Raw genomic sequence first — 144,179 nt, 5'->3', positions numbered from 1 at the left:
CTGCCTTCCTGCTTTCTTGTAGCTCCCATACTCAGCGGTATAACTTAACAGACAAAATGTATTTTTTTCAATGGGAGCTGAACAGAAAAAGTGTGGTATTGAAGATAGCTCCAACAGGAAAGGAGCTGCAAATGTGACACCGTGCTGGCTGATAGACTGCATGGGGACCTACTTACTACTGTAGCTGGGTTCTGCCTTCCTGCTTTCTTGTAGCTCCCATACTCAGTGGCATAACTTAACAGACAAAATGTATTTTTTTCAATGGGAGCTGAGGAGAAAAAGTGTGGTATTGAAGATAGCTCCCACAGTAAAGCAGCTGCAAATGTGACACCGTGCTGGCTGATAGACTGCATGGGGACCTACTGACTACTGTAGCTGGGGTCTGCCTTCCTGCTTTCTTGTAGTTCCCATACTCAGCACTATAACTTAATAGACACATGTATTTTTTCAATGGGAGCTGAGGAGAAAAAGTGTGGTATTGAAGATAGCTCCCACAGGAAAGTAGCTGCAAATGTGACACGGTGCTGGCTGATAGAATGCATGGGGACCTACTTACTAGTGTAGCTGGGGTCTTGTCGAGGAGTGGTTAAGTCAGAATGGACATGGATCTCAGGGTATAATGTTAGGCCCGATGGGGCAAGGCAATCTGAGTTCCAGTTATATGAATTTAATGTACAATCAAGACCAGAGTCAGAGCCATGGTTAAAGCACTTGCTGTCACCTAGTCAGCGCAGACAGCAGGCCGCTTTCTCTTCCTTCAAGATCGGGCTGTTTTCAGCTAACGAGGTAACAGCCCAAGGTGGAAAACAACTACGGGGGAAAAACAAGATGGGAAAATGTGAGGGAGCTTGCTTATCGCAGAAACTGCAAGTAGGATGAGCATAAGAATGTAATCTATTAGCTGCTGTTGCTGAGCTAGCTTTGAAGCTGCTGTGTATATAAGTTAGAGCCTGCTCTCAATGAAGAAGATTTCTGCTATCACTCACATTGAGTAGGACTGATTTCTTCCCACCCAGCTGAGAATCGGACCCTGGGTTGATGGCCGCATGAAGTAGGCTTCGTGCCTGGGTTTTTCAGGCTTTTGTGCCTGGGTTTTTTAGGCCTTTGTGCCTGGGTTTTTCAGGCTTTTGTGCCTGGGTTTCAGGCTTCGTGCCTGGGTTTCATGCCTTCGTGCCTGCGTTTCAGGCTTCGTGCCTGCGTTTCAGGCTTCGTGCCTGGGTTTCAGGCCTTTGTGCCTGGATTTCAGGCTTCGTGCCTGGGTTTCAGGCCTTCGTGCCTGGGTTTCAGACTTCGTGCCTGGGATTCAGGCTTCGTGCCTGGGTTTCAGGCCTTCGTGCCTGGGTTTCAGGCTTCGTGCCTGGGTTTCAGGCCTTCGTGCCTGGGTTTCAGACTTCAAGCCTGGGTTTTTCAGGCCAAGAGCCGAAAACTTCGCGGCAGGGTCTGCCTTCCTGCTTTCTTGTAGCTCCCATACTCAGTGGCATAAGTTAACATACACATGTATTTTTTCAATGGGAGCTGAGGATAAAAACTGTGGTATTTAAGATAGCTCCCACAGTAAAGCAGCTGCAAATGTGACACCGTGCTGGCTGATAGACTGCATGGGGACCTACTTACTACTGTAGCTGGGGTCTGCCTTCCTGCTTTCTTGTAGCTCCCATATTCAGTGGTATACCTTAACAGACACATTTATGTTTTCAATGGGAGCTGAACAGAAAAACTGTGGTATTGAAGATAGCTCCCACAGGAAAGCAGCTGCAAATGTGACACCGTGCTGGCTGATAGACTGCATGGGGACCTACTTACTACTGTAGCTGGGGTCTGCCTTCTGCTTTCTTGTAGCTCCCATAGTGGCATAACTTAACAGACACATGTATTTTTTCAAAGGGAGCTGATGATAAAAACTGTGGTATTGAAGATAGCTCCCACAGTAAAGCAGCTGGAAATGTGACTCCGTGCTGGCTGATAGACTGCATGGGGACCTACTGACTACTGTAGCTGGGGTCTGCCTTCCTGCTTTCTTGTAGCTCCCATACTCAGCGGTATAACTTAACAAACAAAATGTATTTTTTTCAATGGGAGCTGAACAGAAAAAGTTTGGTATTGAAGATAGCTCCCAGAGGAAAGTAGCTGCAAATGTGACACCGTGCTGGCTGATAGACTGCATGGGGACCTACTTACTACTGTAGCTGTGGTCTGCCTTCCTGCTTTCTTGTAGCTCCCATACTCAGTGGCATAACTTAACAGACACATGTATTTTTCAATGAGAGCTGAGGAAAAAAAGTGTGGTATTAAAAATACCTCCCACAGGAAAGCAGCTGCAAATGTGACACCGTGCTGGCTGATAGACTGCATGGGGACCTACTTGTTATAAACATGTTTTGTTCAAATTAAAGATGTAAGGGCTGGATGTGGTTTACGCAAAATATGTTAAGCGATATTTTCCAGGAACCTCATCCACACAGGAACCGTTAAAGTGGCAGAGAAGAAGAGGAGCCCCAGCAACAAGAAGGACATGCGCAGAGTACTACCATAAACCCGGAAGTTGAACTGTATAAAAGGAGGAGCTTAGACCGAAGTCGGCGCGGCAGTTGGCAGGACGGTGATCCCCCTGTCGCCCAGCGCTGCATTGCCTTATCGCTACGCTTGCTGTAATTAATAAAATTGCTGATTGGCTTAAGCAACAGTGTTTGACCCATGTGTTGCTAAAATTCCTCCATAACAATTTGGTGCCGTGACTCGGATGAGAATATAGGTCCGGCAGGAGGAGTCAGGGGAGGCGCCCCGCCTGTATAGGCGGCCCCTGGCTCTGAGGCCGGGATCCTACTCTCACCGACGAACCTAAATTGTAACGATAAGGCAAGGAAAAACCCTATAAGCTCAGTGCACTCGAGGTCCGGACGAAGACGCAGGGACGCGTAAGTAACTGCCCCTTTTGGGCAGGGAGATCCGTTCGGGCTGGGTTGGGAATCCTGGAGCACGGCGAATGTGAGTGTGTGTGAGAGGAGGACTGGCAGCCGGATTCTCCAAGTGAGTGCGGACCTGTAAGTAGTGCGGTTCCCATCTCCCGCGAGGGACTGGGCCACAAAAACAGGGAAGCGAGTGTGTGCACACACGTGAACGAGAGGAAGGTGCTCCAGAAGATGGGACAGGGGAAAAGCAAGCCCCCTTCACCCATAAAACCCCCACCTGTACCTAAGAATAGTCCATTAGGATTCATGCTAGCCGAGTGGAAGCATTATCCTGAGACAAGAAATAAGGACAAGGCCAAAATGATACATTATTGTGTTGAGGTGTGGGGTGGGAAAGAGATATCTAGAAATATGTTTTGGCCAATGTATGGGTCATCTGAAGATTGGGTGAGACAAAAATTGAACTTTTATGTAAATAGTAAAATACCTTTTAGTCAAGAGGAAAGCGATTACGCTGCAATATGGATGGAAGCTCCGGGAGTTGCAGTATTCAATTTAAAACAGGAAAACGATTGCCAACGGAACAAGAAAAGGAATAAGAAAGAGGAGGAAGTACCCCTAATACCCCCTCCCTATGTACCTCCCGAGATCCCGGACGAGCCCCCACCCCCGCAAGCTCCCCCATTACCAGAACAAGATAACATGCAGGGACAAGAGGATCATTTACCAAGGGGACCCGTCACCCGACAAAGGACAAGGCAGCAAAATCTTTACCCCTTAAGGGAAATGCTGATGGGGGGACCACAGCCTGGAATAGGATTTATATCAGTTCCTCTCAATTCGGGAGATGTAAGGGATTTTAAAAAGGAAATGGGCAACTTATTAGAAGATCCACTGGGAGTATCAGAAAGAGTAGATCAGTTTCTAGGTCCCAATATCTATACCTGGGAAGAACTGCAGTCAATCCTAGGAATTTTATTCACTGCAGAAGAGAAAAATATGATTAGGCGGGCAGGAATGCGTATATGGGATGCCCAGCATGTGCAGGGCCCGCAAGCAGACCTTAAATGGCCACTGCAAAACCCCAATTGGAATCATCAAAATATGGAACATCGAGGTCATATGCAGGACCTGAGAACTATAATTATACAGGGAATAAGAGAAGCCGTCCCGCGAGGACAGAACATAAATAAGGCTTTTAATGAGAGGCAAAAGAAAGAAGAAACCCCGACTGAGTGGTTAGAAAGACTAAGAAAGAATTTACAGCTTTATTCGGGAGTAGATCCCGACACTCCAGTAGGCCAGGCCCTGCTGAAGACACAGTTTGTAGCCAAGTCATGGGAAGACATTAGGAAGAAACTAGAAAAATTAGACAATTGGCAAGAGAGAGGCCTGGATGAATTATTGAGAGAGGCGCAGAAAGTGTATGTGCGGAGAGAGGAAGAAAGCTATCGTAGACAAGCAAAGATCATGGAAGAGAGTTATAGGAAGCAAGCAAAAATTATGGTAGCAGCAGTACAGGAGGGGAGACGGCCTAACAGAACCCCTCCAGAAATGCCACCCAAGGGAAAACAGAGAAACTTAAAAGAATTGCCCACCTGTTACTATTGTGGGAAATCTGGACACCTCAAAAAGAATTGTAGACAAAGAATCAGAGATGAAATGATATTTAAGGAAGAATAGGGGAGTCAGGGGCTCTACATATTGGGGACACGTACGAACAATGAGCCCTTGATAAAATTAAAAATAGGTCCCCAAGCGCAAGAAGTAGAGTTTTTGGTAGACTCTGGGGCAGAGAGATCTACTATACAACATATACCCCCTGGATGTAAATTATCCAGGGAGACTGCCCAAGTAATTGGGGCAAAAGGAGAGCCCTTCAAAGTGGGTATTATACAACAAGTATTGATAGAAACAGAATCCAGAATGAGTATGGGTAATTTTCTTTTAGTCCCTGAAGCTGATTTCAATCTATTAGGGAGAGATCTGATGATAGAATTAGGAATAGGATTAGAAATCAAACAAGGAGGATTAGGAATTAGGCTGTTTAAACTTACGATTGAAGATGAACAAAAGATTAATCCTGAAGTATGGTATACTTCTGAAACGGTAGGCAGATTGGATATTACACCATTTAAAGTAACACTTAAGGATCCAGATAAACCCATCCGACTTAAGCAGTACCCTATATCCCTAGAAGGACAAAAGGGACTCAAACCGGAAGTTGAGAGACTAATATCCCAAAAACTATTGGAGCCATGTATGTCTCCTTTTAATACTCCAATCCTGCCGGTAAAGAAACCCAATGGAACATATAGATTAGTACATGATTTACGAGAAATTAACAAACGCACATTATCTAGATTCCCAGTAGTGGCTAATCCCTATACCCTCCTAAGCAAGTTAGGACCTGAAAATTTGTGGTATAGTGTAGTAGATTTAAAAGATGCTTTTTGGGCCTGCCCTTTGGACGAAAGTTGTCGAGATTACTTTGCCTTCGAGTGGGAAGACCCAGACACTGGACGCAAACAACAACTCAGATGGACAGTACTCCCTCAGGGGTTCACTGAAAGTCCCAATTTGTTTGGGCAAGCATTGGAACAAATCCTCCAAGATTTTGTCCTTGACCCGGGATTAACCTTAATTCAATATGTGGATGACCTTTTAATAGCGGGACAAACGGAGGATCAAGTGAGGAAAGGAAGCATAAAACTGTTGAACTTTCTAGGACTTAAAGGGTTGAAGGTATCAAAATCCAAATTGCAGTTTACAGAAGAAAAAGTAAAATATCTAGGGCATTATATTGAAAAAGGAGAGAAAATGATAGATCCGGAAAGAGTGCAAGGAATTTTATCTTTACCAGTCCCAAAAAGTAAGAGACAAATCAGACAGTTATTGGGATTGTTAGGATACTGTAAAATGTGGATAGAAAACTACAGCAGTAAAGTAAAGTTTTTATATACTAAACTCACTGCTTCTAATCGTGTGAGTTGGGAGAATTCAGATGAAGACCAATTGCAGGTAGTAAAAAGGGATCTTGCGAATGCTCCAGTCTTGAGTTTACCAGATCTAAAAAGACCATTCTATTTATTTATAAACATTGACAATGGAACAGTATATGGAGTATTAACTCAAGAATGGGCAGGGAAAAAGAAACCCATAGGATATCTTTCTAAATTATTAGATCCTGTAAGCAGAGGATGGCCTACCTGCTTGCAAGCAATTGTGGGATGTGCCCTAATGGCTGAAGAAGCCCGGAAAATTACTTTTAACAGCACTCTAAAAATATTATCTCCCCACAATGTACGAAATGTTTTGAATCAAAAAGCTGAAAAATGGATTTCGGACGCAAGGCTTTTAAAATATGAAGGGATTCTCCTAGAAGCCCCTAATCTAAGTCTAGAGACCACATCACTGCAAAACCCAGCCCAATTTTTATTTGGAGAACCGATACAGACAGAAAACTTAACTCATGACTGTTTAAAAACCATAGAGGAACAGACAAAAATTAGGCCAGACTTAGAAGAAGAAGAACTCCTTGAGGGAGAAGTGATATTTGTGGACGGGTCTTCCAAAGTAGTAGAAGGAAAACGCAAATCAGGATATGCATTAGTAACTGGAACAACCTTAGAAGTATTGGAAGCTGGACCCTTAGACCCTACTTGGTCTGCCCAAGCATGTGAATTATATGCAATCTTGCAAGCATTAAAAAGGCTAAAAGGGAAAGTAGGGACTATTTATACAGACTCGAAGTATGCCTATGGGGTAATACATACATTTGGAAAAATATGGGAAGAACGAGGCTTAATTAATTCACAGGGAAGGGATCTTATACATCAAGAACTGATTAGAGAGGTATTACAAGCCTTAAGGGGCCCAACCAAAATTGCAGTAGTTCACATCAGGGGACATCAATCGGGAACGGAATTAAAAATAAGGGGAAATAATCGGGCTGATATAGAAGCTAAAAAGGCTGCCTTGCAGGTAAAGATGATAAAGCAAATTAATCCAAGTCCTAAACCAACAGAGGACTCTCCTACTTCCCCCATTTGTTTTACCTCACAGGAGGAACAAAAATTAACAAAAATGGGGATCCAACAAAACGCAGACGGGAAATGGAAGTTACCTGATGGAAGAGAAGTATTGCCTAAGGCAGTAGCATTCCAATTATTGTCTAGGATACATCAGAAAACTCATTGGGGAAGCCAGGCTCTCATTGATCAATTTGCCCTTAAATATATGAGCATTGGAATACATGATCTGGCAAAATCAATAACTCGCAACTGTGAAATTTGTTTGCGAGTAAATCGGTCCGTACAGAGAAAGCTACCAAAAGGGGGTCGCCCAGGGGCAGTAAGGCCTTTTTCTAAGATTCAAATAGATTTCGCTGAGCTTCCAAAAGTGGGTAAATACAGATATATCCTAGTTTTGATAGACCACTTAACACACTTTATAGAAGCATTCCCCACCGCAAGGGCGACTGCACAAACTGTTGCCAAAGTTTTGTTAGAAAATATAGTACCCAGGTATGGAGTGGCAGAAAGTATTGATTCAGACCAGGGACCCCATTTTACTTCCAGGGTTATAAAAGCTCTATCGGATGCATTAGGGATAAGGTGGGAAGAACATACCCCTTGGCACCCTCAAAGCTCAGGGCTAGTGGAAAGGGTTAATGGAGAACTGAAGAAACAGTTAACAAAGCTTATGATAGAAACGAGACTTAATTGGGTTAAATGTTTGCCACTAGCACTTCTAAATCTGAGGACATTACCCCGAGCAGATTTAGGGATATCTCCTTTTGAAATGTTATATGGAATGCCGTATGAAGTGGGGATACCCCGAGATCACCCAGGAGTTATGGATAAGCAGTTAAAAACATATGTTACAGAATTAATGGCATTCAGAAACAAGTTATGGGAAAAAGGGCAGATTGTACAACGACCACCCTTAAACATTAACTTACATCAGGTGCAACCTGGAGACTGGGTCCTGGTTCGAACCTGGAAAGAAAATAACCTACAACCACACTGGGAGGGTCCATACCTAGTACTTCTTACAACCAATACTGCTGTGAGAACTGCCGAGCGCGGATGGACTCATGCCAGCCGAATTAAAGGACCTGTGCCCAAGCCTGAATGGGAAGTAACAAGTCCTCCAGGAGAATTAAAAGTAAAACTGAGTCGGAAAACTGGACCAAATTGACTAAATAGTATTAATGGACCAACTGACATTCAGAGTCGAAAGGAAATATTTACGCAAGTGATATATGCATTAGATGTATTAGCTTATGTTATAATACTAAATGCTATCTTGTGTGTGTTATCAATGATTAGTTTACGATGAAAAGTGGTGGACTCATTGCATAAGAGGGATCCCACCCAGGGGTGTCTGTTACCCCTGTTAGGAGATTTAATAAGAATCAACTGATTCGGCCTTAAGAATAAGGGTGGAGAATGGAACTTTAGAACTGGAATTCAGAGAGTGATAAAAAGAATTAACCCTGCTCTGTGTTGATATCACTCGAATGAACCGGCTCCCTTTGTGGCAAGAATCCTGAGAGGAGGCTGTCGACACCAGGTGAATAACCCGAGGTGCGACACTCCCGACATTAAAAATCGTAACTGGAACACCTATATCCAAAGATCTATAAAGAAAGGGCGGACAACCCTTCCTGAAGATTACCCCTGCTGCCGAGAAGATGGGTCACCCCGTGTCTCGAAGCAACCGAGTCGACGGGCGAGGCAGAGGGCAAAAAGAAAGTGGAAGGCAAGCCCCAGGAATAGGTGGATCCAGGAAATTATGGAGCAGGAAATGCCGAGGGACTGGGAATGAAATTAGGGGAGGAATTGGAACATATAAATATGGTCAAGGCAATGAAAAAGCTACTTCTCTGAAGTTATTATTGTTAGTTTTGCTTTTATGGATTAAGGGTGTAAAAGCTAGCCCACACCAACCTTATAAATGGAGCTTGATTAGGTGGGAGGATCAGAAGGTTTTACGGAGTATAACCACACCAGGGGCACCCTCATTTGATACCAACTTATGTGCACTCCTACCAGGAGCATCAGGATGGCCATGTCTTACAAAACTAGGTTTTTACTTTTGTCCAGCCTCGAATCCGGGAAAGAGCTATTGCAATTACCCCGGGGAATATTATTGTGGATACTGGGGTTGTGAAACTGTCGCTCACGGATTCACCCCAGGTGGAGGGCCTGACAAATACATACATATTGGATGGTCACAAGGATGTAAACCTACTAATGTGTGGCAGGCTGTGGCTGTGGGGGCTGATTGGGATTCAACCTCCTGCACGACCTTTTTTATTAATATAAGCAACCCCACGGACCTTGGCTGGCTGGTAGGGAAAACATGGGGAGTTAGGCTATGGGAGACAGGAAGGGATCGAGGGGGACACTTTCTAATAAAAAAGGAATTAGCTCCGAAAAACAGTCATCTAATAGGTCCAAATGCAGCAATAGAAGAAGATCAAAAGGAGCGTCCTACCTCAGCCGGTAAGAACGACTCCTCTAACCAAAACACAACAAACATCACCCCAGGAAGGTCAGAGCATACTATAACTACCCCCAGCCTTCAGATTCCATCCGCGAGAACTTACAGTGTCTTGCGGGAAGTTATGCAAGCTAGCTTAGAAGTACTTAATCAAACATTTCCAAATCTAACTAGAGAATGTTGGCTATGTTATGACATCCGACCCCCCTTCTATGAAGCCATTGGGCTGGATGCAAAGATAAAAAGAGCCAACGGCACTAATCCCGCTGAATGTCAATGGACAAGCAGAAATGTAACTGAACAAGCCCCAGGAATTACTCTCTTTAGAGTTACAGGAAAAGGAACATGTATAGGAAATGTTAGTGTCCAAAATAACAACTTATGCAACCGGACTATACAACCTAAAGGGGCAGACTGGCTTATTCCAGCTAAAAACGCTAAATGGGTTTGCAGTAAAACAGGAGTATCCCCCTGTGTATCTGTCACTCTTCTGAAAAGCGTTAATGATTTTTGTGTACAAGTCCTTATTGTTCCTAAGATAATCTACCATCCTAAAGACTATGTCCTGAACCGCCAACCAACATCTCAAAGACATTATGTAGTTAAGAGAGAGCCATTTTCAGCCCTCACACTAGCAATACTACTGACAGTAGCCGGAACTGGAGTAGGCACAGGGGCTGCTGCCCTAATTACCCAACCACAGAAACTAAACGCTTTAAGACATTCAGTAGACGAAGATTTGAAAAAAAATAGATGAGTCTATCACAGCATTAACCAATTCCGTTAGATCTTTATCAGAAGTAGTACTACAAAATAGACGGGGACTGGACCTGCTGTTTTGGCAACAAGGAGGACTTTGTGTAGCCTTAAAAGAGGAATGTTGTACTTATGTAGACAAAACTGGTATTGTATTAGATACCTTAGGAGAATTACGGAAACAGCTGGAGAAAAGAGAAAGAGAAAGAGAAGCACATCAAAGTTGGTACAAAACATGGTTTAACCATTCCCCATGGTTAACTACCCTGCTGTCTACGATAGCTGGGCCTTTGATCCTATTAATTTTAGGTTTGACATTTGGACCTTGTATTTTTAATAAGGTGATTGAAATAGTTAAGGGGAGACTAGAGGCAGCTCATCTGTTACTAATTAGAGCCAAATATGAGTCTCTGGAAGATACAGATAAGGAAGAAGATTTAGAATGGAGCAAAAATGAACTAAAACGATTTAATGAACAAAACAAATTGACCTAAGAGAAAAAGGGGGGAATTGTTATAAACATGTTTTGTTCAAATTAAAGATGTAAGGGCTGGATGTGGTTTACGCAAAATATGTTAAGCGATATTTTCCAGGAACCTCATCCACACAGGAACCGTTAAAGTGGCAGAGAAGAAGAGGAGCCCCAGCAACAAGAAGGACATGCGCAGAGTACTACCATAAACCCGGAAGTTGAACTGTATAAAAGGAGGAGCTTAGACCGAAGTCGGCGCGGCAGTTGGCAGGACGGTGATCCCCCTGTCGCCCAGCGCTGCATTGCCTTATCGCTACGCTTGCTGTAATTAATAAAATTGCTGATTGGCTTAAGCAACAGTGTTTGACCCATGTGTTGCTAAAATTCCTCCATAACATACTTACTACTGTAGCTGGGGTCTGCCTTCCTGCTTTCTTGTAGCTCCCATATTCAGTGGTATACCTTAACAGACACATGTATTTTTTCAATGGGAGCAGAACAGAAAAAGTGTGGTATTGAAGATAGCTCCCACAGGAAAGCAGCTGCAAATGTGACACCGTGCTGGCTGATAGACTGCATGGGGACCTACTTACTACTGTAGCTGGGGTCTTGTCGAGGAGTGGTTAAGGGAGAATGGACATGGAACCCAGGGTATAATGTTAGGCCCGATGGGGCAAGGCAATCTGAGTTCCAGTTATATGAATTTAATGCACAATCAAGACCAGAGTCAGAGCCATGGTTAAAGCAGTTGCTGTCACGCAGACAGCAGGCCGCTTTCTATTCCTTCAAGGTTGGGCTGTTTTCAGCTAACGAGGTAACAGCCCAAGGTGGAAAACAACTACGGGGGAAAAACAAGATGGGAAAATGTGAGGGAGCTTGCTTATCGCAGAAACCGCAAGTAGGATGAGCATAAGAATGTAATCTATTAGCTGCTGTTGCTGAGCTAGCTTTGAAGCTGCTGTGTATATAAGTTAGAGCCTGCTCTCAATGAAGAAGATTTCTGCTATCACTCACATTGAGTAGGACGGATTTCTTCCCACCCAGCTGAGAATCGGACCCTGGGTTGATGGCCGCATGAAGTAGGCTTCGTGCCTGGGTTTTTCAGGCTTTTGTGCCTGGGTTTTTTAGGCCTTTGTGCCTGGGTTTTTCAGGCTTTTGTGCCTGGGTTTCAGGCTTCGTGCCTGGGTTTCATGCCTTCGTGCCTGCGTTTCAGGCTTCGTGCCTGCGTTTCAGGCTTCGTGCCTGGGTTTCAGGCCTTCGTGCCTGGGTTTCAGGCTTCGTGCCTGGGATTCAGGCTTCGTGCCTGGGATTCAGGCTTCGTGCCTGGGTTTCAGGCCTTCGTGCCTGGGTTTCAGGCTTCGTGCCTGGGTTTCAGGCCTTCGTGCCTGGGTTTCAGACTTCAAGACTGGGTTTTTCAGGCCAAGAGCCGAAAACTTCGCGGCAGGGTCTGCCTTCCTGCTTTCTTGTAGCTCCCATACTCAGTGGCATAAGTTAACATACACATGTATTTTTTCAATGGGAGCTGAGGATAAAAACTGTGGTATTTAAGATAGCTCCCACAGTAAAGCAGCTGCAAATGTGACACCGTGCTGGCTGATAGACTGCATGGGGACCTACTTACTACTGTAGCTGGGGTCTGCCTTCCTGCTTTCTTGTAGCTCCCATATTCAGTGGTATACCTTAACAGACACATTTATGTTTTCAATGGGAGCTGAACAGAAAAAGTGTGGTATTGAAGATAGCTCCCACAGGAAAGCAGCTGCAAATGTGACACCGTGCTGGCTGATAGACTGCATGGGGACCTACTTACTACTGTAGCTGGGGTCTGCCTTCTGCTTTCTTGTAGCTCCCATAGTGGCATAACTTAACAGACACATGTATTTTTTCAAAGAGAGCTGATGATAAAAACTGTGGTATTGAAGATAGCTCCAACAGGAAAGGAGCTGCAAATGTGACACCGTGCTGGCTGATAGACTGCATGGGGACCTAGTTATTACTGTAGCTGGCGTCTGCCTTCCTGCTTTATTGTAGCTCCCATACTCAGTGGCATAACTTAACAGACAAAATGTACTTTTTTCAAAGGGAGCTGAGGAGAAAAAGTGTGGTATTGAAGATAGCTCCCACAGTAAAGCAGCTGTAAATGTGACACCGTGCTGGCTGATAGACTGCATGGGGACCTAGTTAATACTGTAGCTGGGGTCTGCCTTCCTGCTTTCTTGTAGCTCCCATATTCAGTGGTATACCTTAACAGACACATATTATTTTTTCAATGGGAGCTGAACAGAAAAAGTGTGGTATTGAAGATAGTTCCCACAGTAAAGCAGCTGCAAATGTGACACCGTGCTGGCTGATAGACTGCATGGGGACCTACTGACTACTGTAGCTGGGGTCTGCCTTCCTGCTTTCTTGTAGCTCCCATACTCAGCGGTATAACTTAACAGACAAAATGTATTTTTTTCAATGGGAGCTGAACAGAAAAAGTGTGGTATTGAAGATAGCTCCCAGAGGAAAGTAGCTGCAAATGTGACACCGTGCTGGCTGATAGACTGCATGGGGACCTACTTACTTCTGTAGCTGTGGTCTGCCTTCCTGCTTTCTTGTAGCTCCCATACTCAGTGGCATAACTTAACAGACACATGTATTTTTTCAATGGGAGCTGAGGATAAAAACTGTGGTATTGAAGATAGCTCCCACAGGAAAGCAGGTGCAAATGTTACACCGTGCTGACTGATAGACTTCATGGGGACCTACTGACTACTGTAGCTGGGGTCTGCCTTCCTGCTTTCTTGTAGCTCCCATACTCAGTGGTATACCTTAATAGACACATGTATTTTTTCAATGGGACTCAGGAGAGAAAGTGTGCTATTGAAGATAGCTCCCACAGAAAAGCAGCTGCAAATGTGACACCGTGCTGGCTGATAGACTGCATGGGGACCTACTTACTACTGTAGCTGGGGTCTGCCTTCCTGCTTTCTTGTAACTCCCGTACTCAGTGGTATAACTTAACAGACACATGTATTTTTTCAATGGGAGATGAGGAAAAAAAGTGTGGTATTGAAGATAGCTCCCACAGGAAAGCAGCTGGAAATGTGACACCATGCTGACTGATAGACTGCATGAGGACTTACTTACTACTGTAGCTGGGGTCTTGTCGAGGAGTGGTTAAGGGAGAATGGGCATGGAACCCAGGGTATAATGTTAGGCCCGATGGGGCAAGGCAATCTGAGTTCCAGTTATATGAATTTAATGCACAATCAAGACCAGAGTCAGAGCCATGGTTAAAGCAGTTTCTGTCATGTAGACAGCAGGCCGCGTTCTCTTCCTTCAAGGTCGGGCTGTTTTCAGCTAACGAGCTAACAGCCCAAGGTGGAAAACAACTACGGGGGAAAAACAAGATGGGAAAATGTGAGGGAGCTTGCTTATCGCAGAAACCGCAAGTAGGATGAGCATAAGAATGTAATCTATTAGCTGCTGTTGCTGAGCTAGCTTTGAAGCTGCTGTGTATATAAGTTAGAGCCTGCTCTCAATGAAGATTTCTGCTATCACTCACATTGAGTAGGACTGATTTCTTCCCACCCAGCTGAGAATCGGACCCTGGGTTGATGGCCGCATGAAGTAGGCTTCGTGCCTGGGTTTTTCAGGCTTTTGTGCCTGGGTTTCAGGCCTTCGTGCCTGGGTTTTTCAGGCCTTCGTGCCTGGGTTTTTCAGGCTTTTGTGCCTGGGTTTCAGGCCTTCGTGCCTGGGTTTCAGGCTTCGTGCCTGGCTTTTCAGGCTTCGTGCCTGGGTTTCAGGCCTTCGTGCCTGGGTTTCAGGCTTCGTGCCTGGGTTTCAGGCCTTCGTGCCTGGGTTTCAGGTTGCGTGCCTGGGTTTCAGGCCTTTGTGCCTGGGTTTCAGGCCTTCGTGCCTGGGTTTCAGACTTCGTACCTGGGTTTCAGGCTTCGTACCTGGGTTTCAGGCTTCGTGCCTGGGTTTCAGGCCTTTGTGCCTGGGTTTCAGGCCTTCGTGCCTGGGTTTCAGGCTTCGTGCCTGGGTTTCAGGCCTTCGTGCCTGGGATTCAGGCCTTCGTGCCTGGGTTTCAGGCTTCAAGCCTGGGTTTTTCAGGCCAAGAGCCGAAAACTTCGCGGCAGGGTCTGCCTTCCTGCTTTCTTGTAGCTCCCATACTCAGTGGCATAACTTAACATACACATGTATTTTTTCAATGGGAGCTGAGGATAAAAACTGTGGTATTGAAGATAGCTCCCACAGGAAAGCAGCTGCAAATGTGACACCGTGCCAGCTGATAGAATTCATGCAGACCTACTTACTACTGCAGCTGGGGTCTGCCGTCCTGCTTTCTTGTAGGTCCCATTCTCATTGGTATACCTTAATAGACACATGTATTTTTTCAATGGGAGCTGAGGAGAAAAACTGTTGTATTGAAGATAGCTCCCACAGGAAAGCAGCTGCAAATGTGACACCGTGCTGGCTGATAGACTGCATGGGGACCTACTTACTACTGTAGCTGGGCCTGCCTTCCTGCTTTCTTGTAGCTCCCATATTCAGTGTTCTACCTTAACAGACACATGTATTTTTTCAATGGGAGCTGAGGAGAAAAAGTGTGGTATTGAAGATACCTCCCACAGGAAAGCAGCTGCAAATGTGACACCGTGCCAGCTGATAGAATGCATGCAGACCTACTTACTACTGTAGCTGGGGTCTGCCTTCCTGCTTTCTTGTAGGTCCCATTCTCATTGGTATACCTTAATAGACACATGTATTTTTTCAATGGGAGCTGAACAGAAAAAGTGTGGTATTGAAGATAGCTCCCACAGGAAAGCAGCTGCAAATGTGACGCCATGCTGGCTGATAGAATGCATGGGGACCTACTTACTATTGTAGCTAGGGTCTGCCATCCTGCTTTCTTGTAGGTCCCATTCTCATTGGTATACCTTAATAGACACATGTATATTTTCAATGGGAGCTGAGGAGAAAAACTGTTTTATTGAAGACAACTCCCACAAGAAAGCAGCTGCAAATGTGACACTGTGCTGGCTGATAGAATGCATGGGGACCTACTTACTACTGTTGCTGGGGTCTGCCTTCCTGCTTTCTTGTACCTCCCATACTCAGTGGTATACCTTAACAGACACATGTATTTTTTCCATGGGAACTGAACAGAAAAAGTGTGGTATTGAAGATAGCTCCCACAGGAAAGCAGCTGCAAATGTGACACTGTGCTGGCTGATAGACTGCATGCGAACCTACTTACTACTGTAGCTGGTGTCTGCCTTCCTGCTTTCTTGTAGCTCCCATCCTCAGTGGTATAACTTAACAGACAAAATGTATTTTTTTCAAAGGGAGCTGAGTAGAAAAAGTGTGGTATTGAAGATAGCTCCCACAGGAAAGCAGCTGCAAATGTGACACCGTGCTGGCTGATAGACTGCATGGGGACCTACTTACTACTGTAGCTGGGGTCTGCTTTCCTGCTATCTTGTAGCTCCCATACACAGTGGTATAACTTAACAGACAAAATGTATTTTATTCAAAGGGAGCTGAGGAGAAAAAGTGTGGTATTGAAGATAGCTCTCACAGGAAAGCAGCTGCAAATGTGACACCGTGCTGGCTGATAGACTGCATGGGGACCTACTGACTACTGTAGCTGGGGTCTGCCTTCCTGCTTTCTTGTAGCTCCCATACTCAGTGGCATAACTTAACAGACACATGTATTTTTTCAATGTGAACTGAGGAGAAAAAGTGTGGTATTGAAGATAGCTCCCACAGGAAAGCAGCTGCAAATGTGACACCGTGCTGGCTGATAGACTGCATGGGGACCTACTTACTACTGTAGCTGGGGTCTGCCTTCCTGCTTTCTTGTAGCTCCCATACTCAGTGGTATACCTTAACAGACACATGTAGTATTTAATGGGAGCTGAACAGAAAAAGTGTGGTATTGAACATAGCTCCCACAGGAAAGCAGCTGCAAATGTGACACCGTGCTGGCTGATAGAATGCATGGGGACCTACTTACTACTGTAGCTGGGGTCTGCCTTCCTGCTTTATTGTAGCTCCCATACTCAGTGGTATAACTTAACAGACAAAATGTATTTTTTTCAATGGGAGGTGAGGAGAGAAAGTGTGGTATTAAAGACAGCTCCCACAGGAAAGCAGCTGCAAATGTGACACCATGCTGGCTGATAGACTGCATGGTTACCTACTTACTACTGTACCTGGGCCTGTCTTCCTCCTTTCTTGTAGCTCTCATATTCAGTGCTATACCTTAACAGACACATGTATTTTTTCAATGGGAGCTGAGGATAAAAAGTGTGGTATTGAAGATAGCTCGCACAGGAAAGGAGCTGCAAATGTGACACCATGCTGACTGATAGACTGCATGGGGACCTACTAACTACTGTAGCTGGGGTCTGCCTTCCTGCTTTCTTGTAGCTCCCATACTCAGCGGTATAATTTAACAGACACATGTATTTTATACAAAGGGAGCTGAGGAGAAAAAGTGTGGTATTGAAGATAGTTCCCACAGGAAAGCAGCTGCAAATGTGACACTCTGATGGCTGATAGATTGCATGCAGACCTACTTAGTACTGTAGCTGGGCTCTGCCTTCCTGCTTTCTTGCAGCTCCCATACTCAGCGGTATAATTTAACAGACAAAATGTATTTTATTCACTGGGAGCTGAAGAGAAAAAGTGTGTTATTGAAGATAGCTCCCACAGGAAAGCAGCTGCAAATGTGACACCGTGCTGGCTGATAGACTGCACGGAGCCTTACTTACTACTGTAGCTGGGGTCTGCCTTCCTGCTTTCTTTTAGCTCCCATACTCAGTGGCATAACTGAACAGACACATGTATTTTTTCAATGGGAGCTGAACAGAAAAAGTGTGGTATTGAAGATAGCTCCCACAGGAAAGCAGCTGCAAATGTGACGCCATGCTGGCTGATAGAATGCATGGGGACCTACTTACTATTGTAGCTGGGGTCTGCCATCCTGCTTTCTTGTAGGTCCCATTCTCATTGGTATACCTTAATAGACACATGTATATTTTCTATGGGAGCTGAGGAGAAAAACTGTTTTATTGAAGACAACTCCCACAAGAAAGCAGCTGCAAATGTGACACTGTGCTGGCTGATAGAATGCATGGGGACCTACTTACTACTGTAGCTGGTGTCTGCCTTCCTGCTTTCTTGTAGCTCCCATACTCAGTGGTATACCTTAACAGACACATGTATTTTTTCAATGAGTGCTCAGAAGAAAAAGTGTGGTATTGAAGATAGCTCCCACAGGAAAGCAGTTGCAAATGTGACACCGTGCTGGTTGATAGACTGCATGGGGATCTAGTTACTACTGTAGCTGGGCTCTGCCTTCCTGCTTTCTTGTAGCTCCCATACTCAGCGGTATAATTTAACAGACAAAATGTATTTTATTCAATGGGAGCTGAGGTGAAAAAGTGTGGTATTGAAGATAGCTCCCACAGGAAAGCAGCTGCAAATGTGACACTGTGCTGGCTGATAGACTGCATGCGGACCTACTTACTACTGTAGCTGGGTCTGCCGTCCTGCTTTCTTGTAGGTCCCATTCCCATTAGTATACCTTAATAGACACCTTTATTTTTTCAATGGGAGCTGAGGAGAAAAAGTGTGGTATTGAAGATAGCTCCCACAGGAAAGCAGCTGCAAATGTGACACCGTGCTGGCTGATAGACTGCATGGGGACCTACTTACTACTGTAGCTGGGGTCTGCCTTCCTACTTTCTTGTAGCTCCCATATTCAGTGGTATACCTTAACAGACACATGTATTTTTTCAATGACAGCTGTGGATAAAAACTGTGGTATTGAAGATAGTTCCCACAGGAAAGCAGCTGCAAATGTGACACCGTGCTGGCTGATATACTGCATGGGGACCTAGTTACTACTGTAGCTGGGCTCTGCCTTCCTGCTTTGTTGTAGCTCCCATACTCAGCGGTATAATTTAACAGAAAAAATGTATTTTATTCAATGGGAGCTGAGGTGAAAAAGTGTGGTATTGAAGATAGCTCCCACAGGAAAGCAGCTGCAAATGTGACACTGTGCTGGCTGATAGACTGCATGCGGACCTACTTACTACTGTAGCTGGGTCTGCCGTCCTGCTTTCTTGTAGGTCCCATTCCCATTGGTATACCTTAATAGACACCTTTATTTTTTCAATGGGAGCTGAGGAGAAAAAGTGTGGTATTGAAGATAGCTCCCACAGGAAAGCAGCTGCAAATGTGACACCGTGCTGGCTGATAGACTGCATGGGGACCTACTTACTACTGTAGCTGGGGTCTGCCTTCCTACTTTCTTGTAGCTCCCATATTCAGTGGTATACCTTAACAGACACATGTATTTTTTCAATCGGAGCAGAACAGAAAAAGTGTGGTATTGAAGATAGCTCCCACAGGAAAGCAGCTGCAAATGTGACACCGTGCTGGCTGATAGACTGCATGGGGACCTACTTACTACTGTAGCTGGGGTCTGCCTTCCTGCTTTCTTGTAGCTCCCATACTCAGTGGCATAACTTAACAGACACATGTATTTTTCCAAAGGCAGCTGAGGATAAAAAGTGTGGTATTGAAGATAGCTCCCACAGGAAAGAAGCTGCAAATGTGACACCATGCTGGCTGATAGACTGCATGGGGACCTACTTAGTACTGTAGCTGGGGTCTATCTTCCTGCTTTCTTGTAGCTCCCATACTCAGCGGTATAATTTAACAGACAAAATGTATTTTATTCAATGGGAGCTGAGGTGAAAAAGTGTGGTATTGAAGATAGCTCCCACAGGAAAGCAGCTGCAAATGTGACACCGTGCTGGCTGATAGACTGCATGGGGATCTACTTACTACTGTAGCTGGGGTCTGCCTTCCTGCTTTCTTGTAGGTCCCATACTCAGTGGTATACCTTAATAGACACATGTATTTTTTCAATGGAAGCTGAGGATAAAAACTGTTGTATTGAAGATAGCTCCCACAGGAAAGCAGCTGCAAATGTGACACCGTGCTGGCTGATAGACTGCACGGAGCCTTTCTTACTACTGTAGCTGGGGTCTGCCTTCCTGCTTTCTTGTAGGTCCCATTCCCATTGGTATACCTTAATAGACACATGTATTTTTTCAATGGGAGTTCAGGAGAAAAAGTGTGGTAATGAACATAGCTCCCACAGGAAAGCAGCTCTAAATGTGACAACGTGCTGGCTGATAGACTGCATAGGGACCTACTTACTACTGTAGCTGGGGTCTGCCTTTCTGCCTTTCTTGTAGCTCCCATACTCAGCGGTATAATTTAACAGACAAAATGTATTTTATTCAATGGGAGCTGAGGAGAAAAAGTGTGGTATTGAAGATAGCTCCCACAGGAAAGCAGCTACAAATGTGACACCGTGCTGGCTGATAGACTGCATGGGGACCTACTTACTACTGTAGCTGGGGTCTGCCTTCCTGCTTTCTTGTAGCTCCCATATTCAGTGGTATACCTTAACAGACACATGCATTATTTCAATGGGAGCTGAGGAGAAAAAGTGTGGTATTGAAGATAACTCCCACAGGAAAGCAGCTGCAAGGGTGACACTCTGATGGCTGATAGATTGCATGCAGACCTACTTAGTACTGTAGCTGGGCTCTGCCTTCCTGCCTTCTTGTAGCTCCCATACTAAGCGATATAATTTAACAGACAAAATGTATTTTATTCAATGGGAGCTGACGATAAAAACTGTGGTATTGAAGATAGCTCCCACAGGAAAACAGCTGCAAATGTGACACCGTGCTGGCTGATAGACTGCATGGGGACCTACTTACTACTGTAACTGGGGTCTGACTTCCTGCTTTCTTGTACCTCCCATACTCAGTGGCATAACTTAACAGACAAAATGTATTTTTTTCAAAGGGAGCTGAGTAGAAAAAGTGTGGTATTGAAGATAGCTCCCACAGGAAAGCAGCTGCAAATGTGACACCGTGCTGGCTGATAGACTGCATGGGGACCTACTGACTACTGTAGCTGGGGTCTGCCTTCCTGCTTTCTTGTAGCTCCCATATTCAGTGGCATAACTTAACAGACACATGTATTTTTTCAATGTGAACTGAGGAGAAAAAGTGTGGTATTGAAGATAGCTCCCACAGGAAAGCAGCTGCAAATGTGACACCGTGCTGGCTGATAGACTGCATGGGGACCTACTGACTACTGTAGCTGGGGTCTGCCTTCCTGCTTTCTTGTAGCTCCCATACTCAGCGGTATAATTTAACAAACAAAATGTATTTTTTTCAATGGGAGCTGAGGAGAAAAAGTGTGGTATTGAAGATAGCTCCCACAGGAAAACAGCTCCAAATGTGACACCGTGCTAGCTGATAGACTGCATGGGGACCTACTTACTACTGTAACTGGGGTCTGACTTCCTGCTTTCTTGTAGCTCCCATACTCAGTGGCATAACTTAACAGACAAAATTTATTTTTTTCAAAGGGAGCTGAGTAGAAAAAGTGTGGTATTGAAGATAGCTCCCACAGGAAAGCAGCTACAAATGTGACACCGTGCTGACTGATAGACTGCATGGGGACCTACTTACTACTGTAGCTGGGGTCTGCCTTCCTGCTTTCTTGTAGCTCCCATATTCAGTGGTATACCTTAACAGACACATGTATTTTTTCAATGGGAGCTGAGGAGAAAAAGTGTGGTATTGAAGATAGCTCCCACAGGAAAACAGCTGCAAAGGTGACACTCTGATGGCTGATAGATTGCATGCAGACCTACTTAGTACTGTAGCTGGGCTCTGCCTTCCAGCCTTCTTGTAGCTCTCATACTCAGCGATATAATTTAACAGACAAAATGTATTTTATTCAATGGGAGCTGACGATAAAAACTGTGGTATTGAAGATAGCTCCCACAGGAAAGCAGCTGCAAATGTGACACCGTGCTGGCTGATAGACTGCATAGAGACCTACTTACTACTGTAACTGGGCTCTGGCTTCCTGCTTTCTTGTAGCTCCCATACTCAGTGGTATAACTTAACAGACAAAATGTATTTTTTTCAAAGGGAGCTGAGTAGAAAAAGTGTGGTATTGAAGATAGCTCCCACAGGAAAGCAGCTGCAAATGTGACACCCTGCTGGCTGATAGACTGCATGGTGACCTACTTACTACTGTAGCTGGGGTCTGCTTTCCTGCTATCTTGTAGCTCCCATACACAGTGGTATAACTTAACAGACACATGTATTTTTTCAAAGGGAGCTGAGGAGAAAAAGTGTGGTATTGAAGATAGCTCCCACAGGAAAGCAGCTGCAAATGTGACACCGTGCTGGCTGATAGACTGCATGGAGCCTTACTTACTACTGTAGCTGGGGTCTGCCTTCCTGCTTTCTTGTAGGTCCCATTCCCATTGGTATACCTTAATAGACACATGTATTTTTTCAATGGGAGTTGAGGAGAAAAAGTGTGGTAATGAACATAGCTCCCACAGGAAAGAAGCTGCAAATGTGACAACGTGCTGGCTGATAGACTGCATAGGGACCTACTTACTACTGTAGCTGGGGTCTGCCTTTCTGCCTTTCTTGTAGCTCCCATACTCAGCGGTATAATTTAACAGACAAAATGTATTTTTTTCAATGGGAGCTGAGGAGAAAAAGTGTGGTATAGAAGATAGCTCCCACAGGAAAACAGCTGCAAATGTGACACCGTGCTGGCTGATAGACTGCATGGGGACCTACTTACTACTGTAACTGGGGTCTGACTTCCTGCTTTCTTGTACCTCCCATACTCAGTGGCATAACTTAACAGACAAAATGTATTTTTTTCAAAGGGAGCTGAGTAGAAAAAGTGTGGTATTGAAGATAGCTCCCACAGGAAAGCAGCTGCAAATGTGACACTGTGCTGGCTGATAGACTGCATGGGGACCTACTTACTACTGTAGCTGGGGTCTGCTTTCCTGCTTTCTTGTAGCTCCCATACTCAGCGGTATAATTTAACAGACAAAATGTATTTTATTCAATGGGAGCTGAGGAGAAAAAGTGTGGTATTGAGATAGCTCCCACAGGAAAGCAGCTACAAATGTGACACCGTGCTGGCTGATAGACTGCATGGGGACCTACTTACTACTGTAGCTGGGGTCTGCCTTCCTGCTTTCTTGTAGCTCCCATATTCAGTGGTATACCTTAACAGACACATGTATTATTTCAATGGGAGCTGAGGAGAAAAAGTGTGGTATTGAAGATAGCTCCCACAGGAAAACAGCTGCAAAGGTGACACTCTGATGGCTGATAGATTGCATGCAGACCTACTTAGTACTGTAGCTGGGCTCTGCCTTCCAGCCTTCTTGTAGCTCTCATACTCAGCGATATAATTTAACAGACAAAATGTATTTTATTCAATGGGAGCTGACGATAAAAACTGTGGTATTGAAGATAGCTCCCACAGGAAAGCAGCTGCAAATGTGACACCGTGCTGGCTGATAGACTGCATGGAGACCTACTTACTACTGTAGCTGGGCTCTGGCTTCCTGCTTTCTTGTAGCTCCCATACTCAGTGGTATAACTTAACAGACAAAATGTATTTTTTTCAAAGGGAGCTGAGTAGAAAAAGTGTGGTATTGAAGATAGCTCCCACAGGAAAGCAGCTGCAAATGTGACACCGTTCTGGCTGATAGACTGCATGGTGACCTACTTACTACTGTAGCTGGGGTCTGCTTTCCTGCTATCTTGTAGCTCCCATACACAGTGGTATAACTTAACAGACACATGTATTTTTTCAAAGGGAGCTGAGGAGAAAAAGTGTGGTATTGAAGATAGCTCCCACAGGAAAGCAGCTGCAAATGTGACACCGTGCTGGCTGATAGACTGCATGGGGACCTACTGACTACTGTAGCTGGGGTCTGCCTTCCTGCTTTCTTGTAGTGAGAAGAGGTGAAACTGAGAAGAGGCGAAAGAAACAAAATGGAGTACGGCCTGCACACTATGAGAACAACAACCGCCTCAGCGAAAGTACAGTCTCATTGAGACCGCTTCATTTCCAAGAAGCAGAAGTTAAAAACATTTCCTAAAAAAAGGCTGCGGCCTGTGGTTATCAGGAGAGGCCAGACCGAGGGTCAAGAGCTTGTAACTATTGTTTGAACCCTATATGTGTTGTGTGGCGTGTAAACCCTATAAAAACCCTTTCCTACTGAGCACCAGGGTCGCCTCCTCTGACTCCTGCGTGAGTTACGAGACGACCTGGAGCTCAGAAATAAACCTCACCTCGTGCGTTTGCATCAAGTCAGCTCCTCGTTTTCCTCTGAGGTGCGCGTCTGCCTGGGTAGAGGAAAGCTTCGCCTTTCATTTGGGGGCTCGTCCGGGATCAACCACGAACACCTCAGGAAACGATGACCCCTTGGAGGTGAGCTTTTTGTGTGAATGTTTGTGGCGCCACATGAGAGCTTGTGAGCTTGTGTAGATTGAGATTAAGAGTTTGTGGTTTGTGTAACTGAGCAGGCTTTGTTGGGATAACATTGTTTTTAACGTTATTTCTTTCTTTTATGTCTGTTTCTTTTGTGTCTCTAAGAGTTTGTGGTTTGTAAAACTGAGAGCTTTGTTGGGATAACATTGTTTTTAACGTTATTTGTTTCCTTTATCTCTGTTTCTTTTGTGTCTCTCAAAATTTAAATTAGTGCCCATCCCTCTATGTCATAGGCTGCATACCGTTGACCAAGTCTGAGACTAGGTCTGGATCTAGCCGCACCTAAGCCCCTTTTTAGGGTGCCTTAGAAAGCAAGGGGGTCCAGACTGAACCTCGTGACTCAACGGCAGGGTCTCCTTAAATAAGCCTACTGTTGACCAGGTCTGGGACTAAGGATTCTTTCCTGAACCTCGTGACCCAACAGTCCATAATCCCCAACTTCAGTAAGAAAAACACTTAGGGATACACGGATAAGGTTCTCATTCTCTCACTCTCTTTTTTTTTTTTTTTTTTTTTTTTTTTCTCTCTCTCTCCATTAACCTCTGAAAATGTTTTAAGTGTGTGAGATTGGGAGCTCGCTGTTGCACAGATATCTTAAGCATCAGAGACCAAGTGAATGTTACTTTTGTGGGTGGTTGGGTGAGAACATACCTTGGTACCCTTGTAAGTTCAGGGAATGCTTTTTGTGCCGCCTCTGTGTCCATAAGTGTATTTGTTGGTTTTCACCTGAGAGTCACCCTCAACATTACGGGGATAGGTACGGGACAGGAACTCCTTTGTGCAAAAATTTTAGATGTGCCTGATTAATTGTATTGATTTTTTTATGTTCTACCTGTGTAAGGATAGGAGTCATAATTGTCAGGGTTGTGTTATGTTGTTTTGGAAGTAAGGGTCATGGGAAAACTGAAGCTGCTGGGTCAGTAAAGGTCTGACAGACTTTAAAGAGGTTTCTGAGTAGCACGTGTGGGGGACAGACGTGTCCGGCACCAAAGGCTACGGCCCTGGGGGACGCCTCACGGGTGAAAATAGGCAACCTTCGCCTATAGGTGAAACCTAGCTGGTCCTTGTGGAGTGAATGAGGGGACGAAGTCTCCGCCCTTCTGAAATTTTGATAAGATCTCTTCCGTGGTGTAAAAGTCGTGGAGAGCGAGAAATCGTTTCTGTGTGTGTGTGTCTTATTATAATCTTTTTTGTAATACTGATAACCATGGGGCAGTCCCGGTCCACCCCTCTGTCATTAACATTGGCACATTGGCCAAAAGTGAAAGCACGAGGGCAAAACCTGTCTCTTATTATCAAGAAGGGGGATTGGCAAAATTATTGCGAAAGTGAATGGCCAACCTTTAAAGTAGGATGGCCACGGTCAGGTACCTTTGACATCCATACCATACGGGCAGTCCGAATGACTATTTTCGCCTCAATAGGAGGCCATCCTGACCAAGAACCATATATCACAGTATGGGAAGACTTGGTGATGTATCCGCCGGACTGGGTCCGACCATTTCTTCCAAATGATAAAATAAGAGTCCTAGCCCCATCCTACTCATACTTTAGACGGGGCGTACCTGTGACAACCAGGACTCTGACTCTCACAGGAGTAGAAGAAGGGGTGACCAATAATGGAGGAGATTATGAAAAATTGAAAGAACCAAGCCCTAAGACCAAGGTATATCCAGAGGTCGAAGGACCCCCTGAATGGACTCCACCTGTATCCACATCTATACCCACCGCCCCCCCAACTGGACCCCGGTCCCCAGACGAGGGAGTACCTGTGCCGTATAACCCGGGGGGTTGGGAAGAAGGACCCTATACCGGTACCAGGAGTAAACGGGGGATAACGCCTGAGGGACCAGACTCCACTGTAGCCTTACCACTCCGGGCGGTGGGGCCAGCCCCCACAGAGCCAGATGAATTACAACCGTTACAGTACTGGCCCTTTTCGTCCTCCGATTTGTACAACTGGAAAGCAAATAACCCTTCTTTTTCTGAGAATTCTGCTGCCCTCATAGGACTAGTCGAATCCCTGATGTACTCCCATCAGCCCACATGGGACGACTGTCAGCAGTTACTTCAAACACTTTTCACCACAGAGGAGCGAGAACGAATCTTCTCAGAGGCACGAAAAACCCTACAGGAAGGCCAACCAGGCCAACCCCCTCGAACAGGAATGGAAGTGGAAGCGTTGTTCCCAGTAGCGCGACCGCAATGGGACTATAATACAGCAGCAGGTAGGGAATGACTGTCCATATACCGCCGGGCTCTGGTAGCAGGACTAAGAGGGGCAGCCAGGAAACCTACCAATCTGGCAAAGGTGAGAGAAATTATGCAGGGGCCTAATGAACCACCCTCGGTGTTCCTAGAACGTATCATGGAGGCCTATCGTATTTATACCCCGTTTGATCCCGAATCTAGGGGACAGCGGGCCTCCGTTATCATGTCCTTCATTGGACAAGCTGCACCAGACATAAAACGAAAACTGCAGCATATCGAGGGATTGCAGGATTACACCCTGCAAGATATTGTTAAAGAGGCTGAAAAAGTGTTCCATAAAAGGGAAACTGAGGAAGAAAAGTGGGAGATGGAAAAGAATGAGAGAGAAAAGGAAGAAATACGGAGACAAAAGAGACAGGATAAGAATTTAACAAGAATATTTACTACGGTAATGGCCGAGGGGAAACGCCAAGGGGAAAGACAGGCGAAAGGAGGAAGGGACCTGGGCGACAATGGCAGGAATAAAGGACCCAGAAGACTGGGAAAAGATCAATGTGCGTTCTGCAAGGAACATGGGCATTGGGCCCGTGAATGCCCCAAGAAAAAGGGAAAGAGAGTGCTAACCCTGGAGGAAGATGAAGATTAATGGGGTCAGGGCCCGGAACCCCTCCCCGAGCCTAGGATAACGTTAAATGTGGAGGGGACCCCAGTAAATTTTTTGATTGATACTGGGGCAGAATATTCCGTACTGAAAACCTCATTAGGGACTGTAACTAACAAACAGACCATGGTAATTGGAGCAACAGGTCGAAAAGAATACCCCTGGACAACTAATCGAACTATTGACTTGGAAACTAACCAAGTATCCCATTCTTTTTTGTTAATACCCGAGTGCCCTACCCCCCTCCTCGGGCGAGACCTGTTAACAAAAATGAAGGCTCAGATAAGCTTTACTTCTGCTGGCCCTGAGATCGCCCTTGCAGGCGGAAAGCCAAAAACATGCGTATTGTCTCTACACTTGGGGGAGGAATATAGACTATATCAAAACCCCAAGGAGAACCTGGATAACCTTGAAAAATGGCTCAAGCAGTATCCGAAGGCATGGGCCGAAACTGAGGGCATGGGGGAAGCGGTGAACATCCCTCCCATAGTGATCGAGCTACAATCAAGTGCCACCCCAATAAGCGTAAAACAATACCCATTGTCAAAAGAGGCAGTAACAGGGATACGACCTCACATCGACAAGCTTGTACAACAAGGGATTCTTGTGCCTTGTAAATCTCCCTGGAACACACCACTCCTGTCGGTAAAGAAACCTGCGACTGGGGATTATCGACCAGTACAGGACTTGCGGGAAGTCAACAAAAGAGTCCTTACCTTACATCCTACGGTACCCAACCCATATAATCTCTTAAGCTCTCTTCCCCCAGATCGTACCTGGTATACAGTCCTTGACCTAAAGGATGCATTTTTCTGCTTGCGACTACATCCAGTGAGCCAGTTGATTTTCGCTTTCGAGTGGAGAGATCCTGAAAGTGGGAGAGTGGGTCAACTCACGTGGACAAGATTACCACAAGGATTTAAGAATTCTCCTACCTTGTTTGATGAAGCCCTCCACAGGGACCTGGCAACTTTCCGGGCACAAAACCCACAGGTAACTTTACTCCAATATGTAGATGACCTCCTACTCGCGGCGTCCACCAAAGAGAGCTGCCTGATGGGAACTCGCAGACTACTGGTTGAACTTGGAAGGTTGGGGTACCGTGTCTCAGCAAAGAAGGCACAAATCTGCCGGAAAGAGGTAACCTATCTGGGATATGCTCTAAAGGATGGAAAAAGGTGGCTGACGGAAGCCCGAAAGAAGGCCATCTTGCAGATCCCCACCCCGTCAACCTCTCGACAGGTGCGTGAGTTCCTGGGAACGGCAGGGTTCTGTCGCCTTTGGATACTTGGGTTTGCTAGCTTGGCTGAACCACTATATCCACTCACAAAAAACAAAGGAGAATTCGTATGGGGCAAAGAGCAGGAGGAGGCCTTCACCAACATAAAGAAGGCGCTGTTAAGTTCCCCTGCTCTGGCGTTACCTGACCTCACCAAACCATTTACTCTGTTCGTGGATGAGCGAAAGGGAGTGGCCCGGGGTGTGTTAACACAGAGACTCGGACCCTGGAAACGGCCAGTGGCATACTTGTCAAAGAAATTAGACCCCGTGGCCAGTGGATGGCCTGCCTGCCTTAAAATAGTGGCTGCCACCGCAGTCTTGGTAAAAGACTCTGATAAACTTACTTTTGAACAACCAATTACAATCATTGCAGCCCACTCCTTGGAAAGCATTATTCGGCAACCTCCTGACCGATGGTTAACAAATGCCAGGATGACTTACTATCAGAATCTGTTACTAACTGAACGTATTAAGTTTGCCCCTCCAGCCATCCTGAACCCCGCCACACTGATGCCTGAAGCAAGAGAGAGTGACCAGCCTCTCCATGAATGCCAAGAGGTTCTAGCCGAAGAAGTGGGCATTCGCGCAGACCTAACTGACCAGCCTATGGAAGGAACCCCCTCGTGGTTCACCGATGGGAGCAGCTACCTGTTGGAAGGAAAGTGAAAGGCTGGCGCAGCCGTAGTGGACGGGAAACGGGTCGTGTGGGCTAGCTCGTTGCCAGAGGGGACCTCTGCCCAAAAAGCCGAACTAGTAGCCCTCATATAGGCCCTGAGGTTGGCTGAAGGAAAAGTGATTAACATATTTACCGATAGCAGATACGCCTTCGCAACTGCTCACGTCCATGGGGCAATATACAGACAGAGGGGGCTCTTGACATCGGCGGGGAAGGAAATTAAGAACAAAGAGGAAATTTTAAATCTCCTAGAAGCCGTACATCTCCCCAAAAAGGTGGCCATCATACATTGCCCAGGGCATCAAAAAGGAGATGACTGGGTTGCAAGAGGGAATCGAATGGCAGACACAACTGCCAAAGAGGCCGCACTAGAGGCCATGATACTCTCAGTAAAACTTGACGACAAACAGGCAGTGGAAGAAACAAACCTATCCGCTGAGGAAGGGAAAGCTTACATAGATAAAATGCACCGACTTACGCATTTGGGGACTGAAAAACTTATCACACTAGCAAAAAAATCACGCTACAAGGTCCCGGACCTACGGAAAACCGTGGAACGCATCGTACAAAATTGCGAGGCATGTGCCTTTACAAATGCAGGACATACTAAAGGAATCCAAGGAAAGAGACTGAGAGGAGATCGACCAGGAGCATATTGGGAAGTAGACTTTACGGAAGTAAAGTCTGCCCGGTACGGTAACAAATATTTGTTAGTGTTTGTAGATACCTTCTCTGGATGGGTCGAAGCATACCCTACAAGGAACGAAACAGCACTAGTAGTCGCAAAAAAGATCCTGGAAGAGATTTTTCCCCGGTTCGGTATTCCCAAGGTAATCGGGTCAGACAATGGACCTGCCTTTGTCGCCCAGGTAAGTCAGGGAGTAGCCAGACAATTGGGGATTAACTGGAAGCTCCATTGTGCATACCACCCTCAAAGTTCAGGACAGGTAGAAAGGATGAATAGAACCTTGAAAGAAACTTTAACTAAACTAGTAGCGGAGACCGGCGGGAGGGATTGGACAGTCTTTCTCTCCCTCGCTCTGTTTAGGGTTCGAAACACCCCAGGACCTACGGGGCTCACCCCTTATGAAATCTTGTATGGGAGTCCCCCTCCTCTGACAGAAATAGTGGGGACTGATGAACCTGTTGTGCCCTCTCTTACTCTTGCAGCACGCCTAAAAGCATTGGAAGTAGTTAGAAAAGAAGTTTGGGAACAGTTGAAGAACCTCTACGACCCGGGCGAGGTGTCGATGCCCTATTCGTTCCAGGTCGGAGACAAAGTTCTGATTAGACGACACCGATCAGAGACGCTCGAACCTCGGTGGAAGGGACCGTATGTGCTATTGTTAACAACTCCCACCGCTGTAAAAGTTGATGGGATTACTGCATGGGTACATTCAGCGCATGTAAAAAGGGCACCTAGAGATATACAAAAGGATGATTGGGTGGTGGAAAAGACTGATAATCCTCTTAAGCTTCGTGTGTTTCGGAAACCAAACCGAAACACCTAGGGAAAATCTGTTGGTGTGACTAATCCGAGATTTCGGGAAGGCCCAAAATGCGACCAGTATCACTGCTTGTTTACCATTACCACAAGCAGCTGGGGAGCCTATTCCGTGGGGTATAATCCCGGCGGGACCACTACCAAAATATAAAAATAATGTATCCCAATTTTGTAAGAGTGTGCCCCGAACTAGGACTGGGGTAGGTCGGCGATTTATCAGGACACGAAAATCACAGTGGAAAGTCAGGAAGGAAGACTGCAAACGAAAACTTAATTCTGAATATGTAAAGGGAGGGATCCATTCTGTGGGGACGTGCTACTTTGATGAGGAAAAACAAGTTACAGTAACTACCACTGAAACTTACTCTGAAGTGGTATGTCAGAATATCACACAATTAGACCCCAAGGTCTGGCAATCTATCTGGGGACCCGCTATTGCAGAAACTTTTAGCTACATAGGACCAGTAAACTGGTGTGTGCAGTTTCAAGGAAAGCAGGATCAACGCTATACACACACTTTTCATGAGATGACTTCTAAAAAAACCATTGTGGAACACACACATGGGTGGAACTGTACCAAAGTCCTCAACTGTGACACCCCGGAGAGGGAAATAGGGATTTTCCCCGTCCGTTATCTGCTTAAGTGGGGATGTGAATGTCGAGGATACAAACATACCCTGCCACCACATACTAAAGGTGGGTCAGATGGGGAAATGCTTGACTGCAAATATACTACAGTCCAGAGTCCTGGAAATTTAGTATGGGTCACTAACGAATGGAAATGGACCACACATATTTCCATTGATGGGCCTATTAATCAAATTACCCTAGGGGTGCCCACACTGTGTCCCTACTGGAAAAAGTCTGGAGAAAAAGAACTTATGCCTCGAAAAAGGAGGGATGTAAGTAAAGAAGGCGAGGAAGCCCCCAGTGATGAATGGCAGGAACCAAAAACTGCGGTAAAAATAGGGTGGGCAATTGAATCCATATTTCCCCAAATCGCTTCATATAGAAATAGGGAGATGCTTGAGAAATTGTTGGCACAAACCGCGCGATTAGCGGCTGTTACTAAAAAGGGATTTAAAGATATGAATTTCCAACTCCAGGCAACTAGCAAAATGGCTCTGCAAAATCGGATGGCCCTTGATATGTTACTATTAAAGGAACATGGGATTTGTGGGTATCTAAAAAATAAAATAAGCGACTGTTGTATACATATCAAAAATGTTACGGAAGCTGTAGAAAACGATATTAACAAATTACATCAGATAGAGGAGAAAACAAAAGGAATTGAAGAGGAAGCCCGAAGAAATTGGGTAGGGGAAGTATTCAATTCCCTAGGAATACATATTGCTGAGTGGTTATCTTCGTTAATCCAAACTGTGATAATTACTATTATTCTTATTGGTATAATCTTTATTTCTTATAAGTGTGTTTTAGGACTGTGCCTAAAGGGGTGGAAGAAGACTCCAAAATGACATCCATAATGTTATAAGCATAGAATAGAAATATAATGTTAGTAAGTGTTAGTCCTGACCACTGGTCTGGCCTCTCCAGAAATTCTAAGATTAGAAATGTACAAAAGAAAAAGAGGGGAATGAGAAGAGGCGAAACTGAGAAGAGGCGAAAGAAACAAAATGGAGTACGGCCTGCACACTATGAGAACAACAACCGCCTCAGCAAAAGTGCAATCTCATTGAGACCGCTTCATTTCCAAGAAGCAGAAGTTAAAAACATTTTATAAAAAAAGGCTGCGGCCTGTGGTTATCAGGAGAGGCCAGACCGAGGGTCAAGAGCTTGTAACTATTGTTTGAACCCTATATGTGTTGTGTGGCGTGTAAACCCTATAAAAACCCTTTCCTACTGAGCACCAGGGTCGCCTCCTCTGACTCCTGCGTGAGTTACGAGACGACCCGGAGGTCCGAAATAAACCTCACCTCGTGCGTTTGCATCAAGTCGGCTCCTCGATTTCCTCTGAGGTGCGCGTCTGCCTGGGTAGAGGAAAGCTTCGCCTTTCAGTAGCTCCCATACTCAGCGATATAATTTAACAGACAAAATGTATTTTATTCAATGGAAGCTGAAAAGAAAAAGTGTGGTATTGAAGATAGCTCCCACAGGAAAGCAGCTGCAAATGTGACACCATGCTGGCTGATAGACTGCATGGGGATCTACTTACTACTGTAGGTGGGGTCTGCGTTCCTGCTTTCTTGTAGCTCCCATATTCAGTGGTATAATTTAACAGACAAAATGTATTTTATTCAATGGAAGCTGAGGAGAAAAAGTGTGGTATTGAAGATAGCTACCACAGGAAAGCAGTTGCAATTGTGACACCGTGCTGGCTGATAGACTGCATGGGGACCTACTTACTACTGTAGCTGGGGTCTGCCTTCCTGCTTTCTTGTAGCTCCCATACTCAGTGGCATAACTTAAAAGACACATGTATTTTTTCAATGGGAGCTGAGGAGAAAAAGTGTGGTATTAAAGATAGCTCCCACAGGAAAGCAGCTGCAAATGTGACACCATGCTGGCTGATAGACTGCATGGGGACCTACTTACTACTGTAGCTGGGCTCTGCCTTCCTGCTTTCTTGTAGCTCCCATACTCAGTGGTATAACTTAACAGACACAATGTATTTTTTTCAATGGGAGCTGAGGAGAGAAAGTGGTTATTAAAGATAGCTCCCACAGGAAAGCAGCTGCAAATGTGACACCGTGCTGGCTGATAGACTGCATGGGGACCTACTTACTACTGTAGCTGGGGTCTGCCTTCCTGCTTTCTTGTAGCTCCCATACTCAGTGGCATAACTAAACAGACACATGTATTTTTTCAAAGGGAGCTGATGATAAAAACTGTGGTATTGAAGATAGCTCCCACAGGAAAGCAGCTGCAAATGTGACACCGTGCTGGCTGATAGACTGCATGGGGACCTACTTACTACTGTAGCTGGGGTCTGCCTTCCTCCTTTCTTGTAGGTCCCATTCTCAGTGGTATACCTAAATAGACACATGTATTTTTTCAATGGGAGCTGAATAGAAAAACTGTGGTATTTAACATAGCTCTCACAGGAAAGCAGCTGCAAATGTGACACCGTGCTGGCTGATAGACTGCATGCGGACCTACTTACTGCTGTAGCTGGGCTCTGCCTTCCTGCTTTCTTGTAGCTCCCATACTCAGTGGTATACCTTAACAGACACATGTATTTTTTCAATCCGAGCTGAAAAGAAAAAGTGTGGTATTGAAGATAGCTCCCACAGGAAAGCAGCTGCAAATGTGACACCGTGCTGGCTGATAGACTGCATGGGGACCTACTTACTACTGTAGCTGGGGTCTGCCATCCTGCTTTCTTGTAGCTCCCATATTCAGTGGTATAACTTAAAAGACAAAATGTATTTTTTTCAAAGGGAGTTGAGGAGAAAAAGTGTGGTATTGAAGATAGCTCCCACAGGAAAGCAGCTGCAAATGTGACACCGTGCTGGCTGATACACTGCATGGGGTCCTACTTACTACTATACTGGGGTCTGGCTTCCTGCTTTCTTGTACCTCCCATATTCAGTGTCATAACTTAACAGACACATGTATTTTTTCAAAGAGAGCTGTGGATAAAAACTGTGGTATTGAAGATAGCTCCCACAGGAAAGCAGCTGCAAATGTGACACTGTGCTGGCTGATAGACTGCATGTGGACCTACTTACTACTGTAGCTGGGGTCTGCCTTCCTGCTTTCTTGTAGCTCCCATACTCACTGGCATACGTTAATAGACACGTGTATTTTTTTCAATGGGATCTGAACAGAAAAAGTGTGGTATTGAAGATAGATCCCACAGGAAAGCAGCTGCAAATGTGACACTGTGCTGGCTGATAGACTGCATGGGGACCTACTACTACTGTAGCTGGGGTCTGCCTTCCTGCTTTCTTGTAGCTCCCATACTCAGTGGTATACCTTAACAGACACATGTATATTTTTCAATGGGAGCTGAACAGAAAAAGTGTGGTATTGAAGATAGCTCCCACAGGAAAGCAGCTGCAAATGTGACACTGTGCTGGCTGATAGATTGCATGGGGACCTACTTACTACTGTAGCTGGGGTCTGCCTTCCTGCTTTCTTGTAGCTCCCATACTCAGTGGTATAACTTAACAGACACAATGTATTTTTTTCAATGGGAGCTGAGGAGAGAAAGTGTGGTATTAAAGATAGCTCCCACAGGAAAGCAGCTGGAAATGTGACACCGTACTGTTTGATAGATTGCATGGGGACCTACTTACTACTGTAGCTGGGGTCTGCCTTCCTGCTTTCTTGTAGCTCCCATACTCAGCGGTATAATTTAACAGACAAAATGTATATTTTCAAAGGGAGCTGAGGAGAAAAAGTGTGGTATTGAAGATAGCTCCCACAGGAATGCAGCTGCAAATGTGACACCGTGCTGGCTGATAGACTGCATGGGGACCTACTTACTACTGTAGCTGGGGTCTGCCTTCCTGCTTTCTTGTAGCTCCCATACTCAGTGCTATAACTTTACAGACACAATGTATTTTTTCAATGACAGCTGAGGAGACAAAGTGTGGTATTGAAGATAGCTCCCACAGGAAAGCAGCTGCAAAATTGACACCGTGCTGGCTGATAGACTGCATGGGGACCTACTTACTACTGTAGCTGGGCTCTGCCTTTCTGCTTTCTTGTAGCTCCCATACTCAGCGGTATAATTTAACAGACAAAATGTATATTTTCAAAGGGAGCTGAGGAGAAAAAGTGTGGTATTGAAGATAGCTCCCACAGGAAAGCAGCTGCAAATGTGACACTGTGCTGGCTGATAGACTGCATCCAGACGTACTTACTACTGTAGTTGGGGTCTGCCTTCCTGCTTTCTTGTAGCTCCCATACTGAGTGGTATACCTTAACAGACACATGTATTTTTTCAATGGGAGCAGAACAGAAAAAGTATGGTATTGAAGAGAGCTCCCACAGGAAAGCAGCTTCAAATATGACACCGTGCTGGCTATAGACTGCATGGGGACCTACTTACTACTGTAGCTGGGGTCTGCCTTCCTGCTTTCTTGTAGCTCCCATACTCAGCGGTATAATTTAATAGACAAAATGTATTTTTTCAACGGGAGCTGAGGAGAAAAAGTGTGGTATTGAAGATAGCTCCCACAGGAAAGCAGCTGCAAATGTGACACCGTGCTGGCTGATAGACTGCATGGGGACCTACTTACTACTGTAGCTGGGGTATGCCTTCCAGCTTTCTTGTAGCTCCCATACTCAGTGGTATAACATAACAGACAAAATGTATTTTTTTTAATGGGAGCTGAACAGAAAAAGTGTGGTATTGAAGATAGCTCCCACAGGAAAGCAGCTGCAAATGTGACACCGTGCTGGCTGATAGACTGCATGAGGACCTACTTACTACTGTGGCTGGGGTCTGCCTTTCTGCTATTTTGTAGCTCCCATATTCAGTGGTATACCTTAACAGATACATGTATTTTTTCAATCGGAGCAGAACAGAAAAAGTGTGGTATTGAAGATAGCTCCCACAGGAAAGCAGCTGCAAATGTGACACCGTGCTGGCTGATAGACTGCATGGAGACCTACTTACTACTGTAGCTGGGCTCTGCCTTTCTGCTTTCTTGTAGCTCCCATATTCAGTGGTATACCTTAAGAGACACATGTATTTTTTTAAGCGGAGCAGAACAGAAAAAGTGTGGTATTAAAGATAGCTCCCACAGGAAAGTAGCTGCAAATGTGACACCGTGCTGGCTGATAGACTGCATGGGGTCCTACTTACTACTGTAGCTGGGGTCTGCCTTCCTGCTTTCTTGTAGCTCCCATACCCAGTGGCATAACTTAACAGACAGATGTATTTTTCCAAAGGGATCTGAGGATAAAAACTATGGTATTGAAGATAGCTCCCAAAGGAAAGCAGCTGCAAATGTGACACCGTGCTGGCTGATAGAGTGCATGGGGACCTACTTACTACTGTAGCTGGGGTCTGCCTTCCTGCTTTCTTGTAGCTCCCATATTCAGTGGTATACCTTAACAGACAGATGTATTTTTACAAAGGGAGCTGAGGATAAAAACTGTGGTATTGAAGATAGCTCCCACAGGAAAGGAGCTGCAAATGTCACACCGTGCTGGCTGATAGACTGCATGGGGACCTACTTACTACTGTAGCTGGGGTCTGCCTTCCTGCTTTCTTGTAGCTCCCATACTCAGTGGTATACCTTAACAGACACATGTATTTTTTCAATGGGAGCAGAACAGAAAAAGTGTGGTTTTTAAGATAGCTCCCACAGGAAAGCAGCTCCAAATGTGACACCGTGCTGGCTGATAGACTGCATGGGGACCTACTTACTACTGTAGCTGGGGTCTGCCTTCCTGCTTTCTTGTAGCTCCCATACTCAGCGGTATAATTTAACAGACAAAATGTATTTTATTCAATGGGAGCTGAACAGAAAAAGTGTGGTATTGAAGATAGCTCCCACAGGAAAGAAGCTGCAAATGGGACACCGTTCTGGCTGATAGACTGCATGGGGACCTACTTACTACTGTAGCTGGGGTCTGCCTTCCTGCTTTCTTGTAGCTCCCATACTCAGCGGTATAATTTAACAGACAAAATGTATTTTATTCAATGGGAGCTGAACAGAAAAAGTGTGGTATTGAAGATAGCTCCCACAAGAAAGCAGCTGCAAATGTGACACCGTGCTGGCTGATAGACTGCATGGGGACCTACTTACTACTGTAGCTGGGGTCTTGTCGAGGAGTGGTTAAGGGAGAATGGACATGGATCCCAGGGTATAATGTTAGGCCCGATGGGGCAAGGCAATCTTAGTTCCAGTTATATGAATTTAATGCACAATCAAGACCAGAATCAGAGTCATGGTTAAAGCAGTTGCTGTCACGCAGACAGCAGGCCGCTTTCTCTTCCTTCAAGGTCGGGCTGTTTTCAGCTAACGAGGTAACAGCCCATGGTGGAAAACAACTACGGGGGAAAAACAAGATGGGAAAATGTGAGGGAGCTTGCTTATCGCAGAAACCGCAAGTAGGATGAGCATAAGAATGTAATCTATTAGCTGCTGTTGCTGAGCTGGCTTTGAAGCTGCTGTGTATATAAGTTAGAGCCTGCTCTCAATGAAGAAGAAGATTTCTGCTATCACTCACATTGAGTAGGACTGATTTCTTCCCACCCAGCTGAGAATCAGACCCTGGGTTGATCGCCGCATGAAGTAGTCTTCGTGCCTGGGTTTTTCAGGCTTTTGTGCCTGGGATTCAGGCCTTCGTGCCTGGGTTTTTCAGGCCTTTGTGCCTGGGTTTTTAAGGCTTTTGTGCCTGGGTTTCAGGCCTTCGTGCCTGGGTTTCAGGCTTCGTGCCTGGTTTTTTCAGGCCTTTGTGCCTGGGTTTTTCAGGCTTTTGTGCCTGGGTTTCAGGCCTTCGTGCCTGGGTTTTTCAGGCCTTCGTGCCTGGGTTTTTCAGGCTTTTGTGCCTGGGTTTCAGGCTTCGTGCCTGGGTTTTCAGGCTTCGTGCCTGGGTTTCAGGCCTTCGTGCCTGGGTTTCAGGCTTCGTGCCTGGGTTTCAGGCCTTCGTGCCTGGGTTTCAGACTTGGTGCCTGGGTTTCAGGCTTCGTGCCTGGGTTTCAGGCCTTTGTGCCTGGGTTTCAGGCTTCGTGCCTGGGTTTCAGGGCTTCGTGCCTGGGTTTCAGGCCTTCGTGCCTGGGTTTCAGTCTTCGTGCCTGGGTTTCAGGCCTTCGTGCCTGGGTTTAAGGCTTCGTGCCTGGGTTTCAGGCTTCGTGCCTGGGTTTCAGGCCTTCGTGCCTGGGTTTCAGACTTGGTGCCTGGGTTTCAGGCTTCGTGCCTGGGTTTCAGGACTTTGTGCCTGGGTTTCAGGCTTCGTGCCTGGGTTTCAGGGCTTCGTGCCTGGGTTTCAGGCCTTCGTGCCTGGGTTTCAGTCTTCGTGCCTGGGTTTCAGGCCTTCATGCCTGGATTTCAGGCCTTCGTGCCTGGGTTTAAGGCTTCGTGCCTGGGTTTCAGGCTTCAAGCCTGGGTTTTTCAGGCCAAGAGCCGAAAACTTCGCGGCAGGGTCTGCCTTCCTGCTTTCTTGTAGTTCCCTTACTCAGCGGTATACCTTAACAGACACATGTGTTTTTTCAAAGGGAGCTGAACAGAAAAAGTGTGGTATTGAAGATAGCTCCCACAGGAAAGGAGCTGCAAATGTGACACCGTGCTGGCTGATCGACTGCATGGGGACCTACTTACTACTGTAGCTGGGGTCTGCCTTCCTGCTTTCTTGTAGCTCCCATACTCAGTGGCATAACTTAAAAGACACATGTATTTTTTCAATGGGAGCTGAGGAGAAAAAGTGTGGTATTGAAGATAGCTCCCACAGGAAAGCAGCTGCAAATGTGACACCGTGCTGGCTGATAGACTGCATGGGGACCTAGTTAATACTGTAGCTGGGGTCTGCCTTCCTGCTTTTTTGTAGCTTCCATCATCAGTGGCATAACTTAACAGACAAAATGTATTTTTTGAATGGGAGCTGAGGAGAAAAAGTGTGGTATTTAAGATAGCTCCCACAGGAAAGCAGCTGCAAATGTGACACTGTGCTGGCTGATAGACTGCATGGGGACCTAGTTAATACTGTAGCTGGGGTCTGCCTTCCTGCTTTCTTGTAGCTCCCATATTCAGTGGTATACCTTAACAGATACATTTATTTTTTCAATTGGAGCTGAACAGAAAAAGTGTGGTATTGAAGATAGCTCCCACAGGAAAGCAGCTGCAAATGTGACACCGTGCTGGCTGATAGACTGCATGGGGACCTACTGACTACTGTAGCTGGGGTCTGCCTTCCTGCTTTCTTGTAGCTCCCATGCTCAGTGGCATAACTTAACAGACACATGTATTTTTTCAATGGGAGCTGAGGAGAAAAAGTGTGGTATTGAAGATAGCTCCCACAGGAAAGCAGCTGCAAATGTGACACCGTGCTGGCTGATAGACTGCATGGGGACCTACTTACTACTGTGGCTGGGGTCTGCCTTCCTGCTTTCTTGTAGCTCCCATACTCAGTGGCATAACTTAACAAACACATGTATTTTTTCAATGGGAGCAGAACAGAAAAAGTGTGGTATTGAAGATAGCTCCCACAGGAAAGCAGCTGCAAATGTGACACCGTGCTGGCTGATAGACTGCATGGGGACCTACTTACTACTGTAGCTGAGGTCTGCCTTCCTGCTTTCTTGTAGCTCCCATACTCAGTGGTATACCTTAACAGACACATGTATTTTTTCAATGGTAGAAGAACAGAAAAAGTGTGGTATTGAAGATAGCTCCCACAGGAAAGCAGCTGCAAATGTGACACCGTGCTTGCTGGCTGATAGACTGCATGGGGACCTACTTACTACTGTAGCTGGGGTCTGCCTTCCTGCTTTCTTGTAGTTCCCATACTCAGCAGTATAACTTAACAGACAAAATGTATTTTTTCAATGGGAGCTGAGGAGAAAAAGTGTGGTATTGAAGATAGCTCCCACAGGAAAGCAGCTGCAAATGTGACACTGTGCTGGCTGATAGACTACATGGGGACCTAGTTAATACTGTAGCTGGGCTCTGCCTTCCTGCTTTCGTGTAGGTCCCATACTCAGTGGCATAACTTAACAGACACATGTATTTTTTCAATGGGAGCTGAGGAGAAAAAGTGTGGTATTGAAGATAGCTCCCACAGGAAAGCAGCTGCAAATGTGACACCGTGCTGACTGATAGACTGCATGGGGACCTACTTACTACTGTAGCTGGGGTCTGCCTTCCTGCTTTCTTGTAGCTCCCATACTCAGTGGCATAACTTAACAGACACATGTATTTTTTCAATGGGAGCTGAGGAGAAAAAGTGTGGTATTGAAGATAGCTCCCACAGGAAAGCAGCTGCAAATGTGACACCGTGCTGACTGATAGACTGCATGGGGACCTAGTTAATACTGTAGCTGGGGTGTGCCTTCCTGCTTTCTTGTAGCTCCTATACTCAGTGGCATAACTTAACAGACCAAATGTATTTTTTCAATGGGAGCTGAGGAGAAAAAGTGTGGTATTGAAGATAGCTCCCACAGGAAAGCAGCTGCAAATGTGACACCGTGCTGGCTGATAGACTGCATGGGGACCTACTTACTACTGTAGCTGGGGTCTTGTCGAGGAGTGGTTAAGGGAGAATGGACATGGATCCCAGGGTATAATGTTAGGCCCGATGGGGCAAGGCAATCTTAGTTCCAGTTAGATGAATTTAATGCACAATCAAGACCAGAGTCAGAGCCATGGTTAAAGCACTTGCTGTTAAGCAGACAGCAGGCCGCTTTCTCTTCCTTCAAGGTCGGGCTGTTTTCAGCTAACGAGGTAACAGCCCATGGTGGAAAACAACTACGGGGGAAAAACAAGATGGGAAAATGTGAGGGAGCTTGCTTATGGCAGAAACCGCAAGTAGGATGAGCATAAGAATGTAATCTATTAGCTGCTGTTGCTGAGCTAGCTTTGAAGCTGCTGTGGATATAAGTTAGAGCCTGCTCTCAATGAAGAAGAAGATTTCTGCTATCACTCACATTGAGTAGGACTGATTTCTTCCCACCCAGCTGAGAATCGGACCCTGGGTTGATCGCCGCATGAAGTAGTCTTCGTGCCTGGGTTTTTCAGGCTTTTGTGCCTGGGATTCAGGCCTTCGTGCCTGGGTTTTTCAGGCCTTTGTGCCTGGGTTTTTAAGGCTTTTGTGCTTGGGTTTCAGGCCTTCGTGCCTGGGTTTCAGGCTTCGTGCCTGGGTTTTTCAGGCCTTTGTGCCTGGGTTTTTCAGGCTTTTGTGCCTGGGTTTCAGGCCTTCGTGCCTGTGTTTTTCAGGCCTTCGTGCCTGGGTTTTTCAGGCCAAGAGCCGAAAACTTCGCGGCAGGGTTTGCCTTCCTGCTTTCTTGTATCTCCCATACTCAGCGGTATACCTTAACAGACACATATGTTTTTTCAAAGGGAGCTGAACAGAAAAAGTGTGGTATTGAAGATAGCTCCCACAGGAAAGGAGCTGCAAATGTGACACCGTGCTGGCTGATAGACTGCATGGGGACCTACTTACTACTGTAGCTGGGGTCTGCCTTCCTGCTTTCTTGTAGCTCCCATACTCAGTGGTATAACTTAAAAGACACATGTATTTTTTCAATGGGAGCTGAGGAGAAAAAGTGTGGTATTGATGATAGCTCCCACAGGAAAGCAGCTGCAAATGTGACACCGTGCTGACTGATAGACTGCATGGGGACCTAGTTAATACTGTAGCTGGGGTGTGCCTTCCTGCTTTCTTGTAGCTCCTATACTCAGTGGCATAACTTAACAGACAAAATGTATTTTTTCAATGGGAGCTGAGGAGAAAAAGTGTGGTATTGAAGATAGCTCCCACAGGAAAGCAGCTGCAAATGTGACACCGTGCTGGCTGATAGACTGCATGGGGACCTACTTACTACTGTAGCTGGGGTCTGCCTTCCTGCTTTCTTGTAGCTCCCATACTCAGTGGCATAACTTAACAGACACATGTATTTTTTCAATGGGAGCTGAGGAGAAAAAGTGTGGTATTGAAGATAGCTCCCACAGGAAAGCAGCTGCAAATGTGACACCGTGCTGGCTGATAGACTGCATGGGGACCTAGTTAATACTGTAGCTGGGGTGTGCCTTCCTGCTTTCTTGTACCTCCTATACTCAGTGGCATAACTTAACAGACAAAATGTATTTTTTCAATGGGAGCTGAGGAGAAAAAGTGTGGTATTGAAGATAGCTCCCACAGGAAAGCAGCTGCAAATGTGACACCGTGCTGGCTGATAGACTGCATGGGGACCTACTGACTACTGTAGCTGGGATCTATCTTCCTGCTTTCTTGTAGCTCCCATACTCAGTGGCATAACTTAACAGACACATGTATTATTTCAATGGGAGCTGAGGATATAAAGTGTGATATTGAAGATAGCTCCCACAGGAAAGCAGCTGCAAATGTGACACCGTGCTGGCTGACCCCAGCTACAGTAGTAAGTAGGTCCCCATGCAGTCTATCACCCAGCACGGTGTCACATTTGCAGCTGCTTTCCTGTGGGAGCTATCTTCAATACCACAGTTTTTATCCTCAGCTCCCTTTGAAAAAATACATGTGTATGTTAAGTTATGCCACTGAGTATGGGAGCTAAAAGATAGCAGGAAGGCAGACCCCAGTTACAGTAGTAAGTAGGTCCCAATGCACTCTATCAACCAGCACGCTGTCACATTTGCAGCTGCTTTCCTGTGGGAGCTATCTTCAATAACATAGTTTTTCTCCCCAGCTCCTATTGAAAAAATACGTGTGTTTGTTAAGGTATACCACTGAGTATGGGAGCTACAAGAAAGCAGGAAGGCAGACCCCAGCTACAGTAGTAAGTAGGTCTCCATGAAGTCTATCAGCCAGCATGGTGTCACATTTCAAGCTGCTTTCCTGTGGGAGCTATCTTCAATACCACACTTTTTCTCCTCAGCTTCCATTGAAAAAATAAATGTGTCTGTTAAGGTATACCACTGAATATGGGAGCTACAACAAAGCAGGAAGGCAGACCCCAGCTACAGTAGTAAGTAGGTCCCCATGCAGTCTATCAGCCAGCACGGTGTCACATTTGCAGCTGCTTTCCTGTCGGAGCTATCTTCAATAACACACCTTTAATCCTCAGCTCCCATTGAAAAAATACATGTGTCTGTTAAGTTATGCCACTAACTATGGGAGCTACAAGAAAGCAGGAAGGCAGACCCCAGCTACTTTAGTAAGTAGGTCCCCATGCAGTCTATCAGCCAGCACGGTGTCACATTTGCAGCTGCTTTCCTCTGGCAGCTATCTTCAATACCACAGTTTTTATCCTCAGCTCCCATGAAAAAAATACATGTGTCTGTTAAGTTATGCCACTGAGTATGCGAGCTACAAGAAAGCAGGAAGGCAGACCCCAGCTACAGTAGTAAGTAGGTCCCCATGCAGTCTATCAGCCAGCACGGTGTCACATTTGCAGCTGCTTTTCTGTCGGAGCTATCTTCAATAACACAACTTTTATCCTCAGCTCCCATTGAAAAAATACATGTGTCTGTTAAGTTATGCCACTAACTATGGGAGCTACAAGAAAACAGGCAGGCAGACCCCAGCTACAGTAGTAAGTAGGTCCCCATGCAGTCTATCAGCTATCACGGTGTCACATTTGCAGCTGCTTTCTTATGGGAGCTATCTTCAATACCACACTTTTTCTCCTCAGCTCCCATTGAAAAAATACATTTTCTCTGTTAAATTGTACCACTGAGTATGGGAGCTACAAGAAAGCAGGAAGGCAGCCTCCAGCTACACTACTAAGTACGTCCCCATGCAGTCTATCAGCCAGCATGGTGTCACATTTGCAGCTGCTTTCCTGTGGGAGCTATCTTCAATACCACAGTTTTTATCCTCACCTCCCATTGAAAAAATACATGTGTATGTTAAGTTATGCCACTGAGTATGGGAGCTACAAGAAAGCAGGAAGGCAGACCCCAGCTACAGTAGTAAGTAGGTCCCCATGCAGTCTATCAGCCAGCACGGTGTCACATTTGCAGCTGCTTTTCTGTCGGAGCTATCTTCAATAACACAACTTTTATCCTCAGCTCCCATTGAAAAAAAAAATGTGTCTGTTAATTTATGCCACTAACTATGGGAGCTACAAGAAAACAGGAAGGCAGACCCCAGCTACAGTAGTAAGTAGGTCCCCATGCAGTCTATCAGCCAGCACGGTGTCACATTTGCAGCTGCATTCCTGTGGGAGCAATCTTCAATACCACACTTTTTCTCCTCAGCTCCCATTGAAAAAATACATGTGTCTGTTAAGGTATACCACTGAGTATGGGAGCTACAAAAAAGCAGGAAGGCAGACCCCAGCTACAGTAGTAAGTAGATCCGCATGCAGTCTATCAGCCACCACAGTGTCACATTTGCACCTCCTTTCCTGTGGGAGCAATCTTCAATACCACACTTTTTCTCCTCAGCTCCCATTGAATAAAATACATTTTGTCTGTTAAGTTATAGTGCTGAGTATGGGAGCTACAAGAAAGCAGGAAGGCAGACCCCAGCTACAGTAGTAAGTAGGTCCCCATGCAGTCTATCAGCCAGCACGGTGTAACATTTGCAGCTGCTTTCCTGTGGGAGCTATCTTCAATACCACACATTTTTTATCCTAATCTCCCTTTGAAAAAATACATGTGTCTGTTAAGTTATGCCACTGAGTATGGGACCTACAAGAAAGCAGGAAGGCAGACCCCAGCTAGAGTAGTAAGTAGGTCCCCATGCAGTCTATCAGCCAGCACGGTGTCACATTTGCAGCTGCTTTCTTGTGGGAGCTATCTTCAATACCACACTTTTTCTCCTCAGCTCCGATTGAAAAAATACATATTCTCTGTTAAATTGTACCGCTGAGTATGGGAGCTACAAGAAAACAGGAAGGCAGACCCCAGCTGCAGTAGGAAGTAGGTCCCCATGCATTCTATCAGCCAGCACCGTGTCACATTTGCAGCTGCTTTCCTGTGGGAGCTATCTTCAATACCACACTTTTTCTGTTCAGCTCCCATTGAAAGAATACATTTTTCAGTCAAGGTATACCACTGAGTATGGGAGCTACAAGAAAGCAGAAGGCAGACCCCAGCTACAGTAGTAAGTAGATCCCCATGCAGTCTATAGCCAGCACAGTGTCACATTTGCACCTCCTTTCCTGTGGGAGCTATCTTCAATACCACACTTTTTCTGTTCAGCTCCCATTGAATAAAATACATTTTGTCTGTTAAGGTATACCACTGAGTATGGGAGCTACAACAAAGCAGGAAGGCAGACCCCAGCTACAGTAGTAAGTAGGTCCCCATGCAGTCTATCAGCCAGCACGGTGTCACATTTGCAGCTGCTTTCCTGTCGGAGCTATCTTCAATAACACACCTTTAATCCTCAGCTCCCATTGAAAAAATACATGTGTCTGTTAAGTTATGCCACTAACTATGGGAGCTACAAGAAAGCAGGAAGGCAGACCCCAGCTACTTTAGTAAGTAGGTCCCCATGCAGTCTATCAGCCAGCACGGTGTCACATTTGCAGCTGCTTTCCTCTGGCAGCTATCTTCAATACCACAGTTTTTATCCTCAGCTCCCATTGAAAAAATACATGTGTCTGTTAAGTTATGCCACTGAGTATGCGAGCTACAAGAAAGCAGGAAGGCAGACCCCAGCTACAGTAGTAAGTAGGTCCCCATGCAGTCTATCAGCCAGCACGGTGTCACATTTGCAGCTGCTTTTCTGTCGGAGCTATCTTCAATAACACAACTTTTATCCTCAGCTCCCATTGAAAAAATACATGTGTCTGTTAAGTTATGCCACTAACTATGGGAGCTACAAGAAAACAGGAAGGCAGACCCCAGCTACAGTAGTAAGTAGGTCCCCATGCAGTCTATCAGCTAGCACGGTGTCACATTTGCAGCTGCTTTCTTGTGGGAGCTATCTTCAATACCACACTTTTTCTCCTCAGCTCCCATTGAAAAAATACATTTTCTCTGTTAAATTGTACCACTGAGTATGGGAGCTACAAGAAAGCAGGAAGGCAGACTCCAGCTACACTACTAAGTACGTCCCCATGCAGTCTATCAGCCAGCATGGTGTCACATTTGCAGCTGCTTTCCTGTGGGAGCTATCTTCAATACCACAGTTTTTATCCTCACCTCCCATTGAAAAAATACATGTGTATGTTAAGTTATGCCACTGAGTATGGGAGCTACAAGAAAGCAGGAAGGCAGACCCCAGCTACAGTAGTAAGTAGGTCCCCATGCAGTCTATCAGCCAGCACGGTGTCACATTTGCAGCTGCTTTTCTGTCGGAGCTATCTTCAATAACACAACTTTTATCCTCAGCTCCCATTGAAAAAAAAAATGTGTCTGTTAATTTATGCCACTAACTATGGGAGCTACAAGAAAACAGGAAGGCAGACCCCAGCTACAGTAGTAAGTAGGTCCCCATGCAGTCTATCAGCCATCACGGTGTCACATTTGCAGCTGCATTCCTGTGGGAGCAATCTTCAATACCACACTTTTTCTCCTCAGCTCCCATTGAAAAAATACATGTGTCTGTTAAGGTATACCACTGAATATGGGAGCTACAAAAGAGCAGGAAGGCAGACCCCAGCTGCAGTAGTAAGTAGGTCCCCATGCATTCTATCAGCCAGCACCGTGTCACATTTGCAGCTGCTTTCCTGTGGGAGCTATCTTCAATATCACGCTTTTACGGTTCAGCTGCCATTGAAAAAATACGTGTGTCTGTTAAGGTATACCACTGAGTATGGGAGCTACAAGAAAGCTGGAAGGCAGACCCCAGCTACAGTAGTACGTAGGTCCCCATGCAGTCTATCAGCCAGCACGGTGTCACATTTGCAGCTGCTTTCCTGTGCGAGCTATCTTCAATACCACACTTTTTATCCTCAGCTCTTTTTGAATAAAAACATGTGTATGTTAATTGATGCCACTGAGTATGGGAGCTACAAGAAAGCAGGAAGGCAAACCCCAGCTACAGTAGGAACTAGGTCCCCATGCAGTCTATCAGCCAGCACGGTGTCACATTTGCAGCTGCTTTCTTGTGGGAGCTATCTTCAATACCACACTTTTTCTGTTCAGCTCCCATTGAAAAAATACATGTGCCTGTTAAGGTACACCACTGAATATGGGAGCTACAAGAAAGCAGGAAGGCAGACTCCAGCTACAGTAGTAAGTAGGTCCCCATGCAGTCTATCAGCCACCACAGTGTCACATTTGAACCTCCTTTCCTGTGGGAGCTATCTTCAATACCACACTTTTTCTCCTCAGCTCCCATTGAAAAAATACATGTGTGTTTTAAGATATACCACTGAGAATGGGACCTACAACAAAGCAGGACGGCACACCCCACCAACAGTAGCAAGTAGGTCCCCATGCAGTCTATCAGCCAGCACGGTGTCACATTTGCAGCTGCTTTCCTGTGGGAGCTATCTTCAATACCACAGTTTTTATCCTCAGCTCCCATTGAAAAAATACATGTGTCTGTTAAGTTATTGCACTGAGTATGGGAGCTACAAGAAAGCAGGAAGGCAGACCCCAGCTACAGTAGTAAGTAGGTCCGCATGCTGTCTATCAGCCAGCACGGTGTCACATTTGCAGCTCCATTCCTGTGGGAGCTATCTTCAATACCACAGTTTTTATCCTCAGCTCCCATTGAAAAAATACATGTGTCTGTTAAGTTATGCCACTGAGTATGGGAGCTACAAGAAAGCAGGAAGGCAGACCCCAGCTACAGTAGTAAGTAGGTCCCCATGCAGTCTATCAGCCAGCACGGTGTCACATTTGCAGCTGCTTTCCTGTGGGAGCTATCTTCAATACCACACTTTTTCTCCTCAGCCGCACTGAAAAAATACATGTGTCTATTAAGGTGTACCACTGAGTATGGGAGCTACAAAAAAGCAGGAAGGCAGACCCCAGCTACAGTAGTAAGTAGGTCCCCATGCAGTCTATCAGCCAGCACGGTGTCACATTTGCAGCTGCTTTCCTGTGGGAGCTATCTTCAATACCACAATTTTTCTGTTCAGCTCCCATTGACAAAATACATTTTGTCTGTTAAGGTATATCACTGACTATGGGAGCTACAAGAAAGCAGGAAGGCAGACCTCAGTTACAGTAGTAAGTAGGTCCACATGCAGTCTATCAGCCAGCACGGTGTCACATTTGCAGCTGCTTTCCTGTGGGAGCTATCTGCAATACCACACTTTTTCTCCTCAGCTCCCATTGAAAAAATACATGTATCTGTTAAGGTATATCGCTGAGTATGGGAGCTACAAGAAAGCAGGAAGGCAGACCCCAGCTACAGTAGTAAGTAGGTCCCCATGCAGTCTATCAGCCAGCACGGTGTCACATTTGCAGCTGCTTTCCTGTGGGAGCTATCTTCAATACCGCAGTTTTTCTGTTCAGCTCCTATTGAATAAAATACATGTGTCTGTTAAATTATACCGCTGAGTATGGGAGCTACAAGAAAGCAGAAAGGCAGACCCCAGCTACAGTAATCAGTAGGTCCTCATGCAGTCTATCAGCCAGCACGGTGTCACATTTGCAGCTGCTTTCCTGTGGGAGCTATCTTCAATACCACACTTTTTATGTTCAGCTCCCATTGAAATAAATACATTTTGTCGGGTAGGTTATACCACTGAGTATGGGAGCTACAAGAAAGCAGGAAGGCAGATCCCAGCTACAGTAGTCAGTAGGTCCCCATGCAGTCTATCAGCCAGCACGGTGTCACATTTGCAGCTCCTTTCCTGTGGGAGCTATCTTCAATACCACACTTTTTCTCCTCAGCTCCCATTGAAAAAAATACATTTTGTCTGTTAAGTTATGCCACTGAGTATGGGAGCTACAAGAAAGCAGGAAGGCAGACCCCAGCTACAGTAGTAAATAGGTCCCCATGCAGTCTATCAACCAGCACGGTGTCACATTTGCAGCTCCTTTCCTACATTAGCTATCTTCAATACCACACTTTTTCCCCTCAGCTCCCATTGAAAAAAAACATGTGTCTGTTAAGGTATACCACTGATTATGGGAGCTACAAGAAAGCAGGAAGGCAGACCCCAGCTACAGTAGTAAGTAGGTCCCCATGCAGTCTATCAGTCAGCACGGTGTCACATTTGCAGCTGCTTTCCTGTGGGAGCTATCTTCAATACAACACTTTTTATCCTCAGCTCCCATTAAATGAAATACATTTTGTCTGTTAAGTTATGCCACTGAGTATGGGAGCTCCTTTCCTGTGGGAGCTATCTTCAATACCACACTTTTTCTGTTCAGCTCCCATTGAAAAAATACATGTGTCTGTTAAGGTATACCACTGAGTATGGGAGCTACAAGAAAGCAGCAAGGCAGACCCCAGCTACAGTAGTAAGAAGGTCTCCATGCAGTCTATCAGCCAGTACGGTGTCACATTTGCAGCTGCTTTCCTGTGGGAGCTATCTTCAATACCACACTTTTTCTCCTCAGCTCACATTGAAAAAATAAATGTGTTTGTTAAGTTATATCGCACAGTATGGGAGGTACAAAAAAGCAGGAAGGCAGACCCCAGCTACAGTAGTAAGTAGGTCCCCATGCAGTCTATCAGTCAACACGGTGTCACATTTGCAGCTGCTTTCCTGTGGGAGCTATCTTCAATACCACACTTTTTCTCCTCAGCTCCCATTGAAAAAAATACATTTTGTCTGTTAAGTTATACCGCTGAGTATGGGAGCTACAAGAAAGCAGGAAGGCAGACCCCAGCTACAGTAGTAAGTAGGTGCCCATGCAGTATATCAGCCAGCACAGTGTCATATTTTCAGCTCCTTTCCTGTGGGAGCTATCTTCAATACCATACTTTTTCTGTTCAGCTCCCATTGAATAAAATACATTTTGTCTGTTAAATTATACCGCTGAGTATGGGAGCTACACAAAAGCAGTAAGGTAGACCCCAGCTACAGTAGTAGTAGGTCCCCATGCAGTCTATCAGCCAGCACGGTGTCACATTTGCAGCTGCTTTCCTGTGGGAGCTATCTTCATATACCACACTTTTTCTCCTCAGCTCTCATTGAAAAAATACATGTGTCTTCAGTTATACTGCTGAGTATGGGAACTACAAGAAAGCAGGAAGGCAGACCCCAGCTACAGTAGTAAGTAGGTCCGCATGCAGTGTATCAGCCAGCACGGTGTCACATTTGCAGCTGCTTTCCTGTGGGAGCTATCTTCAATACCACACTTTTTCTCCTCAGCTCCCATTGAATAAAATACATTTTGTCTGTTAAATTATGCCACTGAGTATGGGAGGTACAAATAAGCAGGAAGGCAGACCCCAGCTAGTGTAGTAAGTTGTCCCCATGCAGTCTATCAGGCAGCACGGTGTCACATTTGCAGCTGCTTTCCTGTGGGAGCTATCTTCAATACCACACTTTTTCTGTTCAGCTTCCATTAAATAAAATACATTTTCTCTGTTAAATTATACCACTGAGTATGAGAGCTACAAGAAAGCAGGAAGGCAGACCCCAACTACAGTAGGAAGTAGGTCCCCATGCAGTCTATCAGCCAGCACGGTGTCACATTTGCAGCTGCTTTCCTGTGGGAGCTATCTTCAATACCACACTTTTTCTCCTCAGCTCCCATTGAAAAAATACATGTGTCTGTTAAGTTATGCCACACAGTATGGGAGCTACAAGACAACAGGAAGGCAGACCCCAGCTACAGTAGTAAGTAGGTCCCCATGCAGTCTATCAGCCAGCACGGTGTCACATTTGCAGCTCATTTCCTGTGGCAGCTATCTTCAATACCACACTGTTTCTCCTCAGCTCCCATTGAAAAAATACATGTCTCTGTTAAGTTACGCAACTGATTATGGGAGCTACAAGACAGCAGGAAGGCAGACCCCAGCTACAGTAGTAAGTAGGTCCCCATGCAGTCTATCAAACAGCACGGTGTCACATTTGCAGATGCTTTCATGTGGGAGCTATCTTCAATACCACACTTTTTCTCCTCAGCTCCCATTGAAAAAATACATGTGTCTTCAGTTATACTGCTGAGTATGGGAACTACAAGAAAGCAGGAAGGCAGACCCCAGCTACAGTAGTAAGTAGGTCCGCATGCAGTCTATTAGCCAGCACGATGTCACATTTGCAGCTGCTTTCCTGTGGGAGCTATCTTCAATACCACACTTTTTCTCCTCAGCTCCCATTGAATAAAATACATTTTGTCTGTTAAATTATGCCACTGAGTATGGGAGGTACAAAAAAGCAGGAAGGCAGACCCCAGCTAGTGTAGTAAGTTGTCCCCATGCAGTCTATCAGGCAGCACGGTGTCACATTTGCAGCTGCTTTCCTGTGGGAGCTATCTTCAATACCACACTTTTTCTGTTCAGCTCCCATTGAATAAAATACATTTTGTGTGTTAAGGTATACCACTGAATATGGGAGCTACAAGAAAGCAGGAAGTCAGACCCCAGCTACAGTAGTAAGTAGGTCCCCATGCAATCTATCAGCATGCACGGTGTCACATTTGCAGCTGCTTTCCTGTGGGAGCTATCTTCAATACCACACTTTTTCTGTTCAGCTCCCACTGAATAAAAATACATTTTGTCTATTAAATTATACCGCTGAGTATGGGAGCTACAAGAAAGTAGGAAGGCAGACCCCAGCTACAGTAGTAAGTAGGTCCCCATGCAGTCTATCAGCCAGCACGGTGTCACATTTGCAGCTGCTTTCCTGTGGGAGCTATCTTCAATACCACACTTTTTCTCCTCAGCTCCCATTGACAAAATACATGTGTCTGTTAAGGTATATCACTGACTATGGGAGCTACAAGAAAGCAGGAAGGCAGACCTCAGTTACAGTAGTAAGTAGGTCCCCATGCAGTCTATCAGCCAACACGGTGTCACATTTGCAGCTGCTTTCCTGTGGGAGCTATCTTCAATACCACACTTTTTATGTTCAGCTCCCATTGAAATAAATACATTTTGTCGGGTAGGTTATACCACTGAGTATGGGAGCTACAAGAAAGCAGGAAGGCAGACCCCAGCTACAGTAGTAAGTAGGTCCCCATGCAGTCTATCAGCGAGCACGGTGTCACATTTGCAGCTGCTTTCCTGTGGGAGCTATCTTCAATACCACACTTTTTCTGTTCAGCTCCCATTGAATAAAATACATTTTGTGTGTTAAGGTATACCACTGAATATGGGAGCTACAAGAAAGCAGGAAGGCAGACCCCAGCTACAGTAGTAAGTAGGTCCCCATGCAATCTATCAGCCACCACGGTGTCACATTTGCAGCTGCTTTCCTGTGGGAGCTATCTTCAATACCACAGTTTTTCTGTTCAGCTCCCATTGAAAAAATACATGTGTTTGTTAAGGTATACCGCTGAGTATGGGAGCAACAAGAAAGCAGGAAGGCAGACCGCAGCTACAGTAGTCAGTAGGTCCTCATTCACTCTATCAGCCAGAACGGTGTCACATTTGCAGCTGCTTTCCTGTGGGAGCTATCTTCAATACCACACTTTTTCTGTTCAGCTCCCACTGAATAAAATACATTTTGTCTGTTAAGTTATGCCACTGAGTATGGGAGCTACAAGAAAGCAGGAAGGCAGACCCCAGCTACAGTAGTAAGTAGGTCCCCATGCAGTCTATCAGGCAGCACGGTGTCACATTTGTAGCTGCTTTCCTGTGGGAGCTATCTTCAATACCACACTTTTTCTGTTCAGCTCCCATTGAATAAAATACATTTTGTGTGTTAAGGTATACCACTGAATATGGGAGCTACAAGAAAGCAGGAAGGCAGACCCCAGCTACAGTAGTAAGTAGGTCCCCATGCAATCTATCAGCCACCACGGTGTCACATTTGCAGCTGCTTTCCTGTGGGAGCTATCTTCAATACCACAGTTTTTCTGTTCAGCTCCCATTGAAAAAATACATTTGTCTGTTAAGGTATACCGCTGAGTATGGGAGCAACAAGAAAGCAGGAAGGCAGACCGCAGCTACAGTAGTCAGTAGGTCCTCATTCACTCTATCAGCCAGCACGGTGTCACATTTGCAGCTGCTTTCCTGTGGGAGCTATCTTCAATACCACACTTTTTCTGTTCAGCTCCCACTGAATAAAATACATTTTGTCTGTTAAGTTATGCCACTGAGTATGGGAGCTACAAGAAAGCAGGAAGGCAGACCCCAGCTACAGTAGTCAGTAGGTCCCCATGCATTCTATCAGCCAGCACGGTGTCACATTTGCAGCTGCTTTCCTGTGGGAGCTATCTTCAATACCACACTTTTTCTCCTCAGCTCCCATTGAAAAAATACATATGACTGTTAAGGTGTACCACTGAGTATGGGAACTACAAGAAAGCAGGAAGGCAGACCCCCCTACAGTAGTAAGTAGGTCCCCATGCAGTCTATCAGCCAGCACGGTGTCACATTTGCAGCTGCTTTCCTGTGGGAGCTATCTTCAATACCACACTTTTTATGTTCAGCTCCCATTGAAATAAATACATTTTGTCGGGTAGGTTATACCACTGAGTATGGGAGCTACAAGAAAGCAGGAAGGCAGATCCCAGCTACAGTAGTCAGTAGGTCCCCATGCAGTCTATCAGCCAGCACGGTGTCACATTTGCAGCTCCTTTCCTGTGGGAGCTATCTTCAATACCACACTTTTTCTCCTCAGCTCCCATTGAAAAAAATACATTTTGTCTGTTAAGTTATGCCACTGAGTATGGGAGCTACAAGAAAGCAGGAAGGCAGACCCCAGCTACAGTAGTAAATAGGTCCCCATGCAGTCTATCAACCAGCACGGTGTCACATTTGCAGCTCCTTTCCTACATTAGCTATCTTCAATACCACACTTTTTCCCCTCAGCTCCCATTGAAAAAAAACATGTGTCTGTTAAGGTATACCACTGATTATGGGAGCTACAAGAAAGCAGGAAGGCAGACCCCAGCTACAGTAGTAAGTAGGTCCCCATGCAGTCTATCAGTCAGCACGGTGTCACATTTGCAGCTGCTTTCCTGTGGGAGCTATCTTCAATACAACACTTTTTATCCTCAGCTCCCATTAAATGAAATACATTTTGTCTGTTAAGTTATGCCACTGAGTATGGGAGCTCCTTTCCTGTGGGAGCTATCTTCAATACCACACTTTTTCTGTTCAGCTCCCATTGAAAAAATACATGTGTCTGTTAAGGTATACCACTGAGTATGGGAGCTACAAGAAAGCAGCAAGGCAGACCCCAGCTACAGTAGTAAGAAGGTCTCCATGCAGTCTATCAGCCAGTACGGTGTCACATTTGCAGCTGCTTTCCTGTGGGAGCTATCTTCAATACCACACTTTTTCTCCTCAGCTCACATTGAAAAAATAAATGTGTTTGTTAAGTTATATCGCACAGTATGGGAGGTACAAAAAAGCAGGAAGGCAGACCCCAGCTACAGTAGTAAGTAGGTCCCCATGCAGTCTATCAGTCAACACGGTGTCACATTTGCAGCTGCTTTCCTGTGGGAGCTATCTTCAATACCACACTTTTTCTCCTCAGCTCCCATTGAAAAAAATACATTTTGTCTGTTAAGTTATACCGCTGAGTATGGGAGCTACAAGAAAGCAGGAAGGCAGACCCCAGCTACAGTAGTAAGTAGGTGCCCATGCAGTATATCAGCCAGCACAGTGTCATATTTTCAGCTCCTTTCCTGTGGGAGCTATCTTCAATACCATACTTTTTCTGTTCAGCTCCCATTGAATAAAATACATTTTGTCTGTTAAATTATACCGCTGAGTATGGGAGCTACACAAAAGCAGTAAGGTAGACCCCAGCTACAGTAGTAGTAGGTCCCCATGCAGTCTATCAGCCAGCACGGTGTCACATTTGCAGCTGCTTTCCTGTGGGAGCTATCTTCATATACCACACTTTTTCTCCTCAGCTCTCATTGAAAAAATACATGTGTCTTCAGTTATACTGCTGAGTATGGGAACTACAAGAAAGCAGGAAGGCAGACCCCAGCTACAGTAGTAAGTAGGTCCGCATGCAGTGTATCAGCCAGCACGGTGTCACATTTGCAGCTGCTTTCCTGTGGGAGCTATCTTCAATACCACACTTTTTCTCCTCAGCTCCCATTGAATAAAATACATTTTGTCTGTTAAATTATGCCACTGAGTATGGGAGGTACAAATAAGCAGGAAGGCAGACCCCAGCTAGTGTAGTAAGTTGTCCCCATGCAGTCTATCAGGCAGCACGGTGTCACATTTGCAGCTGCTTTCCTGTGGGAGCTATCTTCAATACCACACTTTTTCTGTTCAGCTTCCATTAAATAAAATACATTTTCTCTGTTAAATTATACCACTGAGTATGAGAGCTACAAGAAAGCAGGAAGGCAGACCCCAACTACAGTAGGAAGTAGGTCCCCATGCAGTCTATCAGCCAGCACGGTGTCACATTTGCAGCTGCTTTCCTGTGGGAGCTATCTTCAATACCACACTTTTTCTCCTCAGCTCCCATTGAAAAAATACATGTGTCTGTTAAGTTATGCCACACAGTATGGGAGCTACAAGACAACAGGAAGGCAGACCCCAGCTACAGTAGTAAGTAGGTCCCCATGCAGTCTATCAGCCAGCACGGTGTCACATTTGCAGCTCATTTCCTGTGGCAGCTATCTTCAATACCACACTGTTTCTCCTCAGCTCCCATTGAAAAAATACATGTCTCTGTTAAGTTACGCAACTGATTATGGGAGCTACAAGACAGCAGGAAGGCAGACCCCAGCTACAGTAGTAAGTAGGTCCCCATGCAGTCTATCAAACAGCACGGTGTCACATTTGCAGATGCTTTCATGTGGGAGCTATCTTCAATACCACACTTTTTCTCCTCAGCTCCCATTGAAAAAATACATGTGTCTTCAGTTATACTGCTGAGTATGGGAACTACAAGAAAGCAGGAAGGCAGACCCCAGCTACAGTAGTAAGTAGGTCCGCATGCAGTCTATTAGCCAGCACGATGTCACATTTGCAGCTGCTTTCCTGTGGGAGCTATCTTCAATACCACACTTTTTCTCCTCAGCTCCCATTGAATAAAATACATTTTGTCTGTTAAATTATGCCACTGAGTATGGGAGGTACAAAAAAGCAGGAAGGCAGACCCCAGCTAGTGTAGTAAGTTGTCCCCATGCAGTCTATCAGGCAGCACGGTGTCACATTTGCAGCTGCTTTCCTGTGGGAGCTATCTTCAATACCACACTTTTTCTGTTCAGCTCCCATTGAATAAAATACATTTTGTGTGTTAAGGTATACCACTGAATATGGGAGCTACAAGAAAGCAGGAAGTCAGACCCCAGCTACAGTAGTAAGTAGGTCCCCATGCAATCTATCAGCATGCACGGTGTCACATTTGCAGCTGCTTTCCTGTGGGAGCTATCTTCAATACCACACTTTTTCTGTTCAGCTCCCACTGAATAAAAATACATTTTGTCTATTAAATTATACCGCTGAGTATGGGAGCTACAAGAAAGTAGGAAGGCAGACCCCAGCTACAGTAGTAAGTAGGTCCCCATGCAGTCTATCAGCCAGCACGGTGTCACATTTGCAGCTGCTTTCCTGTGGGAGCTATCTTCAATACCACACTTTTTCTCCTCAGCTCCCATTGACAAAATACATGTGTCTGTTAAGGTATATCACTGACTATGGGAGCTACAAGAAAGCAGGAAGGCAGACCTCAGTTACAGTAGTAAGTAGGTCCCCATGCAGTCTATCAGCCAACACGGTGTCACATTTGCAGCTGCTTTCCTGTGGGAGCTATCTTCAATACCACACTTTTTATGTTCAGCTCCCATTGAAATAAATACATTTTGTCGGGTAGGTTATACCACTGAGTATGGGAGCTACAAGAAAGCAGGAAGGCAGACCCCAGCTACAGTAGTAAGTAGGTCCCCATGCAGTCTATCAGCGAGCACGGTGTCACATTTGCAGCTGCTTTCCTGTGGGAGCTATCTTCAATACCACACTTTTTCTGTTCAGCTCCCATTGAATAAAATACATTTTGTGTGTTAAGGTATACCACTGAATATGGGAGCTACAAGAAAGCAGGAAGGCAGACCCCAGCTACAGTAGTAAGTAGGTCCCCATGCAATCTATCAGCCACCACGGTGTCACATTTGCAGCTGCTTTCCTGTGGGAGCTATCTTCAATACCACAGTTTTTCTGTTCAGCTCCCATTGAAAAAATACATGTGTTTGTTAAGGTATACCGCTGAGTATGGGAGCAACAAGAAAGCAGGAAGGCAGACCGCAGCTACAGTAGTCAGTAGGTCCTCATTCACTCTATCAGCCAGAACGGTGTCACATTTGCAGCTGCTTTCCTGTGGGAGCTATCTTCAATACCACACTTTTTCTGTTCAGCTCCCACTGAATAAAATACATTTTGTCTGTTAAGTTATGCCACTGAGTATGGGAGCTACAAGAAAGCAGGAAGGCAGACCCCAGCTACAGTAGTAAGTAGGTCCCCATGCAGTCTATCAGGCAGCACGGTGTCACATTTGTAGCTGCTTTCCTGTGGGAGCTATCTTCAATACCACACTTTTTCTGTTCAGCTCCCATTGAATAAAATACATTTTGTGTGTTAAGGTATACCACTGAATATGGGAGCTACAAGAAAGCAGGAAGGCAGACCCCAGCTACAGTAGTAAGTAGGTCCCCATGCAATCTATCAGCCACCACGGTGTCACATTTGCAGCTGCTTTCCTGTGGGAGCTATCTTCAATACCACAGTTTTTCTGTTCAGCTCCCATTGAAAAAATACATTTGTCTGTTAAGGTATACCGCTGAGTATGGGAGCAACAAGAAAGCAGGAAGGCAGACCGCAGCTACAGTAGTCAGTAGGTCCTCATTCACTCTATCAGCCAGCACGGTGTCACATTTGCAGCTGCTTTCCTGTGGGAGCTATCTTCAATACCACACTTTTTCTGTTCAGCTCCCACTGAATAAAATACATTTTGTCTGTTAAGTTATGCCACTGAGTATGGGAGCTACAAGAAAGCAGGAAGGCAGACCCCAGCTACAGTAGTCAGTAGGTCCCCATGCATTCTATCAGCCAGCACGGTGTCACATTTGCAGCTGCTTTCCTGTGGGAGCTATCTTCAATACCACACTTTTTCTCCTCAGCTCCCATTGAAAAAATACATATGACTGTTAAGGTGTACCACTGAGTATGGGAACTACAAGAAAGCAGGAAGGCAGACCCCCCTACAGTAGTAAGTAGGTCCCCATGCAGTCTATCAGCCAGCACGGTGTCACATTTGCAGCTGCTTTCCTGTGGGAGCTATCTTCAATACCACACATTTCTCCTCAGCTCCCATTGAAAAAATACATATGACTGTTAAGGTATACCGCTGAGTATGGGAACTACAAGAAAGCAGGAAGGCAGACCCCAGCTACAGTAGTAAGTAGGTCCCCATGCAGTCTATCAGCCAGCACGGTGTCACATTTACAGCTGCTTTCCTGTGGGAGCTATCTTCAATACCACACTTTTTCCCCTCAGCTCCCATTGAAAAAAAACATGTGTCTGTTAAGGTATACCACTGATTATGGGAGCTACAAGAAAGCAGGAAGGCAGACCCCAGCTACAGTAGTAAGTAGGTCCCCATGCAGTCTATCAGCCAGCACAGTGTCACATTTGCAGCTGCTTTCCTGTGGGAGCTATCTTCAATACCGCAGATTTTCTGTTCAGCTCCCATTGAATAAAACACATTTTGTCTGTTAAGGAATACCACTGAATATGGGAGCTACAAGAAAGCAGGAAGGCAGACCCCAGCTACAGTAGTAAGTAGGTCCCCATGCAGTCTATCAGCCAGCACGGTGTCACATTTGCAGCTGCTTTCCTGTGGGAGCTATCTTCAATACCACACTTTTTCCCCTCAGCTCCCATTGAAAAAAAACATGTGTCTGTTAAGGTATACCACTGATTATGGGAGCTACAAGAAAGCAGGAAGGCAGACCCCAGCTACAGTAGTAAGTAGGTCCCCATGCAGTCTATCAGCCAGCACAGTGTCACATTTCAAGCTACTTTCCTGTGGGAGCTATCTTCAATACCACACTTTTTATCCTCAGCTCCCATTAAATAAAATACATTTTGTCTGTTAAATTATACCACTGAGTATGGTAGCTACAAGAAAGCAGGAAGGCAGACCCCAGCTACAGTAGTAAGTAGGTCCCCATGCAGTCTATCAGCCAACACGGTGTCACATTTGCAGCTGCTTTCCTGTGGGAGCTATCTTGAATACCACACTTTTTCTCCTCAGCTCCCATTGAAAAAATACATTTGTCTGTTAAGGTATACTGCTGAGTATGGGAGCTACAAGAAAGCAGGAAGGCAGACCCCAGCTACAGTAGTAAGTAGGTCCCCATGCAGTCTATCAGCCAGCACGGTGTCACATTTGCAGCTGCTTTCCTGTGGGAGCTATTTTCAATACCACACTTTTTCTGTTCAACTCCCATAGAAAAAATACATGTGTCTGTTAAATTATACCGCTGAGTATGGGAGCTACAAGAAAGCAGGAAGGCAGACCCCAGCTACAGTAGTCAGTAGGTCCTCATTCAGTCTATCAGCCAGCACGGTGTCACATTTGCAGTTGCTTTCCTGTCGGAGCGATCTTCAATACCACACTTTTTCTGTTCAGCTCCCACTGAATAAAATACATTTTGTCTATTAAATTATACCGCTGAGTATGGGAGCTACAAGAAAGCAGGAAGGCAGACCCCAGCTACAGTAGTAAGTAGGTCCCCATGCAGTCTATCAGCCAGCACGGTGTCACATTTGCAGCTCCTTTCCTGTGGGAGCTATCTTCAATACCACACTTTTTCTCCTCAGCTCCCATTGAAAAAATACATATGACTGTTAAGGTGTACCACTGAGTATGGGAACTACAAGAAAGCAGGAAGGCAGACCCCAGCTACAGTAGTAAGTAGGTCCCCATGCAGTCTATCAGCCAGCACGGTGTCACATTTGCAGCTGCTTTCCTGTGGGAGCTATCTTCAATACCACACTTTTTCTCCTCAGCTCCCATTGAAAAAATACATGTGACTGTTAAGGTATACCACTGAGTATGGTAACTACAAGAAAGCAGGAAGGCAGACCCCAGCTACAGTAGTAAGTAGGTCCCCATGCAGTCTATCAGCCAGCACGGTGTCACATTTGCAGCTGCTTTCCTGTGGGAGCTATCTTCAATACCACAGTTTTTCCCCTCAGCTCCCATTGAAAAAAAACATGTGTCTGTTAAGGTATACCACTGATTATGGGAGCTACAAGAAAGCAGGAAGCAGACCCCAGCTACAGTAGTAAGTAGGTCCCCATGCAGTCTATCAGCCAGCACAGTGTCACATTTGCAGCTGCTTTCCTGTGGGAGCTATCTTCAATACCGCACTTTTTATCCTCAGCTCCCATTAAATAAAATACATTTTATCTGTTAAATTATACCACTGACTATGGGAGCTACAAGAAAGCAGGAAGGCAGACCCCAGCTACAGTAGTAAGTAGGTCCCCATGCAGTCTATCAGCCAGCACGGTGTCACATTTGCAGCTCCTTTCCTGTGGGAGCTATCTTCAATACCACACTTTTTCTCCTCAGCTCCCATTGAAAAAATACATATGTCTGTTAAGGTATACCGCTGAGTATGGGAGCTACAAGAAAGCAGGAAGGCAGACCCCAGCTACAGTAGTCAGTAGGTCCCCATGCAGTCTATCAGCCAGCACGGTGTCACATTTGCAGCTCCTTTCCTGTGGGAGCTATCTTCAATACCACACTTTTTCTCCTCAGCTCCCATTGAAAAAATACATATGACTGTTAAGGTGTACCACTGAGTATGGGAACTACAAGAAAGCAGGAAGGCAGACCCCAGCTACAGTAGTAAGTAGGTCCCCATGCAGTCTATCAGCCAGCACAGTGTCACATTTGCAGCTGCTTTCCTGTGGGAGCTATCTTCAATACCACACTTTTTCTCCTCAGCTCCCATTGAAAAAATACATATGACTGTTAAGGTATACCGCTGAGTATGGGAACTACAAGAAAGCAGGAAGGCAGACCCCAGCTACAGTAGTAAGTAGGTCCCCATGCAGTCTATCAGCCAGCACGGTGTCACATTTACAGCTGCTTTCCTGTGGGAGCTATCTTCAATACCACACTTTTTCCCCTCAGCTCCCATTGAAAAAAAACATGTGTCTGTTAAGGTATACCACTGATTATGGGAGCTACAAGAAAGCAGGAAGGCAGACCCCAGCTACAGTAGTAAGTAGGTCCCCATGCAGTCTATCAGCCAGCACAGTGTCACATTTGCAGCTGCTTTCCTGTGGGAGCTATCTTCAATACCGCAGATTTTCTGTTCAGCTCCCATTGAATAAAATACATTTTGTCTTTTAAGGATTACCACTGAATATGGGAGCTACAAGAAAGCAGGAAGGCAGACCCCAGCTACAGTAGTAAGTAGGTCCCCATGCAGTCTATCAAACAGCACGGTGTCACATTTGCAGCTCCTTTCCTGTGGGAGCTATCTTCAATACCACACTTTTTCTCCTCAGCTCCCATTGAAAAAAAACATGTGTCTGTTAAATTATACCACTTAGTATGGGAGCTACAAGAAAGCAGGAAGGCAGACCCCAGCTACAGTAGTAAGTAGGTCCCCATGCAGTCTATCAGCCAGCACGGTGTCACATTTGCAGCTGCTTTCCTGTGGGAGCTATCTTCAATACCACACTTTTTCTGTTCAGCTCCCATTGAAAAAATACATGTGTCTGTTAAGTTATACCGCTCAGTATGGGAGCTATAAGAAAGCAGGAAGGCACACCCCAGCTACAGTAGTCAGTAGGTTCTCATGCAGTCCATCAGCCAGCACGGTGTCACATTTGCAGCTGCTTTCCTGTGGGAGCTATCTTCAATACCACACTTTTTATCGTCAGCTCCCATTGAAAAAATACATGTGTCTGTTAAGGTATACCGCTGAGTATGGGAGCTACAAGAAAGCAGGAAGGCAGACCCCAGCTACAGTAGTAAGTAGGTCCCCATGCAGTCTATCAGCCAGCACGGTGTCACATTTGCAGCTGCTTTCCTGTGGGAGCTATCTTCAATACCACACTTTTTATCCTCACCTCCCATTGAAAAAATACATGTGTCTGTTAAGGTATACCACTGAGTATGGGAGCTACAATAAAGCAGGAAGGCAGACCCCAGCTACAGTAGTCAGTAGGTCCCCATGCAGTCTATCAGCCAGCACGGTGTCACATTTGCAGCTGCTTTCCTGTGGGAGCTATCTTCAATACCACACTTTTTCTGTTCAGCTCCCATTGAAAAAATACATGTGCATGTTGAGGTATGCCACAGAGTATGGGAGCTACAAGAAAGCAGGAAGGCAGATCCCAGCTGCAGTTGTAAGTAGGTCCCCATGCAGTCTATCAGCCAGAACGGTGTCACATTTGCAGCTGCTTTCTTAAGGAAGCTGTCTTCAATACCACACTTTTTCTCCTCATCTCCCATTGAAAAAATACATGTGTCTGTTAAGGTATACCACTGAGTATGGGAGCTACAAGAAAGCAGGAAGGCAAACCCCAGCTACAGTAGTAAGTAGGTCCCCATGCAGTCTATCAGCCAGCACGGTGTCACATTTGCAGCTGCTTTCCTGTGGGAGCTATCTTCAATACCACACTTTTTCTCCTGATCACTCATTGAAAAAATTCACGTGTCTGTTAAGGTATACCACTGAATATGGGAGCTACAAGAAAGCAGGAAGGTAGATCCCAGCTACAGTAGTAAGTAGGTCCCCATGCAGTCTATCAGCCAGCACGATGTCACATTTGCAGCTGCTTTCCTGTGGGAGCTATCTTCAATACCACACTTTTTCTCCTCAGCTCCCATTGAAAAAATACATGTGTCTGTTAAGTTATGCCACTGAGTATGGGAGCTACAAGAAAGCAGAAGGCAGACCCCAGCTACAGTAGTAAGTAGGTCCCCATGCAGTCTATCAGCCAGCACGGTGTCACATTTGCAGCTCCTTTACTGTGGGAGCTATCTTCAATATCACAGTTTTTATCCTCACCTCTCATGTAAAAAATACATGTGTCTGTTAAGTTATGCCACTGAGTATGGGAGCTACAAAAAAGCAGGAAGGCAGACTCCAGCTACAGTAGTAAGTAGGACCCCATGCAGTCTATCAGTAAGCACGGTGTCACATTTGCAGCTGCTTTCGTGTGGGAGCTGTATTCAATACCACACTTTTCCTGTTTAGCTCCCATTGAAAAAAATACATTATGTCTGTTAAGATATACTACTGAATATGGGAGCTACAAGAAAGCAGGAAGGCAGACCCCATCTACAGTAGTAAGTAGGTCCGCATGCAGTCTATCAGCCAGCACGGTGTCACATTTGCAGCTGCTTTCCTGTGGGAGCTATCTTCAATACCACACTTTTTGTCCTGAGCAGTCATTGAAAAAATAAATGTGTCTGTTAAGGTATACGACTGAATATGGGAGCTACAAGAAAGCAGGAAGGCAGACCCCAGCTACAGTAGTAAGTAGGTCCCCATGCAGTCTATCAGCCAGCACGGTGTCACATTTGCAGCTGCTCCCCTGTGGGAGCTATCTTCAATACCACACTTTTTCTCCTCCGCTCCCTTTAAATAAATACATGTGTCTGTTAAGGTATACAACTTAGTATGGGAGCTACAAGAAAGCAGGAGGGCAGACCCCAGCTACAGTAGTAAGTAGGTCCCCATGCAGTCTATCAGCCAGCACGGTGTCACATTTGCAGCTGCTTTCCTGTGGGAGCTATCTTCAATACCGCAGTTTTTCTGTTCAGCTCCTATTGAATAAAATACATGTGTCTGTTAAGGTATACTGCTGAGTATGGGAGCTACAAGAAAGCAGGAAGACAGACCCCAGCTACAGTAGTAAGTAGGTCCCCATGCAGTCTATCAAACAGCACGGTGTCACATTTGCAGCTGCTTTCCTGTGGGAACTATCTTCAAAACCACACTTTTTCTGTTCAGCTCCCACTGAATAAAATACATTTTGTCTATTAAATTATACCGCTGAGTATGGGAGCTACAAGAAAGCAGGAAGGCACACCCCAGCTACAGTAGTCAGTAGGTCCCCATGCAGTCTATCAGGCAGCACGGTGTCACATTTGCAGCTTCTTTCCTGTGGGAGCTATCTTCAATACCACACTTTTTCTCCTCAGCTCCCATTGAAAAAATACATGTGTCTGTTAAATTATACCGCTGAGTATGGGAGCTATAAGAAAGCAGGAAGGCAGACCCCAGCTACAGTAGTCAGTAGGTCCTCATGCAGTCTATCAGCCAGCACGGTGTCACATTTGCAGCTGCTTTCCTGTGGGAGCTATCTTCAATACCACACTTTTTATCGTCAGCTCCCATTGAAAAAATACATGTGTCTGTTAAGGTATACCACTGATTATGGGAGCTACAAGAAAGCAGGAAGGCAGACCCCAGCTACAGTAGTAAGTAGGTCCCCATGCAGTCTATCAGCCAGCACGGTGTCACATTTGCAGCTGATTTCCTATGGGAGCTATATTCAATACCACACTTTTTATCCTCAGCTCCCATTGAAAAAATACATGTGTCTGTTAAGGTATACCGCTGAGTATGGGAGCTACAAGAAAGCAGGAAGGCAGACTCCAGCTACAGTAGTAAGTAGGTCCCCATGCAGTCTATCAGCCAGCACGGTGTCACATTTGCAGCTGCTTTCCTGTGGGAGCTATCTTCAATACCACACTTTTTCTCCTCAGCTCCCATTGAAAAAATACATGTGTCTGTTAAGTTATGCCACTGAGTATGGGAGCTACAAGAAAGCAGGAAGGCAGACCCCAGCTACAGTAGTAAGTAGGTCCCCATGCAGTCTATCAGCCAACACGGTGTCACATTTGCAGCTGCTTTCCTGTGGGAGCTATCTTCAATACCGCAGTTTTTCTGTTCAGCTCCTATTGAATAAAATACATGTGTATGTTAAGGTATACCGCTGAGTATGGGAGCTACAAGAAAGCAGGAAGGCAGACCCCAGCTACAGTAGTCAGTAGGTCCTCATTCAGTCTATCAGCCAGCACGGTGTCACATTTGCAACTGCTTTCCTGTGGGAGCTATCTTCAATACCACACTTTTTCTCTTCAGCTCCCATTGAAAAAATACATTTGTCTCTTAAGGTATACCACTGAGTATGGGAGCTACAAGAAAGCAGGAAGATAGATCCCAGCTACAGTAGTAAGTAGGTCCCCATGCAGTCTAGCAGCCAGCACGGATTCACATTTGCAGCTGCTTTCCTGTGGGAGCTATTTTCAATACCACACTTTTTCTTCTCAGCTCCCATTGAAAAAACTACATTTTGTCAGTTAAGGTATACCGCTGAGTATGGGAGCTACAAAAAAGCAGGAAGGCAGACCCCAGCTACAGTAGTATGTAGATCCCCATGCAGTCTATCAGCCAGCATGGTGTCACATTTGCAGCTGCTTTCCTGTGGGAGCTATCTTCAATACCACACTTTTTCTGTTCAGCTCCCATTGAAAAAATACATGTGTCTGTTAAATTATACCGCTGAGTATGGGAGCTATAAGAAAGCAGGAAGGCACACCCCAGCTACAGTAGTCAGTAGGTCCTCATGCAGTCTATCAGCCAGCACGGTGTCACATTTGCAGCTGCTTTCCTGTGGGAGCTATCTTCAATACCACACTTTTTATCGTCAGCTCCCATTGAAAAAATACATGTGTCTGTTAAGGTATACCGCTGAGTATGGGAGCTACAAGAAAGCAGGAAGGCAGACCCCAGCTACAGTAGTAAGTAGGTCCCCATGCAGTCTATCAGCCAGCACGGTGTCACATTTGCAGCTCCATTCCTGTGGGAGCTATCTTCAATACCACACTTTTTATCCTCACCTCGCATTGAAAAAATACATGTGTCTGTTAAGGTATACCACTGAGTATGGGAGCTACAAGAAAGCAGGAAGGCAGACCCCAGCTACAGTAGTCAGTAGGTCCCCATGCAGTCTATCAGCCAGCACGGTGTCACATTTGCAGCTGCTTTCCTGTGGGAGCTATCTTCAATACCACACTTTTTCTGTTCAGCTCCCATTGAAAAAATACATGTGCATGTTGAGGTATGCCACAGAGTATGGGAGCTACAAGAAAGCAGGAAGGCAGACCCCAGCTGCAGTTGTAAGTAGGTCCCCATGCAGTCTATCAGCCAGAACGGTGTCACATTTGCAGCTGCTTTCTTAAGGAAGCTGTCTTTAATACCACACTTTTTCTCCTCATCTCCCATTGAAAAAATACATGTGTCTGTTAAGGTATACCACTGAGTATGGGAGCTACAAGAAAGCAGGAAGGCAGACCCCAGCTACAGTAGTAAGTAGGTCCCCATGCAGTCTATCAGCCCGCACGGTGTCACATTTGCAGCTGCTTTTCTGTGGGAACGATCTTCAATACCACACTTTTTCTCCTCAGCTCCCATTGAAATAATAAATGTGTCTGTTAAGGTATACCACTGAGTATGGGAGCTACAAGAAAGCAGGAAGGCAGACCCCAGCTACAGTAGTAAGTAGGTCCCCATGCAGTCTATCAGCCAGCACGGTGTCACATTTGCAGCTGCTTTCCTGTGGGAGCTATCTTCAATACCACACTTTTTGTCCTGAGCAGTCATTGAAAAAATAAATGTGTCTGTTAAGGTATACCACTGAATATGGGAGCTACAAGAAAGCAGGAAGGCAGACCCCAGCTACAGTAGTAAGTAGGTCCCCATGCAGTCTATCAGCCAGCACGGTGTCACATTTGCAGCTGCTCCCCTGTGGGAGCTATCTTCAATACCACACTTTTTCTCCTCAGCTCCCATTGAAAAAATACATGTGTCTGTTAAGGTATACAACTTAGTATGGGAGCTACAAGAAAGCAGGAGGGCAGACCCCAGCTACAGTAGTAAGTAGCTCCCCATGCAGTCTATCAGCCAGCACGGTGTCACATTTGCAGCTGCTTTCCTGTGGGAGCTATCTTCAATACCGCAGTTTTTCTGTTCAGCTCCTATTGAATAAAATACATGTGTCTGTTAAGGTATACTGCTGAGTATGGGAGCTACAAGAAAGCAGGAAGACAGACCCCAGCTACAGTAGTAAGTAGGTCCCCATGCAGTCTATCAAACAGCACGGTGTCACATTTGCAGCTGCTTTCCTGTGGGAGCTATCTTCAATACCACACTTTTTCTGTTCAGCTCCCACTGAATAAAATACATTTTGTCTATTAAATTATACCGCTGAGTATGGGAGCTACAAGAAAGCAGGAAGGCACACCCCAGCTACAGTAGTCAGTAGGTCCCCATGCAGTCTATCAGCCAGCACGGTGTCACATTTGCAGCTTCTTTCCTGTGGGAGCTATCTTCAATACCACACTTTTTATCGTCAGCTCCCATTGAAAAAATACATGTGTCTGTTAAGGTATACCACTGATTATGGGAGCTACAAGAAAGCAGGAAGGCAGACCCCAGCTACAGTAGTAAGTAGGTCCCCATGCAGTCTATCAGCCAGCACGGTGTCACATTTGCAGCTGATTTCCTATGGGAGCTATATTCAATACCACACTTTTTATCCTCAGATCCCATTGAAAAAATACATGTGTCTGTTAAGGTATACCGCTGAGTATGGGAGCTACAAGAAAGCAGGAAGGCAGACTCCAGCTACAGTAGTAAGTAGGTCCCCATGCAGTCTATCAGCCAGCACGGTGTCACATTTGCAGCTGCTTTCCTGTGGGAGCTATCTTCAATACCACACTTTTTCTCCTCAGCTCCCATTGAAAAAATACATGTGTCTGTTAAGTTATGCCACTGAGTATGGGAGCTACAAGAAAGCAGGAAGGCAGACCCCAGCTACAGTAGTAAGTAGGTCCCCATGCAGTCTATCAGCCAGCACGGTGTCACATTTGCAGCTGCTTTCCTGTGGGAGCTATCTTCAATACCGCAGTTTTTCTGTTCAGCTCCTATTGAATAAAATACATGTGTATGTTAAGGTATACCGCTGAGTATGGGAGCTACAAGAAAGCAGGAAGGCAGACCCCAGCTACAGTAGTAAGTAGGTCCCCATGCAGTCTATCAGACAGCACGGTGTCACATTTGCAGCTTCTTTCCTGTGGGAGCTATTTTCAATACCACACTTTTTCTGTTCAACTCCCATAGAAAAAATACATGTGTCTCTTAAATTATACCGCTGAGTATGGGAGCTACAAGAAAGCAGGAAGGCAGACCCCAGCTACAGTAGTCAGTAGGTCCTCATTCAGTCTATCAGCCAGCACGGTGTCACATTTGCAGCTGCTTTCCTGTGGGAGCTATCTTCAATACCACACTTTTTCTATTCAGCTCCCACTGAATAAAATACATTTTGTCTATTAAATTATACCGCTGAGTATGGGAGCTACAAGAAAGCAGGAAGGCAGACCCCAGCTACAGTAGTCAGTAGGTCCCCATGTAGTCTATCAGCCAGCACGGTGTCACATTTGCAGCTGCTTTCCTGTGGGAGCTATCTTCAATACCACACTTTTTCTGTTCAGCTCCCATTGAAAAAATACATGTGTCTGTTAAATTATACCGCTGAGTATGGGAGCTATAAGAAAGCAGGAAGGCACACCCCAGCTACAGTAGTCAGTAGGTCCTCATGCAGTCCATCAGCCAGCACGGTGTCACATTTGCAGCTGCTTTCCTGTGGGAGCTATCTTCAATACCACACTTTTTATCGTCAGCTCCCATTGAAAAAATACATGTGTCTGTTAAGGTATACCGCTGAGTATGGGAGCTACAAGAAAGCAGGAAGGCAGACCCCAGCTACAGTAGTAAGTAGGTCCCCATGCAGTCTATCAGCCAGCACGGTGTCACATTTGCAGCTGCTTTCCTGTGGGAGCTATCTTCAATACCACACTTTTTCTGTTCAGCTCCCACTGAATAAAATACATTTTGTCTATTAAATTATACCGCTGAGTATGGGAGCTACAAGAAAGCAGGAAGGCACACCCCAGCTACAGTAGTCAGTAGGTCCCCATGCAGTCTATCAGGCAGCACGGTGTCACATTTGCAGCTTCTTTCCTGTGGGAGCTATCTTCAATACCACACTTTTTCTGTTCAGCTCCCATTGAAAAAATACATGTGTCTGTTAAATTATACCGCTGAGTATGGGAGCTATAAGAAAGCAGGAAGGCAGACCCCAGCTACAGTAGTAAGTAGGTCCCCATGCAGTCTATCAGCCAGCACGGTGTCACATTTGCAGCTGATTTCCTATGGGAGCTATATTCAATACCACACTTTTTATCCTCAGCTCCCATTGAAAAAATACATGTGTCTGTTAAGGTATACCGCTGAGTATGGGAGCTACAAGAAAGCAGGAAGGCAGACTCCAGCTACAGTAGTAAGTAGGTCCCCATGCAGTCTATCAGCCAGCACGGTGTCACATTTGCAGCTGATTTCCTATGGGAGCTATATTCAATACCACACTTTTTATCCTCAGCTCCCATTGAAAAAATACATGTGTCTGTTAAGGTATACCGCTGAGTATGGGAGCTACAAGAAAGCAGGAAGGCAGACTCCAGCTACAGTAGTAAGTAGGTCCCCATGCAGTCTATCAGCCAGCACGGTGTCACATTTGCAGCTGCTTTCCTGTGGGAGCTATCTTCAATACCACACTTTTTCTCCTCAGCTCCCATTGAAAAAATACATGTGTCTGTTAAGTTATGCCACTGAGTATGGGAGCTACAAGAAAGCAGGAAGGCAGACCCCAGCTACAGTAGTAAGTAGGTCCCCATGCAGTCTATCAGCCAGCACGGTGTCACATTTGCAGCTGCTTTCCTGTGGGAGCTATCTTCAATACCGCAGTTTTTCTGTTCAGCTCCTATTGAATAAAATACATGTGTATGTTAAGGTATACCGCTGAGTATGGGAGCTACAAGAAAGCAGGAAGGCAGACCCCAGCTACAGTAGTAAGTAGGTCCCCATGCAGTCTATCAGCCAGCACGGTGTCACATTTGCAGCTTCTTTCCTGTGGGAGCTATTTTCAATACCACACTTTTTCTGTTCAACTCCCATAGAAAAAATACATGTGTCTCTTAAATTATACCGCTGAGTATGGGAGCTACAAGAAAGCAGGAAGGCAGACCCCAGCTACAGTAGTCAGTAGGTCCTCATTCAGTCTATCAGCCAGCACGGTGTCACATTTGCAACTGCTTTCCTGTGGGAGCTATCTTCAATACCACACTTTTTCTCTTCAGCTCCCATTGAAAAAATACATTTGTCTCTTAAGGTATACCACTGAGTATGGGAGCTACAAGAAAGCAGGAAGATAGATCCCAGCTACAGTAGTAAGTAGGTCCCCATGCAGTCTAGCAGCCAGCACGGATTCACATTTGCAGCTGCTTTCCTGTGGGAGCTATTTTCAATACCACACTTTTTCTTCTCAGCTCCCATTGAAAAAACTACATTTTGTCAGTTAAGGTATACCGCTGAGTATGGGAGCTACAAGAAAGCAGGAAGGCAGACCCCAGCTACAGTAGTATGTAGATCCCCATGCAGTCTATCAGCCAGCATGGTGTCACATTTGCAGCTGCTTTCCTGTGGGAGCTATCTTCAATACCACACTTTTTCTGTTCAGCTCCCATTGAAAAAATACATGTGTCTGTTAAATTATACCGCTGAGTATGGGAGCTATAAGAAAGCAGGAAGGCACACCCCAGCTACAGTAGTCAGTAGGTCCTCATGCAGTCCATCAGCCAGCACGGTGTCACATTTGCAGCTGCTTTCCTGTGGGAGCTATCTTCAATACCACACTTTTTATCGTCAGCTCCCATTGAAAAAATACATGTGTCTGTTAAGGTATACCGCTGAGTATGGGAGCTACAAGAAAGCAGGAAGGCAGAATGGGAGCTACAAGAAAGCAGGAAGGCAGACCCCAGCTGCAGTTGTAAGTAGGTCCCCATGCAGTCTATCAGCCAGAACGGTGTCACATTTGCAGCTGCTTTCTTAAGGAAGCTGTCTTTAATACCACACTTTTTCTCCTCATCTCCCATTGAAAAAATACATGTGTCTGTTAAGGTATACCACTGAGTATGGGAGCTACAAGAAAGCAGGAAGGCAGACCCCAGCTACAGTAGTAAGTAGGTCCCCATGCAGTCTATCAGCCAGCACGGTGTCACATTTGCAGCTGCTTTCCTGTGGGAGCTATCTTCAATACCACACTTTTTGTCCTGAGCAGTCATTGAAAAAATAAATGTGTCTGTTAAGGTATACCACTGAATATGGGAGCTACAAGAAAGCAGGAAGGCAGACCCCAGCTACAGTAGTAAGTAGGTCCCCATGCAGTCTATCAGCCAGCACGGTGTCACATTTGCAGCTGCTCCCCTGTGGGAGCTATCTTCAATACCACACTTTTTCTCCTCCGCTCCCTTTAAATAAATACATGTGTCTGTTAAGGTATACAACTTAGTATGGGAGCTACAAGAAAGCAGGAGGGCAGACCCCAGCTGCAGTAGTAAGTAGGTCCCCATGCAGTCTATCAGCCAGCACGGTGTCACATTTGCAGCTGCTTTCCTGTGGGAGCTATCTTCAATACCGCAGTTTTTCTGTTCAGCTCCTATTGAATAAAATACATGTGTCTGTTAAGGTATACTGCTGAGTATGGGAGCTACAAGAAAGCAGGAAGACAGACCCTAGCTACAGTAGTAAGTAGGTCCCCATGCAGTCTATCAAACAGCACGGTGTCACATTTGCAGCTGCTTTCCTGTGGGAGCTATCTTCAATACCACACTTTTTCTTTTCAGCTCCCACTGAATAAAATACATTTTGTCTATTAAATTATACCGCTGAGTATGGGAGCTACAAGAAAGCAGGAAGGCACACCCCAGCTACAGTAGTCAGTAGGTCCCCATGCAGTCTATCAGCCAGCACGGTGTCACATTTGCAGCTTCTTTCCTGTGGGAGCTATCTTCAATACCACACTTTTTATCGTCAGCTCCCATTGAAAAAATACATGTGTCTGTTAAGGTATACCACTGATTATGGGAGCTACAAGAAAGCAGGAAGGCAGACCCCAGCTACAGTAGTAAGTAGGTCCCCATGCAGTCTATCAGCCAGCACGGTGTCACATTTGCAGCTGATTTCCTATGGGAGCTATATTCAATACCACACTTTTTATCCTCAGATCCCATTGAAAAAATACATGTGTCTGTTAAAGTATACCGCTGAGTATGGGAGCTACAAGAAAGCAGGAAGGCAGACTCCAGCTACAGTAGTAAGTAGGTCCCCATGCAGTCTATCAGCCAGCACGGTGTCACATTTGCAGCTGCTTTCCTGTGGGAGCTATCTTCAATACCACACTTTTTCTCCTCAGCTCCCATTGAAAAAATACATGTGTCTGTTAAGTTATGCCACTGAGTATGGGAGCTACAAGAAAGCAGGAAGGCAGACCCCAGCTACAGTAGTAAGTAGGTCCCCATGCAGTCTATCAGACAGCACGGTGTCACATTTGCAGCTGCTTTCCTGTGGGAGCTATCTTCAATACCACACTTTTTCTCCTCAGCTCCCATTGACAAAATACATGTGTCTGTTAAGGTATATCACTGACTATGGGAGCTACAAGAAAGCAGGAAGGCAGACCCCAGCTACAGTAGTCAGTAGGTCCTCATTCAGTCTATCAGCCAGCACGGTGTCACATTTGCAGCTGCTTTCCTGTGGGAGCTATCTTCAATACCACACTTTTTCTATTCAGCTCCCACTGAATAAAATACATTTTGTCTATTAAATTATACCGCTGAGTATGGGAGCTACAAGAAAGCAGGAAGGCAGACCCCAGCTACAGTAGTCAGTAGGTCCCCATGTAGTCTATCAGCCAGCACGGTGTCACATTTGCAGCTGCTTTCCTGTGGGAGCTATCTTCAATACCACACTTTTTCTGTTCAGCTCCCATTGAAAAAATACATGTGTCTGTTAAATTATACCGCTGAGTATGGGAGCTATAAGAAAGCAGGAAGGCACACCCCAGCTACAGTAGTCAGTAGGTCCTCATGCAGTCCATCAGCCAGCACGGTGTCACATTTGCAGCTGCTTTCCTGTGGGAGCTATCTTCAATACCACACTTTTTATCGTCAGCTCCCATTGAAAAAATACATGTGTCTGTTAAGGTATACCGCTGAGTATGGGAGCTACAAGAAAGCAGGAAGGCAGACCCCAGCTACAGTAGTAAGTAGGTCCCCATGCAGTCTATCAGCCAGCACGGTGTCACATTTGCAGCTGCTTTCCTGTGGGAGCTATCTTCAATACCACACTTTTTATCCTCACCTCCCATTGAAAAAATACATGTGTCTGTTAAGGTATACCACTGAGTATGGGAGCTACAAGAAAGCAGGAAGGCAGACCCCAGCTACAGTAGTCAGTAGGTCCCCATGCAGTCTATCAGCCAGCACGGTGTCACATTTGCAGCTGCTTTCCTGTGGGAGCTATCTTCAAGACCACACTTTTTCTGTTCAGCTCCCATTGAAAAAATACATGTGCATGTTGAGGTATGCCACAGAGTATGGGAGCTACAAGAAAGCAGGAAGGCAGACCCCAGCTGCAGTTGTAAGTAGGTCCCCATGCAGTCTATCAGCCAGAACGGTGTCACATTTGCAGCTGCTTTCTTAAGGAAGCTGTCTTTAATACCACACTTTTTCTCCTCATCTCCCATTGAAAAAATACATGTGTCTGTTAAGGTATACCGCTGAGTATGGGAGCTACAAGAAAGCAGGAAGGCAGACTCCAGCTACAGTAGTAAGTAGGTCCCCATGCAGTCTATCAGCCAGCACGGTGTCACATTTGCAGCTGCTTTCCTGTGGGAGCTATCTTCAATACCACACTTTTTCTCCTCAGCTCCCATTGAAAAAATACATGTGTCTGTTAAGTTATGCCACTGAGTATGGGAGCTACAAGAAAGCAGGAAGGCAGACCCCAGCTACAGTAGTAAGTAGGTCCCCATGCAGTCTATCAGCCAGCACGGTGTCACATTTGCAGCTGCTTTCCTGTGGGAGCTATCTTCAATACCGCAGTTTTTCTGTTCAGCTCCTATTGAATAAAATACATGTGTATGTTAAGGTATACCGCTGAGTATGGGAGCTACAAGAAAGCAGGAAGGCAGACCCCAGCTACAGTAGTAAGTAGGTCCCCATGCAGTCTATCAGACAGCACGGTGTCACATTTGCAGCTTCTTTCCTGTGGGAGCTATTTTCAATACCACACTTTTTCTGTTCAACTCCCATAGAAAAAATACATGTGTCTCTTAAATTATACCGCTGAGTATGGGAGCTACAAGAAAGCAGGAAGGCAGACCCCAGCTACAGTAGTCAGTAGGTCCTCATTCAGTCTATCAGCCAGCACGGTGTCACATTTGCAGCTGCTTTCCTGTGGGAGCTATCTTCAATACCACACTTTTTCTATTCAGCTCCCACTGAATAAAATACATTTTGTCTATTAAATTATACCGCTGAGTATGGGAGCTACAAGAAAGCAGGAAGGCAGACCCCAGCTACAGTAGTCAGTAGGTCCCCATGTAGTCTATCAGCCAGCACGGTGTCACATTTGCAGCTGCTTTCCTGTGGGAGCTATCTTCAATACCACACTTTTTCTGTTCAGCTCCCATTGAAAAAATACATGTGTCTGTTAAATTATACCGCTGAGTATGGGAGCTATAAGAAAGCAGGAAGGCACACCCCAGCTACAGTAGTCAGTAGGTCCTCATGCAGTCCATCAGCCAGCACGGTGTCACATTTGCAGCTGCTTTCCTGTGGGAGCTATCTTCAATACCACACTTTTTATCGTCAGCTCCCATTGAAAAAATACATGTGTCTGTTAAGGTATACCGCTGAGTATGGGAGCTACAAGAAAGCAGGAAGGCAGACCCCAGCTACAGTAGTAAGTAGGTCCCCATGCAGTCTATCAGCCAGCACGGTGTCACATTTGCAGCTGCTTTCCTGTGGGAGCTATCTTCAAGACCACACTTTTTCTGTTCAGCTCCCATTGAAAAAATACATGTGCATGTTGAGGTATGCCACAGAGTATGGGAGCTACAAGAAAGCAGGAAGGCAGACCCCAGCTGCAGTTATAAGTAGGTCCCCATGCAGTCTATCAGCCAGAACGGTGTCACATTTGCAGCTGCTTTCTTAAGGAAGCTGTCTTTAATACCACACTTTTTCTCCTCATCTCCCATTGAAAAAATACATGTGTCTGTTAAGGTATACCACTGAGTATGGGAGCTACAAGAAAGCAGGAAGGCAGACCCCAGCTACAGTAGTAAGTAGGTCCCCATGCAGTCTATCAGCCAGCACGGTGTCACATTTGCAGCTGCTTTTCTGTGGGAACGATCTTCAATACCACACTTTTTCTCCTCAGCTCCCATTGAAATAATAAATGTGTCTGTTAAGGTATACCACTGAGTATGGGAGCTACAAGAAAGCAGGAAGGCAGACCCCAGCTACAGTAGTAAGTAGGTCCCCATGCAGTCTATCAGCCAGCACGGTGTCACATTTGCAGCTGCTTTCCTGTGGGAGCTATCTTCAATACCACACTTTTTCTCCTGGTCACTCATTGAAAAAATTCACGTGTCTGTTAAGGTATACCACTGAATATGGGAGCTACAAGAAAGCAGGAAGGTAGATCCCAGCTACAGTAGTAAGTAGGTCCCCATGCAGTCTATCAGCCAGCACGATGTCACATTTGCAGCTGCTTTCCTGTGGGAGCTATCTTCAATACCACACTTTTTCTCCTCAGCTCCCATTGAAAAAATACATGTGTCTGTTAAGTTATGCCACTGAGTATGGGAGCTACAAGAAAGCAGAAGGCAGACCCCAGCTACAGTAGTAAGTAGGTCCCCATGCAGTCTATCAGCCAGCACGGTGTCACATTTGCAGCTCCTTTACTGTGGGAGCTATCTTCAATATCACAGTTTTTATCCTCACCTCTCATGTAAAAAATACATGTGTCTGTTAAGTTATTCCACTGAGTATGGGAGCTACAAAAAAGCAGGAAGGCAGACTCCAGCTACAGTAGTAAGTAGGACCCCATGCAGTCTATCAGTAAGCACGGTGTCACATTTGCAGCTGCTTTCGTGTGGGAGCTATATTCAATACCACACTTTTCCTGTTTAGCTCCCATTGAAAAAAATACATTATGTCTGTTAAGATATACTACTGAATATGGGAGCTACAAGAAAGCAGAAGGCAGACCCCATCTACAGTAGTAAGTAGGTCCCCATGCAGTCTATCATCCAGCACGGTGTCACATTTGCAGCTGCTTTCCTGTGGGAGCTATCTTCAATACCACACTTTTTGTCCTGAGCAGTCATTGAAAAAATAAATGTGTCTGTTAAGGTATACCACTGAATATGGGAGCTACAAGAAAGCAGGAAGGCAGACCCCAGCTACAGTAGTAAGTAGGTCCCCATGCAGTCTATCAGCCAGCACGGTGTCACATTTGCAGCTGCTTTCCTGTAGGAGCTCTCTTCAATACCGCACTTTTTCTCCCCAGCTCCCATTGAAAAAATACATGTGTCTGTTAAGTCATACCACTGAGTATGGGAGCTACAAGAAAGCAGGAAGGCAGATTCCAGCTACAGTAGCAAGTAGGTCCCCTTGCAGTCTATCAGCCAGCACTGTTACAAACTTGCAGCTGCTTTCCTGTGGGAGCTATTTTCAATCCCACTCATTTGGACTGCTCAGCTCCCATTGAAATTGCGTAAAACCATTTACTACAATCATTTGAAGCATCAACATAAACCACCTTTTAACTTCTCAATGCCAAAGTGTTCTGTTCTTCCAAGTTCCATTCCTGACACCTAAAATGACTTAGAGAGTTTCCACTCTAAGAAAACCACTATTCATTATCACATTTACAGCAAAATGCATAACATCATGATCAACAGTTTTTACACTCGTTGAGGCAAGGGACTGAGGATGGAAAGGACGAGCCCAGCGGTCCGTGAGGGCCGGGGCCGGCGGTGTCAGCGCGGTGTGTGTTTGGGGGGGCTCCGGAGACACTGACTGGGCGCGGGAAGCGGCTGCGCGGCGGCGGCTGTGGATGGAAGGGGCGGGGGGGGTCTGGCTCACTCCGTGCTGGCGCCGGCGCCGGCGGTGCAGCCGCTATTACTCTCTCCCGTGTTTTCTTTTTCTTCCCTCGCATGCCCGATGGTGCCCAGTCTAACACGGGGTCGCGCTCCCCCACTCTCCTCTGATCATCCTGCGCTGCACACGGGCCAGACTCCGCCCGCTCGGCATTCCCCTGCAAGTCGTCCCAGGGGTAACTCGGCGGGTTGGGCTCAAATGGGAAGCAGCTCTCCCGCGGGGGCTCTGCTCTGAAGCCCCTTCGCCTCTCTGACTTTGTAAAAACTCCTGTGTGGAGAAGAACTTTTTTCTTCACTCCACGTACCCACACCACCCCCCGTCCACTCACCACACTCCGTCTTCTAGCTCTCATTTCTGCCACTCCTCCACTCATCTTCGGTGGCCAACGAGGCACCTAACTTTTCCCCTTTGTCCCGCCTCCATTTCCGTCAGGCGCCAACTTTGGTGAATCGTGGGGTGGCTGAGTTTTCTCTTTTCTCGGTATCATCCGCCTCAGCGCAGCTCCCGGCACTACTCTCGGCGCCTCTCCCGGCACTGCTCTCAGCCCGTCTCCCGGCTCTTCTCCCGGTGCCTCTCCCGGCACTTCTCCCGGCGCTTCACGTTTCACGCCGGGAGGGGGGGAGCATTACTTTTGAGACGGTAGGAGCCAGCGAGGTGGATTGGAACCAGTCACGCTCATCATTTTTGTTCTTACTATGTGCTGCTGATGCATGCTCAGCAGCCTTCTTTTCTGCATGACGTTGCAACAACTCATTGTGCAATATTCTCCACAGCTTCCTTAACTTTTAAGCTATCTCATCGTCCTCCAGGGTAGCTTCCCACACCAAATCCCCAAATTTACGCCATTCACTCAATTCATGCACTGTGTGTGGATTCTGAAACACTCCCTTAGGAGGCAGACCCCGCTACAGTACTAAGTAGGTCTGAATGCAGTCCATTAGTAAGCACAGTGTCACATTTGCAGCTGCTTTCCTGTGGGAGTTATCTTCAATACTACTCTTTTTATCCTCAGCTCCCATTTAAAAATTCATGTCTCTGTTAAGTTATGCCACTGACTATGGGAGCTATAAGAAAGCAGGAAGGCAGACCCCAGCTACAGTAATAAGTAGGTCCTCATGCAGTCTATCAGCCAGTACGGTGTCACTTTTGCAGCTGCTTTCCTGTGGGAGCTAACTTCAATACCACACTTTTTCTCCTCCGCTCCCATTGAAAAAATACATGTGCCTGTTAAGTTATGCCACTGAGTATGGGAGCTACAAGAAAGCAGGAAGGCAGACCCCAGCTACAGTAGTCAGTAGGTCCCCATGCAGTCTATCAGCCAGCACGGTGTCACATTTGCAGCTGCTTTCCTGTGGGAGCTATCGTCAATAGCACACTGTTTCTCCTCAGCTCCCTTTGAAATAAATACATTTTGTCGGGTAGGTTATACCGCTGAGTATGGGAGCTACAAGAAAGCAGGAAGGCAGACCCCAGCTACAGTAGTAAGTAGGTCCCCATGCAGTCTATCAGCCAGCACGCTGTCACATTTGCAGCTGCTTTCCTGTGGGAGCTATCTTCAATACCACACTTTTCCTCCACCGCTCCTTTTAAAAAAATACATGTGTCTGTTAAGGTATACAACTGAGTATGGGAGCTACGAGAAAGCAGGAAGGCAAAGCCCAGCTACAGTAGTAAGTAGGTCCCCATGCATTATATAAGCCAGCACGGTGTCACATTTGCAGCTGCTTTCCTGTGGGAGCTATCTTCAATACCACACTTTTTCTCCTCAGCTCCCATTGAAAAAATACATTTCTATGTTAAGGTATACCGCTGAGTATGGGAGCTACAAGAAAGGTGGAAGGCAGACCCCAGCTACAGTAGTAAGTAGGTCCCCATGCAGTCTATCAGCCAGCACGGTGTCACATTTGCAGCTGCTTTCCTGTGGGTGCTATCTTCAATACCACACTTTTTCTCCTCAGCTCCCATTGAAAAAAATACGTTTTGTCTGTTAAGTTATGCCACTGAGTATGGGAGCTACAAGAAAGCAGGAAGGCAGACCCCAGCTACAGTAGTAAGTAGGTCCCCATGCAGTCTATCAGCCAGCACGGTGTCACATTTGCAGCTGCTTTCCTGTGGGAACTATCTTCAATACCACACTTTTTCTCCTCAGCTCCCATTGAAAAAATACATGTGTCTGTTAAGGTATACCACTGAGTATGGGAGCTACAAGAAAGCAGGAAGGCAGACCCCAGCTAAAGTAGTAAGTGGGTCCCCATGCAGTCTATCAGCCAGCACGGTGTCACATTTGCAGCTGCTTTCCTGTGGGAGCTATCTTCAATACAACACTTTTTCTCCTCAGGTGCCATTGAAAAAATACATCTGTCTGTTAAGGTATACCACTGAATATGGGAGCTACAAGAAAGCAGGAAAACAGACCCGAGCTACAGTAGTAAGTAGGTCCCCATGCAGTCTATCAGCCAGCACGGTGTCACATTTGCAGCTGCTTTCCTGTGGGAGCTATCTTCAATACCTCACTTTTTCTCCTCAGCTCCCATTGTAAAAATACATGTGTCTGTTAAGTTATGCCACTGAGTATGGGAGCTACAAGAAAGCAGGAAGGCAGACCCCAGCTACAGTAGTAAGTAGGTCCCCATGCAGTCTATCAGCCAGCACGGTGTTACATTTGCAGTTGCTTTCCTGTGGGAGCTATCTTCATTACCACATTTTTTCTACTCGGCTCCCTTTGAAAAAATAGATGTGTCTGTTAAGGTATACCACTGAATATGGGAGCTACAAGAAAGCAGGAAGGCGGATCACAGCTACAGTAGTAAGTAGGTCCCCATGCAGTCTATCAGCCAGCACGGTGTCACATTTGCAGCTGCTTTCCTGTGGGAGCTATCTTCAATACCACAATTTTTCTCCTCACCTCCCATTGAAAAAATACATTTTGTCTGTTAAATTATACCGCTGAGTATGGGAGCTACAAGAAAGCAGAAAGCCTGACGCCAGATACAGTAGTAAGTACATCCCCATGCAGTCTAACAACCAGCACGGTGTCACATTTGCAGCTGCTTTCCTGTGGGAGCTAACTTCAATACCACACTTTTTATCGTCAGCTCCCATTGAAAAAATACATGTGTCTATTAAGGTATACCACTGAGCATGGGAGCTACAAGAAGGCAGGAAGGCAGACCCCAGCTACAGTAGTAAGTAGGTCCCCATACAGTCTATCAGCCAGCACGGTGTCACATTTGCAGCTGCTTTCCTGTGGGAGCTATCTTCAATACCACAGTTTTTCTGTTCAGCTCCCATTGAAAAAATACATGTGTCTGTTAAGTTATGCCACTGAGTATGGGAGCTACAAGAAAGCAGGAAGGCAGACCCCAGCTACAGTAGTAAGTAGGTCCCCATGCAGTCTATCAGCCAGCACGGTGTCACATTTGCAGCTGCTTTCCTGTTGCAGCTATCTTCAATAGCACACTTTTTCGCCTCAGCTCCCTTTAAAATGAATACATTTTGTCGGGTAGGTTATACCACTGAGTATGGGAGCTACAAGAAAGCAGGAAGGCAGACCCCAGCTACAGTAGTAAGTAGGTCCCCATGCTGTCTATCAGCCAGCACGGTGTCACATTTGCAGCTGCTTTCCTGTGGGAGCTATCTTCAATACCACTCTTTTTATACTCAGCTCCCATTGAAAAAATACATGTGTCTGTTAAGTTATGCCACTGAGTATGTGAGCTACAATAACAGAGGAAGGCAGATCCCAGCTACGGTAGTAAGTAGGTCCCCATGCAGTCTATCAGCCAGCACGGTGTCACATTTGCAGCTGCTTTCCTGTGGGAGCTATCTTCAATACCACTCTTTTTATACTCAGCTCAAATTGAAAAAAATACATTTTGTCTCTTAAGTTATACCACTGAGTATGGGAGCTTCAAGAAAGTAGGAAGGCAGACCCTAGCTACAGTAGTAAGTATGTCCCCATGCAGTCTATCAGCTAGCACGGTGTCACATTTGCAGCTGCTTTGCTGTGGGAGCTATCTTCAATACCACACTTTTTCTGTTCAGCTACCATTGAAAAAATAAATGTGTCTGTTCAGGTATAGCACTTATAGTATGGGAGCTACAAGAAAGTAGGAAGGCAGACCCCAGCTACAGTAGTAAGTAGGTCCCCATGCAGTCTATCAGCCAGCACGGTGTCACATTTGCAGCTGCTTTCCTGTGGGAGCTATCTTCAATACCACACTTTTTCTCCTCAGCTCCGATTGAAAAAATACATTTCTATGTTAAGGTATACCACTGAGTATGGGAGCTACAAGAAAGTAGGAAGGCAGACCCCAGCTACAGTAGTAAATAGGTCCCCATGCAATCTATCAGCCAGCACAGTGTCACATTTGCAACTGCTTTCGTGTGGGAGCTATCTTCGATACCACAGTTTTTCTCCTCAGCTCCAATGGAAAAAATACATGTGTCTCTTAAGGTATACCACTGAGTATGGGAGCTACAGGAAAGCAGGAAGGCAGACCCCAGCTACAGTAGTAAGTAGGTCCCCATGCAGTCTATCAGTCAGCACGGTGTCACATTTGCAGTTGCTTTCCTGTGGGAGCTATCTTCAATACCACACTTTTTCTCCTCATCTACCATTGAAAAAATATATGTGTCTGTTAAGGTATACCACTGAATATGGCAGCTACAAGAAAGCAGGAAGGCAGACCCCAGCTACAGTAGTAAGTAGGTCCCCATGCAGTCTATCAGTAACCACGGTATCAACATTTGCCGCTGCTTTCCTGTGGGAACTATCTTCAATAAGACACTTTTTTCTGCTCATCTACCATTGTAAAAATACATTTCTATATTAAGGTATACCACTGAGTATGGGAGCTACAAGAAAACAGGAAGGCAGACCCCAGCTAAAGTAGTAAGTAGGTCCCCATGCAGTCTATCAGCCAGCACGGTGTCCCATTTGCAGCTGCTTTCCTGTGGGAGCTATCTTCAATACCACACTTTTTCTCCTCAGCCCAATTAAAAAAATACATGTTTCTGTTAAGGTATACCACTGAGTATGGGAGCTACAAGAAAGCAGAAGGCAGATCCCAGCTACAGTAGTAAGTAGGTTCCCATGCAGTGTATCAGCCAGCACGGTGTCACATTTGCAGTTCCTTTCCTGTGGGAGTTATCTTCAATACCACACTTTTTATCATCAGCTCCCATTGAAAAAATACATGTGTCTGTTAAGTTATGCCACTGAGTATGGGAGCTACAAGAAGGCAGGAAGGGAGACCCCAGCTACAGAAGTAAGTAGGTCCCCATGCAGTCTATCAGTAAGCACAGTGTCACATTTGCAGCTGCTTTCCTGTGGGAGCTATCTTCAATACCACTCTTTTTATACTCAGCTTACATTGAAAAAAATACATTTTGTCTCTTAAGTTATACCACTGAGTATGGGAGCTACAAGAAAGCAGGAAGGCAGACCCCAGCTACAGAAATAAGTAGGTCCCCATGCAGTCTATCAGTAAGCACAGTGTCACATTTGCAGCTGCTTTCCTGTGGGAGCTATCTTCAATACCACTCTTTTTATACTCAGCTTACATTGAAAAAAATACATTTTGTCTCTTAAGTTATACAACTGAGTATGGGAGCTACAAGAAAGCAGGAAGGCAGACCCCAGCTACAGTAGTAAGTAGGTCCCCATGCAGTCTATCAGCTAGCACGGTGTCACATTTGCAGCTGCTTTCCTGTGGGACCTATCTTCAATACCACAGTTTTTCTGTTCAGCTCCCATTGAATAAAATACATTTTGTTTATTATATTGTACCGCTGAGTATGGGAGCTACAAGAAAGCAGGAAGGCAGACCCCAGCTACAGTAGTAAGTAGGTCCCCATGCAGTCTATCAGCCAGCACGGTGTCACATTTGCAGCTCCTTTCCTGTGGGAGCTATCTTCAATACAACACTTTTTCTCCTCAGGTCCCTTCGAAAAAATACATGTATCTGTTTAGTTATGCCACTGATTATGGGAGCTACAAGAAAGCAGGAAGGCAGACCCCAGCTACAGTATTAAGTAGGTCCCCATGCAGTCTATCAGCCAGCACGGTGTCACATTTGCAGCTGCTTTCCTGTGCGAGCTATCTTCAATACCACAGTTTTTATCCTCAGCTTCCATTGAATAAAATACATTTTCTCTGTTAAATTATACCACTGAGTATGGGAGCTACAAGAAAGCAGGAAGGCACACCCCAGCTACAGTAGTAAGTAGGTCCCCATGCAGTCTATCAGCCAGCACGGTGTCACATTTGCAGCTGCTTTCCTGTGGGAGCTATCTTCAATACCACAGTTTTTATCCTCAGCTCCCATTGAAAAAATACATGTGTATGATAAGTTATGCCACTGAGTATGGGAGCTACAAGAAAGCAGGAAGGCAGACCCTGCCGTGAAGTTTTCGGCTCTTGGCCTGAAAAACCCAGGCTTTAAGCCAGAAACCCAGGCACGAAGGCCTGAAACCCAGGCACGAAACCTGAAACCCAGGCACGAAGGCCTGAAACCCAGGCACGAAGCCTGAAACCCAGGCACGAAGCCTGAAAACCCAGGCACGAACCCTGAAAAACCCAGGCACAAAGCCTGAAACCCAGGCACAAAAGTCTAAAAAACCCAGGCACGATACCTACTGCATGCGGCGATCAACCCAGGGTCCGATTCTCAGCTGGGTGGGAAGAAATCAGTCCTACTCAATGTGAGTGATAGCAGAAATCTTCTTCTTCATTGAGAGCAGGCTCTAACTTATATCCACAGCAGCTTCAAAGCTAGCTCAGCAACAGCAGGTAATAGATTACATTCTTATGCTCATCCTACTTGCGGTTTCTGCCATAAGCAAGCTCCCTCACATTTTCCCATCTTGTTTTTCCCCCGTAGTTGTTTTCCACCTTGGGCTGTTACCTCGTTAGCTGAAAACAGCCCGACCTTGAAGGAAGAGAAAGCGGCCTGCTGTCTACATGACAGCAACTGCTTTAACCATGACTCTGACTCTGGTCTTGATTGTGCATTAAATTCATATAACTGGAACTCAGATTGCCTTGCCCCATCAGGCCTAAAATTATACCCTGGGATCCATGTCCATTCTCCCTTAACCACTCCTCGACAAGACCCCAGCTACAGTAGTAAGTAGGTCCCCATGCAGTCTATCAGCCAGCACGGTGTCACATTTGCAGGTGCTTTCCTGTGGGAGCTATCTTCAATACCACACTTTTTATCCTCAGCGCCCATTAAAAAAAATACATTTTGTCTGTTAACTTATGCCACTGAGTATGGGAGCTACAAGAAAGCAGGAAGGCAGACCCCAGCTACAGTAGTCAGTAGGTCCCCATGCAGTCTATCAGCCAGCACGGTGTCACATTTGCAGCTGCTTTCCTGTGGGAGCTATCTTCAATACCACACTTTTTCTGTTCAGCTCCCATTGAAAAAATACATGTGTCTGTTAAGGTATACCACTGAGTATGGGAGCTACAAGAAAGCAGGAAGGCAGACCCCAGCTACAGTAGTAAGTAGGTCCCCATGCAGTCTATCAGCTAGCACGGTGTCACATTTGCAGCTGCTTTCCTGTGGGAGCTATCTTCAATACCACACTTTTTCTGTTCAGCTCCCATTGAATAAAATACATTTTGTTTGTTAAATTGTACCGCTGAGTATGGGAGCTACAAGAAAGCAGGAAGGCAGACCCCAGCTACAGTAGTAAGTAGGTCCCTATGCAGTCTATCAGCCAGCACGGTGTCACATTTGCAGCTGCTTTCCTGTGGGAGCTATCTTCAATACCACACTTTTTCTGTTCATCTCCCATTGAAAAAATACATGTGTATGTTAAGTTATGCCACTGAGTATGGGAGCTACAAGAAAGCAGGAAGGCAGACCCCAGCTACAGTAGTAAGTAGGTCCCCATACAGTCTGTGATCCAGCACGGTGTCACATTTGCAGCTGCTTTCCTGTGGGAGCTATCTTCAATACCACACTTTTTCTGTTCAGCTCCCATTGAAAAAATACATGTGTATGTTAAGTTATGCCACTGAGTATGGGAGCTACAAGAAAGCAGGAAGGCAGACCCCAGCTACAGTAGTAAGTAGGTCCCCATGCAGTCTATCAGCCAGCACGGTGTCACATTTGCAGCTCCTTTCCTGTGGGAGCTATCTTCAATACCACAGTTTTTATCCACAGCTCCCATTGAAAAAATACATGTGTATGTTAAGTTATGCCACTGAGTATGGGAGCTACAAGAAAGCAGGAAGGCAGACCCCAGCGACAGTAGTAAGTAGGTCCCCATGCAGTCTATCAGCCAGCACAGTGTCACATTTGCAGCTGCTTTCCTGTGGGAGCTATCTTCAATACCACAGTTTTTATCCTCAGGTCCGTTTGAAAAACTACATGTATCTGTTAAGTTATGCCACTGAGTATGGGAGCTACAAGAAAGCAGGAAGGCAGACCCCAGCTACAGTAGTAAGTAGGTCCCCATGCAGTCTATCAGCCAGCACGGTGTCACATTTGCAGCTGCTTTCCTGTGCGAGCTATCTTCAATACCACAGTTTTTATCCTCAGCTTCCATTGAATAAAATACATTTTCTCTGTTAAATTATACCACTGAGTATGGGAGCTACAAGAAAGCAGGAAGGCAGAACCCAGCTACAGTAGTAAGTAGGTCCCCATGCACTCTATCAGCCAGCACGGTGTCACATTTGCAGCTGCTTTCCTGTGGGACCTATCTTCAATACCACACTTTTTATCCTCAGCTCCCTTTGAAAAAATACATGTGTCTGTTAAGTTATGCCACTGAGTATGGGAGCTACAAGAAAGCAGAAGGCAGATCCCAGCTACAGTAGTCAGTAGGTCCCCATGCAGTCTATCAGCCAGCACGGTGTCACATTTGCAGCTGCTTTCCTGTGGGAGCTATCTTCAATACCACACTTTTTCTCATTAGATCCCATTGAAAAAATACATGTGTCTGTTAAGTTATGCCGCTGAGTATGGGAGCTGCAAGAAAGCAGAAGGCAGACCCCAGCTACAGTAGTAAGTAGGTCCCCATGCAGTCTATCAGCCAGCACGGTGTCACATTTGCAGCTGCTTTCCTGTGGGAGCTATCTTCAAGACCACACTTTTTCTCCTCAGCTCCCATTGAAAAAATAAATGTGTCTGTTAAGGTATAACACTGAATATGGGAGCTACAAGAAAGCAGGAAGGCAGACCCCAGCTACAGTAGTAAGTAGGTCCCCATGCAGTCTATCAGCCAGCACGGTGTCACATTTGCAGCTGCTTTCCTGTGGGAGCTATCTTCAATACCACACTTTTTCTCCTCAGCTCTCATTGAAAAAATACATGTGTCTGGTAAGTTATGCCACTGAGTATGGGAGCTACAAGAAAGCAGGAAGGCAGACCCCAGCTACAGTAGTCAGTAGGTCCCCATGCAGTCTATCAGCCAGCACGGTGTCACATTTGCAGCTGCTTTCCTGTGGGAGCTATCGTCAATAGCACACTGTTTCTCCTCAGCTCCCTTTGAAATAAATACATTTTGTCGGGTAGGTTATACCGCTGAGTATGGGAGCTACAAGAAAGCAGGAAGGCAGACCCCAGCTACAGTAGTAAGTAGGTCCCCATGCAGTCTATCAGCCAGCACGCTGTCACATTTGCAGCTGCTTTCCTGTGGGAGCTATCTTCAATACCACACTTTTCCTCCACCGCTCCTTTTAAAAAAATACATGTGTCTGTTAAGGTATACAACTGAGTATGGGAGCTACGAGAAAGCAGGAAGGCAAAGCCCAGCTACAGTAGTAAGTAGGTCCCCATGCATTATATAAGCCAGCACGGTGTCACATTTGCAGCTGCTTTCCTGTGGGAGCTATCTTCAATACCACACTTTTTCTCCTCAGCTCCCATTGAAAAAATACATTTCTATGTTAAGGTATACCGCTGAGTATGGGAGCTACAAGAAAGGTGGAAGGCAGACCCCAGCTACAGTAGTAAGTAGGTCCCCGTGCAGTCTATCAGCCAGCACGGTGTCACATTTGCAGCTGCTTTCCTGTGGGTGCTATCTTCAATACCACACTTTTTCTCCTCAGCTCCCATTGAAAAAAATACGTTTTGTCTGTTAAGTTATGCCACTGAGTATGGGAGCTACAAGAAAGCAGGAAGGCAGACCCCAGCTACAGTAGTAAGTAGGTCCCCATGCAGTCTATCAGCCAGCACGGTGTCACATTTGCAGCTGCTTTCCTGTGGGAACTATCTTCAATACCACACTTTTTCTCCTCAGCTCCCATTGAAAAAATACATGTGTCTGTTAAGGTATACCACTGAGTATGGGAGCTACAAGAAAGCAGGAAGGCAGACCCCAGCTAAAGTAGTAAGTGGGTCCCCATGCAGTCTATCAGCCAGCACGGTGTCACATTTGCAGCTGCTTTCCTGTGGGAGCTATCTTCAATACAACACTTTTTCTCCTCAGGTGCCATTGAAAAAATACATCTGTCTGTTAAGGTATACCACTGAATATGGGAGCTACAAGAAAGCAGGAAAACAGACCCGAGCTACAGTAGTAAGTAGGTCCCCATGCAGTCTATCAGCCAGCACGGTGTCACATTTGCAGCTGCTTTCCTGTGGGAGCTATCTTCAATACCTCACTTTTTCTCCTCAGCTCCCATTGTAAAAATACATGTGTCTGTTAAGTTATGCCACTGAGTATGGGAGCTATAAGAAAGCAGGAAGGCAGACCCCAGCTACAGTAGTAAGTAGGTCCCCATGCAGTCTATCAGCCAGCACGGTGTTACATTTGCAGTTGCTTTCCTGTGGGAGCTATCTTCATTACCACATTTTTTCTACTCGGCTCCCTTTGAAAAAATAGATGTGTCTGTTAAGGTATACCACTGAATATGGGAGCTACAAGAAAGCAGGAAGGCGGATCACAGCTACAGTAGTAAGTAGGTCCCCATGCAGTCTATCAGCCAGCACGGTGTCACATTTGCAGCTGCTTTCCTGTGGGAGCTATCTTCAATACCACAATTTTTCTCCTCACCTCCCATTGAAAAAATACATTTTGTCTGTTAAATTATACCGCTGAGTATGGGAGCTACAAGAAAGCAGAAAGCCTGACGCCAGATACAGTAGTAAGTACATCCCCATGCAGTCTAACAACCAGCACGGTGTCACATTTGCAGCTGCTTTCCTGTGGGAGCTAACTTCAATACCACACTTTTTATCGTCAGCTCCCATTGAAAAAATACATGTGTCTATTAAGGTATACCACTGAGCATGGGAGCTACAAGAAGGCAGGAAGGCAGACCCCAGCTACAGTAGTAAGTAGGTCCCCATACAGTCTATCAGCCAGCACGGTGTCACATTTGCAGCTGCTTTCCTGTGGGAGCTATCTTCAATACCACAGTTTTTCTGTTCAGCTCCCATTGAAAAAATACATGTGTCTGTTAAGTTATGCCACTGAGTATGGGAGCTACAAGAAAGCAGGAAGGCAGACCCCAGCTACAGTAGTAAGTAGGTCCCCATGCAGTCTATCAGCCAGCACGGTGTCACATTTGCAGCTGCTTTCCTGTTGCAGCTATCTTCAATAGCACACTTTTTCGCCTCAGCTCCCTTTAAAATGAATACATTTTGTCGGGTAGGTTATACCACTGAGTATGGGAGCTACAAGAAAGCAGGAAGGCAGACCCCAGCTACAGTAGTAAGTAGGTCCCCATGCTGTCTATCAGCCAGCACGGTGTCACATTTGCAGCTGCTTTCCTGTGGGAGCTATCTTCAATACCACTCTTTTTATACTCAGCTCCCATTGAAAAAATACATGTGTCTGTTAAGTTATGCCACTGAGTATGTGAGCTACAATAACAGAGGAAGGCAGATCCCAGCTACGGTAGTAAGTAGGTCCCCATGCAGTCTATCAGCCAGCACGGTGTCACATTTGCAGCTGCTTTCCTGTGGGAGCTATCTTCAATACCACTCTTTTTATACTCAGCTCAAATTGAAAAAAATACATTTTGTCTCTTAAGTTATACCACTGAGTATGGGAGCTTCAAGAAAGTAGGAAGGCAGACCCTAGCTACAGTAGTAAGTATGTCCCCATGCAGTCTATCAGCTAGCACGGTGTCACATTTGCAGCTGCTTTGCTGTGGGAGCTATCTTCAATACCACACTTTTTCTGTTCAGCTACCATTGAAAAAATAAATGTGTCTGTTCAGGTATAGCACTTATAGTATGGGAGCTACAAGAAAGTAGGAAGGCAGACCCCAGCTACAGTAGTAAGTAGGTCCCCATGCAGTCTATCAGCCAGCACGGTGTCACATTTGCAGCTGCTTTCCTGTGGGAGCTATCTTCAATACCACACTTTTTCTCCTCAGCTCCGATTGAAAAAATACATTTCTATGTTAAGGTATACCACTGAGTATGGGAGCTACAAGAAAGTAGGAAGGCAGACCCCAGCTACAGTAGTAAATAGGTCCCCATGCAATCTATCAGCCAGCACAGTGTCACATTTGCAACTGCTTTCGTGTGGGAGCTATCTTCGATACCATAGTTTTTCTCCTCAGCTCCAATGGAAAAAATACATGTGTCTCTTAAGGTATACCACTGAGTATGGGAGCTACAGGAAAGCAGGAAGGCAGACCCCAGCTACAGTAGTAAGTAGGTCCCCATGCAGTCTATCAGTCAGCACGGTGTCACATTTGCAGTTGCTTTCCTGTGGGAGCTATCTTCAATACCACACTTTTTCTCCTCATCTACCATTGAAAAAATATATGTGTCTGTTAAGGTATACCACTGAATATGGCAGCTACAAGAAAGCAGGAAGGCAGACCCCAGCTACAGTAGTAAGTAGGTCCCCATGCAGTCTATCAGTAACCACGGTATCAACATTTGCCGCTGCTTTCCTGTGGGAACTATCTTCAATAAGACACTTTTTTCTGCTCATCTACCATTGTAAAAATACATTTCTATATTAAGGTATACCACTGAGTATGGGAGCTACAAGAAAACAGGAAGGCAGACCCCAGCTAAAGTAGTAAGTAGGTCCCCATGCAGTCTATCAGCCAGCACGGTGTCCCATTTGCAGCTGCTTTCCTGTGGGAGCTATCTTCAATACCACACTTTTTCTCCTCAGCCCAATTAAAAAAATACATGTTTCTGTTAAGGTATACCACTGAGTATGGGAGCTACAAGAAAGCAGAAGGCAGATCCCAGCTACAGTAGTAAGTAGGTTCCCATGCAGTGTATCAGCCAGCACGGTGTCACATTTGCAGTTCCTTTCCTGTGGGAGTTATCTTCAATACCACACTTTTTATCATCAGCTCCCATTGAAAAAATACATGTGTCTGTTAAGTTATGCCACTGAGTATGGGAGCTACAAGAAGGCAGGAAGGGAGACCCCAGCTACAGAAGTAAGTAGGTCCCCATGCAGTCTATCAGTAAGCACAGTGTCACATTTGCAGCTGCTTTCCTGTGGGAGCTATCTTCAATACCACTCTTTTTATACTCAGCTTACATTGAAAAAAATACATTTTGTCTCTTAAGTTATACCACTGAGTATGGGAGCTACAAGAAAGCAGGAAGGCAGACCCCAGCTACAGAAATAAGTAGGTCCCCATGCAGTCTATCAGTAAGCACAGTGTCACATTTGCAGCTGCTTTCCTGTGGGAGCTATCTTCAATACCACTCTTTTTATACTCAGCTTACATTGAAAAAAATACATTTTGTCTCTTAAGTTATACAACTGAGTATGGGAGCTACAAGAAAGCAGGAAGGCAGACCCCAGCTACAGTAGTAAGTAGGTCCCCATGCAGTCTATCAGCTAGCACGGTGTCACATTTGCAGCTGCTTTCCTGTGGGACCTATCTTCAATACCACAGTTTTTCTGTTCAGCTCCCATTGAATAAAATACATTTTGTTTATTATATTGTACCGCTGAGTATGGGAGCTACAAGAAAGCAGGAAGGCAGACCCCAGCTACAGTAGTAAGTAGGTCCCCATGCAGTCTATCAGCCAGCACGGTGTCACATTTGCAGCTCCTTTCCTGTGGGAGCTATCTTCAATACAACACTTTTTCTCCTCAGGTCCCTTCGAAAAAATACATGTATCTGTTTAGTTATGCCACTGATTATGGGAGCTACAAGAAAGCAGGAAGGCAGACCCCAGCTACAGTATTAAGTAGGTCCCCATGCAGTCTATCAGCCAGCACGGTGTCACATTTGCAGCTGCTTTCCTGTGCGAGCTATCTTCAATACCACAGTTTTTATCCTCAGCTTCCATTGAATAAAATACATTTTCTCTGTTAAATTATACCACTGAGTATGGGAGCTACAAGAAAGCAGGAAGGCACACCCCAGCTACAGTAGTAAGTAGGTCCCCATGCAGTCTATCAGCCAGCATGGTGTCACATTTGCAGCTGCTTTCCTGTGGGAGCTATCTTCAATACCACAGTTTTTATCCTCAGCTCCCATTGAAAAAATACATGTGTATGATAAGTTATGCCACTGAGTATGGGAGCTACAAGAAAGCAGGAAGGCAGACCCTGCCGTGAAGTTTTCGGCTCTTGGCCTGAAAAACCCAGGCTTTAAGCCAGAAACCCAGGCACGAAGGCCTGAAACCCAGGCACGAAACCTGAAACCCAGGCACGAAGGCCTGAAACCCAGGCACGAAGCCTGAAACCCAGGCACGAAGCCTGAAAACCCAGGCACGAACCCTGAAAAACCCAGGCACAAAGCCTGAAACCCAGGCACAAAAGTCTAAAAAACCCAGGCACGATACCTACTGCATGCGGCGATCAACCCAGGGTCCGATTCTCAGCTGGGTGGGAAGAAATCAGTCCTACTCAATGTGAGTGATAGCAGAAATCTTCTTCTTCATTGAGAGCAGGCTCTAACTTATATCCACAGCAGCTTCAAAGCTAGCTCAGCAACAGCAGGTAATAGATTACATTCTTATGCTCATCCTACTTGCGGTTTCTGCCATAAGCAAGCTCCCTCACATTTTCCCATCTTGTTTTTCCCCCGTAGTTGTTTTCCACCTTGGGCTGTTACCTCGTTAGCTGAAAACAGCCCGACCTTGAAGGAAGAGAAAGCGGCCTGCTGTCTACATGACAGCAACTGCTTTAACCATGACTCTGACTCTGGTCTTGATTGTGCATTAAATTCATATAACTGGAACTCAGATTGCCTTGCCCCATCAGGCCTAAAATTATACCCTGGGATCCATGTCCATTCTCCCTTAACCACTCCTCGACAAGACCCCAGCTACAGTAGTAAGTAGGTCCCCATGCAGTCTATCAGCCAGCACGGTGTCACATTTGCAGGTGCTTTCCTGTGGGAGCTATCTTCAATACCACACTTTTTATCCTCAGCGCCCATTAAAAAAAATACATTTTGTCTGTTAACTTATGCCACTGAGTATGGGAGCTACAAGAAAGCAGGAAGGCAGACCCCAGCTACAGTAGTCAGTAGGTCCCCATGCAGTCTATCAGCCAGCACGGTGTCACATTTGCAGCTGCTTTCCTGTGGGAGCTATCTTCAATACCACACTTTTTCTGTTCAGCTCCCATTGAAAAAATACATGTGTCTGTTAAGGTATACCACTGAGTATGGGAGCTACAAGAAAGCAGGAAGGCAGACCCCAGCTACAGTAGTAAGTAGGTCCCCATGCAGTCTATCAGCTAGCACGGTGTCACATTTGCAGCTGCTTTCCTGTGGGAGCTATCTTCAATACCACACTTTTTCTGTTCAGCTCCCATTGAATAAAATACATTTTGTTTGTTAAATTGTACCGCTGAGTATGGGAGCTACAAGAAAGCAGGAAGGCAGACCCCAGCTACAGTAGTAAGTAGGTCCCTATGCAGTCTATCAGCCAGCACGGTGTCACATTTGCAGCTGCTTTCCTGTGGGAGCTATCTTCAATACCACACTTTTTCTGTTCATCTCCCATTGAAAAAATACATGTGTATGTTAAGTTATGCCACTGAGTATGGGAGCTACAAGAAAGCAGGAAGGCAGACCCCAGCTACAGTAGTAAGTAGGTCCCCATACAGTCTGTGATCCAGCACGGTGTCACATTTGCAGCTGCTTTCCTGTGGGAGCTATCTTCAATACCACACTTTTTCTGTTCAGCTCCCATTGAAAAAATACATGTGTATGTTAAGTTATGCCACTGAGTATGGGAGCTACAAGAAAGCAGGAAGGCAGACCCCAGCTAAAGTAGTAAGTGGGTCCCCATGCAGTCTATCAGCCAGCACGGTGTCACATTTGCAGCTGCTTTCCTGTGGGAGCTATCTTCAATACAACACTTTTTCTCCTCAGGTGCCATTGAAAAAATACATCTGTCTGTTAAGGTATACCACTGAATATGGGAGCTACAAGAAAGCAGGAAAACAGACCCGAGCTACAGTAGTAAGTAGGTCCCCATGCAGTCTATCAGCCAGCACGGTGTCACATTTGCAGCTGCTTTCCTGTGGGAGCTATCTTCAATACCTCACTTTTTCTCCTCAGCTCCCATTGTAAAAATACATGTGTCTGTTAAGTTATGCCACTGAGTATGGGAGCTATAAGAAAGCAGGAAGGCAGACCCCAGCTACAGTAGTAAGTAGGTCCCCATGCAGTCTATCAGCCAGCACGGTGTTACATTTGCAGTTGCTTTCCTGTGGGAGCTATCTTCATTACCACATTTTTTCTACTCGGCTCCCTTTGAAAAAATAGATGTGTCTGTTAAGGTATACCACTGAATATGGGAGCTACAAGAAAGCAGGAAGGCGGATCACAGCTACAGTAGTAAGTAGGTCCCCATGCAGTCTATCAGCCAGCACGGTGTCACATTTGCAGCTGCTTTCCTGTGGGAGCTATCTTCAATACCACAATTTTTCTCCTCACCTCCCATTGAAAAAATACATTTTGTCTGTTAAATTATACCGCTGAGTATGGGAGCTACAAGAAAGCAGAAAGCCTGACGCCAGATACAGTAGTAAGTACATCCCCATGCAGTCTAACAACCAGCACGGTGTCACATTTGCAGCTGCTTTCCTGTGGGAGCTAACTTCAATACCACACTTTTTATCGTCAGCTCCCATTGAAAAAATACATGTGTCTATTAAGGTATACCACTGAGCATGGGAGCTACAAGAAGGCAGGAAGGCAGACCCCAGCTACAGTAGTAAGTAGGTCCCCATACAGTCTATCAGCCAGCACGGTGTCACATTTGCAGCTGCTTTCCTGTGGGAGCTATCTTCAATACCACAGTTTTTCTGTTCAGCTCCCATTGAAAAAATACATGTGTCTGTTAAGTTATGCCACTGAGTATGGGAGCTACAAGAAAGCAGGAAGGCAGACCCCAGCTACAGTAGTAAGTAGGTCCCCATGCAGTCTATCAGCCAGCACGGTGTCACATTTGCAGCTGCTTTCCTGTTGCAGCTATCTTCAATAGCACACTTTTTCGCCTCAGCTCCCTTTAAAATGAATACATTTTGTCGGGTAGGTTATACCACTGAGTATGGGAGCTACAAGAAAGCAGGAAGGCAGACCCCAGCTACAGTAGTAAGTAGGTCCCCATGCTGTCTATCAGCCAGCACGGTGTCACATTTGCAGCTGCTTTCCTGTGGGAGCTATCTTCAATACCACTCTTTTTATACTCAGCTCCCATTGAAAAAATACATGTGTCTGTTAAGTTATGCCACTGAGTATGTGAGCTACAATAACAGAGGAAGGCAGATCCCAGCTACGGTAGTAAGTAGGTCCCCATGCAGTCTATCAGCCAGCACGGTGTCACATTTGCAGCTGCTTTCCTGTGGGAGCTATCTTCAATACCACTCTTTTTATACTCAGCTCAAATTGAAAAAAATACATTTTGTCTCTTAAGTTATACCACTGAGTATGGGAGCTTCAAGAAAGTAGGAAGGCAGACCCTAGCTACAGTAGTAAGTATGTCCCCATGCAGTCTATCAGCTAGCACGGTGTCACATTTGCAGCTGCTTTGCTGTGGGAGCTATCTTCAATACCACACTTTTTCTGTTCAGCTACCATTGAAAAAATAAATGTGTCTGTTCAGGTATAGCACTTATAGTATGGGAGCTACAAGAAAGTAGGAAGGCAGACCCCAGCTACAGTAGTAAGTAGGTCCCCATGCAGTCTATCAGCCAGCACGGTGTCACATTTGCAGCTGCTTTCCTGTGGGAGCTATCTTCAATACCACACTTTTTCTCCTCAGCTCCGATTGAAAAAATACATTTCTATGTTAAGGTATACCACTGAGTATGGGAGCTACAAGAAAGTAGGAAGGCAGACCCCAGCTACAGTAGTAAATAGGTCCCCATGCAATCTATCAGCCAGCACAGTGTCACATTTGCAACTGCTTTCGTGTGGGAGCTATCTTCGATACCATAGTTTTTCTCCTCAGCTCCAATGGAAAAAATACATGTGTCTCTTAAGGTATACCACTGAGTATGGGAGCTACAGGAAAGCAGGAAGGCAGACCCCAGCTACAGTAGTAAGTAGGTCCCCATGCAGTCTATCAGTCAGCACGGTGTCACATTTGCAGTTGCTTTCCTGTGGGAGCTATCTTCAATACCACACTTTTTCTCCTCATCTACCATTGAAAAAATATATGTGTCTGTTAAGGTATACCACTGAATATGGCAGCTACAAGAAAGCAGGAAGGCAGACCCCAGCTACAGTAGTAAGTAGGTCCCCATGCAGTCTATCAGTAACCACGGTATCAACATTTGCCGCTGCTTTCCTGTGGGAACTATCTTCAATAAGACACTTTTTTCTGCTCATCTACCATTGTAAAAATACATTTCTATATTAAGGTATACCACTGAGTATGGGAGCTACAAGAAAACAGGAAGGCAGACCCCAGCTAAAGTAGTAAGTAGGTCCCCATGCAGTCTATCAGCCAGCACGGTGTCCCATTTGCAGCTGCTTTCCTGTGGGAGCTATCTTCAATACCACACTTTTTCTCCTCAGCCCAATTAAAAAAATACATGTTTCTGTTAAGGTATACCACTGAGTATGGGAGCTACAAGAAAGCAGAAGGCAGATCCCAGCTACAGTAGTAAGTAGGTTCCCATGCAGTGTATCAGCCAGCACGGTGTCACATTTGCAGTTCCTTTCCTGTGGGAGTTATCTTCAATACCACACTTTTTATCATCAGCTCCCATTGAAAAAATACATGTGTCTGTTAAGTTATGCCACTGAGTATGGGAGCTACAAGAAGGCAGGAAGGGAGACCCCAGCTACAGAAGTAAGTAGGTCCCCATGCAGTCTATCAGTAAGCACAGTGTCACATTTGCAGCTGCTTTCCTGTGGGAGCTATCTTCAATACCACTCTTTTTATACTCAGCTTACATTGAAAAAAATACATTTTGTCTCTTAAGTTATACCACTGAGTATGGGAGCTACAAGAAAGCAGGAAGGCAGACCCCAGCTACAGAAATAAGTAGGTCCCCATGCAGTCTATCAGTAAGCACAGTGTCACATTTGCAGCTGCTTTCCTGTGGGAGCTATCTTCAATACCACTCTTTTTATACTCAGCTTACATTGAAAAAAATACATTTTGTCTCTTAAGTTATACAACTGAGTATGGGAGCTACAAGAAAGCAGGAAGGCAGACCCCAGCTACAGTAGTAAGTAGGTCCCCATGCAGTCTATCAGCTAGCACGGTGTCACATTTGCAGCTGCTTTCCTGTGGGACCTATCTTCAATACCACAGTTTTTCTGTTCAGCTCCCATTGAATAAAATACATTTTGTTTATTATATTGTACCGCTGAGTATGGGAGCTACAAGAAAGCAGGAAGGCAGACCCCAGCTACAGTAGTAAGTAGGTCCCCATGCAGTCTATCAGCCAGCACGGTGTCACATTTGCAGCTCCTTTCCTGTGGGAGCTATCTTCAATACAACACTTTTTCTCCTCAGGTCCCTTCGAAAAAATACATGTATCTGTTTAGTTATGCCACTGATTATGGGAGCTACAAGAAAGCAGGAAGGCAGACCCCAGCTACAGTATTAAGTAGGTCCCCATGCAGTCTATCAGCCAGCACGGTGTCACATTTGCAGCTGCTTTCCTGTGCGAGCTATCTTCAATACCACAGTTTTTATCCTCAGCTTCCATTGAATAAAATACATTTTCTCTGTTAAATTATACCACTGAGTATGGGAGCTACAAGAAAGCAGGAAGGCACACCCCAGCTACAGTAGTAAGTAGGTCCCCATGCAGTCTATCAGCCAGCATGGTGTCACATTTGCAGCTGCTTTCCTGTGGGAGCTATCTTCAATACCACAGTTTTTATCCTCAGCTCCCATTGAAAAAATACATGTGTATGATAAGTTATGCCACTGAGTATGGGAGCTACAAGAAAGCAGGAAGGCAGACCCTGCCGTGAAGTTTTCGGCTCTTGGCCTGAAAAACCCAGGCTTTAAGCCAGAAACCCAGGCACGAAGGCCTGAAACCCAGGCACGAAACCTGAAACCCAGGCACGAAGGCCTGAAACCCAGGCACGAAGCCTGAAACCCAGGCACGAAGCCTGAAAACCCAGGCACGAACCCTGAAAAACCCAGGCACAAAGCCTGAAACCCAGGCACAAAAGTCTAAAAAACCCAGGCACGATACCTACTGCATGCGGCGATCAACCCAGGGTCCGATTCTCAGCTGGGTGGGAAGAAATCAGTCCTACTCAATGTGAGTGATAGCAGAAATCTTCTTCTTCATTGAGAGCAGGCTCTAACTTATATCCACAGCAGCTTCAAAGCTAGCTCAGCAACAGCAGGTAATAGATTACATTCTTATGCTCATCCTACTTGCGGTTTCTGCCATAAGCAAGCTCCCTCACATTTTCCCATCTTGTTTTTCCCCCGTAGTTGTTTTCCACCTTGGGCTGTTACCTCGTTAGCTGAAAACAGCCCGACCTTGAAGGAAGAGAAAGCGGCCTGCTGTCTACATGACAGCAACTGCTTTAACCATGACTCTGACTCTGGTCTTGATTGTGCATTAAATTCATATAACTGGAACTCAGATTGCCTTGCCCCATCAGGCCTAAAATTATACCCTGGGATCCATGTCCATTCTCCCTTAACCACTCCTCGACAAGACCCCAGCTACAGTAGTAAGTAGGTCCCCATGCAGTCTATCAGCCAGCACGGTGTCACATTTGCAGGTGCTTTCCTGTGGGAGCTATCTTCAATACCACACTTTTTATCCTCAGCGCCCATTAAAAAAAATACATTTTGTCTGTTAACTTATGCCACTGAGTATGGGAGCTACAAGAAAGCAGGAAGGCAGAGCCCAGCTACAGTAGTCAGTAGGTCCCCATGCAGTCTATCAGCCAGCACGGTGTCACATTTGCAGCTGCTTTCCTGTGGGAGCTATCTTCAATACCACACTTTTTCTGTTCAGCTCCCATTGAAAAAATACATGTGTCTGTTAAGGTATACCACTGAGTATGGGAGCTACAAGAAAGCAGGAAGGCAGACCCCAGCTACAGTAGTAAGTAGGTCCCCATGCAGTCTATCAGCTAGCACGGTGTCACATTTGCAGCTGCTTTCCTGTGGGAGCTATCTTCAATACCACACTTTTTCTGTTCAGCTCCCATTGAATAAAATACATTTTGTTTGTTAAATTGTACCGCTGAGTATGGGAGCTACAAGAAAGCAGGAAGGCAGACCCCAGCTACAGTAGTAAGTAGGTCCCTATGCAGTCTATCAGCCAGCACGGTGTCACATTTGCAGCTGCTTTCCTGTGGGAGCTATCTTCAATACCACACTTTTTCTGTTCATCTCCCATTGAAAAAATACATGTGTATGTTAAGTTATGCCACTGAGTATGGGAGCTACAAGAAAGCAGGAAGGCAGACCCCAGCTACAGTAGTAAGTAGGTCCCCATACAGTCTGTGATCCAGCACGGTGTCACATTTGCAGCTGCTTTCCTGTGGGAGCTATCTTCAATACCACACTTTTTCTGTTCAGCTCCCATTGAAAAAATACATGTGTATGTTAAGTTATGCCACTGAGTATGGGAGCTACAAGAAAGCAGGAAGGCAGACCCCAGCTACAGTAGTAAGTAGGTCCCCATGCAGTCTATCAGCCAGCACGGTGTCACATTTGCAGCTCCTTTCCTGTGGGAGCTATCTTCAATACCACAGTTTTTATCCACAGCTCCCATTGAAAAAATACATGTGTATGTTAAGTTATGCCACTGAGTATGGGAGCTACAAGAAAGCAGGAAGGCAGACCCCAGCGACAGTAGTAAGTAGGTCCCCATGCAGTCTATCAGCCAGCACAGTGTCACATTTGCAGCTGCTTTCCTGTGGGAGCTATCTTCAATACCACAGTTTTTATCCTCAGGTCCGTTTGAAAAACTACATGTATCTGTTAAGTTATGCCACTGAGTATGGGAGCTACAAGAAAGCAGGAAGGCAGACCCCAGCTACAGTAGTAAGTAGGTCCCCATGCAGTCTATCAGCCAGCACGGTGTCACATTTGCAGCTGCTTTCCTGTGCGAGCTATCTTCAATACCACAGTTTTTATCCTCAGCTTCCATTGAATAAAATACATTTTCTCTGTTAAATTATACCACTGAGTATGGGAGCTACAAGAAAGCAGGAAGGCAGAACCCAGCTACAGTAGTAAGTAGGTCCCCATGCACTCTATCAGCCAGCACGGTGTCACATTTGCAGCTGCTTTCCTGTGGGACCTATCTTCAATACCACACTTTTTATCCTCAGCTCCCTTTGAAAAAATACATGTGTCTGTTAAGTTATGCCACTGAGTATGGGAGCTACAAGAAAGCAGAAGGCAGATCCCAGCTACAGTAGTCAGTAGGTCCCCATGCAGTCTATCAGCCAGCACGGTGTCACATTTGCAGCTGCTTTCCTGTGGGAGCTATCTTCAATACCACACTTTTTCTCATTAGATCCCATTGAAAAAATACATGTGTCTGTTAAGTTATGCCGCTGAGTATGGGAGCTGCAAGAAAGCAGAAGGCAGACCCCAGCTACAGTAGTAAGTAGGTCCCCATGCAGTCTATCAGCCAGCACGGTGTCACATTTGCAGCTGCTTTCCTGTGGGAGCTATCTTCAATACCACACTTTTTCTCCTCAGCTCTCATTGAAAAAATACATGTGTCTGGTAAGTTATGCCACTGAGTATGGGAGCTACAAGAAAGCAGGAAGGCAGACCCCAGCTACAGTAGTCAGTAGGTCCCCATGCAGTCTATCAGCCAGCACGGTGTCACATTTGCAGCTGCTTTCCTGTGGGAGCTATCGTCAATAGCACACTGTTTCTCCTCAGCTCCCTTTGAAATAAATACATTTTGTCGGGTAGGTTATACCGCTGAGTATGGGAGCTACAAGAAAGCAGGAAGGCAGACCCCAGCTACAGTAGTAAGTAGGTCCCCATGCAGTCTATCAGCCAGCACGCTGTCACATTTGCAGCTGCTTTCCTGTGGGAGCTATCTTCAATACCACACTTTTCCTCCACCGCTCCTTTTAAAAAAATACATGTGTCTGTTAAGGTATACAACTGAGTATGGGAGCTACGAGAAAGCAGGAAGGCAAAGCCCAGCTACAGTAGTAAGTAGGTCCCCATGCATTATATAAGCCAGCACGGTGTCACATTTGCAGCTGCTTTCCTGTGGGAGCTATCTTCAATACCACACTTTTTCTCCTCAGCTCCCATTGAAAAAATACATTTCTATGTTAAGGTATACCGCTGAGTATGGGAGCTACAAGAAAGGTGGAAGGCAGACCCCAGCTACAGTAGTAAGTAGGTCCCCATGCAGTCTATCAGCCAGCACGGTGTCACATTTGCAGCTGCTTTCCTGTGGGTGCTATCTTCAATACCACACTTTTTCTCCTCAGCTCCCATTGAAAAAAATACGTTTTGTCTGTTAAGTTATGCCACTGAGTATGGGAGCTACAAGAAAGCAGGAAGGCAGACCCCAGCTACAGTAGTAAGTAGGTCCCCATGCAGTCTATCAGCCAGCACGGTGTCACATTTGCAGCTGCTTTCCTGTGGGAACTATCTTCAATACCACACTTTTTCTCCTCAGCTCCCATTGAAAAAATACATGTGTCTGTTAAGGTATACCACTGAGTATGGGAGCTACAAGAAAGCAGGAAGGCAGACCCCAGCTAAAGTAGTAAGTGGGTCCCCATGCAGTCTATCAGCCAGCACGGTGTCACATTTGCAGCTGCTTTCCTGTGGGAGCTATCTTCAATACAACACTTTTTCTCCTCAGGTGCCATTGAAAAAATACATCTGTCTGTTAAGGTATACCACTGAATATGGGAGCTACAAGAAAGCAGGAAAACAGACCCGAGCTACAGTAGTAAGTAGGTCCCCATGCAGTCTATCAGCCAGCACGGTGTCACATTTGCAGCTGCTTTCCTGTGGGAGCTATCTTCAATACCTCACTTTTTCTCCTCAGCTCCCATTGTAAAAATACATGTGTCTGTTAAGTTATGCCACTGAGTATGGGAGCTATAAGAAAGCAGGAAGGCAGACCCCAGCTACAGTAGTAAGTAGGTCCCCATGCAGTCTATCAGCCAGCACGGTGTTACATTTGCAGTTGCTTTCCTGTGGGAGCTATCTTCATTACCACATTTTTTCTACTCGGCTCCCTTTGAAAAAATAGATGTGTCTGTTAAGGTATACCACTGAATATGGGAGCTACAAGAAAGCAGGAAGGCGGATCACAGCTACAGTAGTAAGTAGGTCCCCATGCAGTCTATCAGCCAGCACGGTGTCACATTTGCAGCTGCTTTCCTGTGGGAGCTATCTTCAATACCACAATTTTTCTCCTCACCTCCCATTGAAAAAATACATTTTGTCTGTTAAATTATACCGCTGAGTATGGGAGCTACAAGAAAGCAGAAAGCCTGACGCCAGATACAGTAGTAAGTACATCCCCATGCAGTCTAACAACCAGCACGGTGTCACATTTGCAGCTGCTTTCCTGTGGGAGCTAACTTCAATACCACACTTTTTATCGTCAGCTCCCATTGAAAAAATACATGTGTCTATTAAGGTATACCACTGAGCATGGGAGCTACAAGAAGGCAGGAAGGCAGACCCCAGCTACAGTAGTAAGTAGGTCCCCATACAGTCTATCAGCCAGCACGGTGTCACATTTGCAGCTGCTTTCCTGTGGGAGCTATCTTCAATACCACAGTTTTTCTGTTCAGCTCCCATTGAAAAAATACATGTGTCTGTTAAGTTATGCCACTGAGTATGGGAGCTACAAGAAAGCAGGAAGGCAGACCCCAGCTACAGTAGTAAGTAGGTCCCCATGCAGTCTATCAGCCAGCACGGTGTCACATTTGCAGCTGCTTTCCTGTTGCAGCTATCTTCAATAGCACACTTTTTCGCCTCAGCTCCCTTTAAAATGAATACATTTTGTCGGGTAGGTTATACCACTGAGTATGGGAGCTACAAGAAAGCAGGAAGGCAGACCCCAGCTACAGTAGTAAGTAGGTCCCCATGCTGTCTATCAGCCAGCACGGTGTCACATTTGCAGCTGCTTTCCTGTGGGAGCTATCTTCAATACCACTCTTTTTATACTCAGCTCCCATTGAAAAAATACATGTGTCTGTTAAGTTATGCCACTGAGTATGTGAGCTACAATAACAGAGGAAGGCAGATCCCAGCTACGGTAGTAAGTAGGTCCCCATGCAGTCTATCAGCCAGCACGGTGTCACATTTGCAGCTGCTTTCCTGTGGGAGCTATCTTCAATACCACTCTTTTTATACTCAGCTCAAATTGAAAAAAATACATTTTGTCTCTTAAGTTATACCACTGAGTATGGGAGCTTCAAGAAAGTAGGAAGGCAGACCCTAGCTACAGTAGTAAGTATGTCCCCATGCAGTCTATCAGCTAGCACGGTGTCACATTTGCAGCTGCTTTGCTGTGGGAGCTATCTTCAATACCACACTTTTTCTGTTCAGCTACCATTGAAAAAATAAATGTGTCTGTTCAGGTATAGCACTTATAGTATGGGAGCTACAAGAAAGTAGGAAGGCAGACCCCAGCTACAGTAGTAAGTAGGTCCCCATGCAGTCTATCAGCCAGCACGGTGTCACATTTGCAGCTGCTTTCCTGTGGGAGCTATCTTCAATACCACACTTTTTCTCCTCAGCTCCGATTGAAAAAATACATTTCTATGTTAAGGTATACCACTGAGTATGGGAGCTACAAGAAAGTAGGAAGGCAGACCCCAGCTACAGTAGTAAATAGGTCCCCATGCAATCTATCAGCCAGCACAGTGTCACATTTGCAACTGCTTTCGTGTGGGAGCTATCTTCGATACCACAGTTTTTCTCCTCAGCTCCAATGGAAAAAATACATGTGTCTCTTAAGGTATACCACTGAGTATGGGAGCTACAGGAAAGCAGGAAGGCAGACCCCAGCTACAGTAGTAAGTAGGTCCCCATGCAGTCTATCAGTCAGCACGGTGTCACATTTGCAGTTGCTTTCCTGTGGGAGCTATCTTCAATACCACACTTTTTCTCCTCATCTACCATTGAAAAAATATATGTGTCTGTTAAGGTATACCACTGAATATGGCAGCTACAAGAAAGCAGGAAGGCAGACCCCAGCTACAGTAGTAAGTAGGTCCCCATGCAGTCTATCAGTAACCACGGTATCAACATTTGCCGCTGCTTTCCTGTGGGAACTATCTTCAATAAGACACTTTTTTCTGCTCATCTACCATTGTAAAAATACATTTCTATATTAAGGTATACCACTGAGTATGGGAGCTACAAGAAAACAGGAAGGCAGACCCCAGCTAAAGTAGTAAGTAGGTCCCCATGCAGTCTATCAGCCAGCACGGTGTCCCATTTGCAGCTGCTTTCCTGTGGGAGCTATCTTCAATACCACACTTTTTCTCCTCAGCCCAATTAAAAAAATACATGTTTCTGTTAAGGTATACCACTGAGTATGGGAGCTACAAGAAAGCAGAAGGCAGATCCCAGCTACAGTAGTAAGTAGGTTCCCATGCAGTGTATCAGCCAGCACGGTGTCACATTTGCAGTTCCTTTCCTGTGGGAGTTATCTTCAATACCACACTTTTTATCATCAGCTCCCATTGAAAAAATACATGTGTCTGTTAAGTTATGCCACTGAGTATGGGAGCTACAAGAAGGCAGGAAGGGAGACCCCAGCTACAGAAGTAAGTAGGTCCCCATGCAGTCTATCAGTAAGCACAGTGTCACATTTGCAGCTGCTTTCCTGTGGGAGCTATCTTCAATACCACTCTTTTTATACTCAGCTTACATTGAAAAAAATACATTTTGTCTCTTAAGTTATACCACTGAGTATGGGAGCTACAAGAAAGCAGGAAGGCAGACCCCAGCTACAGAAATAAGTAGGTCCCCATGCAGTCTATCAGTAAGCACAGTGTCACATTTGCAGCTGCTTTCCTGTGGGAGCTATCTTCAATACCACTCTTTTTATACTCAGCTTACATTGAAAAAAATACATTTTGTCTCTTAAGTTATACAACTGAGTATGGGAGCTACAAGAAAGCAGGAAGGCAGACCCCAGCTACAGTAGTAAGTAGGTCCCCATGCAGTCTATCAGCTAGCACGGTGTCACATTTGCAGCTGCTTTCCTGTGGGACCTATCTTCAATACCACAGTTTTTCTGTTCAGCTCCCATTGAATAAAATACATTTTGTTTATTATATTGTACCGCTGAGTATGGGAGCTACAAGAAAGCAGGAAGGCAGACCCCAGCTACAGTAGTAAGTAGGTCCCCATGCAGTCTATCAGCCAGCACGGTGTCACATTTGCAGCTCCTTTCCTGTGGGAGCTATCTTCAATACAACACTTTTTCTCCTCAGGTCCCTTCGAAAAAATACATGTATCTGTTTAGTTATGCCACTGATTATGGGAGCTACAAGAAAGCAGGAAGGCAGACCCCAGCTACAGTATTAAGTAGGTCCCCATGCAGTCTATCAGCCAGCACGGTGTCACATTTGCAGCTGCTTTCCTGTGCGAGCTATCTTCAATACCACAGTTTTTATCCTCAGCTTCCATTGAATAAAATACATTTTCTCTGTTAAATTATACCACTGAGTATGGGAGCTACAAGAAAGCAGGAAGGCACACCCCAGCTACAGTAGTAAGTAGGTCCCCATGCAGTCTATCAGCCAGCATGGTGTCACATTTGCAGCTGCTTTCCTGTGGGAGCTATCTTCAATACCACAGTTTTTATCCTCAGCTCCCATTGAAAAAATACATGTGTATGATAAGTTATGCCACTGAGTATGGGAGCTACAAGAAAGCAGGAAGGCAGACCCTGCCGTGAAGTTTTCGGCTCTTGGCCTGAAAAACCCAGGCTTTAAGCCAGAAACCCAGGCACGAAGGCCTGAAACCCAGGCACGAAACCTGAAACCCAGGCACGAAGGCCTGAAACCCAGGCACGAAGCCTGAAACCCAGGCACGAAGCCTGAAAACCCAGGCACGAACCCTGAAAAACCCAGGCACAAAGCCTGAAACCCAGGCACAAAAGTCTAAAAAACCCAGGCACGATACCTACTGCATGCGGCGATCAACCCAGGGTCCGATTCTCAGCTGGGTGGGAAGAAATCAGTCCTACTCAATGTGAGTGATAGCAGAAATCTTCTTCTTCATTGAGAGCAGGCTCTAACTTATATCCACAGCAGCTTCAAAGCTAGCTCAGCAACAGCAGGTAATAGATTACATTCTTATGCTCATCCTACTTGCGGTTTCTGCCATAAGCAAGCTCCCTCACATTTTCCCATCTTGTTTTTCCCCCGTAGTTGTTTTCCACCTTGGGCTGTTACCTCGTTAGCTGAAAACAGCCCGACCTTGAAGGAAGAGAAAGCGGCCTGCTGTCTACATGACAGCAACTGCTTTAACCATGACTCTGACTCTGGTCTTGATTGTGCATTAAATTCATATAACTGGAACTCAGATTGCCTTGCCCCATCAGGCCTAAAATTATACCCTGGGATCCATGTCCATTCTCCCTTAACCACTCCTCGACAAGACCCCAGCTACAGTAGTAAGTAGGTCCCCATGCAGTCTATCAGCCAGCACGGTGTCACATTTGCAGGTGCTTTCCTGTGGGAGCTATCTTCAATACCACACTTTTTATCCTCAGCGCCCATTAAAAAAAATACATTTTGTCTGTTAACTTATGCCACTGAGTATGGGAGCTACAAGAAAGCAGGAAGGCAGACCCCAGCTACAGTAGTCAGTAGGTCCCCATGCAGTCTATCAGCCAGCACGGTGTCACATTTGCAGCTGCTTTCCTGTGGGAGCTATCTTCAATACCACACTTTTTCTGTTCAGCTCCCATTGAAAAAATACATGTGTCTGTTAAGGTATACCACTGAGTATGGGAGCTACAAGAAAGCAGGAAGGCAGACCCCAGCTACAGTAGTAAGTAGGTCCCCATGCAGTCTATCAGCTAGCACGGTGTCACATTTGCAGCTGCTTTCCTGTGGGAGCTATCTTCAATACCACACTTTTTCTGTTCAGCTCCCATTGAATAAAATACATTTTGTTTGTTAAATTGTACCGCTGAGTATGGGAGCTACAAGAAAGCAGGAAGGCAGACCCCAGCTACAGTAGTAAGTAGGTCCCTATGCAGTCTATCAGCCAGCACGGTGTCACATTTGCAGCTGCTTTCCTGTGGGAGCTATCTTCAATACCACACTTTTTCTGTTCATCTCCCATTGAAAAAATACATGTGTATGTTAAGTTATTCCACTGAGTATGGGAGCTACAAGAAAGCAGGAAGGCAGACCCCAGCTACAGTAGTAAGTAGGTCCCCATACAGTCTGTGATCCAGCACGGTGTCACATTTGCAGCTGCTTTCCTGTGGGAGCTATCTTCAATACCACACTTTTTCTGTTCAGCTCCCATTGAAAAAATACATGTGTATGTTAAGTTATGCCACTGAGTATGGGAGCTACAAGAAAGCAGGAAGGCAGACCCCAGCTACAGTAGTAAGTAGGTCCCCATGCAGTCTATCAGCCAGCACGGTGTCACATTTGCAGCTCCTTTCCTGTGGGAGCTATCTTCAATACCACAGTTTTTATCCACAGCTCCCATTGAAAAAATACATGTGTATGTTAAGTTATGCCACTGAGTATGGGAGCTACAAGAAAGCAGGAAGGCAGACCCCAGCGACAGTAGTAAGTAGGTCCCCATGCAGTCTATCAGCCAGCACAGTGTCACATTTGCAGCTGCTTTCCTGTGGGAGCTATCTTCAATACCACAGTTTTTATCCTCAGGTCCGTTTGAAAAACTACATGTATCTGTTAAGTTATGCCACTGAGTATGGGAGCTACAAGAAAGCAGGAAGGCAGACCCCAGCTACAGTAGTAAGTAGGTCCCCATGCAGTCTATCAGCCAGCACGGTGTCACATTTGCAGCTGCTTTCCTGTGCGAGCTATCTTCAATACCACAGTTTTTATCCTCAGCTTCCATTGAATAAAATACATTTTCTCTGTTAAATTATACCACTGAGTATGGGAGCTACAAGAAAGCAGGAAGGCAGAACCCAGCTACAGTAGTAAGTAGGTCCCCATGCACTCTATCAGCCAGCACGGTGTCACATTTGCAGCTGCTTTCCTGTGGGACCTATCTTCAATACCACACTTTTTATCCTCAGCTCCCTTTGAAAAAATACATGTGTCTGTTAAGTTATGCCACTGAGTATGGGAGCTACAAGAAAGCAGAAGGCAGATCCCAGCTACAGTAGTCAGTAGGTCCCCATGCAGTCTATCAGCCAGCACGGTGTCACATTTGCAGCTGCTTTCCTGTGGGAGCTATCTTCAATACCACACTTTTTCTCATTAGATCCCATTGAAAAAATACATGTGTCTGTTAAGTTATGCCGCTGAGTATGGGAGCTGCAAGAAAGCAGAAGGCAGACCCCAGCTACAGTAGTAAGTAGGTCCCCATGCAGTCTATCAGCCAGCACGGTGTCACATTTGCAGCTGCTTTCCTGTGGGAGCTATCTTCAAGACCACACTTTTTCTCCTCAGCTCCCATTGAAAAAATAAATGTGTCTGTTAAGGTATAACACTGAATATGGGAGCTACAAGAAAGCAGGAAGGCAGACCCCAGCTACAGTAGTAAGTAGGTCCCCATGCAGTCTATCAGCCAGCACGGTGTCACATTTGCAGCTGCTTTCCTGTGGGAGCTATCTTCAATACCACACTTTTTCTCCTCAGCTCTCATTGAAAAAATACATGTGTCTGGTAAGTTATGCCACTGAGTATGGGAGCTACAAGAAAGCAGGAAGGCAGACCCCAGCTACAGTAGTAAGTAGGTCCCCATGCAGTCTATCAGTCAGCACGGTGTCACATTTACAGCTGCTTTCCTGTGGGAGCTATCTTCAATACCACACTTTTTCTCCTCAGCTCCCATTGAAAAAATAAATGTGTCTGTAAAGGTATAACACTGAATATGGGAGCTACAAGAAAGCAGGAAGGCAGACCCCAGTTACAGTATTAAGTAGGTCCCCATGCAGTCTATCAGCCAGCACGGTGTCACATTTGCAGCTACTTTCCTGTGGGAGCTATCTTCAATACCACACTTTTTCTGTTCAGCTCCCATTGAAAAAATACATGTGTCTGTTAAGTTATGCCACACAGTATGGGAGCTACAAGACAACAGGAAGGCAGACCCCAGCTACAGTAGTAAGTAGGTCCCCATGCAGTCTATCAGTCAGCACGGTGTCACATTTGCAGCTCATTTCCTGTGGGAGCTATCTTCAAGACCACACTTTTTATCCACAGTTCCCATTGAAAAAATACATGTGTATGTTAAGTTATGCCACTGAGTATGGGAGCTACAAGAAAGCAGGAAGGCAGACCCCAGCTACAGTAGTAAGTAGGTCCCCGTGCAGTCTATCAGCCAGCACGGTGTCACATTTGCAGCTGCTTTCCTGTGGGAGCTATCTTCAATACCACACTTTTTATCCTCAGCTCCCTTTGAAAAAATACATGTGTCTGTTAAGTTATGCCACTGAGTATGGGAGCTACAAGAAAGCAGAAGGCAGACCCCAGCTACAGTAGTAAGTAGGTCCCCATGCAGTCTATCAGCCAGCACGGTGTCACATTTGCAGCTGCTTTCCTGTGGGAGCTATCTTCAATACCACACTTTTTCTCATTAGATCCCATTGAAAAAATACATGTGTCCGTTAAGTTATGCCACTGAGTATGGGAGCTACAAGAAAGCAGAAGGCAGACCCCAGCTACAGTAGTAAGTAGGTCCCCATGCAGTCTATCAGTCAGCACGGTGTCACATTTGCAGCTACTTTCCTGTGGGAGCTATCTTCAAGACCACACTTTTTCTCCTCAGCTCCCATTGAAAAAATAAATGTGTCTGTTAAGGTATAACACTGAGTATGGGAGCTACAAGAAAGCAGGAAGGCAGACCCCAGTTACAGTATTAAGTAGGTCCCCATGCAGTCTATCAGCCAGCACGGTGTCACATTTGCAGCTGCTTTCCTGTGGGAGCTATCTTCAATACCACACTTTTTCTCCTCAGCTCCCATTGAAAAAAATACATTTTGTCTGTTAAGTTATGCCACTGAGTATGGGAGCTACAAGAAAGCAGGAAGGCAGACCCCAGCTACAGTAGTAAGTAGGTCCCCATGCAGTCTATCAGCCAGCATGGTGTCACATTTGCAGCTGCTTTCCTGTGGGAGCTATCTTCAATACCACACTTTTTCTCCTCGGCTCCCTTTGAAAAAATACGTGTCTGTTAAGTTATGCCACTGAGTATGGGAGCTACAAGAAAGCAGGAAGGCAGACCCCAGCTACAGTAGTAAGTAGGTCCCCATGCAGTCTATCAGCCACCACGGTGTCACATTTGCAGCTGCTTTCCTGTGGGAGCTATCTTCAATACCACACTTTTTCTCCTCAGCTCCCATTGAAAAAATACATGTGTATGTTAAGTTATGCCACTGAGTATGGGAGCTACAAGAAAGCAGGAAGGCAGACCCCAGCTACAGTAGTCAGTTGGTCCCCATGCAGTCTATCAGCCACCACGGTGTCACATTTGCAGCTGCTTTCCTGTGGGAGCTATCTTCAATACCACACTTTTTCTCCTCAGCTCCCATTGAAAAAATACATGTGTATGTTAAGTTATTCCACTGAGTATGGGAGCTACAAGAAAGCAGGAAGGCAGACCCCAGCTACAGTAGTAAGTAGGTCCCCATGCAGTCTATCAGTCAGCACGGTGTAACATTTGCAGCTGCTTTCCTGTGGGAGCTATCTTCAATACCACACTTTTTCTCCTCAGCTCCCATTGAAAAAATAAATGTGTCTGTTAAGGTATACCACTGAATATGGGAGCTACAAGAAAGCAGGAAGGCAGACCCCAGCTACAGTAGTAAGTAGGTCCCCATGCAGTCTATCAGCCAGCACGGTGTCACATTTGCAGCTGCTTTCCTGTGGGAGCTATATTGAATACCACAGTTTTTATCCTCAGCTCCAATTGAAAAAAATACATTTTGTCTGTTAAGTTATACCACTGAGTATGGGAGCTTGTAGTGGGTCTGGGACGGGAGTGATTTTCCACAGCAGCTCCTGCAGTGCTGTGCTTACTGTTGATATCAATATTATGACTACCGCTCGCACAGCATCAGGGCTGTCCCTCCAGCATTCCTTCCCCCACCTTCACCAATAGCTGTGAGTGGGCATGATCTTGGGAGGGACTATGGCCAGGACAGCTGACCCAGGCTGACCAAGGAGATATTCCATACCATATGACGTCAGCTCAGGAATATAAACTGGGGGAGAGGAGCAGGAAGGGGAGGCGAGATTCATTTCTGGCCTTCCCAAAGCAACCGCTACGCGTACTGAAGCCCTGCTTCGCGGGAGGGGGCCGGACATTGCTGCTGATGGGAAGTGGAGAGGAACAGCTTTATCTGCTTCTGCTTTGCTTCCCGCGCGCGAGGCTTTGCTGCTTATTTATTAAACTGCTTTTATCTCAACCCACGAGACTCCCATCTTATTTTCTCCCCTTCCCTGCCTTCTGAGGAGGTGGGGGATAAAGTGGTGTGGTGGGCATCTTGCATCCAGCCAGGCTCAAACTACCACAGAGCTACAAGAAAGCAGGAAGGCAGACCCCAGCTACAGTAGTCAGTAGGTCCCCATGCAGTCTATCAGCCAGCACGGTGTCACATTTGCAGCTGCTTTCCTGTGGGAGCTATCTTCAAGACCACACTTTTTCTCCTCAGCTCCCATTGAAAAAATAAATGTGTCTGTTAAGGTATAACACTGAGTATGGGAGCTACAAGAAAGCAGGAAGGCAGACCCCAGTTACAGTATTAAGTAGGTCCCCATGCAGTCTATCAGCCAGCACGGTGTCACATTTGCAGCTGCTTTCCTGTTGCAGCTATCTTCAATACCACACTTTTTCTGTTCAGCTCCCATTGAATAAAATACATTTTGTTTGTTAAATTGTACCGCTGAGTATGGGAGCTACAAGAAAGCAGGAAGGCAGACCCCAGCTACAGTATTAAGTAGGTCCCTATGCAGTCTGTGATCCAGCACGGTGTCACATTTGCAGCTGCTTTCCTGTGGGAGCTATCTTCAATACCACAGTTTTTATCCTCAGCTCCCTTTGAAAAAATACATGTGTATGTTAAGTTATGCCACTGAGTATGGGAGCTACAAGAAAGCAGGAAGGCAGACCCCAGCTACAGTAGTAAGTAGGTCCCCATGCAGTCTATCAGCCAGCACGGTGTCACATTTGCAGCTGCTTTCCTGTGGGAGCTACCTTCAATACAACACTTTTTCTGTTCTGCTCCCATTGAAAAAATACATGTGTCTGTTAAGGTATACCACTGAATATGGGAGCTACAAGAAAGCAGGAAGGCTGACCCCAGCTACAGTAGTAAGTAGGTCCCCATGCAGTCTATCAGCCAGCACGGTGTCACATTTGTAGCTGCTTTCCTGTGGGAGCTATCTTCAATACCACAGTTTTTATCCTCAGCTCCCATTGAAATAATACATTTTGTCTGTTAAGTTATGCCACTGAGTATAGGAGCTACAAGAAAGCAGGAAGGCAGACCCCAGCGACAGTAGTAAGTAGGTCCCCATGCACTCTATCAGCCAGCACGGTGTCACATTTGCAGCTGCTTTCCTGTGGGAGCTATCTTCAATACCACAGTTTTTATCCTCAGCTCCCTTTGAAAAATTACATGTGTCTGTTAAGTTATGCCACTGAGTATGGGAGCTACAAGAAAGCAGGAAGGCAGACCCCAGCCACAGTAGTCAGTAGGTCCCCATGCAGTCTATCAGCCTGCACGGTGTCACATTTGCAGCTGCTTTCTTGTGGGAGCTATCTTCAAGACCACACTTTTTCTCCTCAGCGCCCATTGAAAAAATAAATGTGTCTGTTAAGGTATACCACTGAGTATGGGAGCTACAAGAAAGCAGGAAGGCAGACCCCAGCTACAGTAGTAAGTAGGTCCCCATGCAGTCTATCAGCCAGCACGGTGTCACATTTACAGCTGCTTTCCTGTGGGAGCTATCTTCAATACAACACTTTTTCTGTTCTGCTCCCATTGAAAAAATACATGTGTCTGTTAAGGTATACCACTGAATATGGGAGCTACAAGAAAGCAGGAAGGCAGACCCCAGCTACAGTAGTAAGTAGGTCCCCATGCAGTCTATCAGCCAGCACGGTGTCACATTTGTAGCTGCTTTCCTGTGGGAGCTATCTTCAATACCACAGTTTTTATCCTCAGCTCCCATTGAAAGAATACATTTTGTCAGTTTAGTTATGCCACTGAGTATGGGAGCTACAAGAAAGCAGGAAGGCAGACCCCAGCTACAGTAGTAAGTAGGTCCCCATGCACTCTATCAGCCAGCACGGTGTCACATTTGCAGCTGCTTTCCTGTGGGAGCTATCTTCAATACCACACTTTTTCTCCTCAGCTCCCATTGAAAAAAATACATTTTGTCTGTTAAGTTATGCCACTGAGTATGGGAGCTACAAGAAAGCAGGAAGGAAGACCCTGCTGCGAAGTTTTCGGCTCTTCGCCTGAAAACCCAGGCACGAAGCCTGAAACCCAGGCACAAAGGCCTGAAACCCAGGCACGAAGCCCTGAAACCCAGGCACGAAGCCTGAAACCCAGGCACGAAGGCCTGAAACCCAGGCACGAAGCCTGAAACCCAGGCACGAAGGCCTGAAACCCAGGCACGAAGCCTGAAACCCAGGCATGAAGGCCTGAAACCCAGGCACGAAGCCTGAAAACCCAGGCACGAAGGCCTGAAACCCAGGCACAAAGGCCTGAAAAACCCAGGCACAAAGGCCTGAAAAACCCAGGCACGAAGGCCTGAAACCCAGGCACGAAGGCCTGAAACCCAGGCACAAAAGCCTGAAAAACCCAGGCACGAAGCCTACTTCATGCGGCAATCAACCCAGGGTCCGATTCTCAGCTGGGTGGGAAGAAATCAGTCCTACTCAATGTGAGTGATAGCAGAAATCTTCTTCTTCATTGAGAGCAGGCTCTAACTTATATCCACAGCAGCTTCAAAGCTAGCTCAGCAACAGCAGCTAATAGATTACATTCTTATGCTCATCCTACTTGCGGTTTCTGCCATAAGCAAGCTCCCTCACATTTTCCCATCTTGTTTTTCCCCCGTAGTTGTTTTCCACCTTGGGCTGTTAGCTCGTTAGCTGAAAACAGCCCGACCTTAAAGGAAGAGAAAGCGGCCTGCTGTCTGCGTGACAGCAACTGCTTTAACCATGGCTCTGACTCTGGTCTTGATTGTGCATTAAATTCATATAACTGGAACTCAGATTGCCTTGCCCCATCGGGCCTAACATTATACCCTGGGATCCATGTCCATTCTCCCTTAACCACTCCTTGACAAGACCCCAGCTACAGCAGTAAGTAGGTCCCCATGCAGTCTATCAGCCAGCACGGTGACACATTTGCAGCTGCTTTCCTGTCGGAGCTCTCTTAAATACCTCACTTTTTCTCCTCAGCTCCCATTGAAAAAATACATGTGTCTGTTAAGTTATGCCACTGAGTATGGGAGCTACAGAAAGCAGGAAGGCAGACCCCAGCTACAGTAGTAAGTAGGTCCCCATGCATTCTATCAGCCAGCACGGTGTCACATTTGCAACTCCTTTCCTGTGGGAGCTATCTTCAATACCACACTTTTTCTCCTCAGCTCCCATTGAAAAAATACAAACTGTAGGTAGAAGTTATACCACTGAGTATGGGAACTACAAGAAAGCAGGAAGGCTGACCCCAGCTACAGTAGTAAGTAGGTCCCCATGCAGTCTAGCAGCCAGCACGGTGTCACATTTGCAGCTGCTTTCCTTTGGGAGCTATCTTCAATCCCACTCACTCTAAAATCGTGGGGGACCAATAGTAGTACAATCAAACTGATAATAACTACATTTTTTTGCGACAGGTATTATTATGGTCAGCAAGCTGCATTAGCGTGGTTAAGTAAGGGTGGAATAAAGAGAATTTCCCCAAAGAACAGGGTCCACCCAGGGGATTTACTGGTATTCCGTTCCAGACCCTTTCTCCACAGATTAAAAATATACCCGTGGGCAATTTCTTCGGTGATGTAATACTAGAAACATTACAGCTGGAATGCAATTGCTTAAATACTGTTTCTGACTTCAAAGAAGAGTCTAAGGTGGCCCAGTATTTTTGATTCCTATTAAAGTTATGGATATCCTGTGGCCTAGAACTTATCCAATTTTTCCCCCAGTTACATTAGTACCGAAGCTTGCATTGGCACTTCCAAACAGGTCTATTTCCTCAGGGGGTGAGGCTAATGTGGTATTAAGGGACTTAATCATCTCACATTGACGTTTCCCATCCTAATTGAATTCAGCCCCATTCTATTACACAAGGTGTTATCATCTACTAGTCCACAAAGTTCCTCCAGATTCCACACGGGCAATCCTACCAAACATGTTTTAAAAAGGATTAGTAACCCCTCGGAAACTAAGACAAAGCGATGATTGAACAGTTAGCAAAGGTTATCCAAATATTATCTCTAGGCTGATTAAAATGAGTCAAGTTGTTAGCAATTATAGTTATACTAAAAGCTATGGTTATAACAAAACACCTCATTATTCATTAAATTCACTGTCTTTTTGTTATATAACCTTCAGTCTTTTGATTGTTAGCCAGTCCTCCAATGACCACAAGACGAGGGTGTATGTATTCTTCAATCTCTTCCTGTCCTTTTTTGTCAGATGGTTGGATCTCCGCAGTTTCAAGGACAGCTCTTGTCCACCTGGCTGGCACCCAAATGGATCCTGTGGGAGAATCAACACACAAATACCCACGTCCCCAGTATAATACTTTGGCCGGAGGCTGCCATATCCCTGTTTTAGGGTCACGATATTTAACCCATATTTCTTTCTTTCTTTCCTTTTGTGCCTTTGGATTATGATGTATTATTACAGGTGGTAGCTTCTGTTCCCCAAACACACACAGGTGGTTCATAACAAATAAGGCCTTTAACAATTTCATATGTGGGTCTTTAACATCCCCATATTTACCAAGATATCTTTTTAGAGTCCCATTAGCTCTTTCTATTATGGCCTGTCCTGTGGGGGAATGGGGAATCCCTGCTACATGTTTAACTCCCCATTGCTTCATAAACTGTTCTATGCTTCTACTTATATAGGCTTGCCCTTTGTTTACACCATGTGCTTATATCTGCTACCACCAGCACCTCCTCTCACTCCACCCCGTGCCCACCTCTTCTGTACCTTTCACCTCTCACGTTACAACCCGAGATCTTCCGGATGCCTACCACATCTCCCGTTCCCTATGCTTGATGACTCCAGTGTCCTGTGGCACGGGCTGATACATAACGTGTCTGCCCATCACACATGCTAGCTGAGTCAATTGCAGGAAGATATGATCAGGTGGTGGTCGTGTTCCACTTCATTATTCAATCTTGCCAATAGTTGAGTGACTCCATCTTGATCTGCATCACGGCGAGCACTCCGAGAAACACGTCAATCTGCAAGAGAGACTCAGTAGACCGTTATATCTTCTACACCCCATGCTCTCCCCCTCCCTAAGACTAGTGTGAGGGATACCGTGGCTCAGTGCATGGGGATAGCTGGTATGTCCATGACCCCTGCGGGCAGCCTATAACTCAAATTTTACTAACAAGCATCAGACCCTTACAATCAGCAGCAAAGCCAGCGTGTTTATAGTACTTCTAATTGGTCCTTTCTCTAAAAGCCAGCTGTAGTTTTCTGCAAGAAGCCTTGCAGTTTCACACGCTGCCTCAGCCTCCTCCTTGCTCCTTGTGTAGGTATTTTTGCTTCTTCGTTTCTCACAGTAGAGAGCAGCTCAAGGACAATCTGCACATTAGTTTTAGCAACTCATGCCTGGTAAGCTTCTTCTTATACACTGAAAAAAAAGCACAGCTGACAAACAAAGTTAGTATAGTTGTGCTAAAGGTAAAATCTCTAGCAGGTCTATGTTGCAAAGTTGTATGGCTGATACTACTTACATTACTAATCAAGTCTTCTAATGTCATTGAGGTTTGGTTACTTTGTTTGCTAGGCCAGTATCCTAATTTGCATAGCTGAGTCAATAAAGCAGATACTCCTACACCTGGAGCAAATATACTAGTTGCTATTATTGTTGAGGGAGACCAAAGGTAACATGGTCATCACATTTGCCAGTAAATGCATGCACAAATTGTTTTGGACAATGATGTTTCTAAATCATTGTGTGATTAGGCATCAAGATCGTCAGTTGTCCCAAACTGCGTGGTCCCCTTTGTAATCTCGAGGGTATTCCAGGCCATGCCTGGTCCCCACAGATCAGAAAAATTCCCTTTGGTAACTGTACAGGCACAAGACTAGACCTGGATCTTTTTGGTGAAGTATAATTGCACCAAGATGTTGTGTTCTTATACACGCCCAGGATGGGATCCACATTCTGTCCCAAATGTTTTGGTATTGCCGGTAAAATTAAACATAACACAAAAATCCATCTTTATAGATCCCAATAATTCTAACTCCTGTGGCTCTGGTGTCATTATTGGCAACCATGAAATGATCAAATCCCAGCTGTCAACTTTGCCATTACCCTTAACTAAGGGATTTGGTTTTAATGCATTTGGTACAGGCCATTGTGCCACATCTGATGGAACTCCCACCAAACAGGTAGAAAAAGGATTATCTGGAGTGGCCATTGATAAACATATTGTAGACTGAATGATTGCTTTGGCCAGTGTAACCCACATGTTTTGCTTGGGTTGTTGAAATTGCCTAAAACCATTTACCACAATCATTTGAAGCATCAACATAAACCACCTTTTAGCTTCTCAATGCCAAAATGTTCTGTTCTTCCAAGTTCCATTCCTGACACCTAAAACACCTTAGAAAGCCTCCACTGTAAGAAAACCACTATTCATCATCACATTTACAGCAAAATGCATAACATCACAACCAACAGTTTTTACACTCGTTGAGGCAAGGGACTGAGGATGGAAAGGACGAGCCCAGCGGTCCGTGAGGGCTGGGGCCGGTGGTGTCGGCGCGGTGTGTGTGGGGGGCTCCGGAGACACTGACCGGGCGCGGGAAGCGGTTGCGCGGCGGCGGCTGCGGATGGAAGGGGCGGGGGGGTCTGGCTCACTCCGTGCCGTCCCCGGCGCCGGCGGCGCAGCCGCTGTTACTCTCTCCCGCGTTTTCTTTGTCTCCCCTCACATGCCCGATGGTGCCCAGTCTAACACGAGGTCGCGCTCCCCCGCTCTCCTCTGATCATCCTGCGCCGCACCCCGGCCCGACTCCGCCCGCTCGGCATTCCCCTGCGAGTCGTCCCAGGGGTAACTCGGTGGGCTGGGCTCGAATGGGAAGCAGCTCTCCCGCGGGGGCTCTGCTCCGAAGCCCCTTCGCCTCTCTGACTTTGCAAAACTCCTGTGTAGAGAACTCTTTTTTTTTTCTTTTTTTTTTTTCTCTCTCTCAGCACGCCCCGCTCAGCGCCGGGCGGCACCGGGCTGGCTCTCAGTGGCCACAGGCTGTGTCTCGATGGTCTCTTGTCGCTCCAGTTTCTTTAATACTTCCTGCAGGAACCTGTCCGTTCCCTTGTCTGTCTCCTTCGGTTTCCGTGCAACAGTCAACACCTGGGCTGCAGCCATGGCCACACAGTGTTCTGCTTGCATTTCTTTTAAAATATTTATCACGTCTCTGCAAACGAGACCTAGATCTTTACTGATCGTACTATTGTCCTTATCACCACTAATAGTGACTTCCCAGAGAAGGTTTCCAATTTCTCGCCACTCACCAGAAAAGGGAGGTGAGACATAATTAGTCCCGATACCAAACAGTCCAGCTGTTGGCTCGGCTGCAGTCTCGGGCATATCAAGCCGCTGAGTTACAGCAGCGGCCAAATCCTTTTCCAACTTATACTTTTTCAAACAGTTAATTACTTGTCTCCATGATTTCATCAGTTTCTGAGCAGTCTTTTCTTCATCTATAACCAAGTCCCAAAGACAAGTCCCATATGCTCTCCACTCCTTCTCATCAAAATATTTCTCAGAGTCCTTAAAAAAGCCTTTCCAGTTACTATGTACAAGTAGACTAGACAAATCGGTCAGTTTAAAGTCCACCCCCCGCTTTTCTAACAAGAGATGTAAAAGTGAGAGTGCTGCCTCCTTATCCATGTTGTTGGATGCTCATCTCACCGCAACCTGTAGTCACTCCCCCGGGTACAGCAACCTCTGCTTGGGGTCCGGCAGGCTTCCTCCTGCGACTGCCTCTGCCTCCGGATTTTCAAGTCTCAGCTCCCCGCAGGCAGGCTCCTTACCCGGTAACACCCAGTGATGGTCCCTGTTCGGGCGCCATATGCCGCGAAGTTTTCGGCTCTTGGCCTGAAAAACCAGACTCGAAGTCTGCAAACCAGGCTCGAAGCCTGAAACCAGACTCTAAGTCTGAAAAACCCAGGCTCAAAGCCTGAAACCCAGGCTCGAAGCCTGAAAAATGAACCAGACTCGAAGTCTGAAAAACCCAAGCTCAAAGCCTGAAAAACCAGCTCCAAGCCTACTTCATGCGGCGATCAACCCAGGGTCCGATTCTCAGCTGGGTGGGAAGAAATCAGTCCTACTCAATGTGAGTGATAGCAGAAATCTTCTTCTTCATTGAGAGCAGGCTCTAACTTATATCCACAGCAGCTTCAAAGCTAGCTCAGCAACAGCAGCTAATAGATTACATTCTTATGCTCATCCTACTTGCGGTTTCTGCCATAAGCAAGCTCCCTCACATTTTCCCATCTTGTTTTTCTCCGAAGTTGTTTTCCACCTTGGGCTGTTACCTCGTTAGCTGAAAACAGCCTGACCTTGAGGGAACAGAAAGCGGCCTGCTGTCTGCGTGACAGCAACTGCTTTAACCGTGGCTCTGACTCTGGTCTTCATTGTGCATTAAATTCATATAACTAGAACTCAGATTGCCTTGCCCCATCAGGCCTAACATTATACCCCGGGATCCATGTCCATGCTCCCTCATTTTTTCTCCACAGTCCTCATCTGAGAAGACAGAAGTGGCAGAGCCCATCTATGAGAGACTGAGCACATCCCCCATTCCCTGCCCCCCTGAGCCATTGGGAGGGGAGCAGGTAGAGATATCGGGAGCAGTGAAATGGGATGGGGAAGAAAGGAGAGATGGGGGAGGGAGATCTTAAAGTGCCAGTTGTAATACTCATCATCCTGCTCCCTTTTTGCTTTTATTCACTTCTGTTTCTTGTAGAATAAACTTTCCTATTTTCCTCTCTCAGTCAAGTACTGGAGTCTGTTTTGCCTGGAACGGTAATTGACAGCGAGCCCTCCCTGCCCTTGTCTTAATCCACAACAATTTTGCTTATGTTTTTACTCCCATTTCGCTGAGGTCTCAGCCATTCTAACGAGGGTGGGGGTGAATGGGGGCACTGAGCGAGAGACTGTGCTGGTGCTGCTGTGCTGGCTGGGCCAAACCACGACAGGACATTTGGGTACTGTAGCAGTGCTCTGAGACATAACATAATATGTGGGCACTGAAACAGGACTCTGTGGCATCACAGCACATGTGGGCACTGCAACAGTGCTCTTTAACATCATATCATAACTGGAGATTGCTACAATGCTCTGTGACAGCATATTTCGACACCGCACCAGTACTCTGTGACATCACAGCATATGTAGGCACTGGTAGGGGGCTGTGTGACATAAGAGAATATCTCTGCACTACAACAGTGCTCCATGAAATCACAGCAATCCAGGATACTGCAGCGGGGTTCTGTGACATCACATCACCACTGGGCACTGCACCAGTGCTCTGTGACATCACAGCACATGTGCACACTGCAACAGGACTGTGTAACACAGCAGCACATCTGGGCTTTGCAGCGGGGCTGTGTGACATGACAGCACATCTGGGCACTGCAAAAGTGCTCTGTGACAACACAGGACATCTGGGCACTGTACCGGTGCTCTATGACTTCACAACATATCTGGGCATTGATGGGACTCTGGCATCACAGTAAAGGTGGGCACTGCAACAGTGCTCTGTAACATCATATCACAACTGCACATTGCTACATTTCTCTGTGACATCATATCTCAACACTGTAACAGTGCTTTGTGACATCGTAGTATATCTTGACACTGGAAGGGGGCTGTGTGATATAATAGAACATCTTGGCACTGCAACAGTGCTCTGTGAAATCACAGCACTCCAGGACACTGTAGCGGGATTCTGTGACGTCACATCACCACTGGGCACTGCAACGGTGCTGTGTGACATCACAGCATATGTGCACACTGCAACATGATTCTGTAACAGAAAAGCACATCTGGGCTTTGCAGTGGGGCTGTGACATGACAGCACATCTGGGCACTGCAAAAGTGCTCTGTAACATTACAGGACGTCTGGGCACTGTAGCAGTGCTCTGATATATAATAGCATATCTGGACACTGAAACAGGACTCTGTGGCCTTACTACACACGTGGGCACTGCAACAGTGCTGTATAACATCACAACTACACATTGCTACAGTGCTCTATGACATCACAGCAGTACTAGGCACTGCACCAGTGCACTGTGACATCATAACATATCTAGGCACTGGAAGGAGGCTGTATGACATCATAGAACATCTTGGCACTGCAACATTGCTCCGTGGAATCACAGCACTCCTGGACACTGCAGTGGCATTCTGTGATATCACATCACCACTGGGCACTGCAACAGTGCTCTGTGACATTACAAGACATCTGGGCACTCCATCACTGCTCTGATATATAATAGCATATCTGGGCTCTGCAATAGTGCTTTGTGACATCACAGGACGTCTGGGCACTGTAGCAGTGCTCTAAGACATAATATCATATCCTGGCAGTGAAATGGGACTCTCTGGCATCACAGCACACGTGGGCACTGAAACAGTGCTGTATAACTTCATGTCACAACTGCACATTGCTACAATGCTCTGTGAAAACACAGCATATCTCAACACTGCACCAGTGCACTGTGACATCACAGCATATGTAGGCACTGGAAGGGGGCGATGTGACATCATAGAACATCTTGGCACTGCAACAGTGCTCCGTGAAATGACAGCACTCCAGGGCACTGCAGCGGGGTTCTGTGACGTCACATCACCACTGGGCACTGACACAGTGCTCTGTGACATTAAAAGATGTAGAATCTTAGAATCATAGAATAATAGACTGGTAGGGGTTGGAAGGGACCTTTAGAGATCATCCAGTCCAACCCACCTGCAGAAGCAGGGTCACCTAGATCAGGTGGCATAGGAACATGTCCAGGAGGGTCTTGAAGACCTCGAAGGAAGGAGCCTCCACAACTCCTCTGGGCAGCCTGTTCCACTGCTCTGTCACTCTCATGTTGGAGGCCTGTGGTCAGTGGGGTTCCACAGGGATGGGTTCTGGGGCCAGTCTTGTTCAACGCCTTCATCAAGGACCTGGATGAGGGGGCAGAGGGACCCTCAGTGAGCTCCCTGATGGCACCAAACTGGGAGCAGTGGCTGACTCCGCAGAGGCTGTGCTGCCAGTCAGTGAGAGCTGGACAGGCTGAGAGTTGGGCAGAGAGGAACCCGCTGAGGGTCACCAGGAGTAAGGGCAGAGTCCCCAGCTCCAGAGAGACAGGGAACGGCTGGAGAGAGGCAACACAGGGCTACTGAGATGCTGAGGGGATGGAACATGTGTGTGAGGAGGAAAGGCTGCGGGCCCTGGGGCTGTTTAGGTAAGAGGAGACAGCAGGGGGTTCTCATTAATACTGACAAATATGTCACTGGTGGGTGTCAGGGGGCTGGGGCAGCACTTTTGTTCTGTTGTATCCAGTGACAGGACAAGGGCTGATGGAAAGAAGCTGCAACACAAAATGTCTCATTGAAACATGAGCAAAAGCTATTTCCCTGCTGAGGTGAGGGAGCCCTGGCCCAGGCTGCCCAGGGAGGCTGCGGAGGCTCCTTCTCGGCAGGTTTCCAAGCCCAGCTGGACACGCTCCTGTGTGACCTGATCTAGGTGGGACCCGCCTGAGATGGGGGTTGGGCTGGATGAGCTTTAGGGGTCGCTTCCAACTGCCACCGTTCTGTGACTCTTTTTAGTGACGGCCCTTCCAGCTGCCACCCTCGGGCGATTCTTACGCCTGTGCCCAGAGGTGATGATGCTGCGGGGCGGGAGCGGGAGCGGGAGCGGGAGCACCGGCAGCCGCGGGACAGGCGCCGCTTCCCCGCGGACTCCATTTCCCATCACCCCCAGCGCCTAGCTGTCGCGCAAAGCCGCCGGCGGCAGCCGCGGTGCCTGCCGGGAGTCGTAGTCCCAGCGTGCCCCGCGCGGAGCCCGCGCCGCCGCCTGCGCTGCCGGGGGTCTCTCAGCGCGGGGGCGGCGCCGGCGGCTGCTCCCGGGGGTCCCGGCGGAGGCGGCTCCGGCCGTGTCGGGCGAGGAGGAGGCGGCCGAGCTCCCCACGGCTGAGCGCCGGGCGGCGAGCAGGTGCAGGATGGGGGCTCGTGGCCGGCGGTGAGCGCGGGCCGCGGGCGGGCCAGGGGGCGGCGGGAGGGCGGCGGGGAGGGGGCTCCGCAGCGGGCCGGGGGTGTCCGGTGAGGCGGGGCCGGGCGGAGGCGGCGGCGGGCCCGGGGCGGGCGGCGAGGCCCCGGGAGCCCGAGAGCCGCCCGCGGGCGCCGGTGGGGGGGAGGCGGCCGAACGCGGCTCCGCGGCGGCTCCTCGGGCCCCGGCGGCGGCGCGGAGCGGGGCGGGGGGAGGCGGGGCCGCGCCGTCCCTCCGTGCCGCGGGGGAAAGCGGGAGCGGGGCCCGGGCCCGGCGGGGGCTGCCGCCCGCGGCCCGCCCCGGCGCTGCCCCGCTCCGCTCTTCTGTTCGGGGTTTGACCCGCTCCCGCTTCCCCGCCGCCGCCTCCCGCTGCAGCCGGGCAGCCGCGGCGGAGCGGGACGAGCCCCGGGCAGCCGGGAACGACCGGGCTGGGCCCCGTTCTGCGGCGGGGAGTCCCGGGGGAGGCGGCCCCGGCGCTGGCAGCGGCCTGGGACACGCTTCGCTCACCCCAAACACTTTGTGTCCCGCTCTTCCCCCGCCCCGCGTTATTTCCTTCGTGCTGTGGTTTTTAAACGCTGCTTGATGCGGTCCCATGGCGGGGGAGGGGGAAGGAATTTCAGCTCCAGAGACGGGTGACAACAGCTGAAAGGGCTCTTGGTCAGTGCTGTCTGCTCCTTGGGTTCATGTGGTGGGCACAGCTCTTTGCTCCTCTTCCCCCTGGGTGTGGTTGAACGTGTCCTACCCTCACCTCTGTGTGTCCTGCTACCCTCTGAACTGCGTCCATTGGGGTTTTATCTGTACTTCCAAGTCTACTTCTCCCTTGTGAATGCTTGTGGCAGGCAGGAAGGTGACAAAAGGAGTTGTGGTGGTGATTTGTCAGGTAGGTGCAAGGTTTTGGGCTCTCACTGAGTGTTGTCAGCACCCTCCTGCTCAGAGCCATCCCCTTCCCCTAAACCACACACCATCAGTCACAGAAACAGCCCCCAGCAGAGGCACTTCCCAAACCAGCCTCTTGCAAAAACCAAGGTACTCACAGAAAGAGGAGAAGCTGGGAGGGTTTGGAAACATCTGGGGGTGAACTTTGTGAGTCCCTGTGCAGTGTTCCAGCTGGAGCTGTGAAAACCTTCTCCAAGCCTCGTTCCAGTGGGGTGTCTGACTGTCCCCAGCCCCTTTCTCTTGATGAGCTGAGTTGAGAGCCTTGTCCTCTTTTAGGGGACAGCCAGATCCTGCAGGTTGCTGGTTGTTGACGTGCTCTGTGTTTGTGTTTCAGGGGCCCTGTGGGCAGTGGTGGAAGCGGCCAGCGCCGGCGCCTCGGTTCTCTGCCTGTGTGAGAAGGGAGATGCCAAGGTCACGGAAGAGACAGGCAAGATCTCCAAGAAGGAAAAGGAAATGAAAACAGGTGAGACCCATCCCCAAAGAGATTGTTTCCTTTTCACCCTTTGTTGTGTTTCGGGCTCCTGTTGGGCAGCTGGTGTGAATGGGCAAGGGCACAGAGAGCAGGGCTGTGGCTGGTGTAAGAAATGCTTCATTCTTCCCAGAAATCCCAGTTTTAACCCAAATCCTGCTGCTGAAGCATCACTAATGAGCTTCAGCTTCCCAGCTGGATGCATTCAGTCATCCAGGATAGGGCAAAAAGGGCATCCTGGCCTGGATTGGGAACAGTGTTGTCAGCAGGAGCAAGGAGCTGATCGTTGCCCTGGACTCGCCTTTGGTGAGGCTGCACCTCCAATACTGTGCTTGGTTCAGGGCCCCTCTCTACAAGAAGGACATGGAGGTGCTGGAGAGGATCCAGAGGCAGCTACCAAGCCAGGAAAGGATTTGGAGCACATCTCAGATGAGGAAGGACTCAGGGTTCTGGGGCTGTTTAGCCTGGAGAAAAGAAGGCTCAGGGGAGACCTTCTCGCTTTGTACAACTATTTGAAGCTGAAGAGAGATGAGGCTCAGTCTGTTCTGCCTGGTAACAAGCAACAGAACAAGAGGAAACAGCCTCAAGTTGTGCCAGGGGAGGTTCAGGCTGGATATGAGGAGGAATTTCTTTGCTGACAGGGTTGTCAGGCCTTGGAACAGCTGCCCAGGGAGCTGCTGGAGTCACCGTCCCTGGAGGGGTTTCAGAGCCGGGTGGGTGTTGCACGGAGGGAAATGGGCTGGTGGGTGATGGGGCTGGGACAGAGGCTGCACTCCAAGAGCTGAAAGGTCTCTCCCAGCTGAAATGATCCTGTGATCCTGTGATGCCTGTGAAGTGATGTGGCTGTGTTGGGCTGTGCGGGGCTCTGCAGGGAAGGCCGCGTCCGGCCGTGACTGTGGCAGCTGGAGGCAGGGCCTGGCTGCTCCCCACAGAGTCACAGAATGATGGGGCTTGTCAGGAACCTTTAGAGATCTTTCAGCCCAACCCCCTGCTAAATCAGGTTCTGCTTGGTCAGGGGCACAGGAACGTGTGCAGGTGGGTTTGGAAACCTGCCGAGAAGGAGCCTCCACACCCTCCCTGGGCAGCCTGGGCCAGGGCTCCCTCACGTTAACAGGGAAATGTGTTCCTTATGTTTACATGGAAGCTCCTCCTAAAGCCCACAGGGGATACTTGCAGCAGCTTTTCACAGCTGCCTGTGTTTGCCCACGGGATAGAAAGCAGGGGAATCTGGGGCACTTGTGGCAGGTTCTGTCCCTTCCCTGTCCCTCTGACCATGTGGCAGGATGGAGCTCAGCCCAGACGGCACCGTGCCAGGGTTCCTCTCTGCCTGGACACACTCTGTGTCCAGGCTTTGACCCTAAGCTGTTCCTGCTTTACTTCCTTGGCCTGTGGTTGTTGTTCTGTGGGGACAGGCTGAGAAGGTGTCACCTCCTTCACCCTGTGAGCTGGGGACAAGGAGGGCTGCGTGGGCAGTGCCCGTTGGCTCTGCAGGGCAAGAGCTCAGCAGCTGGGGGCAGGTAGCCACGGCTGCCCACTGCCTGTCCTCAACTTGCCATCTCCTCTGCTAGGAAGGTGCCGGGTCCTTGTTGCTGTTCCGAGGGTGGTGTTTCTCACAGAGCCTGCGGCAGCTGATCTTCAAGATGCTGCAGGAGATCTGCAGCCTACTGGCAGTACCTCCTAGGTAGGCACCGAGCGCTTTGGACTGGCTGTTTCTGCACTGCGTGTGTCTCCTCCTGGAGCTGCAAGGTGCTGCCGGAACAGCCGGGGCTTGCTGCCCCCGTGGCTGCCGCAGCCACTGCCCTGGTGCTCTGAGAGACGTGGGCTCCGGCGTCAGGTTTCCCTGCAGCGCTGCGGGTGCAGCTCAGCAGCTCCTGTCAGCCCGGCTGAGCCCGCCGGGCGCTGCCTGCCCCATGCTTCTGCTCTCCCGCAGGCTACCTGCTGCTTTGGGGCTTCATGGCCTTGGGTGTGTGCTCCAGGAACGGCCCAGTGGAGAACCAGCGCAGCATCTGTCACCTCTGTTGGGGCCTGCAGCTCCTGCTCACGGCTCAGGCATCCAGCTCCATTCTGTGTCCTTGCCCGTGCTGCTCACTGTCGCCTGCACCGAGAACATCGAGCACGTGGCCTCTTGGGCTTCTGCTGCCCACAGGGGAGAACTCTCAGCACCCCGGCTGGCTCCTGGTGCCCCTCTGGCTTTACAGATGGGCAGAGGGGGGCACAGAATGTGGAAGCCGGGCGTGCTGGGGAGGAAGGGCAGATACTGCTTGTGGATTCAAGTCTGTTTCTGGTTTTAATAAAGATGTATTTTGTAGCTAATGAGACCGTCTGTAATTCAATGAGTATCAGAGAATCACAGAATCACAGCATGGTGGGGTTGGAAGGGAGCTGTAGAGATCATCCAGCCCAACCCCCCTGCAGAAGCAGCTCCCACCTAGATCAGGTCACACGGGAACAGTGTCCAAGTGGATCTTGAAGAGCTCCAAGGAAGGAGCCTCCACACCCTCTCTGGGTAGTTTGTCCGGGACTCCCTCACCCCCTCAGTCTCCTCCAGACTAAACAGCCCCAGGTCCTGCAGCCTTTCCTCGTAAGGAAGATGCTCCAGTCCCTTGATCATCTTGGTGGCCCTGCACTGGCCTCTCTCCAGTTGTTCCCTGTCCCTCTGGAGGTGTGGAGCCCAGAGCTGGACACCTACAGATGAGAGGGGGAGGAGAACCTCCTTTTATCTGCTGCTCATACTCTAGATGCCCCCAGGCTGCCATTGGCTTCTTGCCCATGAGGGCAAGTTGCTGGCTCACGTTCAGTTTATCAACCAGCACTCCCAGGTCTCTCTGCAGAGCTGCTCTCCATCAGGTCACCCTGAGCCTGTCCTGGTGCAGGGGGTTGTTCCTCCCCAGCTGCAGGACTCTCAACTTGTCCTTGTTGAACCTCAGGAGGTTCCTCTCTGCCCAACTCTCCAGCCGGTTGAGGTCCCGCTGAATGGCAGCACAGCCTCTGGGGAATCAGCTGGGGCTGGGCCAGAGCTTGGCAGGGGACAAAGCCAGAAGAGCTGCCCCAAGCTGACCCCAGGGGGATTTCATGCCCTGGGGTGCCCTGCTCAGCAACACAAGCCCAGAGGAAGAAGGAGAAGTCATTGAGTCATTTGTCTTCCAAAGCAGCTGCAGGGCATCCTGAGGCCCTTCTTCCCACAAAGGGGCTGGGCAGCAGGAGTCAAAGGGAAGGAGAGAAGGAAATGTTGTTCCCCTTTGCTGCCACACACAGCCTTTGCTTTTCTTTGTGAAACTGTCTTTATCAGGATATGTGTCATTCCTGCTGTTGCTGGTGGTGTCTGTGCTTACAATGTTGCTCTGGAAATGTTTGGGTTCCTCTCCCTGCAGCTCAGGCCTGAACCTGCTCTGTCCCAGCTGCAGCCCATCGAGCAGCGAGTGCGAGGCTTCCTCAGAGCTGGCTCGCTCACAGCATCTCTCTGTTGGAACGGGATGCAGTGGGTTTGTGTGGGCAGGTTTGGTAGTGGGGGGCTCCAGGGGTGGCTGCTTTAAACAAAGAGCTGCCAGGAGCTTCCCCTGTATCTGGCAGGGCCAGGCCAGTCAGCTCTGGGCTGGACCCACTGCTGCCCAAGGCCTGGCCAGCAAATGATGGAGGTAAGGCCTCTGTGATGGATGGACTGGAGAAGGGGAAGAAGTTGCTGCAGCAGAAGGGAGTGAGAAAGTGAGAACAACATGTCAGGGGTCCCTGTATGTGGGTGTGAGGTGACATCACTGCAGTGCCCCCCATGGGGCCATCCCAGGGGCCAGGAGCTGCGATTGGCATCTCTGCGAGGCCGAAGGAGCAGCCCCGGCAGGAGCAGTGGGGCTGGGGGTGTGTCGGGGCCCCGCGGGGCTGTGCCTGGGCTGGGTGCCAGGAGGAAACCTCAGGCTTCCTGGCCGGGCGCTGTGGGGGAAGCGCAGCGAGTGCTGCGAGGCCGTGGGGGCTGCGGTTTGTGCAGCTGCAGCTGCAGCTCCCGATGCATCTGCCTGCAGGGAACAACGGCCCCTGGGGGACACGGGGACGGTTGGGGACACGCTGGGGCCTCTCCTGCTGCCGGGCTGGGGACGTGTCCCAGCGCGGCTCCTGCCGGGGCCCTGTCCTGAGGCTCTCCAGGAGGGATGTTCCTGCAGGCCGGGGCTGCAGCTCTGCCCCCAGCCCAGGGCTGTCCCACAGGGGCTGCAGCAGGGCAGGGGCTGTTCCCTTTCCTCCCCGACACAGAGCCAGTGCAGCCCCTCAGCTCGGGGGCTGCTGGACACTGCCCTCGTGGGTTCTCTGATGAGTGTAGCCCTGGGGATGCTCAGTGCTCCCAGTGCTCCCAGTTGAGGGCCTGGAGATCCATTTCCCCTCTGCGCCTGCCTCAGCCCATAACTCTGCCCCATGGCAGCAGCCGTGGCACCTGCATTGGGACCGTGGTGTCCCTCATATATGGGCATGAAGGGCACTGGAGAAGCTCATTGGCGGGCTGAGCTGTGTCAGAGGGGAGAGAGCTCCTGATCACATCTCAAAAGGTGCTGCTGCTTGGATTGGCTCCTGCAGCTGCGTTGGCATCTCTCAGAGATCTCACCCTCCCATCAGCAGCAGCCCCACGAGGGTGCGGGAGCCGTGCCGGGGAGTGGGGAGCAGCAGGGCTGTGCCCGCGGGGCAGGAGGCTCAGGATGGGCACGGAGGGACTCCGTGTGGCCTCGGGTGCTGTGGCCGCTCCTCGGGCTGCAACTGTGCAGGGGTAAGTGCTGGCTCCCTTGTCCCACAGCCCAGGGCCAGTGGGCACCAGCGTGCTCATCGGGATACCTCTGGCAATTCGGTTTCTTCACGGGTGCCGCTGGGACGAGGGGCAGAAGGTGCTCAAGAGAGTCGGTGCTGTGCCTGTGTGGGTGGGAGAGGGAGGTGTGGGGCTGGGGCACGGGGCCATACAGAGGTTGCTGTGCTGGGGAGGAGAGAGGGGACATGGGAAAGGGGGGGTTGAATTAGTGGGGATGTGCTGCAGGCTGTGGGGCTGTGAATGGTACAGCAGCTCTGCTGCTGGGCAGCCTCAGCCCTTTGCAGAGCTGCGGAGAAAAGGGACCCCCAGACTGCCCCAGGGACAGCCCAGGATGGGGAGGGCTGTCCCTCAGGTGCCTTTACCTCTGCCTGGGCAGGGGGGACCCCAGAGCTGTCGTCTGGAGCTCAGTGCTCTCCTGACCAGCCCCGTGTTGGCGTTTCAGGGGCTGCAGAGTTGAGGCTGGTGGATGGCGGCAGCCGCTGCGCTGGGAGAGTGGAGGTGGAACACGAGGGACAGTGGGGCACTGTGTGTGGTGTCATCTGGAACTTCAAAGCTGCTGCAGTGGTTTGCAAACAGCTGGGATGTGGGTCTGCTGTTGAAGATGATGAAGATTTTGGGCCAGGATCTGGCCCCATTTGGTTGGGTTATGTTTGGTGTCGTGGCTCCGAGCCTGCCCTGTCCAACTGTACACACAGCGGATGGGGTAAGCAGAACTGTGTTCACAGATGGGATGCTGGAGTGAGGTGTTCAGGTAAGAGGCCAGAAAGGGACCTGGCTGTGCCCTCCAGGAGCAATGAGTGTGTGTGAGAGCAGGGTCCAGGCTGGCTGGTCACATTGCCAGGCTGCAGCTGGTGTTGCTGGTGTCTCCAGTCCCGACAAAGGGCAATAGGAACCCAGCCCGGGTTCTCACCACAAACCTGGGCCCTGAGGTTGCTCAGCCCACTCTCAGTCGGTGCCTGGCCTGCCTCTCCCTGCCCCATTGTGTCTCAGTTCCCATCTTCCTCCTCCCACTCAGCCAGGAGCAGTCTGACATTGCCACGGACCAGCTCCCACCATGCCAGAGGCACCCACAGCATCTCATGCAGCCACCCACAGCCCTGGGGAATGGCAGGAGATGACAAGGGACTTTATTGGCACCTTACTCCTCTGCCAGGGTGACCCCTGAGCTGCAGCCCACAGAGACACACCCCATGCAGTTGGGGTGACCTGTTGCTGCACCTTTCCTGCCTACCCCAGCCCCAGCTGCCCTGTGCCACAGGACCTGTGCCAGCACTTGCACTGTCCTCAGTGCCCCTCCTTGCCCTGGGAGCTGCTGCAGCCCAGAGCTGCTCCTGCTGTGTTTGTGCCATCAGCACCCACTGGAAGTTCCTGGGGGCTTATGGGACACTTTGTGGCCTCCTTGGAGATGAGGTGGGATCAGGGCAGGTAACTGCCAGCAGGCTCTGGGAACTCACAGGGGGTTTGTCTGCACCAGGGTTTGTCCGACTGGCTGGAGGGGACAACGACTGCTCAGGACACGTGGAGATCCATGATGGGGAGAAGTGGAAAAGTGTCTGTGCCTCAGCCTTTGGTGCCAGAGCTGCTGCTGTGGTCTGCAGGGAGCTGCAGTGTGGGGCAGCCCTGAACATCCGAGGGATAGCTCATGATGGAGCCAGCACCGGTGCCATGTGGGACAGAGAGCTGCAGTGTGCAGGGAATGAATCTTCCCTTGTGTTCTGCCCCAGGGCCCCGCCCAGAGACCAGCTCTGCACCCCCAGAGCTGCTACTTGGCTCAGCTGCACACGTAAGGACTCTCACTGGGGTGTAAAACACCAGGGATGTGCTGGGGACAGGGCAGCAAGGCAGGGACCGTGCTGGGCCTGAGGACAGAGGGGCTGATGTGGGGTCTGCAGCCCCACAATGATGCGGGAAGAGGTGGAGGAGGAGAATGGCAGCTCTCCTCCATTTGACCTCTCCCCAGCTCCTGAAGGAGCCAGAGCACAAGTCCATCCCCTTCCATTGTTCTCTGTCTCTGTGCTTGCAGGGTTCAGGCTGGTGAACGGCAGCACGGCGTGCGAGGGGAGGGTGGAGCTGCACGTGCAGGGGACCTGGGGCAGCCTCTGTGCCTCCCGCTGGCACCTCTCCGACGCCCACGTCCTCTGTGGTCACCTGGGCTGTGGCTTTGCCGTGTCCCTTCCCAGAGGAGGGAGTTTTGGGAGAGGAACGGGCCCCGTCTGGAGAGACTCGTTCCACTGCAGTGGGACTGAAGCCCACCTGGGACAGTGCCCAGTGACCGTGCTGGGGGCCTCCCCGTGCTCCCATGAGGATGCTGCTGCTGTCATCTGCTCAGGTGAGGGCTGGCAAACCCTGGATTCGCTCCTTTGTCTCCTGGCATGACAGCAGCCCAAGGCAGGGGACCTGGGGCAGGCCCAGGCTGCACTTCCCCCTGCAGAAGCCCTGAGGGCTGCAGAGAGACATTGTCCCTGCCCCCAGGGCAGCCCCAAGGGCCACCTCCAGGCTCAGGCTCCTCTGATGTTCCCCAGGGCGCTGGGTGCTGTGGGGCTCATCCCACCCCTCTGGCTGCAGACAGCCCTGTTCCAGCAACACAGAAATAGCCCCAGGCATGATCTCAGCCCCACGGGGCTGCCTGGCTGCCCCCAGCAGCAGCAGCAGAGCAGAGGGTGAGCCACAGAGCCAGGCTGGGGCTTCTGGTGAGCACCAGCCCCAAACCTGTGCTTTCTGCTGGGGCAGACTCCTCAGCTCTGCTCCCTGCCAGGGACACTGGCTTCCAGGGCCCATCTCCAGCAGAGAACCAATGGTTTAGGTTGGAAAAGGCATCTGAAGGTGCTGGAGTCCCAGCCCTGCCCTCACCCTGCCAAGCCCACCACTGACCCAGCAGCTTAGCTCCAATCTCAACCTGCTCTGGGGAAACTTGAGCCCAGCCCTGAAGGGATCCCAAAGCCGTGGGGCTGAGGTGCTGAGGGCCGTGGGTCAGTGCTGGGCTGGGCAGGGTGAGGGCAGGGCTGGGGCTGCAGCAGCTTCAGGGGCTTTTCCCGTCAGCCCAAAGGGTTGTGTGAGTCCATGATCGGTGATTCCATGACTCCCCAGGCCCCGCTGGCTCCGGGTCCCTGCGGCTGGTCGGGAGAGGGAGCCGGTGCGCCGGGCGAGTGGAGATCTTCCAGCGCGGGACGTGGGGCAGAGTCCTGTCTGAGCAGTGGGACGTGGCGGAGGCCCGTGTGGCGTGTCGGCAGCTGCGGTGCGGAGAGGCAGAGACGGCCTACAAGCCGCCCAAGGCCGAGCGAGGGACGGGCCCCGTGGGGCTGCGAGGGGTGCGGTGCCAGGGGCACGAGGCACAGCTGAGCCTCTGCAACGTCTCCTGGCCGGCAGCGGGGGTCGTGGAGGACGTGGGGGTGGTTTGTGAGGGTGAGTGTCCCCACGGGGCCCCCGGGGCACAGGGTAGGTGGGCAGCCGGCCCCTGCCGCCATCTGGGCTCTGTCCCCACCGCAGGGAGCCGGCGCGTGCGGCTGGCGAACGGGCCCGGGCGCTGCGCCGGGAGAGTGGAGATCTACTCCCAGGGCAGCTGGGGCAGCGTCTGCGACGACGGCTGGGACCTGCCCGATGCCGCCGTCGTGTGCCGGCAGCTGGGCTGCGGAGGGGCCGTGCGGGCGCCGGGCTCTGCCGCCTTTGGGGAGGGCTCCGGGCACATCTGGCTGGACAGCGTCAACTGCTCCGGGGCCGAAGCCGCTCTCTGGGACTGCCCAGCCGGGCCCTGGGGGCGGCACGACTGCGGGCACAAAGAGGACGCCGGAGCCGTCTGCTCAGGTGTGTGGCGGGAGCCCAGGGCCCGGGGCACAGACTGTTCCTGGCTGCCTCTGAGCTCCCGCCCCAGCCCAGCCCAGGGACGGCCACGCAGGGTCCCCTCCGTGCCCCGGGCTCCCTGTGCTGCTCCGCCGTGGCCCAGGCCCAGCGGGAAGGGCAGGGCCGTGTGTCCATCACAGACGTGCCTGTGCCCGTGGCTGCAAAGGGGCGCTTTGCCCGGCTGAGGGGCCGGGGGGAGCGGGGCTGTCCCTGCTCCCAGAGCCCCAGACCAGCCCCTTCCCCTCTGGGGCCTTTCCTCCCAGAGTTCACGGCCCTGAGGCTGGAGAACAGCGACGGCTGCTCCGGGCGCCTGCAGGTTTTCTACAACGGGACTTGGGGCAGCGTTTGCTCCAACTCCATGACCCCCAAAACGGTGTCACTGGCGTGCGAGGAGCTGGGCTGCGGGAAGGAAGGGACTCTGGATACACAAGGGCCAGGGGGCAGAGTGTCTGTCCCCGCCTGGCTGGACCGTGTGGAGTGTGAGGAGAGACACGGCTCCTTCTGGCTGTGTCCCTCCGATCCCTGGAACCCGCGGTCGTGCGACGTGCTGCGAGATGTGACCCACATCACCTCCCGTGGTAATTCTGAGCTGCATGGGCACCAGTATCCACCCAGCAATTCCTCCCTGCTGGCTGGGATAAGCACTGGGGTGGCAGCGGGAGCAGGGCAGGGATTGTCCCCTGTGCTGGGCTCTGGTGAGGCTGCAGCTCGAGGGGTGTGTTCAGTGCTGGGTCCTTCACTCACTGCCAGAGGGACACTGAGGGGCTGGAGCTTGGCCAGAGCCAGACAGCGGAGCTGGGGAAGGGGCTGGAGCAAAAGGGGCTGGGGAGGCGCTGAGGGAATGGGGGAGTTGAGCCTGGAGAAGACGAGGCTGAGATGAGACAGGAGTAGTCTGTGCAAAACCCTGCCAGGAGATGGACTGATGTTAGGGTCAGTCTCTTCTCTCTAGTAATGAATGACAGGACAAGAGGAAAGGGACTCAAGTTGCCCCAGGGGAGGTTGAGATTGGAGCTGAGGCAGAACTGTTTCCCTGAGAGGGTTGTCCGCCCCCTGTGCCAGGCTGCCCAGGGAGGTGGGGGAGTCCTCATCTCTGGAGGGATCCCAAAGCTGAGGTGCTGAGGGTTGTGGGTCAGTGGTGGGATGGGCAGGGTGAGGGGAGGGCTGGGACTCCAGCAGCCTCAGGGGCTTTTCCTACCCAAATGATTCCACGACTCCATGTTTCTCTGATCTCCTTCTGCAGGGACACGGCCCGAAATGACCCCAACCCCGGGCTCCCCGTGCCCCAACGCCACGAGCTGCACAGGTAGGGAGCTGCTCCTCTGCTGCCCCTCTGGCCTGGCAGGGTTGTGCCCACCGTCCTGCTGCCCTGGCAGCTCTGTGCCTCCTGCAGACAGGGAGAGGATCCGCGCCGTGGGAGGAGAGGACGGCTGCTCGGGCCGGGTGGAGCTGTGGCACCGCGGCTCCTGGGGGATGGTGTGCGACGACACGTGGGACGTGCGGGATGCCGAGGTGGCCTGCAGGCAGCTGGGCTGTAGGCCCGCCGTGGCCGCCCTGCCCGAGGCTGCCTTTGGGGAGGGCACGGGCCCCATCTGGCTGGAGAAGGTGGAGTGTCGGGGCACAGAGGCGGCTCTGCAGCACTGCTGGGCCTGGCCCGGGGACCGCGGGCTCTGCCGGCACAAGGAGGACGTGGCCGTGCGCTGCGCGGGTGAGTGCAGGGGCTGCAGCTCTGCCCGGGGCACTGCATGGAGCTGGGGCAGGTCCCATCCTGCCCTCAGAGCTCTGGAGAGCGAGGCTGTTCCTGCAGAGCATGGCAGCCTGGTCCCATGTCGACAGCAGCTTCTGTGGGGCTGGATGTCCTCCAGCTGCTGCCCGGCCAGGCTCTGCAGCCCCAGGGGCACTTCTGGACCTTGGAGTCCTGGTTGATAAACTGAACATGAGCCAGGAACGTGCCCTCGTGGGCAAGAAGGCCAATGGTATCCTGAGGGCATCAGGAAGAGGGTGGGCAGCAGGTCGAGAGAGGTTCTACTCCCCCTCTGCTCTGCCATATCTGGTGGGGCGTCATCTGGAGTCCTGTGTCCAGTTCTGGGCACCCCAGCTGCAGAGGGACAGGGAACTGCTGGAGAGAGGCCAGTGCAGGGCCAGCAAGATGATCTGGGGACTGGAATATCTTCCTTATGAGGAAAGGCTGTGGGGCCTGGGGCTGTTTAGTCTGCAGGAGGCTGTGGGGAGATCTCATTAACACTGACAAGTACCTAAAGGGTGGGTGTCATGGGGATGAGGTGACATTTTTTCTGCAATGTCCAGTCACAGGACAAGGGGTAATGGACAAAAGCTGCAAAACAAAAAGCTCCACTAAAACGCAAAGAGAAACTCTTACACTATTAATGTGAGGGAACCCTGGCCCAGGCTGCCCAAGGAGGGTGTGGAGGCTCCTTCTCCAAACCCACCTGGACACATTCCTCTGCCCCCTGAGCAAGGGAAACCTGCTGTAGCAGGATGTGAGCTGGATGAGCTCTGGAAATCCGTTCCAACCCCCACTATCCTATGAGTCTCTGAACTCCCAGGCTGCTGATGCTGCCCTGGCCAAGGCTCAGAGCAGGGCCCTGGGCTCTGTCGCAGCCCCCTGAGCAGCCCTGTGGAAGGGGTGGTTCAGGGGGGCTGTGCCAGGGGTGTCTGCACACACAGGCCAGGTAAGGGTGGAGGCTCCTGGTACCCACGTACCCCCCTCTTAGCTCATCTCTCCTTCTCCTCCTCTGCGGCTGCGCCCAGGACAGCAGCACTGACCCCTCGAGCAGGTGACGTGTCCTTCCCATCAGCAACGAGTCTCCTCGAGACCAGGCTGTGACCCAGCCAGAGGGAAGGGGATCCTCACTGGGGGGAAACTCCCACGAGGAGGCAGCGGGTTATGGGTGCTGGGGGTGGGGAGGGCTGTGAGTTGCCCACGGTATGATGGGGGTCAGGGCTGGGTGCTCCAGCCCCCCAGTGCTCCTTGGCCTGGTGCTTCCCTCTGTGTGTCGCTGCCTGTGCAGATCCCACTCGGGGCCACCCGACCAGCAGCAGAAGTGTCTCGTTGCCAATCATCATGTGCATGATCCTGGGAGCCCTTGTCTGCCTGCTGCTGGCCCTCCTGGCCTGGAGAGTGCTCAGCGCCAGGGCTGAGCGCAGAGGTGAGTCCTGCCCCACGCTGCCACGGGAAGTTGCCTCTTGGCAGGGCCAGGGCGCTGTGGGGTGTGTGTGTCAGCACAGGCAGAGCTGGGGGCACAGGCGTGTGCTGCTGCTGTGCCTCTGGCTGCCTGATGATGGGCCAGCAGCAGCCAGGGGAAGAGAGTCCCGAGACGGGGGAGTTGGGGATGGGGCGAGAAATGGCCAGAGCTGGGCTGGGGCAGATGGGCACAGGAGGAATGCAGGGCAGCAGGGTCCATCCCCGTGGTGTCAGGCCCCAGGCTGCTCCTCTGCCCAGCCCTCAGCTCCCCGTGGCAGTGCAGGGGCTGTGTTGTGGATCCGTGGGGCAGAGAGGGGGCAGCTGCGGAGGGGAGGGAAGGTGGGAACTGCCTGTCCCTGAGCCAGAACAGTCTCTATCCACAGGCTCCCAGACAGCCCTGGAGCCCTTCCCTGAGGCAGTGTACCAGGAGATCAGTTACAGCCCAGTGTGGGAGGAGCAGGCGAGATTTAACCCATCAGGTGGGTCTGGGTCCATCCCTGGGGGCTCTGTCCCCTGGTCCCCAGCTGCAGCTGACTCCCTGCAGCCCCCAGGCCCAAGGTCCCTGCAGCAATGTGGGGAGAGCAGAGAGGTCCTGGCCCAGGACAGAAGCTTCCTCCCCATCAGCTCTGCCCACCCCAGCTGGGTTTGTCCCAGGGCACAGGGTCAGTCCTGGGCCCTCCTCCCCACTCAGCCCTGGCTTTGTGGGTCACTTCTCCAGGCTCCTATTCGGAGGGGTCCCTGACCAAGCTGCAGCCCCATCACATGGACAGCGAGGAGGAAGATGGTCTGGGGTCAGCACGAGGTAATGGGGGGCAGGAAGGGGTTGATGACTCATCACTGCAGACTTGGGATGGACAGTGGCCCCCCTGAGTGCCACCATCAGAGTTGGGGAGCAGATGGGGATCTCCTGTGCCACTGCAGCCACCAGTGCCTGAGCCCTGTGTCCCTGCGCTACCTCCCGTCCTCTTCTCTGCACGATGCATCTTCTCACCATCTTCAACCTCGGCTCCTTTCTGCTTCCAGATGTCCCTGTCCTGCCCAGAGGTGGCCCAGCAGATGGCTATGATGATGCCAGGGAGGTTTCTGACCCTGGGGAGGACCTTGTGTCTGGGCAGAGAGGCTGGGAAGTGCCCAGGGCAGCGGAGGAGGGAGCAGGGCCCAGGGACGCACCTGGAGGTGAGGGGATGGGGATGAGGGACAGGACGGGTGGAGGGGGACTCAGCATCTCTGAAGTGGTGAGGAGAGGGAAGGAAGGAGATGTCCAAATGTGCTACAGTCTGCCTTGCTGCTTTGCAGAGACAAAGCTGTGCTCCCAGAGCAGTGCCGGGGCCCCTGGAGCTGAGGGAGATGCCCAGTGCCTGTGCCCAGAATGCTGGAGCTACGACGATGCCCAAGAGGTGTCCCTGGCACATCCCCCTGAGGACAGTGAGGCCGTGACACCGCAGCTCAGGGCACAAGGGTGGCCCATCCCCGGGCCAGGAGAGCCCGTCACTGCCGCGGGGCTGGGAGCAGCTGGGAGGGAGGAGGGAGCTGTGCGGCTGGGAGAGCCCTGAGCTCCAGGGAGCCCTCGGCCCTTGCCAGACATTTCCTCTGCCTTCAGTGTCCTGTGTTCAGGCTGTGCCTCCTCTTTGTTCTGATTAAAATCGCTTGGGGGTCTGGGCCAGAGCTGGTGCCAGGCTGCCCAAGGGTCAAGGGCTGTCCCCGAGGCTGACTGGGGGGGATCAGAGCACAAAGACGTGACAGTGGGGAAGGGGCACGTCTTGGGGACAGCAGGCTCAGGGTCTGCAAGGGCCTCTGGTCTCTGGGGAAGATTCCTGCTGACAGAAACATTTCCATCCTGACATAGAATCATTGAATCAAAGATTCATTTGGGTTGGAAAAGATCTTTGAGATCATCAAGTCCAATCGGCAGCCTCACCCTGCTGAGCCCATCACCAACCCCTGTCCCTCAGCACCTCACACGGCTGTGCAACAGCTCATAGACCTATGGAATCATTGCAGCTGGAAAAGACCTTTAAGATCATTGAGTCTGATGTGTGTTGTGATGTCACACAACAGTTCCCTGATATGCTGTGAGGTCCCAGAGAACTGTGGCAGTGCTGGGAAGTGCTGTGGTGTCACAGAGTGCCATGGCAATGCCCAAATGTGCTCAGATGTCACACATTTCTTTTTTACAGCGCTCTGATGTACTGTGATGTCACAGGAAACTGTTGCAGTGCCCACATGTGCTGGGATGTCACAGAGCACTGTAGCAGTGCCCAGATGTGCTGTTGTGTTACACAGGACTTCTGCAATGGCAACATGAGTTGTGATGTCACAGAGCCCCGTTACAAAACCCAGATGTGATGTGATGTTACAGTGTTCTGTGACATCACAGCACTTCTAGTTACTGCAACAGTTTTCTGTGACATTACAGCTCATATGGCCACTGAAACTGTGCTCTGTGACATCACATCTGGAATCTGTATCCAGGCTGTTAGACATCACAGCACATCTGGGCAGTGAAGCTGTGGTCTATTACATCACAGAATATCTGGGGTTTGCAGTGCTGCTGAGTGACATCACAGTCAATGTAGGAACCTGTGACATTACAGCACATTTGGGAACTGTATCCAAGCAGTGTGACATCACAGCACATCTGTGCACTTCAACAGTTCTCTGTGACATCACAGCTCATATGGAAACTGAAACTGTGCTCTGTGACATCACAGCACATCTGGACACAGTAACAGGGATGTTTGTCATCACATCACATCTGGGTTTTGTAACGGGGCTCTGTGACATCACATCCCACCTGGGCACTTCCATGGGGCTGTGTGACATCACAGCTCATGTGGGCATTGCAGAAGTCTTGTGTCACATCACAGAACATCTGGACATTGCAACAGTTCTCTGTGACATCACAGCTCATATGGCAACTGCAACAGTTCTCTGTGACATCACATCACAACTGCTCTGTGACATTAGAGCACACCTGGGCACTGCAAGAGTTCTCTGTGACACCACAGCACTTCCCAGCACTGCCACAGTTCTCTGGGACATTACATCTCGGACATGCAAAAGGACTATGTGATATCACAGCATATGTAGCTTTGCAGTGGGTCTGTGTGACATCACAACATATCTGGGCACTGAAACAGGACTGTGTGACATCCAGGCACATTTGGGCATTGTAACAGGCCTCTGTGACAGCAAAGCACATCTGGTCACTATAAAAGTGCTTTGTGACAGAACAGCTCATCTGGGCACTGCAACAGTGCTCTAGAACATCACATCACAACTGGACACTGCACATGTGGGAACTGCAGTAGGAGTCTGTGACACAACAGAATATCTAGGCACTGCAGCAGTACCCTGTGATATCACGGAACATTTGGGCATTGTAATAGTGTTGTGTGACATCCCAGCACACATGGGCACTGCAACGGTTTCCTGTGACATCACAGTAAAACTGGGCACTGAAAAAAAGAAATATGTGACATCCGAGCACATTTGGGCATTGCCATGGCACTGTGTGGCACCACAGCACTTCTGAGCACTGCCACAGTTCTCTGTGACATCACATCTGGGACCTGCAACAGGACTGTGTGACAAAACAGCACATCTGGGCATTGCAACAGGGCTGCATGACATCACAGCACATCTGGGCATTGCAACAGTTCTCTGTGACATCACAGCTCACATGGCAACTGCAACAGTTCTCTGTGACATAACATTACTACTGGACACTTTAACAATGCTCTGTGACATTACAGCACACCTGAGAACTGTAGCAGTTCTCTTTAACATCAGAGCACATCTGGGCACTGCAACAGTGCTCTGTGATATCACAGAACTTCTGGAAACTGCAACAGGGATGTTTGTAATCACATCACATCTGGGTTTTGTAATGGTGCTCTTTGACATCACAGCCCACCTGGGCACTTCCATGGGACTGTGTGACATCACAGCACATGTGGGCATTGCAGAAGTCCCGTGTCACATCACAGCACAGATGGGAACTGCTACAGTGCTGTGTGACATCACAGCTCATGTGCGCACTGCAATGGGGCTGTGTAACACAACAGCACATCTGGGCTTTGCAACGGGGCTGTGTGACATCTCAGCACATCTGGACATTGCAATAGTGCTCTGTGACATCACATAACATCTGGACATTTTTAAACGGGGCTCTGTGGTATCACAGCACCTCTGGTATCTGCAATCTGGCAGTGTGACATCACAGCACATCTGGGCACTGCAATGGGGCTGTGTGAATTCAAAACACATTTGGCCACAGCAACAGTTCTCTATGACATCACATCATAACTGGACACTTAAACAATGCTGTGTGACATTACAGTACCATACAGGACCTATGTACCACTGTAGGTGGGGTCTGCTTGCCTGCTTTCTTGTAGCTCCCAGATGCAATGGCATAACCTCCACTGGCAGCCCGTATTTTCAGTAGGAACAGAGCAGGCCAAGTGAACAGGTTTGAAGATTGATCCCACAGGAAAGCAGTTGCAGAGGTGGCACAGTGCTGGCTGATAGGCTACATGGGGACCTACATACCACTGTAGGTGGGGTCTGCTTACTTGCTTTCTTGTAGGTCTTAAATGCAGTTGCAGAACTTCTACTGGCAGCCGTTTTTTCAATAGGAACTGAGCAGGCAAAGTGCATGGGATTGCAGATAGCCCCCAAAGGAAAGCAGATGCAAAGGTGGCACAGTGCTGGCTGATAGGATACATGGGGACCTACATACCAATGCAGATGGGGTCTTCTTACCTGCTTTCTTGTAGCTCTCTTGTGTTTTTTCCCAGCTGAAGCAAAAGGGAAAAAACCCGTGCTGACGCCGTCTCTCCTCTGTAGGCAGAACATGGAGGGGATCCAAAGGAAAAAAAGTTAAAGAGCCGCCTAAGTTGAAATAAGAACAATTTACTAGGGAAAATTGAAAAGGAACAACTATAACAAAGACAAGGGGATATTAGAAAGAAAACTTGTGAATGATGCATTTGCTCACCACCCGGGACCCAACCTAGACGATGGCTCTGGACCACGGACCCAGAAACCGTGCCCCTGTAAGAGCTTTTTTCAGCCAGTCCCCACCTATAGACTGGGCATGATGTTAGGATGGTATCGAATACCTGCTGGCCAGCCTGGGTCAGCTGTTCAGGCTGTACCCTTTCCTGGTTCCTCACGGGAATTAACTCTATCCTGGCTCAAACCAGGACATTCCAGCCCTTATTCTATACCATCTACACGTCATGTCTAGGTTTACACATCATAATCATCTACACATACATAACGTAGACCAACTATAGGAATCGTGACATTTAACAGCTATCATTATACAATTCAATTCACGGGTTATTGTCACCCAGAATGAAATTCCCTTGAGACACATATTGAGTCTCCCCATCCTTGCACATCACCCACCAAGTACACCCAGGTCCCTGAGCAAAAATAATCCCACGGATGTGTTTGCCTTTACCCGAGGCAGGACACACCCAGACTGCCTTCCCTGACATGTCTTTTACATGCACCACAGGGACTTTGTCCCCTTCTACAATAGGTAAGGGCAGGGCCAGCTCGATTGATCCTCTAGAGTTGACTAACCAGATGACCTTTTCCAAATGTGGATCCCAATGCTTGAAAGTTCCACCTCCCATTGCTTTCAGTGTGGTTTTAAATAACCCATTGTATCGCTCAGCCTTTCCTGAGGCTGGTGCATGATAGGGAATATGATAAACCCATTCAGTGCTGTGCTCTTTGGCCCAGGCATCTATGAGGTTGTTTCTGAAGTGTGTCCCATTGTCTGACTCAATTCTTTCTGGGGTGCCATGTCGCCAGAGGACTTTCCTTTCAAGGCCCTGGATGGTGCTCCGGGCGGTGGCATGAGACACAGGATACGTTTCCAACCAGCCGGTGGTCGCCTCCACCATTGTGAGCACATGGCGTTTGCCTTGGCGAGTCTGTGGCAGTGTGATGTAATCAATCTGCCAGGCCTCTCCGTATTTATATTTCTGCCATCGTCCTCCATACCATATGGGCTTCAATTGTTTTGCTTGTTTAATTGTAGCACATGTCTCACACTCATGGATAACCTGTGCAATAGTGTCCAAGGTTAAGCCCACCCCTCGATCGCGAGCCCATTTATAGGTAGCATCTCTGCCTTGATGACCTGAGGTATCATGGGCCCATCGAGCTAAAAATAACTCCCCCTTATGTTGCCAATCCAGATCTATGTGAGAAATCTTAGCAGCCTTGTCAACTTGCTGGTTATGCAGATGTTCTTCTGTGGCCCGCTTTTTGGGTATGTGAGCATCTGCATGGCGCACCTTCACAACTAGTTTCTCCATTCGAGCAGCAATGTCCTGCCATAGTGGAGCAGCCCAGACGGGTTTGCCCCATCGTTGCCAGTTGTTCTGTCTCCATTGCTGTAGCCATCCCCACAGAGCATTTTTCACCATCCATGAATCAGTGTAGAGGTAGATCCTTGGCCATTTTTCCCGTTCAGCAATGTCTAAAGCCAACTGGATGGCTTTTACCTCTGCAAACTGGCTGGATTCACCCTCTCCTTCTACAGCTTCTGAAATTTTGCATAGGTGACTCCATACAGCTGCCTTCCATCTGCTTCCCCACAAGGCAACAGGACCCATCAGTGAACAGGGCATACCGCTTCTCATCTTCTGACAGTTCATCATGCGATGGGGCCTCGTCAGCACGTGTCACCTTCTCTGGTGATATTTCACCATCTTCGCACTCTGGCCAGTTTGTGATCACCTCCAGGATCCCAGGGCGACTAGGCTTCCCTATACGAGCTCGTTGTGTGATCAGTGCGATCCACTTACTCCATGTAGCATCAGTTGCATGATGCGTAGGGAATGCCTTCCCCTTGAACATCCAGCCCAGCACCGGCAGTCGAGGTGCCAGGAAGAGTTGTGTTTCTGTGCCAATCACTTCTGATGCAGCTTGAACTCCTTCATATGCTGCCAGTATCTCCTTCTCGGTTGGAGTGTATCGGGCCTCGGATCCTCTGTATCCCCGACTCCAGAACCCAAGAGGTCGGCCTCGACCCTCCCCAGGTGCTCTCTGCCAAAGACTCCAAGTAGGGCCATTCTCCCCAGCTGCGGTGTAGAGCACATTTTTAACATCTGGTCCTGTCCGGACTGGCCCAAGTGCCATCGCATGAACAATCTCCTGTTTAATTTGTACAAAACTTTGTTGCTGCTCAGGACCCCATTCAAAATCATTCTTCTTCTGTGTCACACGGTAGAGGGGGCTCACAATCATACTGTAATTTGGAATATGCATTCTCCAAAAACCCACAACACCTAGGAAAGCTTGTGTTTCCTTTTTGTTAGTTGGTGGAGACATGGCTGCAATCTTGTTTATCACCTCTATTGGAATATGACGACGTCCATCCTGCCATTTTACTCCTAAAAACTGGATCTCCTGTGCAGGTCCTTTGACTTTACTGCGTTTAATGGCAAAGCCAGCCTTTAGAAGAATTTGAATTCTTTTCTTTCCTTTATCAAGGACTTCCACTGCTGAGGCACCCCACACCACAATATCATCAATGTATCGCAGATGTTCTGGGGCCTCACCCTCCTCCAGCGTGGCCTGGATCAGTCCATGGCAAATGGTGGGGCTGTGTTTCCACCCCTGGGGCAGTCGATTCCAAGTATACTGCACCCCTCTCCAAGTGAAAGCAAACTGAGGCCTGCACTCTTTTGCTAAAGGGATTGAGAAGAATGCATTGGCAATATCAATGGTGGCATACCATTTGGCTGCCTTGGACTCCAATTCATATTGGAGTTCCAACATGTCTGGCACAGCCGCGCTCAGCGGTGGCGTGACTTCATTCAGGCCATGATAGTCTACTGTCAGTC

At 47.9% G+C, this 144,179-nt stretch overlaps 2 protein-coding genes across 2 annotated transcripts; both read left to right on the top strand.

Moving 5' to 3' along the window:
- Positions 1 to 29,631: 29,631 nt before the first annotated feature.
- On the top strand, positions 29,632 to 126,799 carry LOC133629414 (uncharacterized). Its single transcript, XM_062020057.1, has 6 exons — positions 29,632 to 29,725; positions 30,066 to 30,163; positions 122,817 to 123,054; positions 124,352 to 124,480; positions 126,059 to 126,167; positions 126,417 to 126,799. Exons 1-6 carry the CDS (start codon positions 29,632 to 29,634, stop codon positions 126,775 to 126,777), a joined length of 1,029 nt encoding a protein of 342 aa, XP_061876041.1. The 3' UTR covers positions 126,778 to 126,799.
- A 1,453-nt stretch (positions 126,800 to 128,252) lies between these two features.
- On the top strand, positions 128,253 to 137,858 carry LOC133629413 (antigen WC1.1-like). Its single transcript, XM_062020056.1, has 13 exons — positions 128,253 to 128,326; positions 129,258 to 129,391; positions 129,709 to 129,849; positions 131,290 to 131,595; positions 132,354 to 132,668; positions 132,753 to 133,067; positions 133,367 to 133,681; positions 134,344 to 134,406; positions 134,494 to 134,808; positions 136,133 to 136,270; positions 136,689 to 136,784; positions 137,024 to 137,107; positions 137,674 to 137,858. The coding sequence occupies exons 1-13, from the start codon at positions 128,253 to 128,255 to the stop codon at positions 137,856 to 137,858; spliced, it is 2,481 nt and encodes an 826-aa protein (XP_061876040.1).
- Positions 137,859 to 144,179: the final 6,321 nt, after the last annotated feature.

This window comes from Colius striatus, unplaced genomic scaffold (genome assembly GCF_028858725.1).
Source record: "Colius striatus isolate bColStr4 unplaced genomic scaffold, bColStr4.1.hap1 scaffold_44, whole genome shotgun sequence".
Taxonomy (NCBI): domain Eukaryota; kingdom Metazoa; phylum Chordata; class Aves; order Coliiformes; family Coliidae; genus Colius; species Colius striatus.
The sequence above is the reverse complement of the archived record's forward strand: the minus strand, read 5'-3'. Positions and strand labels throughout refer to the sequence as shown.

Bases quoted from the DNA above. Each gene is read 5' to 3' on its own strand.
- LOC133629413 (XM_062020056.1), top strand. From the start codon at position 128,253: ATGGGGCCATCCCAGGGGCCAGGAGCTGCGATTGGCATCTCTGCGAGG. The intron at 129,392-129,708 runs GTGTGGGGCTGG...TTGGCGTTTCAG, and splicing joins TGTGTGGGTGGGAGAGGGAG to GGGCTGCAGAGTTGAGGCTG. The intron at 134,407-134,493 runs GTAGGGAGCTGC...TGCCTCCTGCAG, and splicing joins CAACGCCACGAGCTGCACAG to ACAGGGAGAGGATCCGCGCC.
- LOC133629414 (XM_062020057.1), top strand. From the start codon at position 29,632: ATGGGTCGAAGCATACCCTACAAGGAACGAAACAGCACTAGTAGTCGC. The intron at 29,726-30,065 runs GTAATCGGGTCA...TTACTCTTGCAG, and splicing joins CCCGGTTCGGTATTCCCAAG to CACGCCTAAAAGCATTGGAA. The intron at 123,055-124,351 runs GTGAGCGCGGGC...TTTGTGTTTCAG, and splicing joins ATGGGGGCTCGTGGCCGGCG to GGGCCCTGTGGGCAGTGGTG.